At 37.5% G+C, this 144,179-nt stretch overlaps 5 protein-coding genes and 2 long non-coding RNA genes across 7 annotated transcripts; 6 read left to right on the top strand and 1 right to left on the bottom strand.

Annotated features, from left to right (window-relative positions):
- Positions 1–24,375: 24,375 nt before the first annotated feature.
- On the top strand, positions 24,376–25,310 carry LOC140162354 (uncharacterized). The gene is made up of 3 exons (XR_011860251.1): positions 24,376–24,472; positions 24,968–25,081; positions 25,244–25,310. It is a non-coding gene; the product is annotated as an uncharacterized lncRNA (long non-coding RNA).
- A 5,727-nt stretch (positions 25,311–31,037) lies between these two features.
- Positions 31,038–36,786, top strand: LOC140162036 (hyalin-like). Its single transcript, XM_072185326.1, has 5 exons — positions 31,038–31,209; positions 31,364–31,609; positions 31,899–32,144; positions 35,405–35,641; positions 36,740–36,786. The coding sequence occupies exons 1-5, from the start codon at positions 31,038–31,040 to the stop codon at positions 36,784–36,786; spliced, it is 948 nt and encodes a 315-aa protein (XP_072041427.1).
- Positions 36,787–42,941: 6,155 nt separating this feature from the next.
- Positions 42,942–44,030, top strand: LOC140162035 (craniofacial development protein 2-like). The gene has a single exon (XM_072185325.1). It carries the CDS (start codon positions 42,942–42,944, stop codon positions 44,028–44,030), a length of 1,089 nt encoding a protein of 362 aa, XP_072041426.1.
- A 23,226-nt stretch (positions 44,031–67,256) lies between these two features.
- On the top strand, positions 67,257–77,106 carry LOC140162034 (EGF-like repeat and discoidin I-like domain-containing protein 3). Its single transcript, XM_072185324.1, has 5 exons — positions 67,257–67,356; positions 69,407–69,494; positions 69,869–69,981; positions 71,467–71,564; positions 76,960–77,106. Exons 1-5 carry the CDS (start codon positions 67,257–67,259, stop codon positions 77,104–77,106), a joined length of 546 nt encoding a protein of 181 aa, XP_072041425.1.
- A 13,825-nt stretch (positions 77,107–90,931) lies between these two features.
- LOC140162033 (uncharacterized) lies at positions 90,932–122,675 on the bottom strand. The gene is made up of 11 exons (XM_072185323.1): positions 122,618–122,675; positions 120,425–120,549; positions 112,228–112,524; positions 110,097–110,189; positions 105,984–106,134; positions 103,506–103,826; positions 100,809–101,147; positions 98,934–99,257; positions 97,753–98,172; positions 95,825–95,973; positions 90,932–91,279 (listed from the first exon to the last, which is right to left on the bottom strand). Exons 1-11 carry the CDS (start codon positions 122,673–122,675, stop codon positions 91,004–91,006), a joined length of 2,553 nt encoding a protein of 850 aa, XP_072041424.1. The 3' UTR covers positions 90,932–91,003.
- LOC140163290 (zinc finger MYM-type protein 1-like) lies at positions 92,813–95,301 on the top strand. The gene has a single exon (XM_072186688.1). The coding sequence runs from the start codon at positions 92,813–92,815 to the stop codon at positions 94,979–94,981; it is 2,169 nt and encodes a 722-aa protein (XP_072042789.1). The 3' UTR covers positions 94,982–95,301.
- Positions 122,676–126,140: 3,465 nt separating the features above from the next.
- LOC140163149 (uncharacterized) lies at positions 126,141–138,312 on the top strand. The gene is made up of 3 exons (XR_011860412.1): positions 126,141–126,453; positions 135,681–135,835; positions 137,221–138,312. It is a non-coding gene; the product is annotated as an uncharacterized lncRNA (long non-coding RNA).
- Positions 138,313–144,179: the final 5,867 nt, after the last annotated feature.

Raw genomic sequence — 144,179 nt, 5'->3', positions numbered from 1 at the left:
TTGAACATGTCCAAAGTGGCCGGGAAAATGAGAAAAATGGCATGTCACGATCACCAAAATGGTTACATCTACAACTATGAGCAAACGCCGGTCTTAAGCTTTTCTGTAATGATAGATATTAACTAACTTGAGCTTGTATTAAATTTTCAGCGAAAATGATTGGTGGAACAATCGAGTCGTAGGTTGGAAAGTTACTCTCAAAACGGCCCGTGTCTCAATCGTGCGTGTCCCGTTAGTGACAAGTGTCACTAGCAAAATAGCAGCCGGCCTTGTCATTATATCGAATAAGTGATATTTCTTTATTCAAGTAAAATACTGCATTGACTTACAAAATATTGAAGTCAATATAAAAAGTAATATCACCTCATTTGACTGAACTTATAAGCAGTTTTAAAAATATTATTGTTGATCGAGTCCCTGAATGAGAAATACGATTGCAAAAGATACGAGTATGTTACAGCAGGTTGTGATGGTCTAGTGGTTGACGCCGTGGTTTGAAGTGCGAGAGGTTGAAGGTTCGAATCCTACAGCATTTCGATTTTTTACTCTCTTGTTCTGTTAGGCCTATGGTGTAGGCCCGTCATCAGTATTATATGATCAATTAAAAATATTTCTATGCAACACGTTTGCAATGTTTTTCTTTATGCGTAGGCCTACATATTAAAAAATAAGATAGCGTCAGCCATAATTTACGAATTTCAAACCTGATATTTTGGCATAATATTATTTGTAATTTTTACACCGTTCTTACACCATACCCAGACATACACATAATTGGAATCAGCGTTTCGTTGTCTAGAGTAACTTTAATTATCTTCAATAGAACACCACAAGCGGTCAAGATAAAAAAAATGCTTTCTTTCATTTTACCTCATTATTTCTGCTTCAAATGATCAGAAACCCTTCCTGAAAGTTGTTTACTAATATCATAAATATTTTCAACAAAAAAAAAACCCGCTATGGTAGGGTTCGAACTTCCAACCTCACGCACTTCAGGCACGGACTTAGCCACTAGACCATCACAACCCGCTTACTTATTCTCGTACCTTTTGCAATGTTATTTCTAATTCAGTGTCTCGTTCAACAATAATCTTTTATAAACTGTTTGTAAGTTCAGTCAAATGGCTTGAAATTACGTTTTATATTGACTTCGATATTTTGTATGACAGGGCAGTATTTTGTATGAATAAATAAATATCACTGTAGTCAACTGGACGATCCTGACAATTATTAATCGATTATATGGACAAGGCCGGCTGTTAATTTTCCTGCTGACACTGGTCACTTATGGTCACGCACGATTGCGAGGGGAAGCCGTTTTGAAAGTAACTTTCCAACCTACGACTCGATTGTTCCACCAATCATTTTCGCTGAAAATTTAATACAAGCTCAAGTTAGCTAATATCTATCATTGCAGAAAAGCATACGACCGGCGTTGGCGCATAGTTGCAGATATAACCATTTTGGTGATCGTGACATGCATTTTTTCTCATTTTTTAGGCTACTTCGCGCACAATAAACATTCATTTTCTCCACAATAATTGGACTTTTACACGTTACTGTTTGCCTTATACTCATGTTTCATATCTTATCTATGGGCTCAATATGGAAATGAAGGAGAAACCACTCGTGTATTCTATTTTTTTGATGTTTTCTGAAAAACTGTATTTGCCACCTGATTTACAACATTACGTTACGTAACAGCAAAGGTCACGCCGGTAAAAATTACCGGAAGTGAGCTAAGTTGCTGTCGTACTGGTATGTGATTATAAATATACATTTTTTTCTCCAAATCTTATTACATTTGGTTGTATGTTTGAGAAGAGATGTCGAGCAACAGATGCTAGTGTTTTATAAGTAGTCCTGTACCACGAAATTACACCTTTGTCAAATTATATAAAAAATAAAACAAATGCACGTCTATTCATTCAAGTAAAACGCTTCATAGTATCAGGCCCATGCGCTGACATAAAACCTAGAACCTAAACAGTTCTTATGTCCAATATGTAGAACCTCAAATGCTTGTACAAAAACAATAGCTAAAAATAACCATTTTGACCTAGAAAGGCTAGAAAAGTGTAAACGCATCTTATCATCAGGTCCGTGAGAGAGGTATATTCAAACAGTACTCTTTGTATTTAAAACATTAAATGGTAATAAAGAGCTAGTTCTGGGAAGCCATGAAGCCATCTTGGGGTCACAACATTCAAGAATTATTATCTATTTAGGTCCATAACAATGACTGAGATGTACACAGGCAGCAATATGTGGTTTGCACATGCAATGCATCAAACGGTATTTCTATAAAATACCATTATTATCAATTATTTAGTTGTCTGTAGTAGTATGAGTACAGATCCAGACTCAGATGCGTAGCTCTACATATCCATGTTAAATATTTAGACGATTTCAATAATATGGTTTGCATATCTTACTACTAGTGAGTCACTAGTGGAAATTTAAAATGAGAATTCTTTCAAAAGCGAAGAGATTTAAACAAAACTATGAGATAAGATTTTTTTTTTTCATTTCTATGAAACTTGAAACCCTGTGGGACAGATGTTATACTAATTATCGTATTAAATTTGCTCGTTTAAAATAATGTTACAGGTTGTTTACACGTTTAAATTAGTAGTTATCATTCATTTGGATGAGAAAGCATGCGCACAGTGTTGAAAGTAGAAATGAGAAAATCTTCAATTCTCATACTTTTGTTCTATTCTTATCGCATTGAAAGAATTCTACTTACAAATTAAATTAAATTACTGAGGGCACATCACAACATCCAGTTTATTGTCCTTATGTATCCAATTACACCTACTGTGTGTTATTTTTACCATTATTGAAAGCATAGCTCTGGTGATAATAAGTTTATACCTAACCCACCAGGCACATATTTTAATGTATTTATTATCCTTCTAAAATATTGTGGTGGTATTGGAATTATACTGATAGGCTTAGATGGTAGCTAATAATAAAAGTACCACTATACATGCATTATGGCACTTAACCCAATATTAATTTATTATGGCACTTAAACCAATTAACATATGGTATAGCCTATATTATATTATATCCTTCATTAATAGATTCTTGTTCATTGATTGGTTAAAAGTGTGTCATGTGATCAAAAATAGACACACTATTCTGTGAGGATGTGGCAAAGCCAAGCCGTAAATAGTACTTCTGGATATTTACTATTTACGGATAGCAGCATACACACATCGGAGTCCATAAAGCATAAGAATAACATTGAACGTCTACATTGACTATAGTTAGCTACGTCCCTTATCTGGGGTTACGGCGCATTATCTGGGGTTTAGATGCCTTATCTGGGTTTAGACTGCGATATGCTAAGGTTAAGGCATCTTGGCCACAGGTAAGGAACGTAAACCCAGGATAAGGCCGTCTAAACCACAGATAAGGCGCCTTATCCCTAGATAAGGGATGTAAACCCAAGATAAGGCAGTTTAAACCCCATATAAGAGACATGAACCCCAGATAAGGCGGAAATGACACACTTGTGCTTCTGCTCTCATTCAAAAATCACATTTACGCTCTACCAAATGGGGCCATCTTGGATTGATTTCTGGGCAAAAATTAAGTTATTACGTCAAATTAATGTCAGATTCGGATTTCTTGGGGTCGACTTACCGGAAAAAGTGTCTTTGTACACGATTTTAGGTAATCTGGTTCAAAACTTATTTTTTTCAAGATGGCGCCGGCGGCCACCATCTTGGATTTCTGGGTAAATATGAGTTCGTAATGTCAAAGTAATGTCAAATTTGAAATCCTTGTGGTCGACTTATCCAAAAAAGTGTCTTTGTACACGATTTTAGGTCCTCTTGTTCAAAACTAAATTTTTCAAGATGGTGCCGGCCACCATCTTGGATTTCTGGGTGAAAATTATGCCGTAATGTCAAACTAATGTCAGAATCGGAATCCTTGTACTCGACATATCCGAAAGAGTGTCTTTGTGCATAATTATAGGTGCTCTGGTTCAAAACTAAAATTTTCAAAATGGTGGCGGCGGCCATTTTGGATTTTGGCCTCTAGCGAAAAATGCCGGGATTTTCGCGAGGGACATGGTGGCTAATTTTTTTCTAAATGGTCCATAGAAGACGAATCAATCGTCAAACCTTACTAGCCAGAGAGTGGTCACCAAAGTGAACTTTTTCACCTAACTACTATGAGAATATTTTCTCACTGCCGAGAACAACAACAACAACACAAACATCGCGAAATATTAAATCAAGCTGCAGTGGGCTGCTACTGCTAAACAAGATTCACGATTTCAGCTGTTTAATTTTAATTTGTTACCAGTTCTAGCGCAGGAATATCGTACTGTTTTCAGACCAAAACAGAGTCAGATTCAGACCGATACTGACGTGGTAAGCTTAAAAACACTGACAGGGCGAGCCTAGTCTTGGACCGATGACCCGATGCATGATGGCCTTCGCGTTTACATGGAGGCCTAAATCTTTCTACGTTTTTCACTAACCTTTGTACAAAAAATCTATGAATGACGGCTTAGTGGAATGAAGATACAATGTGAACAAATAGGGCCTACACTGACAACGAGTAAGCTTTAAAAACCACTACCAGTGCATAGGCCCTACACATAGGCCTAATTCGTAGCATGGTGGTGGAGTTTTCTTGTAATCTTTTAACCAATCAATGAACAACAAATCTATGAATGAAGGATATAAAACAAATATATACTGCCTTCATTCGAGGTTCTGGTTAAAACTATGGTCCCTCGTTGAGATCAATAGTACTATTTTCCTTCGGGGCTGCGCCCCTCAGGAAAATAGTACTATTGATCTCACCTCGGGCCCATAGTCTTAACCAGAACCTCTCATGGCAGTATATTATATTTGTATACCAGTCACCATGGTGACAAATGCATCTACTCGAAGGTCCAATTAATAATTCGTGTTAATATGTTGGTAAAAGGAATGGATTTCAATTAGAAAGGAATTGTACTTTTAGATTGTGTTTAAATGTAGCGAAATGAAGGGGTTCTATAGATTCAATTGACTTCAATTTGTTTTATTTATGTTAATTCGTTATTCAGCGTCTATGTACTATTCTGCTCTATACAGGGTGAGTAAAAAAGTGCAATAGTGCAAAGAATCCATTTTTATTTTAGAACCAGGTTAAAATCGTTAGGTTTTGAAATATTATACAAATTATATATTCATTAGTAACCTTGTGAGAAAAAATCAAAATAATAATAAACATTATTATGGCACATTTTACAGTGATGCCCAATTTTAATGTTATCCACGAGACATCTAAATTTTGAATGTCAGCACACTCTGAGCGTGTTTATAGTGAGCCAGATTATCCGGTATTTAGAGTATAAGTATATCTTATACGTTATTGGTCGCCACTATAAACAGACCAATAGCGCTACTTGCCGCACATATTATACGGAATTGATATCCTTCGATATCGATGGATATTGCAGTATATTCATTCCGTATACGGCCACTATAAACAGACAGGGATTAACGATACCGTTATTCAAGGAAGTGGAGCAGGGTTGTATAACTCTCCCAGCTCAAATTTATCACTGTAATAACACATCACCTACAAATATGGTACAGTACTGTAGCAATAATGTTTAAAAATAGGCAGGTATCGTTGCGACGGCAAACTATTTGAAACTGTGAAAATATTTGTGCCTCCCACATTGCATTGCGGTGACCTCGAACACGCAGAGTTCAACCACCTCGTATTCAGAATAGCGCTATTGGTTGCCACTATAAACAGCCGAGATAACGGATAAGTCACATTCCATTCTAATCCCATATGCGTAAAAGGATACCGTATAAATACCGTACACCACTATAAACACGCTCTCTATGTAAGATAGATTCGGAACAAACCTCATCGGCAATGAAGTAGAATGAAGTGTAATTTCCACTGGTTCTGTTTAAATAAAGGAACATTATTTATTGTTATTTTCATATTTACCTTTACTTTAAGCAGGGACCATGTATGAAGGGACTAGAAACGGCTTCCACCCATTGTACCATGCGAGTTGCTGGTTAACAAATTATCCTCAGTTGAGCAAGCATGAATAATACGTTAATCAATAGACCCTGGTACGAATCCAAGCACAGTTACAATACAGCGCGTGGCTTGTCTTGTACATTGCGAAATAAGCCTACACGTTTGCCTATAACAGAGAAGATGTAAAGAAAGGAGGGAGAACGGAATTATATCCTTGAGATAATCCCGTAGGTAATCCTGTCGCACTATTCATAGTCCTTTATTCTCAAGTAGTTACACATCTACTTGAAAGTAGCCTTTGATGTGATGTGTGTTGCCGACTACGGTAGATTAATTTTCACTCCAGAATTGAAACCATAACCAATGTTTCTATAGAGAATTCCTTGAAAGTATGACACGTGTGTGTTAAGTACCTGATGTTGCTCTGAAGGGATACCACACGTGGATACTATAAGAAAGAAATGTAGTTTTGTAAAGATTCCAAAAAAATCCGCCCATATTGGAATATATATTAATTATTTAGGAGAGTGTTTTAGGATTTTGTTAGAAAAGGGATGATTTTTGATCATCTATATTTTATTGTTTTATGTATTTTTCCTGCCATTTCCTGCAAACCTAATAAAGATATTTTGATAATTGAAAATAGTCTGTATCATAAATCGTACAGGTTGAAAGTGTAACCAAGCGTGCAAAATTATTATTTGCCATGGAACTTCGGTCATATTTTATTTGAAATAAACTGGATGTTAGGATCTGCATGCATGGTATGCATAGTATTGATGGTATACAGCACTGACCTTTCCCTAAAACTAGTAAGCAGCAACTTGTGTATCACACCCGTCATGGGTTCGAACCCTTTTGTTGTATTTTATTGTTAAACCTAAATAGCGTGATTGCTTTTGAATGAGCGGCAACACACATTTGTTTGAGGATAGCTGGATCTATCTCCTTCCTTTACATCTTCTCTGGCCTATAATGATGTACTCTAGAAATGCAAACATAATAATCAAAGAACATTATTATTCAAATCAGTAGGAACAGACAGCGTACGGTGTACACATTCAAGAAAAAATCTCCACAAAATTATCACATGTTGTCTCCAAAATCCTACATGTATGTAAATGATTCTCAACGCTACACAGAAATTATTTTCGACAAAGGAGAGACATTTTACACAATTTGACTTTAGAAAATAGTGGAATATTTTGATGTGTTTTTGGTATTTTGTAGGGTAACATGAGTAAATAATAAGAAATCAAATATCGCGCCCTCGGCGCAACTCCCATGGTATCAAAGGTCGTAAAAGATAATCCGATAACAATAGCTTGACAATAACTATCAATAATCCGTTTCGAGTCCCTTCATACACGGTTCCTGCTTTAAAGCTGTTCATTCTCTACAAAAGAAACACTTTTTGTGGGCCGGTTTTTCAAATGTCGAAAGGAAATGCGTGCGAATTGAAGTGGAGCTTATTACGAAAATCCAGTAATTTAGGACATATTGGGAATAGAAAAACTGTAGTGGGAGCCGGTGAGATATGAAGAGCTTAAATGTTTGAACCGAAAAAACTCCAAAATCAACCTTGATTTAAGTTGAAGTCAGTTTCAGATCTGGTGTCTTTATTGCGCATTCTCATTGAATTCAAAATACATGTTGCCGCGTGGACAAAAAATTAAATTGGTTATCGCAGTAAAAAGAGTCCTAATAATTAAATGGTAGCTGCGATTTACTTAATTTCTTCACAAAAGGTAACTAATGAGTTATTTTGTTGTTTGCTCCCGTAAATATCAATTTATTGCCCTATTGCAGTTTTTTGACTTACTCTGTATAAACCTGGGATAGTTTTATTATCACCACACCCACAAAAAAAAGTGAGTCGCCCTGACTCAAATTAATGCGTCATTGGTTTGTCCGTATAACGAAACACTTGAAGGATCATGTGAGTCACCATGACTCATTACAAATGAGTCTGATTATTCTAAGACTCACTTACAGCGAGTCTTCATGACTTGCTAGAATTTTACAGATGAGTCATATGACTCAGTTTATGTCACTTGAATGAGTCATTAATTTTGTCCGTATAATGAAACACTTCATACATGAAGTGAGTCAAGCGACTCATTTCATACATGAAGTGAGTCAAGAGACTCAGAATGGATATATGAAATGAGTCCATTACATGATGATGTGATGAGTTATAAGAAATGCAGGCCTTGTCTTTTGAGGTATTTGAGTGCAATAACACACCATCACACACCTAAAATGGTCTTAAGGAGTGCAATTTTCAGCACACCTAATTCTGGTAAAATAGGGGAAAAGTGCCCAAATGCAAGTCACGATGAAACAGAAACTAGCAAGTATTCTTACTTTACATGCATATAGATCATTGGCAAAATTAAATGGATTTGCAAGTCTCTTAGATATGCCTATTATGGACCTATATAGGCCTACTTACAATTTTAACAGAACAATCTATAATAATTATAACACACACATCACAATCAGTTTAAGTAAAATAATTAGCATTGATAAATAGGCCTACGTGTCATCTTATTTATTTTCTCTCAAAAAGAAACATTCAGGATAACACTGATGTACTTATTAATAAAACATCAAAGTGGCTTTCATACAACAGTGACATCCATTAGAGACATCACTAATAAATGTTCAACTCAGGGTCACTCCATATCAAATCAAGGAGGCGCCCCACAGTGACCCCCTCAGATTTGCTTTATATTTTAGTCATATGTTGTACCTGTAAAAATATTAAAAACCTGCAAATTTGAGGTCTGTAGCTCTTACGGATTTTCTGTGGCAGGCATTTAAAGTTGGAGTAAGGAGGTCTAAATTTGGACCTAAAAGTTACCCTTAAATAAATTTCATCTTTGGGAGTCTGTGCCTTCTTTATAAAAAGAAAGAGAGGTCTGAAACTTTGCATACACACTAACTGCATTCCCAATTTGTCAAAAAATAAAAAATAAAAAAAATCTGTAATTGCGCGTTGTGTCACGGGCTCATTAAATATGCAAGAAAAAATGTAATGTTTTGTAAACTGGCAAGTTTAGCCCCTAAATTCACATTTTTGTCAGATTAATTATTTTTGTTGTCACCGATGCTATATATAGGATAAATACAATGCATACCCAAAAATTGGGGTCACAACTCATTTACATTTCGAACAGCGCCCTCACGAAGATGAAATTTATTGCAAATTCAACATTTTCAGGGGGCCCAAAGTCGATGTGGTCCACCTTCAAAATTTATAAAACAACACTTTTATATAACTACTAGTCTTAAATTACAACTTTGCTAAGTCCCAGTAATTGTATAGGTTGACTTCATATAAAATGACAAGCCCAAAGTTGACCATTTTCTTATGATTGCATGTAGTGCAAATGTGCCGAATTCGGAAGGCTTGAAAGTCAAATTGGCCACAATATTAAAAATAAATGATTAGATGAGTAGTTATTGGCCCCATTTACTTGTATTTCCATTTCGTTTTCAATATATACAGATTTTCTATGGTAGCCATTTAAAGTTGGAGTGCAGCGCCCTCACGAAGATGTTTTGTAAACTGGCAAGTTTAGCCCCCTAAATTCACATTTTTGTCAGATTAATTTTTTTTTGTCACCGATGCTATATATAGGATAAATACAATGCATACCCAAAAATTGGGGTCACAACTCATTTACATTTCGAACAGCGCCCTCACAAAGATGAAATTTATTGCAAATTCAACATTTTCAGGGGGCCCAAAGTCGATGTGGTCAACCTTCAAAATTTATAAAACATCACTTTTATATGACTACTAGTCTTAAATTGCAACTTTGCTCAATCCCATTAATTTTATAGATTGACTTCATATAAAACGACAAGCCTAAAGTTGACCGTTTTCTTATGATTGCATGTACTGCAAATGTGCCGAATTCGGAAGGTTTAAAAGTCAAAATGGCCACAATATTGAAAAATAAATGACTAGATGAATAGTTATTGGCCCTATTTACTTTTATTTCCATTTTATTTTCAATATTGGGGCCAATTTGACTTTCAAGCCTTCCGAATTCGGCACATTTGCACTACATGCAATCATAAGAAAATGGTTAACTTTGGGCTTGTCATTTTATATGAAGTCAACCTATACAATTACTGGGACTTAGCAAAGTTGTAATTTAAGACTTGTAGTTATATAAAAGTGATGTTTTATAAACTTTGAAGGTGGACCACATCGACTTTGGGCCCCTGAAAATGTTGAATGTGCAATAAATTCCATCTTCGTGAGGGCGCTGTTCGAAATGTAAATGAGTTGTGACCCCAATTTTTTGTGTATGCATTGTATTTATCCTATATATAGCATCGGTGACAACAAAAAATAATTAATCTGACAAAAATGTGAATTTAGGGGCTAAACTTGCCAGTTTACAAAACATTACATTTTTCTTGCATATTTAATGAGCCCGTGACACAACGCGCAATTACAGAATTTTTTTATTTTTTATTTTTTGACAAATTGGGCATGCAGTTAGTGTGTATGCAAAGTTTCAGACCTCTCTTTCTTTTTATAAAGAAGGCACAAACGCCCAAAGAAAAAAAAAAAAAAAAAGATTAAAGGGCAACTTTTGGGTCCAAATTTAGACTCCCCTACTCCAACTTTAAATGGCTGCCACAGAAAATCCGTAAGAGCTACAGACCTCAAATTTGCAGGTTTTAATATTTTTACAGGTACAACATATGACTAAAATATAAATCAAATCTGAGGGGGTCAGGTGGGGCGCCTCCTTGATTTGATATGGAGTGACCCCTCAATGAAAGCCACTGCTGTACACTATGGTAGCTACCATAAAACATGGTGGAGTTTCAATTGTGAATATTACGTTTTCTGCTGGTTATAACCTCACCAATACTGGTCAAGAATGAAAAAGTACCTACAATCTCCCTTCTCAGTGGTCTTCACACGTTGCCTTTTTATATGATAAGGTTCAACTGAGGTGGCCACCGGCCAATTTCCCAATAAAACCAGCTGTGGAAATTCTTCAGAGACAACCAAAAGATTAATAGATGACTGTGGAGTAAAGATTGCAGTACTTCCAAGTATTATTATGTATACATTAACTTCCAACTATTTACGATTAATTAATACAAACCACAGATATAGAAGGGAGATACCAAAATTCCAGTTTTAGTTCTTGTCTTCTAAAATTCAGTCTAAAGCATAACAGTTGTTTGACAAAAAATTATTTCAGTTCTTGTCTCTTAAGCTTCAGCACTATTAACCTCATCATTAGCCTCATCATTAATGACTGTATTCAAGTTGTGCACCTCACTTTCTTAGATGGGGCTGGCGAAACTATGTCAATGCACCTTCTGAATGAACGTAAGTGTGTTTCCCATTTTCTTGTTGTATGCCAAATTGAAATTGTAATGGACCAGCATAAGTAAAGAGACTGCTGATATCAAGTCGTTGGTGGTGCAAATTACTTCGTTCTCTGCCAAGATGGTGAACGATGCATTCAGAATTTCCTGAAATCTGTCAGTGCTTTCACCGTTGGCTTTACTCTCGTTGAGAATTCTTGCCATTGGTCCATCCGTTGCCTGGAAAGGAAAACATAAATGTGAAATAATTTTATTTCTGGTAATGTACACAAGACACAATTAGGTGAGATGGAATGGTCATGGTCACCAAACTCCCTAAAATTCCATTGCATATCAGGTTTGGACATCACCTCACATTGCATACTGGTAAATATTTTCACTTTTCAAGGCTGGTGTGCTAGCTGTCCTGTAACTTAGTGATTTTCACATGAATAAATTAAGTTTGACCGATTTAACTGGTGCGATGAGTGACCCATCATTCAAAGTAGAAAACTCCATTGTGAAAAATTGGACCATGCACCTTTAAAATTAATTTTTTGCCAAAATTGTACAAATAAAAAACACAACGTACCGCTTCAATTCACTCACTAACTCAAAAATTCTGCACAGAAGTTTACACCAGCTTGAACCTAATGTTCTGTTTTAAACTTACCTTGCTCTGCTGACAAAGTAGTGCCTTCTCTCCCATCAGTGTAGGAATTAAAAGAAGTGCCTCAGATGATTATGATCACTGCAAATTAAAAAGAAATCAAGACTGGATTCATTAAATATTATATTATTCATTAATAACCTATAGGTTAATAAATGCGTATCACTTGTTGGGAGTGAAATTGTACAAAATAATGCATGTGTACTGAGATGTTGAGGCGTCTAATTATGCATCTCAGTGTAAGTGCATTATTGTGTACAAGTGATACGCATTTATTAACCTATTTCATACATGAGAAAAAAATCCCGTGATTTTTGCTATTTTTTATAACAAAATTGGTTTCTTGCCCTGCGGGGCTCTTCTATATTGGAACGCACTCTGGGTGTTTAGTTGTAGTATGGGAGTCTCCGGCCCTGCTGAACATCAAGATCATGTTAACGGTTTTATTCTAAGAAATTGGAGGAAACCGTTTTTTACATATCCTATAATTTAGTCCAAATTCGTGAAATCTAAAATGGACTTTCCCTTTTATAGGGAATTTTTATTTTTCAAAAGGTTTTTTTTTCACCTTTCCAAAAGGTAGATACATACATGCAATTACCACAATTAACCTCTACGCCTATCCCCCTCTTTTTCTGAGAAATTGAAAAGACAACTTAGTAGGCCTTCCATTTATTTTGTCCATTTATTCGAAAAATCGAAAACGAACCTTCCTTTTATAGCAATTTTTATTTCTTCAAAAGGTTAATTTTATATTATACCTTCTCAAAAGGTGAATACAAAGATGTGTAAATACCATAATTAACCTCCACGCCTATCCTCCCTCTTTTTCTGAGAAATTGAAAAAGACAATTTAATAGGCATTTGTTGCCCAAATTCGAAATCGAAAAATGACCTTCCCTTTTACAGGGATTTTTTTAATCTTTTCAAAGGTTAATTTTATATTCTTACCTTTCCAAAAGGTGATTACAAAGATATATAAATATCATAATTGACCTCCACGCCTACCCCTTCTTTTTCTGAGAAACTGAAAAAGACATCTCTAGTATTGGCATGTGATTTATCTAGTGAACTTCGAGAAATTGAAAAAAGGCCCTTTCCCTTTTATAGGGATTTTTTTTTTCATTTTCCCAAAAAACTTTTTTTCCGTTTTTATTTTTCCAAAAGGTTCATATAAAGGTGTGAAAATACCATAATTAACCTCCACACCTATCCCACCTCTTTTTCTGAGAAATTGAAAAAGATAACTCATTAGGCCTTCCCTTCATTTTGTCCAAATTCGAGAAATCGAAAATGGGACTTTCCCTTTTATAGGAACTTTATTCGTCTTTTTTTTCAGAGTCTGTAAATATTCAATATATATAATTTAAGCTTACATAAGTTTTCAGTCCGATAGAGCTTTTATTAGGCCTCTGCCTATGCTAATACTAGATGAGGGGATGGTTCAATGTAATACAATAGACAAGATTCAGCCGGCGAATCCAGTCATAAAAATCGTCTAAAACAATATAAATAATTACCTTTGCGTACCAATTTTGCTCTCGTTCTCTTCAGTAAAACAACTTCCCCGCGGCTTTTGGGTGTCACTGATGAAATCATTCGTAAAACTGCACGATTGAAACGATTTTATTCACAGATCTCTCACTGGCTGCAGAGCAATATGGCGACATCGGCAAAAAGAATTTGCAATGTTGGATGGCGTCACGCAGCCTCGCTTTCAAGTCAAGTTGACTCACATTTTTTCTAAAAAGGCTCAAAATACGATCTTGACTCATTTTTACGACCAAGTGAGTCAGTTAAAACATTTGCAAATGCGTCAGCTCATTATTGACACACTGGTGAAATAAAAATGAGTCAAGAGAGACTCATTGGTTGTTGCTAATGAGTCAATTTTCACCTGACTCACGAAAATTGTACAAAAATGAGTCAAATGACTCACTTTTTTTGTGGGTGCATGATTCATTCAAATGTATAGTAAGCCAAGAACAGAGATAAACACAAGCCTCAGCATACTATACAGGACATCCCCTGATTATTGTAGCCCAATACACACCATATAAATCAGTAATAATCAGGGATTTGTAGTTAAGATGCGCACATCCTATACATACCACAATAAACATTCGCAGTCAGGATCACCTCTCCGAGTTCTCGTACTGACAAAAGCAGTTTGCTCCAGGCCCAGGGGAATGTCATGTTAGCTGAATAAATTCTCGAGAACAATCAAGAACTGCCGCAGCGCCAGGGCTCGAACTCGCATTGCCAACAGGGCTGCTAATCTTTCTTGGTGTGAGATATTGTAGAACGAACCGACGAACGGGGAAGTTACGAATATTATTTGTTGACTGATTTGGATAATTGTTGCCTTTTTTCGCCCGGGCGCTCGAGAATCTTAAAAGGTGGGGTTGAGAGTAGGGACAAGAAAATAGAACAATTGACGATACGTGATATGTTCTTACCTTGGCTGAGATTTTACTAATTGGCGTGAGTGCGTAAGAGCTGGCAACCCGGATCACCATACCTTACCGACTGAATTTGTCAACTGAATGATTGTTTTGTTGTTTTGTATACACGGGAACCTTTTCGTACACATTTAACTAGCTTCTAAATGCCGCCGCATTTGGTTGTAGGCCCTATGGATTGGGGGCCTAACTTACTATCCCGGCATTAAATTACGAGTATAATCTTGTTAAAGATTTAAAAAACATCTTCTTTAAAATGGTTCAAAAGCCATCAAAATCCGTTCACGCGTCACTGAGATAATTGGGATTGTACATAGATACTCATTTTTGGACATAACTAATAAGCCTATCATAATGATAAATAAAGCTAATAGTAATATCGCAGCAGCAGAACACAATGCCTTTTTGTAAAGCAAATTGAGTGATATACCTGTTTGGGCTAAATAATACCGGCATCCACTACTCAAAATATTGGCCAGCCCATCCATTTTGACACGATACACAAATTTAGCACATATCTCTATGCGACTACGATTTGGTAGTATGTTCAAGCGCATGCGCTTACTTTATTATAAGAGCATTGTTGCCAAAAACATCAATTTACTAAGCACGGTTTGTGACACCGATGATACGTCCAATTACTGTCATGTCATTGGTATTAATTTTTAGGGAACAAATTCCCAAGACTTGATAGAATTCCTTTTACAACCAGCCCAAATTTGTTCATCTAAACCGTTGCTGGCAATACAAACGCTAATTTATTTAAGCTCCAGCGAGCTGAAAATCCATTAGCTGTTATTACAGTTTATTCCGTATCTATTTCTACATTTCGTCTTACGATGTTGGCTTAACGTGCGACATAGCTAGGTGAGTAAAGTATTCTAAGTAAATAGGGAAGTGACTAAATACTTGCATGCATTTTTAGAGTGTGATGCCATAGGTAAAGGGTAAAGGGATGGCTGCCACCCATATACAAAAAAGCACTCTGCTGTGAATTATATTTGTTTGTTTGTTTAACCAATTATACAATACTGATAGTATATGCTTTATTACGGTAATATATTTCATATTTTATTGCAATAATTTGTGACGCCATACCCAGCAAACACAAAACGTTTTCGACATCATTCGCAAAAGGTTATAAAAGGTTGTCAGAAAACGTTTAAATGTCGGGTTATATAAAGGGTACATAAATGGTATAAAATAATTAATTAAGTTTAATTAACACATCATGGCCACTACTCCGAGTTTCATGCTACAAGCATGTAGCAATCATCAGGTGGAATGATATGACAATGATCACACAGTCTTATTTTTTCTTAGCACGGTTGGCTGGTTTGTATCCATGACGTAAAACGTATTCATAACATTAAATAACATTTGTTGGTAATTTACTGCACAGCAAACACAAAAATGTTTTACAGAAAACATTTAAATGTCGGGTTATATAAAGGGTATAAAAACGTTTTAATAACATTCCAAAAACATTTTTGAAAACTTGGTACAAATTATTTTAAACAGAATGTTATTTTGGGGTTGAAAAAATATTTTGCAAAAAATGTTTGCCCAAAATATTTACAATAACGTTTTTAAAATGTTTTCATGACCTTTATATAACCCGACATTTAAATTTTATTAAAACGTTTTGTAAAAAAAAACACTTCTGTGTTTGCTGGGTGCAAATAGTTGAACATAATGTTATTTAAGTGTTGACAAAATATTTGGCCAAAAATATTTGCAAAAATAGTTTACAATGACATTTCAAAAACATTTCATGAAAATATTGTTGTAGTGTGTTTTCATACAAAACGTTTTAAAACGATTTCATGACCTTTATATAACCCGACATTTTAATGTTATTAAAACGTTTTTACCTAAACCAAAACCTAAAATATAACTTATTTAAAACGTTTTAAAAACGTTTTTGTGTTTGCTGGGTAAATATCATAACTTCATGATTCCGTGACAAATAAAGCCCTCAAGAGCTCCCAAGGCTAACTTAAATTACTGGAGGGGGTGAAACATATGGCAAAGACTTTTTGGTAGGCCAAAAGAGGGCGGAGAGGGTGAAGCAGGTCGAAAGGGGGGGACAAGCGAAGTTTGGCAGGTTGAAAGAGGGGAAAAGCTATTTTTGACAGGTCGACGGTGGGGAGGGCGCTTTTTGGCACATGTGTTTTGGGTACCGTTTCTATATTACGCCCTCATGTATATATGTTCATATATGCAAAGTTTCCTGCTTCGCTGCAGCTCGCATTATATAATAAGACAATAATGTGGTTTAAATCTGAGTATGTGTGGGATGGAAATTTTTTGCCCCCCCCTCCTCCCCCGGCTGGCAAAATTGCCTATTTGGGCTCCGCCCCCTAGTGCACGGAAAAAAGAGGAAAAAGGAGGGAGAGAGAAGAAAAAAGAGGGAGAGAGAGGAAAAAAGAGGGAGACAGAGGAAAAAAGAGAGAAGAGAGAGGGAGAGGAGGAGAAGATAGATATGGGAATCCATACGATATGCAATACCATACGATTTTTATCAATAAGCATTGCAAAATTGTCTATTTGCCCCCCCCGCTATTTTGGGCCCCGCCCCATACAGGCTTTCCCCCTGGAAAAAATCCCAGATACGGCACTGGGTACACATGAACGGCCCCCATTGAACTCAATCTGACTCATGTTATCTCAGGGACTTTACATGAATTCCATTGTGAATTGAAGAAGAAGAATGGCTTACAACTTACAGGGACCAGTAGTTGATATAACATGCTCAAAAAACGTTAGTAAAATATCTGCTCAAAACACATAATATTATTCCAGTCCATATAGTACCTACAATTGTATAATTGTTGCTTACCTCACATTCTACATACAGTCACCAGTATAGTAGATATCATGATAGCTACATTTTTTAAATTGCAGACCTCAGCGCAAGAAGACCGTAAGTCCACTTGGCCCCTCAACATGTATACACTAAAGTTACGTATAGTTTCTCAGGGTTTTATAATGTTTAATACATGTTCCAGGGTGAAAACATCATGAAAGGTTATGAAAGATTTGTTTTGGCCCCTGAACATGTATAAAACATTACCAATCTATACGTAACTATAAGCAACTTTAGTGTATACATGTTGAGGGGCCAAGTGGACTTACGGTCTTCTTGCGCTCAGGTCTTCAATTTGTTGATGTTTACGCTAGATTACATTTCATTTCATTGTTATAAAAAAAAAAGTCATTTATTATTCAAAGAGTGAAAGCTATTACCATGAGACGAAATAAAACCGTCTGATATCGGCATAGCAACGATTTTATTTTTCAAATACACTGCAAAAAATATATGCTACAATTTTATGGAATTTTCCTGAAGCAAAAATTGGTGTACGTAATTTACGCAATTTTACAGATGATTGTTATTTTCAATTAACTAGTTCCGGTAACTTTGGGAAATTTTAGAAATAAAGTTAAAGTTCATTTTGTTTCTTGACCTTTGACCTGTTATGACATGTAACTCAATAACTAATGAATCTAGAAATATGCAACCATTGGCCTTTTTGTTCCTTGTGATTAGAGACAGAGTTTGTTGAGGTATTGTGACTATTGATCGGACCATGTTGAATTTGTAATTTGACACCTTTAGCCAATTTTGCAAAAATGGCATCGTAATTATTTGAACACTTGACACCATAAAGAAACCAAATCAAGTGGAAGTTTGCTTTTAACAAACATTCTGCATCTGTACGATAGTTTTATTCACAACATACCTGCTCTGACCAAGGTGTCATTAACAATGGGGGAGGCCCTCCAATGCCTAAACCACCAATAATTCAGGGGTTATTTTAACGTGTCTCCTGGCACGTTCATGCAGTGAGATTACAAATCCGTGCAGTGACAATTACAAATCCGTGCTTAAAATATGTAGAAGAGATGCTTGGCCTTTCATGCGGTTACTGTCAGGCAAAATGTTAATTTTTCGCGCACTTAACAGGTAAAGTGGATGGGCAAATGCACACCTAATAAATTATGTTGCCCACCCAGTAACTAAACCTTCCCACTGCCCCACAATGTGCACCCAGTAAAATATATATATATAGTACCGTATATCATTATGATCTTTTATCTTTTCATAACATTTGCCATATTTATTTCAACTACGGAGCAGGGATAAATATCACACAGTACCCAATGGTTAGGAGGCTAAAATGATTACAACTATTTTGAGACATTTCCACACAATACCTGTAAAAATTCTTGGAGCCTATAAATTTTGTTTTATATTATCTGAAATGAAGTCCTTTAATGAAAAGCAAGTACTAGAAACTTATATTTTGACGTATATTATCATAAATTAAGTCCGGTTCAGAGAACATCTTATAACGCAGGTAGCTACGTAGTTAAATATCAAATTTATAAATTTTGCCTTATATTATCTGAAATTAAGTCCAGTTCAGAGCACATCTTATACGGCTCATCTCATAAAGCTATAAAATTAATATAATTTTGCAATTGTTACCTTACAGATAAAGCTTTTAGAGCTAATTGGTCCCTTCTTTAGGCCAAAACAAATTGTTTGTTTGTCCTCCACAGCTTTGAAAGAGGACGTGCGGGAGGGTGGATTCTTCGGATTTGGCGTTTTCCTGGACCTAGCTAGAGCTATATGCTACAATCATTCATGGTGACTTAAAACACCCAACATTTTGTTTATTTAATATGCAGTTAAAGTTACAATTTGTGTTCATGTCATAGTCTTTTAATGATTTCAAATCCAATGTATCTTGAAGTCACTAAAAATAGACTATGACATGAACACAAGTTATAACTTTGCATATTGAAAACACAAAATGTTTTTGGGGGCTTTTTTTTACTTTCAACCATGAAAGATCTTAGCTCTTGCTAGGTCCAGAGATACTCCAAATCTGAAAAAAAAATGAATTTTACTTATTTTTATAAAAATAGCCGACGATCAATTGAAAATTTTGACCTTTCGTATTGAAGATATGGATTTTTTTCCCAAAACACCTAAAAAAGGTGTTTTTTGAGGGAAAAAATCCATATCTTCAATACGAAAGGTCAAAATTTTCAATTGATCGTCTGCTTCCTCCCAGCTACATACACTTTAAGAATATATCATTAGATTTATAAAGTTTACTTCGAGTACTGTTAAATATCAAAAATGTCAATTTTTAATCATTTGCCATAAAATGTGTATTACATTGCGAATTTAAAAAAATCAAAATTATTTGATATCAGAAAGACATTCTTCGTATTCAGAATGCAGTTCGATATGTCTGATGTACTTTCATGTCCCACAACAAATACTGTCGAAACGCTCAAAACGCTCAACTGTTTGTAATTGACCTTTTCGGTAAATCCCATAAGCCTTTGCGAGTACACCTGAGAATTTGTTACTTGACGTCACGCCGACTTGCAATGCGCAGTAACGATGTTCGATAAACGATGTGCGCATCGGCGCAGATCGGCGTGACGTCAAATGACGAGGTCTCATGTGTACTCGCAAAGGGTTATGGGATTTACCGAAAAGGTGAATTCAGACTCCGTGGAGCAAGCGCGAAGCCGTGGTCGATTCGTGGCCATATTTACACATTTGGTGTTCCTTATGTAATCAACCCCGGACTGGTCTAGATCCGCCCTGTACCCCCCCCCCCCACACACACACACGCCCACCCCCACCACCACCCACACAGCACTTTGCTAACGACAGCATTTACAAAGTCCGTTCGGAAGCTTTCCATTTGCCTGCGTGCAATGACTTTTCACTCCTAAAATAGCCCCTGACCAAGATAGTTTGGACTCGATTATACTAACACATTAAGGGGGTACTACACCCATTGCATTTTTTTTTGCAATTTTTTGCATTTTGTGAAGAAATGAGGAAAAGAAATTGGACAAAGTGGTAGCAAAATGAAGGGGCAAATCTTCTCGTTCAATTGGTGGCATCAGTATCAATGACGCGTACATACTTCTAATGGTATAAGCCAAAAGTGGTACATCACTGATGTTTTAAATTCACTTCATTTTGGAAAGCTTACTATCAACGGATTTCGTTAAAATTTTGGATATGTGTTGCTAACACATTAGGGAAATAATGTTGATATGTAAAATGGGAATAAGTGGTCCCTGATTTCTTTTATGACTTAATGAACTTCGTGCTCCACAACTTGCGACACTATTTCACTGAAACTTAATTAAGCCATAGGTAACAGGTTACCACAACCACACTACAGCAATGTTGAAAAAGATTGTATTTTTTGTCATCTATACCACCATATTAGGTAGTTTTCCGTAAGCTTCATTTTTGTGATTTTGGTAACTATTTTATATTTATTTGCCCAATCCATCTCAACTAGTCAATCTAAATTGTACTCACCATTTACATCCCAAGGTATTTTAGTATATCCACCTCACAAATTTCCATTATATATCCAGTAACAGACAAAATATCAAAATTGATGCCTCATTATGACATGTATGATGTCACAGACTATCACATGTATTCAAAATGGATGCCTGAATTTGACCTGAACCAATTGACCTATAACCTGACCTTTGATGACCTTATAGCCCTTTTTAATCTCTTTTCCTAACAACACATTATACAAGATACATACATTGGGTAGTATTAAATTGTCTATGTGGAAGAGATTAGGCGTATTTAATTTATTCAGTGTTATAATCAGTGATTACATTTCTATAGATAGTATAACAAAGGATTTAATGTATTCTATTCATGTATTCTACTTTGACATGTTCAATAGAATAAATTATGGTTTGTTATGAAACACACATCTCAGTTACTAGGTTACAGTAAACAAAAAATATATAGGGCTAAAATGGCTTACTAAAATGGTTTAAAAACAGTTTGTATGTAGATATATTTTATAAGTTCAAGACATGAGGTGATGAACATATATATGTACTTTATAAATTTGTAAGAAAAAAAAAGAAGAGGGGTACTGATGAAAATGAGGGTGTTATTCCCCCTTAAGTTCGGTATATTATGATCATACAGACTGTCTCGGAAAGAACTCTACCGTCCGTCCTTACAAGTAAATTCTAGTCAGTTTCCCTGTCAGAGCGGCCACCGACTAATTTAATTCTACACGTGTATTAAACATTTATTCATTACTTGTCATATCTATGGTGTCATTTGCAAAACATAATGGGGTTTGTGAGTGAATGTTCTTAGTCATCCAGTAGTTTCAAACAGAGTTTTGGAATTAAATCTAATACTGGAACTTACTTTTTTGCAACTATTGCGACGTTGCGTCTGGAACCACCGGACTTCATCAGGCAACTGACCCGTTGGACTGGTCACGTGATAGACGGCTAGTTATCGACCCGATGGCCCGGTCCCATGCATGAGATAAATTGGGACCGGGCCATCGGGTCGATACCCAACGTCGCAATAGTTGCAAAAAGTAAGTTCCAGTATTAGATTTAATTCCAAAACTCCATAATGGGGTTTATTTGATTAAATAGTTTGGGGTTCATTTGACAAAATAGTTTAGCGATGTAACATATGGTCAAGCTTTGGTAGGTCTGTTTATTTATTAAAAAATCGTTTTGGAACTCTAGATAATCTAGAAATGAAATAAACAGAATATTTCGAATTTGATATCGACAAAATTATGTAACACTAATCAAGCATAATAAAGATAATGATGGCATTTTATTCATTTCATTTCAGCTCACCATGATGTCGTTTTTGTGGTGGATGATTCGCGTGGCACTATTTCTTTTAAGCATAGAAGGTATCAATATACCCTTAAGATTCGTCTAATGGTGCATAGGCTCCCTTGTCATAACTTGCTTTTCAGGCATCAGCTAAACGTGTCTGCCGAAAAATCCTACAAGTAAATAAGGTCACGGACTCTTAATTCTTGTTGGTATTATCAGAGGACGGATCATTTGGAGCTCTCTATTTGTACGCAAAATTGTCCTCGAAGCAAAGTAGTAAATGTGCAGCATTATGCGAATCTTTAGTTCTTTACGGTAGTAGTTGAATGACATAAAAGATCATAGTCCACAAAAATGTGCTGGGTACTGCATTGGAAAAAAATCGCACTCTTTCGACAGCTGATGCTCACACTTAAACCTGGGGCAAAATATATCGATGGCACACTCTGGTGCTTTCCTGTGTTTTGATACAGGAAATAACGTAATATAGTTACACATATCGCATAACAGTATTATTAATACATTGAGTAACACAAGTAAACATCTTCCAAAAAGTAATTACCCCCCCCCCTTTATGATAAGATAATAACTCAAAATCCAAAAAATTGAAATAGCAAAAGGAAACCCAGTTTGGTTTTGCAGATTGCAGTCATGTAAAGAATGTATTGGTACTCTGACCTTTTAGTGCAACCTATGAAAATGCATCTATTTTTATTCAAGGAGTCACTATGACTATAAATGTTGAGCTATCAAGACAAATGAGGTATCAAAGTTTGAAGATTTAACCTGCGTTTGCTTTTCTATTTCAGGTTTTAAATTTGATGCTTAGATTTTAAGTTTTGTCTCGTAATAAAAAATAAAATGAAAACAAAAAGGAGGGGGGGGGGGCGTAATTACTTTTTGGTAAATGCTTATTATGTACTGGTATATATAATGTTTGCTTCCTTTTTAACAGCATTATTTCAAATCAACTGCATCAGCGGCAGAAAGATTTTAAATATCACCTTAAGGGGTCACTACACCCATTGCTTTTTTTTTGCATTTTTTTTTTTTTTTTGTTTATATATGAGAAAAAATAGACAAAGTAGTAGGCTATGCAAAATGAAGGGGCAAATCTTCTCGTTCTATTGGTGGCATCGGTATCAATGTAGCTTACATGCTTTTACAGGTAGAAGCCAAAAGGTGGTACATCACCGATGTTTTAAATTCACTTCATTTTTTTACTATCAACGGATTTCGTTAAAATTTTGGATACATGTTGCTAACGCATTAGAGAAATTTTCAGTGCTCCACACCTATCAACAAATCATTGATTTTTTTTTTGATTTTGGTACCAATTTGACCTTCGTTTTTCCAATCTATTTCAACTAGACAATCTAAATTGTACTCACCATTTACATCCATTCCCAAGAAATGTTATTCTGTCCATCATAGCATTATATATCTAGTAAAAAGACAAACTCGACCAAATATCAAAATTGATGCCTCATTATAGCTATGTGGATATATCACATGTTGTTCAAAATGGATGCCTAAATTTGACCTCAACCAGGTGACCTATAACCTGACCTATGATGACCTTATAGAAGTCTCTTTTCCAAACAACACATGATAGAAGCTATATAGTATTAAATTTGCTATACCATTTACGTGGAAGAGATATTTTAAGCTATTTTACCATGCCTGGTTGATCACAATCTGAAGAGGGTATAACATAAGATATAATTTATTCTATTCAAGTACTATTTGAATATAATATATTATGTTTTGTTATGAGGCACACATACTGAGTTACTTTAATCCCATAGTAACAGGTAAACAAAAAAGTATACAGGGCAAAGATGATATACTAAAATGGTTTAAAAGCACTTTGTAGATAGAGATATTTTATAAGTTCAGGACATGAGGTGATGAACATATTTATGTACTTCATAAATTTGCAAGAAAAAAAAGAAGAGGGGTACTGATGAAATCCAGGGTATTATACCCCCTTAATGATGTTTTTTTCACCAGCATTTATATCAAAAGTGTGTTGTCAATTGTGCGTGCTAGAGGAACGACCGGATCCATCACGAGGGGGGTGCATTGCGATGGTCCCTACCGTATAAAGAGAGATGTCATTGCCAAGCAGTGGTAGCCCCTCGGAAGCCTACCCAGGCATGTGGTACTTATCAAAACGATATGGACGATATAAAACTATGGGTTGTGGATGATCCTAGACCACTAACCAACCGTATGAATTGGAACAAAGATGCACTCGACATCCTACTGGAGCGAAAGGAGTACTGCGGTAAGTACATTTTGTTACAATGCTTATGATAAAATTAGCAAGGGTTCCTCGTTTTATGGTATTGAACTGATTGACTATACAAGCTTCCCGACAAGCTTTAAGCTGAACGAAAAGAGGTAGAATGGCGGATAGTTTGCCTTCGGACACTTTGTGTGATAGGGTTCTCTTGTATAATAAAATTACTTTCATGTTACTGGTATGGCGGCACTATTGGGGTGGGGTGGGGGTAAAGGGGCATTTGCCAAATATTTTTCTCCTCCCAGTTTGCCAACGACTTTTGAGACCAAACCACCCAAATTATGTAAATTTCCACTTTTTGTGACAATTTTGCGCAAAATTTGTCGATTTTGCCACCCCCCTGAAATTCACTTTGACTTCCAAGGCCCACCTCCCAAAAAAAAAATCCTGGTGCCGACACTGGTAGTATGTAGTCAACTTGTACCTAGTCCTTTCTTGTGAACGTAAATCTTAACTTCGTCGCATTATTGTTTAAAGGATTGAATGAATGTTTATCGAATCCTTGTGAATATGGAGGGATTTGTTATGATAGAATTGGGGAATACATCTGCGCATGCCAAGACGGATTCTCTGGATCTCGATGCGAGAAGGGTAAGTCTTAAAATCAGCTTATATTTAATTGTCCTTGTAAGGATATAAAGAACATGCAAGTCCTCCTTCAGAGAACAAAATATACGTTTGTTTAATATAAGCTTTAAAATAGATTTTGAAAATTCAGATTTATAATTATGTCAAAATGTTGTTTATTATCAGACAATGAAGACCCTGTTTTGGCGTCCTGTCCTGCAAACCAAACAACCAACACAGATTCAGGTCAACCGACCGCAATGGTGATATGGCAAGGGCCTATTGCTACCGATAACTCCGGCGTTGACCCTACAGTCATGTGCGATCCGGCATCTGGAACTGTCTTTGGTATTGGGATAACAAATGTAACATGCACAGCTGTGGATGGATTCGGAAATGTCGATAATTGCTTATTTTACGTTGATGTCAAGGGTAAGAGATATATGGTTTGATTTGATTTTGTTGTGTTGCTGTTTTTTATCGTTCGTTCCCAAATGCCTAATATATATTAAGCACACTATACAAAAAGGATAACGCTAACTGAACACAAGGGATTTTTGCTATCGGAAGGGAAAGAAGAAACGAAAAAGGAGAGAAGATGAAGAAAGAAGTCACTTTGCACCCCCGGGATTCGAACCTCGGACCCCTCGCATGCCACGCAGAAGATCCCCAGCATGTAGCTACACAGGTGACGTTGGCCCGGCCAACGATTCCCTGAGCATATATGGCTTAGGCTGATTGCGTCATCAAGTCACGTGCAATGCGTGCACGAGCAGCGATTTTCATAGTGAGATTCAGTGAGATTTAGTTCAGTAAGGGTTAAAGGCTTTGATCAATATTAAGTCACCATAGATATGAGTTGGAGTCCTGCCTTATAGATCAAATAACTAACACAGAATTTGGCCAACCAACCGACATGGTTATATGGGAAGACCTAGTGGCTACGGATAACTCCGGGAGCAGCCCTAAAGTAATCTGCGATCCACCATCGGGAACTAGCTTCCCTATTGGAAAAACCCCTGTAACGTGCGTGGCTTTCGATGGATATGGAAATAACGACAGTTGCTCATTTAATGTAATTATTCATGGTAAGATTGCACTTTCCTCTCGACTTTCTTGTGTCAGATTTAAGCGAGTAAAGATTTAATTTTTGCTCAATCACAGGAAAACGGACTACCGATAAGATAAAACCAGTAGGCTATAATTATACAAAATTAATCATCCAAGCTTATAGTATTATGGTATTTGAAGGCGCTGCCGCCAATGATGCTGCAATACTATTGTGATGCCCTATATCGCAATATTAACATCATAATTATACATTTATCCAGATATATTCTTTTCATGCTTTTCAAAAAAAACATTACAAAAAGTTGGAGGACACACACTCAAGGGTATAGGCCAACTACACGTATCCACTCCTTTCAAAAGCCGTATCTTCCGAAACAAAATGTATTTAGGCCAAACTATCACAATCAATATTGATTTGAATATGTTATCTTCATATTTCATGCAAAAAAAAAAAAATTAAAAAAAAACTAGCTGGGCATGTTGGTGTTGTGGAGGTATCTGATCCCTGCAAAATGTTCCAAAAATGTTCCCCTGGTTATGAGGTTTGTTGTCACCGAGTTTGAGTCCCGTACTCCTTACAGATGTCCAGATAATGAAATTCTAAGATTTGGCCCCAGGTGACCTTTTACCTGACCCCTGCAAAGTGTTCCAAAATGTTCCCCTTGGCATTAAGCCCCGTACCCCTTACAGATGTCCAGAAAATGCATTTCTAAAATTTGACCTCTGCATGACCTTTGACCTGACCCCTGCAAAATGTTCCCCTGGTCATGAGATTTGTTGTCACTGAGTTTGAGCCCCATACTTCTTACAGATGTCCAGAAAATAAAATTTAAAGGTTTGACCCCAGATAACCTTTGACCTGATGTTCCCTTGGTCATTAAGTTTGTTGTCGGCGAGTTTGAACCTCGTACCCCTTACAGATGTCCAGAAAATGCATTTCTAAAATTTGACCTCTGCATGACCTTTGACCTGATGCCTGCAAAATGTTCCCCTGGTCATGAGAATTGTCGTCACTGAATTTAAGCCCCATACCCCTTACAGATTTTACCCCCTTAATGACCTTTGACCCCAATTCTGTGTGCAAGTGATGGGCGCTGGGTAAAGCCGATGCACATGTGTAAGTGACGTCATTGTGCTATGTAATATGTGGCAGAAGAAGCATTTTGAAGGTATTTGATTATATACCAAAAATGCCCCTTTAATGACCTTTGATCCCAATTCTGTTTGCAACCTATGGCACTGGATATAGCCGATACATATGTGCAAGTTAGGTAATTGTAGGGTGTAACATGACGAAGGAGGAGAAGCATTTTGAAGTTTGTTGCCAGAAGAAGAAGAAAGAAAGAAAGAAAGAAGAATCGGATAGCAAAACAGGACCTAGCATGGGGGGTTGAAAACCCCCCAGCTAGGTAAAAAAACCGACACATGTACCTGGTGTAATTTTAACCAAGCACTTCCTGTTTCGTAGTGAATGTGGATGGTGGCGTCCTACCATTCATACTACAGTTCATGAAATATCAAACTCACTCGATAGTATCGACCATTAGGTATATTTGAGCCAAATTTGGACGCCATCCGGGTATTTTTTCATCAGGTACAATGCAATATTCATAAATATACCACTAAAATGCCCATATTTGACAGACCATTACAGAAGAATATTATACAAAAATGCGCCCGAAATTCGGTGTCATTTTTTGACACGGAAAATAGGTAGCGTAGCTTCTCTGTTGATGTTTACTGAGGTATACAGAGTGTTGCCTTCAACACGTAAAATTGGGAAGGCTGTTTAGCATAATAAAGGGTTAGGGATAAAGGAGCAAGGAAATGTGATTATTTGCATAGTAAATACATTATTAAATCACGGCGAGATGCAAATAGGGTGATGATATCATAGCTTATTAGAGTTTGTCACTCGCTCTATTGCAACGTATTGTAAAGACAAGAAAAGAAAAGAAATGACGGAATGATGGAATGAAAAATAATTCTGAATCACTTTAATAATCACGATGTTTTGTTGTTTATCATCAGACATTGAAGACCCTGCTTTGGCGTCCTGTCCTGCAGACCAAACAAGCAACACAGATTTAGGTATATCGACCGCAATGGTGGTATGGCAAGGACCTATTGCTACCGATAACTCTGGCGTTAACCCTACAGTTGTGTGCGATCCAGCATCGGGAACTGACTTTGTCATTGGGAAAATACATGTAACATGTACAGCAGTGGATGGAGCCGGGAATGTCAATAGTTGCTCATTTTACGTTGATGTCAAGGGTAATACGGTATATTTTGTGGTTGCTTTGATTTGATTTCGTTGTGTTTTTATATTTGCCCGTTCGTTCCAAAATTGCCTTGATATAATAAACATAAAACATAAAGGTTAAATGCTTTGATCAATAGTAAGTATTACTATACCCCATAAATATTTATTAGGTAATATATCAGCGTCAACGCCAGCGTCCGAGTACACCAAATTCATGTGTGCATGTTACATGTTTTCTGTCAAAATACTTGCGCCAAGGACATGGATTGCTGCATTCAGCATCCATCAACCGAAATGTTTTTACAGAGCTTTTTAGTATAAAACAGTGGATTATAATCTTGTCATCAATTTGTATATGATATTTGTCACAAATGCTATCGGAATACTCGCTGCATCTTTTTATATAGCTGTTACTTACGATTACTAAGTCTTTTCGAATAATATGATAAATCTTAAAAAATGCTACTCCTCCTTTAAATTACATGCTATAACCACCAAACTTGACCACCAAACTCGATACCTTTTAAAGCTTAAAACTCGAGTTACTGCCCCCATTACATTATGGGGAATAGAAGCCTAATGCACATTTCCAAGCTTTCCCATAATGTATTTGGAAAAGTATGGTAAATCATATTTCATCTTATGTGTCCGGCTAGGCGCTGTAGCGTTTCACCATGCTTTGACGTATCGAGTTTCAATCTCGCAGAGTAGCAATTTCGCACAATTGCGCAAGAGTTTATGGGTACGTACGCACATGCACCACCCCTCCTCATCATTGTATATTAGGGGAATGATAAGTGTCCGATTGGGCTTAAACCTAGTACAAATAACCCTTCATATGCGAGGATCTTGAAAAAAAAAATCAACTTGACGTCATCAGATGTCAAATGGGGCCAAATGTTAAACTTTGCCCGATTTGGTCTGCTATTGCCCGATTTGATGTACTAATATTGTACCGTGAATAGCCTTTTTTCCTCTGCTAGCTCATAGCAACGACAGAGAGCGCGGTACAAACAAATGAAACCCAGTGAAAGCTTTGGAAATCTTGCTTATTGGAAACAAATAGTGTTTTTGTACTCAGAATCTGAAAATCCATTAATGAAACATTGAAGGTGTTGATACACTTCAAAAAGGTGCATCAAACAAAAAATGACGTCACAAATCTCCACGATTTAAATCAGTTCCCTTAAGCTTAATTTTACCATGCCGGCCTGCACGCTGACTGGTACCGCTACGGTGTGTTTTGACTTTTGTTTACTATTTTACCGTGATAGTATATTTATGAGGTATAGTAAAACAAATACAACATGTTCCATTTCGAGGAAGTATTCAAAACTACTGGTCCCTCGGTGTTGGATGATTTGACGCGTCGGGAAGTAGCCAAATCATCCAACACCTCGGGACCAGTAGTTTTGACGACTTCCCCTCAAAACATGTTGTATTTGTATAAATACCAACCATGTCAAATACAATCATCTCCGGTTTTTAATCTTTCAACAGACAATGAAGATCCTAAATTAGAGTCCTGCCTTACAGATCAAATAGCTAACACCGATTATGGCCAACCAACCGCCATGGTTATATGGCAAGACCCAGTGGCTACTGATAACTCCGGCATCCCTACAGTAATCTGCGACCTGCCATCGGGAACTAGCTTCCCTATTGGACAAACGCTTGTAACGTGCGTGGCTTTCGATGGATATGGAAATAACAACAACTGCTCGTTTAATGTCGTTATCCATGGTAAGATTGAACTTTCATCTCGACTTGCATGTAAAAAGTTTGAGTAAGAATTATTTGCTCAATCACAGGAAACGGACTCCCGATAAAAAGAGTATAATTATTCGAGATTAATTACCCAAGATTATATTATGTTAGTATTCGAAGGTGTCTCGAGTGATGCTGCGTTACTGTCTCCATCCTCGTCATCGCAAACTTACAGATTTAACCTTCTACTGGCAAAAAAGAATCACTTTAATCACTTTAATAATCATGATTTTTGTTGTTGTTTACCATTAGACAATGAAGACCCTGTTTTGACGTCCTGTCCTCCAAACCAAACAACCAACACAGACTCAGCTCAATCGACCGCAATGATTGTATGGCAAGGACCTATTGCCACCGATAACTCCGGCCTCAGCCCTATAGTTATGTGCGATCCGGCATCTGGAACTGACTTCGTTATTGGGATAACAAATGTAACGTGCACAGCTGTGGATGGATTCGGGAATGTCAATAGTTGCTCATTTTACGTTTGCGTCAAGGGTAAGAGATTTTGTGGTTGCTTTGGTTTGATTGTGTTTTTATTTTTGCCCGTTCGTTCCAAAATTGCCTTGATATAATAAACACAAAACATGCCGTGAGCAATAGTAAGAGATAAAAATAGTATAATTATTCGAGATTAATTACCCAAGATTATATTATGTTAGTATTCGAAGGTGTCTCGAGTGATGCTGCGTTACTGTCTCCATCCTCGTCATCGCAAACTTACAGATTTAACCTTCTACTGGCAAAAAGAATCACTTTAATCACTTTAATAATCATGATTTTTGTTGTTGTTTACCATTAGACAATGAAGACCCTGTTTTGACTTCCTGTCCTCCAAACCAAACAACCAACACAGACTCATCTCAATCGACCGCAATGATTGTATGGCAAGGACCTATTGCCACCGATAACTCCGGCCTTAGCCCTATAGTTATGTGCGATCCGGCATCTGGAACTGACTTCGTTATTGGGATAACAAATGTAACGTGCACAGCTATGGATGGATTCGGGAATGTCAATAGTTGCTCATTTTACGTTTGCGTCAAGGGTAAGAGATTTTGTGGTTGCTTTGGTTTGATTGTGTTTTTATTTTTGCCCGTTCGTTCCAAAATTGCCTTGATATAATAAACACAAAACATGCCGTGATCAATAGTAAGTCATACCAGCAATGTCAAATACAATCGTGCTTAATCTTTCAACAGACAATGAAGATCCTGAGTTGGAGTCCTGCCTGACAGATCAAATAGCTAACACCGATTTTGGCCAACCGACCGCTATGGTTATATGGGAATATCCAGTGGCTACGGATAACTCCGGCAGTAGCCCTACCGTATTCTGCGATCCGGCATCGGGTACTAACTTCCCTATTGGACACACGCTTGTAACATGCAATGCCTTCGATGGATATGGGAATAACAACAGTTGCTCGTTTAATGTCGTTGTTCATGGTAAGATTTATCTTTCCATTTGACTTTCTTGTAACAGGTTGGGCGAGTAAAGATTATTTGATCAATCACAGGAAAACGGACTCCCGATAAAAAATAGTATTTCATCCAATATTATAGTATTTTGATATTAGAAGCCGTTGCCTCGAGTGATTCCGCGTTACTGTCCGATATCGCAATTTAATGGGCATGGCGAGCATTTACAGATAAAACTTGTTTTTTCTCTGACAAACCAAGAAAAACTTTTAAATAACGATATTCAGTTTCCATTTATGTTATTTTTTCTCACCAGACAACGAAGACCCTGTTTGGGTGTCCTGCCCTGCAAACCAAACAACCAACACAGATTCAGGTAAACCGACCACATTCATTATATGGCAAATACCTATTGCTACCGATAACTCCGGCGTTAGCCTCACAGTTATGTGCGATCCGGCATCAGGAACTGACTTTGTTATTGGGATAACAAATGTTACATGCACAGCTGTGGATGAATTCAGGAATGTCAATAATTGCTCATTTTACGTTGATGTGAAGGGTAAGAGATACGTGGTTTGATTCGATTTGGTAAGAATAAGAGTTTAAGGCTACATGCTCTTTTTGGTTGACGCCAAAACATTAAAGTAATCTTTTCCCACAACTAAATATCATAGTCAGGAAATTAATGATGCATCTGGTAGCTTAGATTATAACTTTCATTAGTTGCAATTATCCCAGATAATTCTTGATTTGTTTTTACAGAGTCTTGAATTGTCGATGTTTTTGATCAAAAAACATCACTCGGTGTATTTTGAAGCTCGAGGCATTAACTCTTCTCAGATTAGCCCTAAATCATAATTTATTATATGCACGTGTAGCAAACACCAATGGGAATAATTGGACGTTGTTTGCGGAGCCTAAATTTGGTTTGATTTTATTTCACAATAATTCTAAGGTGATAATTTTGACCTGGCATTTCCTTTTTGGATTTCCAATTTAAATTCATTGATGTGTGATATTTTGAATAAATAAAGAGTACGCTTACCTTTCTGCAACACTTCCCGGTATCATTAAGCATCTGCTGATAACCAACATTTTAGCTGAAAACAGTCCCTTCCTATCATTTTTGAACAAAATATGGTTCAAAAGTGCGTACACTACGCGTATTTACAGGCACAGCCTGGTAAAGAAGAGAGCTATTTACGGTGGGGTATCTATTGTAAGCTATTAGGGTAGGCCTATAGTATATCTTCCCGCAAGTGACAAGATGTGTCAAGCAGGTGCATACATAATGGCGGTATATTCAAACGGTATTGTCTGGATCATTGAGTATCGATTGCGCACGTATACACGGATGTGTGTGGTCCTCCCCAGGTTTTGACATGAATTACATATGACGTCGTGAATGACGTAGCGTTTTCATTTTAATATTACAAAATTAATCGTCGTTTATCACGAGTCCTAAGAGTCGTACCAGTTCAATTCATCAAAATTAATTTGTATTAAATGAAAAACAAACAGACAAGTACAGTCATATGTCTTTCTATGACTGTATTCCTACCAAAATCTGATTTTCGATACACTAGAAACGTGTTGATAAGTATATCTTTGAAAATCGCCGAATGTTAACCACAGTCACCGTGGCACAGTAGCCATCTTTAGCATTCATAGTGCAATTGGCAGTGGTTCGAACCCTGGTGAAAATTTTAGTATTTTTTATTCTTTTTACTAATGCGCTGTGCCGTTTTTCAAACACGCCCCTGAATGAAATTGATGAGCAAGTACCCTTAAGTAAGGATAAGAGTTATGCCCCCAGCATACTTTCCTGCCGCTTGCCGCTGCGGTAAGCGGCAGGGCGTTTCAACCAATGAAAAGCCGTGATTGTGTCCGTTTGTCTGCAATGCGCGTGCGCCACGCCGCTCAGCGGCAAGCGGCAGGGTAGTATGAAATCAGCTTAAGTAAGAGGTTTTGTTGTTGATTTGATTTGGTTGTGCTTCTGATTTTTCTCGTTCGTTCCAATTATTGCCTTCATATAATAAACACAAAACGTGTTGGTTAAATGTTCATAAAGAGTATAAACATCCCATATTATTCAAAAGTTAATAAAATTTATCACTTATTGAGAGTAAAATTGTACAAAATAATGTATTGAGATGTTGATCCGTCTAATGCACGAGCCCCGCAGAGGAGAGTGGATTAGGCGCACCAACATCTCAGTACAGGTGCATTATTTTGTACAATTTTTGGAGCAACAAGTTATACGCATTTACATTATTAGCCTATTTCATACACGAGAAAAAAAATCCTGTGAAAATCCTATTTTTATAACAAAATTGTCTCAAAAATGTTGGAAAATGCATGCACATATAAATGCATCAACTTTCAAGAAATATGAACGCGCCCAAAAGCACTGCGTGTACTACGCGGAGTGCGCGCCCGTGTAATTATACAACATTAATGCACACCATGTATTTCACCTACGTTGGCTCTGATTGATTCTCACTATCTAGGATGGTATGGAAGCAATTTTGTATGTGAAGGTTTTGCTTCGAGTGATGCTGCGTCACTGTTTCAATCCCCAATATCGCAATCTAAAAGAACATAAAAGAGTTTGTTTCCAAAAGCGATTAATTCCATGTCAACAAGTTCTGATAAAATCCAACCAAATTAAATTTAGACTTATTGTATGTTTATTTTCCCCCTTTTCTAATTTAAATGTTAGATCTTGTTTCTCTTACTATAAAAACACTTGTCTTTGAAATTTGAGTGTTTCTATAATTTTTATTGTATCTTTTATATTCATTAAAATGTGGATTTAATCCCTTTAAAAACAAATTCGTGATTTAATCCATTTTGGAAACAAACTCGTGGATTTAATCCCTTTTGGTAAAAAACTCATTTTGGACATATACTCAATAACACACATAGATACACGTTACCACTGTTTTGTATTCATATGTAATTTTTATATTCATTAAAATGTGGATTTAATCCTTTTTGGAAACAAACTCGTGAAACAAACTTTTGGAAACAAACTCATTTCGGACATACTCAATAACATACAAAGTTACACGTGATCACTGTTTGTAACCAATATCACATTATATTTGATCTAAAGTATATTCAACTGCCTTATCACCATATTTCTTTTCCATTCTGCGCTACATTTAAGTCCCACCCAGCCCAACCCACCCATAAAGTCCACCCACCAATTGATTTAGTCCCTTTTGGAGACAAACTTCGGTGGATTTAATACTTTTGGAAGCAAACGGCAATTACTAGTATCTTGTTGTGTTGTGAAAAAAAAAAAGAGTTTGGTTCTTTGAAACTAATATAATAAATACTATCTACCCATAAAAATAATTCAATTTTACCGAAAGTGGATTTTGGAAATAAGCTCTTCATAATACAGATATACATTCCTTCTGGAAAACCACGAAAGAAATAATTCAAAACACCTTTTGAATTACATTAATAATTGTGATTTTCTGCACTAGATTGTCACTTGTACTTCGAAGATGAATATTTTTTAAATTATCATGGGATACTATGACCAATTTGGCTTTGAACACATGGACAAAATATTGATACCCACTTCCGAATCACATTTCACAAATATTGTGCCGCCCCCCCCCCCCCACGTTCAACTTGGGGATTGACGCCCTTGGTTGCGGTTATATATGGCCATGAGTATATGACGTTAAATCATCAGTGTAGTATCATGGTGCGCTCCTTAAGATTAAGATTTTTATGGCTGCTTCTATAATCTTTATTTGGTACAATATGCAATTTTTTACTCTTCCGTCCTACTTCTTTTAGATGTTGAGAATCCGATACTATCTGGCATGCCTGATAACTTAACAAAGTTAAGTGGACACCCAAATGAACCGATAGCTTGGATAGAACCAAACGCTACAGACAATTCTGGAATCGTATCACTCACATCAAGTCATGGTACAGGTGACATGTTTTCTCTTGGGGTTACACTGGTGACATACACGGCGGTTGACCCATCTGGTAATATGGATACTGGGACGTTTGCGATAGAAATTATAGGTTTGTTGTTATTAATATTATTTATGTTATTATAACTTGATATTTTTTTTCATGTATCGTGTGCTTGTTTTGTTGCTTATTTATCAGGGACAGTCTGTGTAGCTCAGTGGTTAGAGCAAAGATAGCGTTCACAGCAAATGCGAAAGGTCTCGTACATGTACTCTAGTTTGTAATGTTTGAATGGGGTTTCTATGTTCTACTGTACGATGCGTAAGCCTCGATCTTCCCTTGTTTGTATATATCAGTGTTTACTGCATGCGTGTTATTCTAGTTCGTGTTTTGACCCATTGGGTGAAGTTAGTCGGGAGATCGATAGCATGTCCCCTCTAACGAACGCCACTAGCTTAATCCTAACTGAACCAGGTCTCGCTAAATCTCACGATTAACAAGAAATGTCTTTAAAAAGACAATGCCACGGATGAAGACCATGTTTCATAATTTGCATTGATAGTCCATGATATGCTGGTAATTTGTTTTATGTGTAAATTAATTTCCTGATGGGACATATTGGTATTTATTGGTAAATACCACCAAGGATATAGGAAATACAAATTTACTCTTAAAATGTGTGCTAAGCATATATCTAATTCAGAATTGTATAACAAAAATCTCCATGCATATCAATCTAAACACGTTTCCTGACAATCCGACAATCAATATTCAGTTACTCAGATAACCTGGAAAATGTTCCCCACTGAAAGATGATAACACCCACCAAGTTTCATTACCGTTCAACAATCCAACAGCAGACCTCAGATGACCTTGACATGACCTTGAATATGTTTGGCGCTTCATGGTGATCACATCCATCACATTTCATGAAATGCTCAATTAACCACATATGACCTTGACATGACTTTAGATTGTGGGCGCTCACAATTTCATCTACCATATTTCATGACAGTCCAAAAGGTCATCAATAATGGGACATGCACCCTTCAACAACAAACCATACATAAACTCCTATCCTAAACGTTTCTGTCAACTCTCTAATTTATAACTCCAAACTTTTCTGTCTTTTCATTTTTTGTCTTTTACTAATGTTTAATATAGTATTAATGTTAAATTGTATTTTTATCTTTTATCAATGTTTAATAGTATTAAACATGTTTAAGAAGTACACTGTGACTTTTTCTAGTTTATAAATAGCTATAACTGATCGCATTAGATCAATTTAGGGATCTTTTATAGCTGAAATTAAGGGTCTTTCAACGCGCTGGATTTTTTTTTAATTCAGGGGTCTGTGGGAACTGCGCTGTCCAAAAGCTGAGGTTTCTCTTATATATCCGTATGGCCATTTAGTTAGGTGCCCCTCGAGCATTATTTCAAAAGGAGAGAGAGCAATGTAGGAACATTGTTTTAAAACAAACATGACAAAAGATCGTTAGACCTAATATAAACCATAGACCATTCAATTGTCTATGTACAAGCTTGTCAGATTCATGCCTACATTATGATTATGCTAGTTGTATTTTTATAATATAAGTCATAGAAAAATAGGAAAAACTTTATCATGTTTATTTCAAACCCGTTTTTTTAATTGAAAAGACAAAATTAATGTTAAAAGTATCATTTGGTTCAATTACATTTTGATGCTACTTTTAACCAGCCGAATCACATGAATGTTCTATTATAAAATGTTTTGCTTATGTTGGACCAAGGTCATTTTTAATTAAAATATTAAATTAATAAAATAATGCAATAATTTATTTATTTACCTTCCTATCTATAAGTACAAGTCAAATGGGGGTACATTTCGTCGGCCGTATCACATACTGACGTATTCGACATTTTTAAAATTTTTGAGAAAATTGGTATATTAGTTTGTGATGTTCTACTCTATACGCTGGCGAAGTTACGTAATTAATCGGATTAATTACCATAGCAATAGGTGAAAACAATTTTGAACATATCGCGCTGCACTACAAGCAGGTTACACTCATCACCTGTGTAAGTCTGCAATCATAGATTGAATACAATACTGGTCTTTTCAAAGATACTAATCTTACAGGTGCAAGTGATGAGCATGATATGGTTCAATGCAGAGGTACCGCGTGAACGTATCAGTGCAGCGCAGTATATTCAAAAATTGTTTTCACCTATTGCTATGGTAGTTAATCCGATTATTACGTAACTTCGCCAGCGTATATATTCACCAAAAATCATGCCTCAAAGTGGCTTAATTAGTTTAAGATATTAATTAATTTAACTTTGTCGTATTTACAAAACCTTGAAATGTCTGTATCACATAACAACGTATTTGCCGATCACCTATACTGCGCAAGCCCAGTATGTCGTATCTGCAATTTGAAGAATTTGCCGTTTCACATACTGACGTATTTGCGCGACGTATTTGCGCGACTTTGTCATTACACGATAAAATCGCTGTTTTGTCCTTTTCACATACTGACGTATTTGCGCAACTGTTTCACATAGTAACGTATTTGTCATTTGAACAGCGAAATTGTCATTAGTCATTTTCACATAGTGACGTATTTTATTTAATATTGATTTTTTGCAGAATAGGTTATCCTCTGATAGTGATAAGTGAATTATATTGAAAACATAGTATATTTGCATTACTGTTTACCTGGTTTTAATCGACAATAATGTTTTAATCAATGCAGCAAATGAAAATCGCTAGATTTTCAAGTTCGATTTTCTCGAAATGCGTATTTTGCAAATACGTCAGTATGTGATACGGCTGACGATTTGTTCAATATTATAGCCTACGTGTATAAATTATGCCCATGTCATAACTATGCCCTATGATAGGAGATTTGCTGACTCCAACATGGTCCATACTAAAATTTTAATTCTATATACAATTATATTAGATCTATTATCAACATGATCACAACCAAACATACCACGCTATGCTCAGTGGTCTTGCAGGTCTGCAAGGATACTACGATCTGTGATGATACTACGATCTGTGATACTACCGACAACTAAAGTATTGTTGATAAGAGGAAAAGATGCCAAACATTACTTCAGAAAATATAATATTTTCATCAAAATGTTAACAATTTGAACGTGTTTGGTGTCAATCTGAACTGAAATTAAGTCATGCACCAGATTTTGTTGATTATAGCCAAATTTATCCACAAACAAAACACATATCCAGCACATTTAATAACTACCTAAATTATTCTAGTTAAACAAAGTTATCGCTACTACTCCTAATCTTCTATGTATACAAAACTTCTGGCGAAAATTGTTTATCTGGATCTCATGGACGGTCATGGCCATCATGCATTAGATAAGATTTAACCCAATAGTCGGTGAATCCCATGGAGTGCATGCATGTGGTTGGGTAGAACTCAGGATGAAGCATATAGGTACAGACATAGGAGCTAAGCTTGTCAACTAACATGAATTCAATTTCATGCATAAGCAAATTAAGCTAAGTCCTATGCTAATCTGGCAACATTATAATTCAATAGCAGTATGAGCCCAAATTAAAGACATGAATTCCACCAACATTGGGTGTAATAAATAAAGTGATTAAAAGATTTAAGAGACCCACATAGCACTCAATTGGGCTATTTTTTAAGTGGAAATTCCGTATTATAGCCACTACCGTGGCAAAAAACATTGCTCGTGCATGCATTGCAAGTGATGAGATGACGCAATCAGCCTAAGTCATATATACCCAGGGAATCGTTACCCGTGTGGCTACAGGTCGGTGATCTTCTGCGTGGCATGCGAGGGGTCCGAGGTTCGAATCTCGGGGGTGCCAAATAACCTATTTTTTCATCTTCACTCCTTTTCGTTTCTTATTTCCCTTCCGATAGCAAAAAACTTGTGTTCAGTTAGGGTTAATGGATTGTACCTGATCTCCATCCCCCAATGTCATAACGAAATCTATACTTCCCTGTGTGATGTTAAACCGCAGACCGGATAGAACCATAACTAGCCTTAATCTCTTGAACAACTTGACATCTGTCAGTTTTAATAGACAAGTGGTGTAGCCAATGGGCAAGGAGGAAGCTGACCCCGGCCCGTGGAATGCGGATATTTAAGATTTTGATACCTTTTGGTACTGCTTTTTTGACCATTTTCGTCAAAGTTTGCCCCTTTAAAAGTTACTTTTGCCCCTTCCCCCTTTGCCACCCTATCTAGCTAGCCACTGCAATGGACTAGTCATATTTGATCTTGTGATGGCGTGTAGCCCATTATAATGTGTTTGTCCCTACACGTAGACGATTATTACACATTTATAAATTCTGCTTTTGAACAGAGTGTAAGTCGCCTCTTGGTATGGAGAGTGGTGACATCGCTGACAACCAAATCACTGTGTCGTCAAGTGAGCAGCTTCTGCTTGCAAGGTATGCCTAATATCGCTTTAGATCGGAGTATCTAGGAAAGTAGATGAATAAATAGCCCCATATCACACTCATGTAAGAATTTACGGATTTGCTGACGCCAAAGTAAGTCGCTTGTTCTGCAAATTTCCATGAGGTGCCGCTATTAAATGGAGTGATTCAGTTAACCAGTCAGAACACCACTTTCGGTACGGGAAACTTTTTAACCGCCATGACATGTCCAGAAATTCATGCATTTGCGCTCTGGGGTATCGACACGGCTCACAGCAAAGGCGCACAGTGACATCGCCCCGATATCTTCATAGTAGAAATCGCCATGGTAGGTTGAATCCACAGCCACCCATGGCCATTTTATTCGGACCTTATGAGATGCATAATTAGCGAAGTGACCTGACTAAGGCTACTGACAATAGCCGGGGTAATTGATTTCTCGCTGTGTGAGTAAGCTTGTATACGACATTGCGGTCAATGGTTATACTGCCTCCACTTGAGTAGTGAGTGCAGCTATAGCCTGCTGCGCGCTGTAGTCCATACAGGACCAACGCAATATCAAATTAGAGTTTTGGTCAGATTTTGAGTTCAAAGCGCACGGCCAATTTTCAAAGCGCACGCTAACGACTATCATATCTGTTCAACACGTATTTTCAAGTGTATGAGACCACATCTGGTTTCTTGAGACGAAATCATTTGCGGAGATATTCATCATTTTCTAACCCAGTATCCGAAGATTTTCGTCTGATATCAAAATCGTGCATAGCAATTCACGTGTATCGATCCCGTGTATTCATTTTAGTGTCTCTGCTGCACCAAATAATTATTAGCCAGGCGATGTCGGTGTGAGGCGTGTCGACACGGCTTATGGATGGGGTCGGTTAATACCATGCTAACCTCTTGGATATCTACTTTCTATTTATTTTTACACAGATATGCAAGATTGAACTACAATGACAGATGGAGACCTCTTCTAAACGATATCAACCGATGGATAAAAATTGAATTGTTGCACAACTACACTTTAACTGGAATTATTGTGCAAGGTAGGTAAAATGTGTGCACGACCCTATGTATCCGACTCATGTGATTACAAGTTCTATGTCCCCAAAGACCTTTAGAAATACTAAAAAAAATGAATTTGAAAAAAAATTGTATATGGCAGCCTAGTTTGTTTTACACACCTTATCCAATTCACAATGTAATGTCACACATGTTGCGATAGAGAAAAGAGAATAGAGAAAATATACAGTTTTGAAAGATGCACTTTGATACATTAAAATAAACCTAGCACGCATAATATCTATCTACAACAGGTTTATATAGTAAGTTTGTAACATTTGGCCCCAGGGGCCAGTCAAACTTTCTGAGTACGTACCACCTTTAAGGGCCATATTTTTTAAAGCTTCTCCCACTTTCAAAACTGGTACATTACAAGTGCATGTTAGTTCTCACGAAATGCTCTATCATATATCAATGTAATGAGCAGAAGTCTCAACACGGGAAAGATTATGTACTATGCGATATTCGAAAGGCGGAATGCGGTGGAAGTACCAGGGAATGAATAAGATTGGGAAGTGTCAATCTATATAAAAAGTAATAAAACTATAGAAGCCGCCATTACCTTGCCATCGCGTAGGCCTGGAACACTACCGCGCTTTCTACCGGCTGCATCGCGTCCGTGCTCCGCGTTTAAGCAATGAAAATTACCCGTAATGAAGCTCGAGGTGATTGACCCCCGATGATTAACAGTTAGGAACGCGTAGTGTTAGCACCCGTTAGCACCCTATGGCGGCCTCCGTGCGTGTGTCAAATTTGGTGATTCGAGGCAACTTCTGTACAGCACCCCGTAGCGTGCAAATTTGTAGAATCCGCGTTTCACTGTCAACCCCCCAGGAATAGTGCATGAAAGGAAAGAAGTAGAAAAAGCATCTTAGTTAGGTCAAAAACTTCAATTTGGTGATCACTCTCTGGCTAGTAAGGTTTGACGATTGATTCGACTTCTATGGACCATTGAGAAAAAAAATAGCCCCCGTGTACCTCGCGAAAATCCCGGCATTTTTCGCTAGAGGCCAAAATCCAAAATGGCTGCCGCCACCATTTTGAAAATTTAAGTTTTGAACCAGAGCCGTCTGGGGTTTACCTCTCTTATCTTAGGTTTATGTTCCTTATTTAGGGTTAAGGCGCCTTATTTGGGGTTGAGACTGCTTTATATGAGGTGTTCGTCCCTTATCTGGGGTTACGGCGCCTAATCTGGGGTTTAGACTGCCATATCTGAGTTAACGTCTCTTATCTGGGGTTAAGACGCCTTATCTTGGGTTTAGATGCCTTATTTGAGGTTTACGACCCTTATCTGGGGTTAACAACCCTTATCTAGAGTTAAGGCACCTTATGTGGGGTTTAGATACCTTATCTTAGGTTTATGTTCCTCATTTAGGGTTACGGCGCCCTATTTGGGGTTGGACTGCTTTATCGGGGTCTACGTCCCTTATCCGGGGTTACGGCGCATTATCTGGGGTTTAGATGCCTTATCTGGGTTTAGACTGCGATATGCTAAGGTTAAGGCATCTTAGCCACAGGTAAGGAACGTAAACCCAGGATAAGGCCGACTAAACCACAGATAGGGCACATGAACCCCAGATAAGGCGGAAATGACACATTTATGCTTCTGCTCTCAATCAAAATTCACATTTACGCTCTATCAAATAGGGGCCATCTTGGTTTTCTGGGCAAAATTTTTTTATGTTATCACGTCAAATTAATGTCAGATTTGGATTTCTTTCTCGAGAAAAGTGTCTTTGTACACGATTTTAGGTACTTATTATTTCATATGAGTTTACATTTAAGCACCAGGGTTAAAGCCCCTGCTATGAAGTCTGGACCATCTAAGTCACCGTTAGACTATGCTAACATCAATGACGGTTTGATCTCAAAGCCAGTTGATACCATCCCTGGACGGACCAAACCTGATGCAGATAAGGATGGTCAAGACAAATTTGTACAAAGGAAAAACCATTTACCATCAGCACTTTCAACATCAGAACTCTCAACTCACTAGCCAAAAAGAAGAACTTGCTCATGAAGCCGCACATTATGGCATTGACATCATATGTCTGCAGGAACACCGGATTTGTCACAATGACTCCCTCTTGCAGGAAGATCTGAATGGATACAGATTAGTCACCTCTTCAGCATGGAAGAACCAAAGGAATGCTGCCACTGGTGGAGTAGGCTTCTTAATCTCACCAAGAGCCATCAATTCCTGCATGTCCATTATTAGTCATAATGAACGGATTATGGAAATTTCTCTGCTGGGCAATCCAACATCCACAGTTCTCTGCTGCTACAGTCCACATAACGAACAACCTGAAGAAGCTGTTATCTCCTTCTACCAAGAACTCTCTTCTACAGTTAATGCCATCCCAGCTCATAACTTACTTATAATTGGAGGAGACTTTAATGCTCAGCTTGGGCCATTGGATGCTCTCTTCACACCTGCTAAAGAAACCAATAGAAATGGCAACCACATGAAAGACTTCCTGCAGGAACATAACCTCATAGCCACAAACACAAGTTTTCAAAACCGCATCAACAGATTATGGACACATAGGCGTCCTAATGGCCAACTAGTTCAACTAGACTTTGTCCTGGTAAGAAAGAAGTGGATCAACTCAATCAAGAATTCACGTGCATACAGCTCCTTCGAGGGTGTGAACTCGGACCATAGGATTGTTTCATGCAAATGTCAAATCAGCTACCGGAAATGCAGAACTTCCATGAAAGACCCAATGAAACGTATTGACTGGAAGAAGGTTACCAGAGACACCATCCTGGGTGAGCAGTTTGTGGTAGCAGTCTATAACCGCTTCAGTTCTCTACACGATGAGCTACAAGAACCCAATATTAGCACCACTTATGATACCTTAGTTGCGGCTAATGAGGAAGTTGCACTGGAGATGCTCCCTAAAAAATCAAAGCAGTCCTACAACATTGCTGCATCAGACAAAGTCACTGAGGCAAGAGATGTCTTAAAGAGTGCATCTATGAATCACAATACTAGATCCACCTGAGCATCACAAAAGCTCCTCGAATCGGCCAAAGTTACTCTTGATAAAGCCTACACAGAAACTCTGGAGTCCTCTATTCAAAAGAAGACAGGGAACTTGACAACCTCCATCATGAATATAAACATGCAGCTTCTTGGGAACTCCTCCGGGAGATAACTGACACCAAATCTGCTCCTGTGGTTAGAGTGAAAGGCAATACATCTGAAGAGCGTCGTGACAACTGGTTTCTACACTTTTCCAACTTACTAGGGAAACCAGAGCAAGACGTAAACCTTGAAGATACGTTCTTTAACAGCAATGTCTCTGACGATCTCCCAATACACACTGGTCCATTTACTATGGAGGAACTGCAAAAGGTCTGAACAAGCTCAACAAGTCAAAAACACCTGGTCCTGACAACATACCAGCCATTGTTTGAAAAACCCACTCTTCCATCAGCAACTGCTTGATTTCTGTAATGAAACCATGAAGGAAATAAGCCAAAAGCCTTGTCAAGATCCACAATTATACCTCTCCCGAAGAAAGGGGATCTTTCACAACCATCAAATTATAGAGGTATCACACTGTCAGCACTTGCTGCCAAGCTGTATAACACTATGCTGCTCAACAGGATTTCTCCTCATCTAGATCCTATTCTCAGACGTAACCAAAATGGTTTTCGCAAGGGTAGATCAACCACACCACAGATTCTAGCCCTTAGAAGGATAATAGAAGAGCTTAAAATCTCAAAGAAGCAGGCATATATTGTGTTTGTTGACTTCTCAAAAGCTTTCGACAGTGTTAACCGGAAGGCCATGCTGCATATTCTTCGTAATTATGGGATCCCTCAGGAGATTGTGAATGCTATTGCAATAATGTATGATAATCCTTCAAGTTTTGTACAAACAGGTGATGGACCAACTGAAGAGTTTCTCTCTACTGCTGGAATCCTGCAGGGTGACACCTTGGCCCCTTACGTTCCTGTGATAGTGGTAGACTATCTCCTCAGACAGTCGATAGACACTGACAAGTCCAAAGGGATTGAAGAAAGATCTTCAGGACCGTCTTGATGGTACCTACACCCGGCTGTTGATGAGGGTTCGAAATATATCCTGGCGTGAACATAAAACCAAAGCAGAGATCTATGATGGTGTTCCACAGGTGTCCTCCATCGTTGCTCAACGGCGAGCCAGATTTGCAGGCCACTGCTACCGTGCAAAAGACCAAATAATTTCAGATGTCATCTGTATGAGGCTTCCACGAACATGTAGAGGAAGAAGACCATTCAACTACATCGATCAGTGTGGCAAGGGACGTCAATCAAGAAATTAATGACCTCCCAAATCTGATGGCTGATAGAGATTCCTGGAAAAGAATTGTAAACTCTTTCTCGGATGCGTCCGCAAGATAGATAGATTATTTCAAGATGGCGCCGGCGGCCACCATCTTGGATTTCATTTTTCAAGATGGTGCTGGCAAACATCTTGGATTTCTGGGAGAAAATGATGCCGTAATGTCAAACTAATGTCAGAATCGGAATCCTTGTACTCGACATATCCAAAAAACGTGTCTCTGGATTTTGGCCTCTAGTGAAAAATGCGGGGATTTTCGCGAGGGACATGGGGGCTATTTTTTTCTAAATGGTCCATAGAAGTCGAATCAATCTTCAAACCTTACTAGCCAGAGAGTGATCACCAAATTGAATTTTTAGACCTAACTATCTATATAGTAGACTGAAAATACCACTTTCCAGTGCGTACCACCTACAAGAAATACGCACAAAACTGGACTGGGTTTATGAGAAAGATTATAGATATAAACTTTATACAGATGCCAATTATACATTTTGACGATGACTATAAGGGATATGGGGTCCCAGCAAACACAAAAACGTTTTAAAAACGTTTTATATTTCGGCTTTTGATTTAGGTAAAACGTTCTAATAACATTAAAATGTCGGGTTATATAAAGGTTATGATAACGTTTTAAAACGTTTTGTATGAAAACACACTACAACAATATTTTGAAATGTTTTCAAAAAATGTTATTGTAAACTATTTTTGCAAACTTGTTAGTTGTGATTTCGGAACGTGTCAGTTTCCTTTATCGATGCTATTGATGTAATGACGATCTGTATACAGCTGATGTTGACTGCTGCTTAGCAACTGAGTTGCCAGTTGATTTCTTGTCAGTTATCAGATCGTCAAAAACGTGACTCAAGTTGTATTGCCCATCGTCTCTGTTCATGGTGTTGCCCCGCTTTCTGATGGTAATTGCCTCTTTGATCCACCTTTTATATCTGTTGCTCTCTTTGCCCACGATCTTAGCCTCATCCCAGTCGATTACATGATTGTTTTCAACCACATGGTCTGTGATAGCCGACTTGTGAATAACAGACTGTGATGCCTTTCTCGTGGCTCTTGTTTTGATGTTGTCTCCGATTATGAGGTTGTCTCCGGTTTTGAGGTTGTCTCCGAGTAATGATGAAAGAAAGGCCATTAATGTGCTTAAGAAAGAGGACTCCATAGTTATTTTACCTGCTGATAAGGGGAAAGCTACGGTTGTTTTGGACAAGCAGGAATACAATGAGAAGGTTGACAAAATGCTTAGTGATACCAAAACGTATGAGCAATTATCTGCTGATCCTACTCCTAAATATAAGAGGAAGTTAGTGTCTATTTTATCCAGACTTTCAGATGAGGAGAAAATTACTAAAGCTAAATACAAACAGCTGTATCCTACCGCTGAGAATGTTCCTCGTTTGTATTGCACGCCTAAGATCCACAAACCTAATGCGCCTCTTAGACCAATTGTTGACTACACTTCCACTATAGGTTACGAGACATCTAAATGTGGTTAACTCCAAGCAGTTAGCAGCTGGTTAGCAGAGGAGATGGTAGATGTGGTTATTGGGGAAGGGGATATCCTAAACTCACATGACGTGGTCTTGCTGTTCACGTGTACACCAGTCAACAAAGTACTTGACATTGTGAAAGAAAGACTGCAGAAGGGAAGTTGGCTTAAAGAATACAACAAGTCCTATGGTTACAATCTGGCAACAGAAGACGTGGTGGAGTTACTTGATTTTATTTTGTCTACAACATACTTTACCTTTCGTGGGAACATCTTCAGACAGCGTTTCGGAGCAGCCATGGGCAGTCCAGTGTCACCGTTGGAAGCTAACATCTTCATGGAACAATATGGTTGATATGTTATGTTGATATGGTGGTTGAAGTTAAATATTTTATGCTATGTTGTTTTAAATGTGTATATATGTATTATTGCAGGGCCCCGGGTAAGACCAGCGGTTAGCTGATTCGGGCCTACCCTGAATAAAGATTATAAGTAAAAAAAAAAAAAAAAAAAAGGTACTGCGATTGCTACGGCACCTATGGAATGCAAACCGAAGCTGTGGAAAAGGTATGTCGATGATATCTTGGAAATTGTGGCTAAAGATGAAGTTAACGCCCTCACCGACCACCTCAACCAAGTGGACGACACAGATTCAATCAAGTTTACCTATGAAGAGGAGAAGGATGGTAAGATCCCGTTTTTAGACGCCTTGATTGTTCGACGAGATGACGGATCGATTATTATTATTGGTGTATCGGAAGGCAACACACACCGACCAATACTTGAACTTTAGGTCGTATCACCCTCTACACCATAAATTAGGGGTCGCAAAGAGTCCGCACACTCATGGACAGAAAGAACAGAATTGTCACCGAAGATGAGGACAAGGAAAGAGAGGACGATCACATCAAAGGCGCGCTTCAGAAATGTGGCTACCCGGATTGGAGCATCAAGAAGGTGAAAGATCAGATGGTAAAACCAAAGTCAAAGAAAGAGAGAAAGAAGAAAGACGATTCGAACAAGTCTAAAGGATTGGTAGTTGTTCCTTATGTGGAAGGTGTGTCCGAGCGCAATCTCTTAGTTCATCCAAAAGACAAGCGAGAACCCCATAATTCTACTGATGTGATATATTCCATTCCTTGCAAAAACTGTAATTCGGCTTACATCGGGGAGACAGGCAGAAAATTTGGGAAAAGGCTTGACGAACATAAGACTGAGGCTGAGAAAATCGGAGACAACATCAAAACAAGAGCCACGAAAAAGGCATCAAATGTTAAGCACCAGTCAACATCAGCTGTATACAGATCGTCATTACATCAATAGCATCGATAAAGGAAACTGACAGTTTCCGAAACGTCTGCAAGTAAGTGGATATTTTATTGGACTAGTCGTAAGAAATCACAACTAACAAGTCTACTATGAACAGTCCTGATTTTGTTAAAGAATATTTTTGCAAACATTTTTGCCAATGTCAATACCTTTATGTCAATACCTAAATAACATTATGCCGAAATAGTTGAACCCAGCAAACACAGAAATGATCTAGAAATGTTTTTTCAGAACCTTTTAATAACATTTAAATGTCGGGTTATATAAAGGTCATGAAAACGTTTTTAAAACGTTATTGAAAATATTTTGGGTAAACATTTTTCGCAACATATTTTTTCAACCGCAAAATAACATTTTGTTTAGAAAGTTTTGTATCAAGTTTTCAAGAATGTTTTTGGAATGTTATTAAAACGTTTTATACCATTTAAATAACCCGACATTTAAACGTTTTTATACCCTTTATATAACCCGACATTTAAACGTTTTCTGTAAAACGTTTTTGTTTGCTGACCAGTAGATTATCAAAAAATGTTTTTTAAGGTTATGAAACCGTTTTATACTCTTAATATACCCTTTATATAACCCGACATTTAAACGTTTTTTATAACCTTTTGCGAATGATGTCGAAAACGTTTTGCTGGGGTGTTTTTGTCATGTGTGTGGAAGGGGCGTGTTTGTGACCATACTGTGGACAATAGATAAACCATAAGCTCATACTGTGGACAATAGATAAACTATAAGCTTGATTACATTTGTATCTTTAAGGTTGGGAGAGTTGGGTCAAAACTTTATCTATAAGTTATGAGATGCCGCCTGGATCTGGCACTATCGTGAATATCAATGACGAGCAGGGACAACCACAGGTAAAATGATCTACTTGTGTTTAATTCGGGATTTTCTGATCTCGAGATTCATGGAGTATGTCGACGTTCCTGGATAGCACTCTCAAGACTATACAAAATATCGAGTGCTAAAACATTTTGTTAGATATATACATTATAAAGTGTTTACGAGGTTTGTTTTTGATGTCGAAACATTGAGCCAATCTGTATTTTTGCGAATCGGATTCGATTCTATGTTCCGATACGCAATAGAGGTAAAGATTCTTCCAATAAAACAGTTTATACTAGGCTATTCAGAAGGCTTTAGGTTAGGTGGTAACATATTCAGGTTACGAGTGCTTAAAATACCGGAAATGTATTATCGTCTAACCCAGAGAGGGTTAAGGCGTTGCGCTGACAGCCAAAACGATTATCTTACAAACCATCATGCGCAGAGTTTCCACCTTCCAAGCAGAGAACAACAAGCAGCGAATGTCTCCACTACCGTCTTTGATTACACTACACGGTTGAGTGCATAGCAATGTAGGAGCTGTGAAGCTTCTAGCTAAAAAAATGGGTCTCTTTAATTGGTTTTTGTCGAAACGTCAAGTGTTCTCTTCATCTAATCAGAATGTTTTTCATATAAAACGAAAGCTAACACTTGCCCCTATAAACATATAGTCACTAGGTCAACAGATAACACAATTCAATGTTATGGCGAATGTGGAAAATCTGTTGAAAACTACCTATCCAAGCACATTTTTTGGCCAAAATGTAGGTTTTAAAAGTCAAAACCTCAAGTCTTCCTTACAATATTTTTCAAATTTTATGTCATTAAATGAAAAAGCACATTTATATTGTTCATATACTAGAGTCACTAGAACGAGCAATGGTCAATTCTCTTTAAATTGTAAATCTTGTGCAAAAAGTTACTATTTTGGCGTGTTTTGTCATACGGTTGTAAATTCAATGAACTATGACTTCTAAAAAAGAGCGCTTACAAATTGATGTGGTTCGAGCCCTGAGCTTGCCTTAGGTGAAAATTCTCTTCCCTCCCAAAAAGTTCCTATATAAACGGGAATCCTTCAATTGGGTCCAGTTACATCATAGAATTTAATTGAAGAATTTCTTCTCGCCCCCATATACTGCTTAGCACGTGCAGATATAGGTAGTGTATATGCGACGTCGCTGATTCGGAAGTTTTGAACTTAAAACACTTAAAAGTGTCATCAGAGCTATTCGAAATGAGATTGGGGACCATCCCCGCTTCTGATATCTGAATCAATCCTAGGTTCCATGATCGTGCATAGGCAAAAATACTGTGCACGTAAAACCCGTGCGTTGATACTGCACCTATATGGAAGGAAGGAGGAAGGAAGAGGGTTTTGGTCTTGGGAATATTGGAGCCAAATGGTGTATTTGGTTGGGGTAAGGTGTCCAGGAATGTTATACAGAAGTGAAAGAAACCGTCAGGGAAAAAGATGCCAAGAGTATTTCATAGATTAGGATACTAACAAAGATTGCAATGATAGGTCACGTGACTATGTCACAGAGGATTTTTATTCACGTAAACAAATCTTTGCGATTGTCACTATACCTTTTGTACAACTCTCACAAAGATTGTCATTTGATTGGCCCTTTTCGATTACACTCACACGCAGATACCATGGCAGTCCTGACCAACACAAGCTGGACTCGCCAAATATAGGTGTGGGTGTTTCATATAAGGCCAAATAAAAAAATAAACATGTTTCACGTCCCCTCCCGCTTCCTTTTTTGAGGTTTCTTCAATTTTATTTTATTTTTTGAAATTCAGTTATAACTTTTCAAAAAATATGTCTAGGAAGTAGAGATGCTTTCTATAGCCTTTCTAATATACAAGAAACACTTTTATAAGGTTTTGTGATAGTTAGAGGGGGCCTATCTCTCAGAACAACAAATAAAAAGAGGCCTCCTCCTTTTTCCAGGCATTATTGTATACGCTAAAACACTACTAAAACAGCTCTAATTATGGGTATTTACACTGATTTTGCGATAAAAAATAAAAAATAAAAAGTCCCCTCTTCCTCCTTTTTTTTCAAAACCCGGACGTGAAACATGTTTTTTATTTTACTCAACAGAAAGAATATTTCCATATTTGCAATATGATCTGTACCCTTCAATTTAGCAAAGCCTCGTTGAATGGAACATTCCATAATTACATAGCACATTTTGTAAACGCTCTTTAGCAAAATCATAGTTCATTGAATTTACAACCGTATGACAAAACAGGCGAAAATAGTAAGTTTTTGCACAATTTCGTTTAGTAATATTTGCAGTTTAAAGAGAATTGGCCATTGTTCGTTGAAATGAAGCTAGTATATGGACAATATAAGTGTGCTCTTCCATTTAATAACATAAAATCTGAAAAATATTGTAAGGAACACTTGAGGTTTTGACTTTAAAACCTATATATTGGTCTAAAAACTGTCCTTGAATATAAACATTGAATTGCGTCATCTGTTAACGAATGAAAAAATGTGTTTTCAGCGGGAATTATTAGCCTTTTCTGATTGGAACATTCGGGGTTTTGACAAAAAATAATCACAGATGCCGTATTGTCCACTAGCCGCAAGCTAGATCTCACACAGGTCTTATGATGCTATGCACTCAGCCATGTAGTATAAACACCGACTGCGTAGAGGCTAGACTCGCTGTGCTTTGAAAATCTGTGTACTCGGGTGTATCGAGGTGGAAACTGTGGTAGATGCATTTATAAGAGAGTCGTTTTGTAGCCAATCCTTTTATATCTTTCACCTCATGAAAATAGTCTTACCATTGTAATCATACACATTCAATATTTGTATATCCGCTTCGATGGTTCAAAATTGGGGCAGAGAACATATATGTTCTCTCCATCTTCTTCTTTCTTTCCTTTCTTCCTTCCTACCTTCCAAAAAATAGAGATAAGGTTAACGAATTTATCTTTTTTTAATGTGGTTCTGGTTTTTTAGTCGAGGGCGATAAATTTCACCAAATTTTATACGCAGCAAAATTATGTTTATACCTCTGTAAATAAATCTTTAATACATAATGTGAAAGCTTGATAATGTAAAAACATCCCGTCCATACCTGCCCAGCGCCCACTTGGTAATTATATAAAACACCTCTTGACATGCCGAAGCTGCTTCTGGCCATTTAGGCCTGTCACAAATTAACTGGACCGTCCAACTTGATCCTTCCTAGTTGCCCAGCAGAATTATTACACAATATTTTTTAAAGTAAAATAATATAGGTACAATGTGGGCTTTTTTTTTCAGATTTTCCAAGCCAGCACGGATGGACACACCCCTGTTTATATCATGTTTGACGATCCGATCTATAGCAGCATAATACAGGTGGAACCCAAGACATGTAAAGAAGGTGGTCAGTATTGTCCCTTGAGATTGGAGATTCTTGGCTGTTGATAGACTCATCTGAGACACAAATTGTTATAACGACTTTGATGGTAGATCTGGTAGAGGATTTTTTTTTGTACTGGAACATTTCTACGTATTGTGCACATATGTGTACAGTCCGGCTGCAGTTTATTATTTTTATCGGGTAAGATGGTTTTGCCAGTTTTTTCTTCGCGGATTATTATTCTATAGGTGGTACAAAATAATAAAATTATGGGGTGTAGAATTGTCACCTCTGTGTATTTTAAGATTTCCAACGACAAAGTTTATACAGAGGTCAAAACTCAAAACTGCGCGAAGTTTTTGTTTTTTACAAACCCATACCAGAATATTTCTTTGATCATAAGGAATCAGACAATCTATAGTTTGACCCATCTCCAACTTTTAGTTCGGAGTTAAGTCAAAAGGTCAAAGCTTAAAATTGAAGAGCCGCAGGGGCTAAAAGAGATAACGTCAACGGCTGGCAGAACTTTGTCATATTATATATGACATTGTTAGAAAGTAAGTCTCACCAACATGCATTTATGGTAAGCATGGTGAGTAAGCCTCAACATCCAAGTGATTATGACGGCACAACTAAGGACAGGGCCCCCAGTCCCCATCAGCTTTCAAGCCATCAACCACTACAAAGCTTCTCAAGAAGAGGAGAGAAATGAAACAGCAAACCAACATTCAGAAAATAGAGTATCCAGAACTATGTAAAAGCATCAGGAAACGAATGAAGGCAGAACTAAGAGAGCACAATGTCACAGATATACAGCAAACATTGGAAGCAGAGAGAAGCTACAAAAAGACAAAACAAGCATTAACACTTGGGAGATCACAGATGGTTACCCTGCAAGATGCGGATTGGGAAATAATAACGGACCGGGATGTAATTGTATCCAGAATTGAACATTTCTACCTGGACCTCTGCAGCAGCAAGACCTCCGTAGAAGGCCGACGTATTGTCACAACCAGTGATCCCAACATAGCACTCATCAATTAAAATGAAGTAGGATCTGCTCTTAAAGAATTGAAGAAAGGAAAGGCACCGGGAGAGGATGAGATACTGATTGATGTGTTGTAGGAGGGAGGTGAAGTTGTAATTACAATATGCTAGCACAATGGGTGCTTTTGGAAAAACTAATGAGATGATGCAGAACAACATGCCACTATGTCTTAAAAAGAATGTCTACAACTATTGTGTCATACAACCATGTCGTACGGCTAGAAAACTTGGGCCATGACTCAGAGAATGGTGCAGAAGTTGAGAGTTGCTCAACACAGTATGGAAAGAGGCATACTTGGGATCGCAAAAAGATACAGGAATAAGTGGATCAGAAGCATGACACATGTCATCGATGTCATCCAGACTGTGAAACAAAAGAAGCGGTGTTGGGCATGTCACCTAGCTAGAACATCCAATGGACGATGGATCACCACACTGGTTACAGAATGGATACCCAGAAATTATACTAGGCACCCAGGAAGACAGAATGTTAGATGGAGGGATGAAATTACAAAATTTCTTGATGTGACCTGGATAAAAAAGACATGTGATAAATCAGAGTATTTCATAATGTAGATGCTGGTGATACACAACCAATCATGCTACATCCTTACAAAGTCCGTCCATTGAAAATAAACATCACAAAAACGAGACCGATAATGCTAGACAATGATATCATAGAACCAAGTAGTAATAGTGAGTGGAGTTCACCGTGTATCCTTGTTCCCAAGCATGGTGGTTCATACAGATTAGTCGCATACATGAGGGCTGCAAATGGTCATTCAAAGACAGAATCATATCCTATTCCAAGAATTGATGATTACATAGACAAAATTGGGAATTTCGAAAAGGTACTGGCAGACCGTGCCAAAGATATTTCGACATTTTGTAGACCATTTTGGTCTTTACCAGTACAAAGTTCTGCTTACAAAAATGCGATAGCAAGTTTCCAAAGAATGGCAAATTAAATTGTGTCAGACATGGAGAGATGTGAAGGGTATGTGGATGATTTGATTGTTTACAGTCAAACTTGGGAACAATGCATGGAACAACTCTATCAATTGTTTAAGAACTTGTCTGATGTATAATTGACAGTCAATCTGGTAAAAAGTGAGTTTTGCCATGCCAGAGTAACATAGGTAGGTCAAGGTCAGGTGAAACAAATCCAAGGATAAAGCAATTGAGCAATACCCCATACCTACAAACAAGTAGGCACCCATGATATTTCTAGGAATGGTTGACTATAAGATCTGCCCAAACATTTCAGGGATAGCAGGTCCTCTGAGTCAAATCAATACTCATGGGATCAAAAGCAGGTCAAGTTGACTGTTGATGCCAGTGACATAGCTGTGGAGGTGTTGTTATGCAAGAGGGTGAAGTTCAAAATAGATCACCCTATAATGTTACTTTTCCATGGAGTTTAACAAGCAATAGAGATATTAATCCGCAATTGAAAAGGAGTGTACATTTCGATGTGTATTTGGGTACCACAGTATACCCTGTGCTTGTCTTCACAGGTCATTCAAGCAGACTGCCATCAGCATGTGATCGTAGGAACATACCATCAGAAAATGTGTGAGATTTTAGAAGATTTTGTATATACAGTGGTGTTGTTTCATGTCTACTTTTATAAGCGAATGTGAGTAGTTTGTAGGTAATACGCTCATTTACTGGAAGCCAGTGAAGCTCTTTCAGAAGAGGAGTGGTGTGGTCCATATGGTTTGCCTTGAAAACAAGTCTGGCAGCTCTGTTTTGTATCTTTTGTAGTTTTTGTGTGTTTTTTACAGTTGTTCCATATAATAAAGAGTTACAATAATCAATTCGAGAAATAACAAGTGAGCGGACAGCATGGTTGCAAGTATCTTTATCAATATAACAGCAAATGCGTCCTATATTACGAAGATGATAATTTAAAGAGCGAGAGACAGCAGATATTTTATAAGTTTATAGACCGTGTATACAGCCTAAGTTTATAGAGCATGCATACTAAGATTATAGATAATGCGTAGCTTAAGTTTATATATCATGCATAGCATAAGTTTATATATAATGCGTAGCTTAAGGTTACATACCACTAATAGGCCTGGGCGAAACATTGAAATGCGACGAGTAACTATTTGTTTGCATGGCATCTGAAAAGACTGCATTAAAATCGCTGAAATTGGTCAAGTTATATAGCCAAAAAAGTACTTTTTAGAGTGTGATGCTTCAAAATGGTATATTTTCTCTCATTATATGACATTTTAAAGTGTTTACGGTTCAGTGCGTTAAAACAAGAAAAGTCTCAGGTCAACCTATGTTGAGGTTTTGATCATTTGGCATCTAAATCATATAGTTTCACCTGATATTAATGGCATTTAACTGTGAGAGTTCTGAATATGAGAAAATTCCACCCGAAATTAGCCATTTTCCCATTGAAACCAGTGTAATACAGACTTGACATTTAATATGGAATAGTTTTCGCAACATTCCAAGACCAACGGAGTCTGCATAGACCGCACGGGCTAAATATTAATTGAGATGTGTCGGGTGATGGTGTAAAATAATTATTTGATCAAAAATGTGCTTTCCATATGTTTACATTTATTTTTGTGCTCATAATGTAGCAAATTGCCTAAAATGGCGGATTTAGGGAGGCTGGATTTGAGCTTTGTGAGGGACACAATTTCGGACTTTATGCAACATGGTTCTGTTATTATCAGTTTCAGTTTCAGTTTCAGCCTCCCCAAAAGGAGAGTTTTATTACATTGTAAATATAGGCCACCAGCCCCTTTCACATCTATAAAATCAATGATTACAATATTTACCAATTATAGAAACACATACAAACAAAGTCAGTCATTTTTTTCAATACTGTATCTGGTAAGCAGTGCATAATGGCAGTATGAAGCAAGTTCTTTTAAAGTGTGTTCATTTGATGAAGTCATAAAACGAATGAAATTTGCCATTGTTGGCCTCGAGTCCAAACAGGAGGGGAAATGTTTTGCTCTAAGATCATCGAAGAAGCTGCATTTTAGGAGAAAGTGCAATTCATCTTCAACTTCTTCTTCGTCGCATAAAAAACAAACACGTTCATCATAAGGCAAATTTTCTCTCCGTCCTGTCTCGACTCGAAGGCAATGACTAGAACATCGTAATCTTGCCACGGCAGTTATGAATCGATTATCATTAAATACATCAAGATAGTGTTCAGAAATGCGCATGTTCTTATTATCTTATTATCAAATTTATAGGGATTTGAGGTGATATTTCTTAAACTTCGTCAGCAACTGGCATTCATCACAGCTGAAATACACTTACAATGTACCGAGTTTTTGAACAACGGAGGAGCTTAAAAAGAGAGCTCTTAAAAGCTGTACGTACGCAGAAAGTTTGAATGGCCCCCTTGGGTCAAATGTCACAAACTTACGGTACAAAACCACCTGTGCGGATTCCTGGTTGTCCAATGAACTCGCACTGTTTCTTTGTGCACAGTAAGTTTATAACATTTGGCTCCAGGGGACCGTTCAAACTTTCTGAGTGCGTACCACTTTTAAGAGCCATATTTTTTTAAAGCTCCTCCCACTTTCAAAACTGGTAGATTACAAGTGTATTTCAGTTCTGACGAACACTTATTGGTACTTAGGTTCAGTAAAATCGCCTTAAACCTAAATAAATTTGATAATGTTAGAATAATGTGGCTCAAATTCAGAAATTTTACCACCACAAAAATCAAATCCAGTCTTCTTAAATCCGCCATTTTAGGCTAATTCACTACATTATGAGCGCCATAATTTAAACCAATGGAAAGCTCATTTTCTGTCAAACAATTATTTTACACCATCTCCTGAAATCGCTGAAATTGATCAAGTTATATAGCCAAAAAAGTGCTTTTTAGGGTTTGATGCTTCAAAATGGTATATTTTCTCTTATTATATGACATTTTTGTTGTAATAGTACCAAAATTCATACGCACGGCTTCGGTTTTTAGTACATATTCGCCCTACCATATTGTAACTTTCAGCTTCGAGGGCGCACTGCAATTTTAAGGTGTTTACGGTTCAGTGCGTTAAAACAAGAAAAGTCTCAGGTCAACCTATGTTGAGTTTTTGATCATTTGGCATCTAAATCATATATTTTCACCTGATATTAGTGGCATTTAACTGTGAGAGTTCTGAATATGATAAAATTCCACCCGAAATTAGCCCATTTCCCATTGAAACCCGTGTAAAACATAATTAGTGGTATTTAACCTTAAGTTTCTATACCATGCATATCAAACGTTTATAGATAACGCGTAGCGTAAGTTTATAGATCATGCAGAGCATAAGTTTCTGGATCATGAATATCATAGTTTATAGATCATGCATTGCACTATATATTTATGTATCCTGTATTGCATAAGTTTATAGATCATGCATATCATAAGTTTATAGGTCATGCATAATAGGATATGAATGTATATAAATGTATTAATGATATTGCTCCGTCATATTTATCTGAACTCCTTTCACATTATGTTCCCACCCGTACGCTTCAATCTGGAAACATGCAACTTCTTCAAGAAAGAAAATCCAACCGCACATGGGGTGACAGATCATTTGCAATCGCAGCTCCACGTCTATTGAATGAACTGCCTATTTATATTAGAACTGCTAAAAACTCATCTTATGTCAGAGACATTCTGTAATTCTTAAGTTATGTTTCTTATTTTACTTCCAGATTTCTTTGTCTATTGTTCAGTTGTTTTTTTAGTGCCTTGAGCGCTCTTAATTGAGTGGATATGTGCTTTGTCTCTATTATTATTATTAATAGTATTATTATTATTATGATTATATATCATGCACAGCCTAAGTTTATAGATCATGCATAGCCCAAGTTTATAGATCACGCATAGTATAAGTTTATAGATAATGTATAGCATATTGTGCAATGATCATGTTTATCATAAGTGTATTTATAGGTTATGTATATCATAAATTTATAGATCATGCATAGCATAAGTTTATAGATCATGCATATCATAAATTTATAGATCATGCATAGCATAAGTTTATAGATCATGTACAGCATAAGTTTATAAATCATGCATAGCATAAGTTTATAGACAATGTATATATAGCATAAGTTTATTGATTATGTATAGCATAAGTTTATGCATTGCACTGTAATTTTATGTATCATACATTGCATAAGTTTATAGATCATGCATCTCATAAGTTTATAGATCATGAATAGCACAAATTTATATATTATGCATTGCACTGTAATTGTATGTATCATGCATTGCATAAGTTTATAGATCATGCATAGCATAAGTTTATAGATCATGCATCTCATAAGTGTATAGATCATGCATAGCATAAGTTTATAGATCATGTATAGCATAAGTTTATAAATCATGCACAGCATAAGTTTATAGACAATGTATATATAGCATAAGTTTATTGATCATGTATAGCATAAGTTTATAAATCATGCATAGCATAAATTTATAGATCATGCATAGCATAAGTTTATAGGCAGTGCATATCATCAGTTTATAGATCATGCATAGCATAAGTTTATAAATCATGCATAGCATAAGTTTATAAATCATGTATAGCATAAGTTTATAAATCATGCATAGCATAAGTTTATAGATCATGCATAGCATAAGTTTATAGGCAGTGCATATCATCAGTTTATAGATCATGCATAGCATAAGTTTATAGGCCGTGCATATCATCAGTTTATAGATCATGCATAGCATAAACATAGCATAAGTTTATAGATCATGCAATGTATTATAAATCTAAATTGGGGAATTAGTCCAAGCAAAAAGCAGAGCAAGGTACCATATTTGGAATCCCAAGGGGTGAGGGAATGAACGGGAACGGGAAATGACTAACACAAAATGAACCAAATGACACAGAAATAAGTTTAAGAATTTATTATGAATTTACATCATCAGAGAAACTGATCAAAATACATAAGGTGTGTGTTCATAATAAGTCTTACCAGAGTTACATCGCATCATAATAAGTATAATTGAATATGATTCAAGTGCAAGACATAATGACAATATATACGTCATCGTGTAGACCAATTTAACTAAACATCATGAGCCATCCTGGGCACGTCTGTATCGGTTGCAGGGTTAACAAGGAGTGAAGTCTTTATTAACGCACAAACAAAACATCGCTTCAGTCAGTGCAATTGATGCACGGATATAAAAACGTTCACTTGATGAATGGTTATCATGGCTTACTGCACTATGATCAATATTCAATTATCGAATGAATTTGTGAAAGAAACAAGCGTGAAAAAATCGCGACTTAAAAACGTCGCAGTGTGAAGGTAAAAACGCGCGGGGGGGGGGACCTATTCAAAGGCCTTCGGGTTGAAGGAATGCAGCTTGTTGATCCAGAATTTCTTATGCGATAAATTCTGGATCAACAAGCTTTGATTCCTTCAACCCGAAGGCCTTAATCTTATCGAATAGGTTTTTTCGCCCCCCCTTTCACGCGCGCGTGTTTAAGGTACCTGAAGAAGGTACGCTTGGTACCGAAAATTTGATGCTAACGTAAAACTGTTTCCCGTTTCCGTTCGTTTTATTTTTATAAGTTTATAGATCATGCGTTTCAGATTTCACATCACCAATTAGTATTATATAGTTGTGGGTCCTTGAATTTTAATTCTCAGAAAAACTCATAATAACGCTTATAGTAAGCATCAAAATGAGCCAAATTTCTGGCTATGGATTGGTCAGGATTAATAATCCTTAAATACTGCAAGTGTACAACAGATTGGAGAGATCAGGTAACTTTTAATTATTTTAAGCACCATTTTCTTCATAACACTGGCATAATTCTGCATGCAAATTAGGTAATTCCCATACATCATAGACTTGCGAGGGCCAGTCGTAAAAATAATGACGATGAACCTATTTTTCCAGTCATAGGGATCAGGCAAAGGCTGGCGTTAACCATCATAGCTGTCGCTAAGAAATGAGTCGCTCCAGTGAAGCAAATTTAGCACATGCGACTCTGATTTGGTGGTGTCAGATTATGCGTATCATAAGTTTATAAATCACGCCTAGTACAAGAAGTTTATAGATCATGCTTATCATAATTGTATACATGTAAATCATACACAGCACAAGTGTATATATCATGCATAGCATACGTTCATAGATCATGCTCAGTATACGTTTCTAGATCATGCATTACAAACGTTGCTGTTATTATTATTATGCATGGCATAAATTTATAGATCATGTTAAAAAAGACACTTTGTCACCATATTCAACAGCAAATTTATCATAATTGTGTATATTGTTGTGTTAAAAACATTTTAGAGAAAAAATTAGAAGACATTCCTAGACGTTGTTGTGCCCTAGACGGTGGTGAAAAAAGCTTATTTTGCTTGCATGCTTTTAGAGTTATCTGGTCTTAAACCGCGCAATGTTGTCAAAAGTAAAGAAAGAAAATCAAAGTTTATTAATTATTTACAAATATAATACATGTAGAAAAGGGGTAGAAGTGATAAGGTATGTGGATTTGTATTTTCGCTTAAGGACTTGAAAAAAGGAATGAGGTATTTAAAGACAAAATATGGCTGTATTAATAAACAATTAGTAAACAATGCACCGTGCTATTGGAAACACATTTTTTTTATATAAAGAAGTGATGGATATTAAATGGTAATAATTCTTAAAAACCATGCACACTAATGGATGATTAATGTTAAACTCTGTTGATCCAAACACCATGAACACTAGAAAGTTATTTCTGCCTCCCGGAATTTTCAGATGGTTACTCTTTCTTACATCACTGAGGTCACGACCTGATGATCATCATCACAGTCTAAGTCTGGCTGTTGAAAGATGGAGTAACTAGCTGAAATTTCCGTGAGGTAGGAATAACTTTTTTTGCGTTTGGACCAGATTTGGATCAACAGTTTTTAAACTGTTGATCCAAATCAACAGATCCAAATCAACAGCTTAAAAGCTTAAAAACTTTAATCATTTAATATTATAGCATTCATGAGTATACCCATTAAGCAGTCATTGGTCATTTTAAAAGACATTTCTTGGTTTGGTTTAGATTGACAGATGTTGGTATCAATCGATTCCGAAGGCGATCGTTCATTTCTGAATCCCAATGGGGTTTTATTTTTAGTAGAATGCAACAGGTATTCAGAACTGATTTGCTCTAACTAATCATGCTAATTAAAACTATAATGTCTGATTTGCTTCACAGCTACGCCCTCAATTTTCTTGAATTTTTTACATATATACACATAAATCCATAATTGAACCCATAAAATTTACATTATCTTGAAGAAATCATGCAGGCATTTTAATAATAGCATGTCCAACAGGAGCTATTGGTAACAAGCGCATGCGCTAACTTTATTTTAAGGGCATCGTTGCTAAGACATCAATTTACTAAGTACGATTTGTGACACTGACAATACGCCAAAATACTGTCATGTACTTAGGGAAACAAATTCCCAAGACCTCACCACAGAATAATTTTACAAGCAGCCCAAATTGGTTCCGGAAAACAATTGCTGGCAATACCAACGCCAATGATTTGAAAGATCCAGGTAGCTGAGAATCTATTTCTACACCTCGTCTTACGATGTTGGCGTAGCGTACATCATAGGTAGGTGAGTAAATTATTCTAAATGTAAAATGAAGTGACTAAACCAGTGACGTAGCGTCATAGGGGCAAGGGGAGGGGCCCATTGTCATAGATGTGCTAACATAGCCTGTGAGTGGTTCAGCCGAAAACCGTGTATTTAAGACAAAATAAGACATTTTACACGAATCTGTAATTTAGATACTGACAGTATCTACATTAGCTACATGTATTTGAATAGGGCTTCAACTTTGTCAGTACTGCTGTTTTGTTGTTGTTGTTTTTTGCCAAATTCGTCATTTAAAAAGTACCAAATGACTTATCCTTCACTTTTAAGCAATTTATAAACACCTTTATTTTTTTTTACACTTGCGCTGGGATCACTGACTGGGTCTTTAAGAAAACCCCATAGGAAAATGTCCGAAAAATGGCATGTACCCCAATCAGACCCTGTGACCCCCCCACCCCACCCCCATATGATGACCCACGCGACGGCACTAAAAACACTTGTATGTACTGGTCGGATGTGCTATCAACGTTGAAAGGTAAGTGGGTGGCTGACACTCAAATAATATATAAAAAAGTGCCCCACTGAAAATGATATCGATATCGTGATCTATTGCAATGTTTGACGCAAATGCCAATCCACAGTAGCTGTCAAGGATAACCTTCAAACTGGAGGGGTGAACACATGTATGTTAGCATACTTGAACTTGTAATATTTGTATAAATCAATCAATTTATTGGACTTGAAGTGGACTCACCCAAGCCAACCCAGTGAGTGAGCACACCTGACGTTGAAATCAGGTTGAAATTTCGACGTCGACTGGTCGAAATCAGGTTGAAATCACGTTGTAAATTACGTTAGCAAATGGACTTCACCCGGATTTCAATCTACTTACCGTCGTTTTATCTTTTCAGTTTCTGTTTCCGTATCCGTAATAGTTTTTGTAAGTCATTGTTATTCTGAAGTGGTAGTCTCCCAGGTGTGACCAATCTTTTATTCTAGCCTTTTGTTAGTTACTGAAAATTTGAAGCTCGTGAATTTCAGTTTTCGTTTTGGTAAGTTATATTTATTTTTTACATAAAACCTTGAGATGTGCGGTTGGGTGCTAATCTAGACAAAAGAAGAGTCTAAATTTTATGGTCCTAAATTCGCGGTAAATTGTACGGCTTCAATTGACTTGTGTTTAGTGTATATGCACTTACGCCTAGACGTAAGTGGCTCGTAAAAATTGTCTTGCATTGAAATATATACTAACCATGTTGCCAAGTTATAAGCAAAAGTATTTCATATTGGCGATGAAACGAGCGTCTGAAATAGTCAAATATCTCCCAATGAGGCGCGTACAAGTGGTGATTTGGTAATCATGTTTTATATTGAAATGCGATACAAAAGAATTGCATTGGAGCAAAGATAATGTATTCTATTCATTCGTACCAATGGCAAGCTAATCTGATAATTTGTTGGGCCTATATGCAAGACTCTGGTTTATTTTAAATGTTTATTTTTGCAGAGCTTATTATCAGTCATGGATCATACTGATAAATTTCTGCAAGGGAGGGGGAGGGAGGAGGGAGGGAGATACTTGAGACTGAACAAGTGAGAGTGGGAGGGGGTGAGGAAGAAAGAGAGGAGAGGGATGGACGGAAAGACTAGAAAGAGAAAGCTCCAGAGGAGAGAGTAGGGACCGGGGAGGGAGTGGCGAGCCTGATCATGGGGGGGGGGGGGCAGGAGGAAGCAAAATAGGGAGATAAACATTGATACGAGGGAAGTGCGACACTGTGGCCCTGCACAAGTGTATTGGGGCGCGAGAGGCTCATAAGCGGACCTTTTGTGATTTAAGGGCTTATTTTCAACGTTTTTACAGAAAAAAAAGTGGACATTATCATTCGGATTGGCATACATTTTGTCAAATTAATATAGATCAGTTTAGCAATGCAAAGACGAGAGGGCGCTAGACCATTGAAAACATCGGTCTTGTCACTCCCGCTTTTATTGACATAGGTATCTGCTTCTATTGAAATAAGCTGATTGGGACTTCAAAGTTAACAATGAAGTCAGATTACAGTAAACTTACTGAATTACTTGCGTTTTCGTATCTGAACAATAGACTTACGGAAACTGAAAAGATAAAAAGACCCTTAATATTTGCATTGAAAGTTGTATCAACGTTGAAATTTCAACCTGATTTCAACTAACCTTTAGGTTCAAATCAGGTTGAATTCAGGTAAGGTTGAAACTTCGTTGTTGTTTCAATGTTGATACAACGTCGAAATCCTAACCTGTGCCAACTAGGCAAGCTACATGGTCATACGGAGTATGTGTCCACTTATACACTTGACTCGAGTCCTGTCACAAGTCACTTAGATTAAAGTTTTAGTCCACTGAGATTTCGTGTGTTTGGAAAAGCACACATTCGCCTGTATTCAAGAAAGACGAATTATATGACCGAAATATCATTAAAATAAAAACAATAATAAAGTAGACACATTTTTTTTTCAACTGTGCAAAAAGGAAATGGTAACAATACGAGTAATATTGTAATTTACGCGTCGACAGAATCGTGATGTTAGGGTACTCATAGAAATTATAGCCTATTGAAGAATTTTGTTGGTAGGCTGTCTTAATTAAAAAAAGTCTAGGGCAAAATTGTTTCCCCAGGTCAAGCTGGTGTACCTTGATCTTTTTCAATAACGTTGTACCTTTTGTTACAATTTACCAAGGCATCACGTAGAAATCGCTGTCTAATTAAATGAAGAGCACACAATTATTTCCACATGATCTCCCATATTTGTACCCAGCATATGTTGAAATTTTTTATTTCATATAAGAAATAATAAAATTGTAACTTGTGTTCAAATGTATCAAGGCATTACGTAGAGATCGCTATTTAATGAAGAGATGCACAAATATTATTTCCACATGATTCTCCTATTTGTACCCAAAACTGCACATGTTGAAAACCCATAGTTTGTATAATTACCGTATCTTCCTTTGTGACGTGATCTACCAGAATAGGTCATATGACATGTAATTCTTTTTCCATGGCAACAACATATTGTTAGTCAAAGCGTGGTTCGAACCCCTACATCACCCATCACTCTTCATCATCAAAAATGGAGATACTGGCATCTGTTCTTATACAGCCGTGACATTAGTCACGACTGTGTCTTTTATCGTACAGGATCTTCTTTATTTTTTCTTTTACTTTCTTCTGTCGACCTTTACATTTGCTGTAGCACTTACATGCTTACAGCGATCTTAACTAACTTGGTTACAACCATCACTGACCATGACCATAATATATCACAAACGTCAAAGGTAAGGAAGAGGTTATTGGGGTCAAAAACGTCATTTCAACTCAAAATGCTGGTTCTCCCACCAATTACATAGGATAGTGATGCAACTTGCACACATGTATTGCTATTACCCAGTGTCTATGAATTATACACAGATTTGAGGTCATCATCATCATCATCATCATCAGTCGGCTGCAGAGCAAGCGACTACAAGCTTTCTCCAACTATTGCGATCTTGGTCAAGCGAAACAATTCTGTTTGGCTGCAGCATCCCTTCAGTATCTGCGGTGTGCGCGGCCGTCCTGGTTTCCTCTTCCCATGTGGTGGAATATAAAGGACATGTTCTTTCACAGGCTCGTCGTCTTCAAGACGCAATATATGGCCAAGAAATTTGAGTTGTTGAATCTTGACTCTGGCAACCAGTGGAGTGGTGCTGGTCATATTATAGAAGGTTTCATTCATTGCAATCCGATCAACACACTTGATGTTTAACATGATTCTGTAGCATGATGTTGCAATGGCATTGATCTTGTTTTCCATGTCCTTGGTTCTAATAAGAAATTAAGTTCGGTATATGAAGACCTGAGCGCAAGAAGACCGTAAGTCCACTTGGCCCCTCAACATGTTTACACTAAAGTTACGTAATAGTTTCTTATGATTTTATAATGTTTAATACATGTTCCAGGGTGAAAACATCATGAAAGGTTGTGAAAGATTTGTTTTAGCCCCTGAACATGTATAAAACATTACCAAATTATACGAAACTATATGTAACTTTAGTGTATACATGTTGAGGGGCCAAGTGGACAAACGGTCTTCTTGCGCTCAAAAAGCAAACAGTAAGTTAATGTTGTTGACAGCCACAGCAGCTATTCGATTCAATTGAGTCCAACATAATCTATTGGGTGCCCCCCCAAAAAAAAAAAAACACGGTCACCGACTAATTTGATGTTATATATGCGTTTGAAAACATTTATTATTACCTTATGTTTAGGTATCATTTGCACACACAAAAATGGCGTTCATTTGATAAAATAGGTTTCAAGATATGAAATATGGTTAAGCTTTGATAGGTTCTGCTGAGTTATCTAAAAAAATCGTTTTGGAACTTTAGACGATCTTATTTTGAAGGTCGAAATTCCGATTATGTGAATTTGATATCGACAAAATAAGTAGCAATAATTATATAATGACGACCGTAATGACATTTTATTTCATTTCAGCTCGCCATGTGGTCGTTTTGGTGGTGGATAAATCGCCTTCAACGTGTGACATTATTTCTTTTAAGCATACAAGGTATTAATATATCGTAAATGTTCGTCTAATGGCGCACACAGCTGGACTTTCAGGCACATGCTAAAAAATGCCATACCGTAAAAATCCTGCCAGCAAATAAGGTCACGGATCCTTAGATGACGGTACGGAGCTCTCTATGTTGCACGTGAAATTTACCCAAGGCAAAGTATTCCATGTGCACCATTAGGCTAATCTTTACAGAAGTAGTTAAAGTAAGACTTCCAAATAATATAAAATGATATAGTCCATAAAAATTCACAAAATGTGTTGCGCACTGTACTGGTATAAAATTGCAGTATCTCGACAGTTAATTATGAACATCGCGTAACAGTATCAAAAGAAGTACCACAAGTAAATGTACTGATATGATACTTCCTTTTCAACATAATTATTATTTTAAATCAACTGCGTAAGCGCCACAATTATCACAATAATGATTCTTTTTCATCATAGTGTCTTGTCACGTTTGCGTGCTGGTGGAACGACCGGATCCATCACGAGGGGGTGCATTGAGATGGTCACTGCCGTATAAAGAGAGATGCAATTGCCAAGGAGTGGTAGCCCCTCGGAAGCCTACCCAGGGATGCGCTACCTATCAAGACGATATCGACGATATGAAACTATGGTTTGTGGATGATCTTAGACCACTAACCAATCGTATGAATTGGAATAAAAATGCACTCGATATTCTACTGGAGCGAAAGGAGTACTGCGGTAAGTACATTTTGTCACAATAGAGAGATTGCGATTTCCAAACGTAGGTATCGGACGGACGTCGATCTATACAAAACCACTCTCCTGTATCGAAGGGAGGTCGCGTATTAATACAATGTAGTATTTATAATGTAGCCAGTTTTGAAGATTTTGCACATGCAAAATAAACGTAATACTTCTTTGAAAATCCACAAGATTGTCAATTTCACAATATGTTAAAGACAGTCAAGGATAATGAACATACGAAGGAGCGTGTAATTATTAGGGCCTATTATGATCATTTTTGTTTGTAAAAAATCCTTTTTCTTTATAACAAATAAAGGTACAGCGATATGTTCGAAATTGACGAAATTTATACGCGATGTTCATACACAGAGATAGTCCATGTGTGTGACAGTTTGCGTATAAATAATCACATTGCGATTTCACATTTTGGACTCCAACGTCGTATAAAACGCACGGAACGTTGAAATATGCTAATTTTCACCTCATGTCATGCAAGGAAATAACTTATGAAACTTAGTTTAATAGATTGTATCCTTCATCCCCTTTTGTCATAAAGAATTCTACACCCCCTGTAAAGTTAAACCGTAGACCGGTTAGAACCAAATTTAGCCTTAGTCTCTTGCACAACGTGACATCTGCCAGTTTCAATTTACCAATGGCGTAGCCAGGGGACATGGGGGAGCTCCCTGTGAGAGCCCGTCCAATGGGATACAGCCTGATGTTTAAGATTTATAGGCCTTGTTTGTACTTTTTATACTTCTTTTTTTACCATTGCCGTCAATGTTTGGCCTTTTAAAAGTTTCTTTTACCCCTTGCCTCCTTTGCCACTCCTCTGGCTAGCCACTGCAATGCACAGTCATGTTTTATAATGGCGATGGCGTGTAGCCCATGTGTTTGGCCCTACCTAATTATGTAGATAATGATTAAATTGTATACTTAGTGCATTTAACCTTTTATTTTTCGCTTTGATAATAAGTTTGATTGCTTTTGTTATGATTCTATTATGATGTTATATAGTTCTTTATTTTTTTTTTATCATAAGGTGTAACACATTTTCATCGACTTCACTCCGCATATTGCATTTCGTCGTCTGTATTCCATAGTGGCGTATAGTGGGGCGCCGCGAATAAACAACTTTTCGAGAAAATCGGGTTTGAAGAAATGCCAATTTAAAATCGAGTTGTGTAAATCAGACATTCATTATATTTTGTAAATGATGTGAAATTTCTGTAGTAAACTAAATAGATTTTATTGTTATATATTTTTCAAAAGAAATAAATACATACTATTGCTGGCAAACTGAAAACAAAAAGCACAAAGCTATACGTCACTATGGAAAACAAGCAAAACGCAATACCCTAACCTAACGTTAACCTTACGCCACCTCGGTCGCCGTGTAATCCTTATGGCGTTACTTTTCGTCGTTTGTATTCCATAGTGACGTAGGTCTGATACGTCACTATGACGTGTACGCCACTATGACATACAAAGTTTTTCATTTTTGCCGATATTTCATAATTATAAAATGTGTATAAAAAGTGGCGTATGGTCGATACGCCACTATGGAAAACGAAAAATTTCACTTTGTAACTATACGCCACATTTAATTAATTTATTAGCTGGTTTTGACTGATGAGACTTAGAATAATGAACAATGAAAGAAAGCATCATTAAACACATATGTGCCAATTTTCAAAAAAATTACCAAAAATCACTATACGCCACTATAGAATACAGCCGACGATTTGTTTTACATGTTCCTGTTCCAAGTTGTTCGCATGCCTTGTGCAATATGCTCGGTATTGGTTTTATGGTTGATTTTGTTGTAGGTTTGATGCAAATTTGAAATAAGTTTACTTTTCTATTTGTTTTGTGTGCTATACGCATTTTTCACTGATTTTGACTTTCACTTTATATGTTGCATATGAAGACCTGAGCGCAAGAAGACCGTAAGTCCACTTGGCCCTCAACATGTTTGCACTAAAGTTGCGTATAGTTTCCTATAGTTTTTATACATGTTCTTTTATTTTCTGGTTTTGAACAGAGTGTACGTCGCCTCTTGGTATGGAGAGTGGTGACATCGCTAACAGCCAAATCACTGTATCGTCGAAAGGTCCTTATGCCCCTGGAAGGTATGTCTAATATCGATTTATATCCGAGTAGATAACTTTAAATAACCACATGTCTCACACTCATAGTCTTTGCTGACGCTCATACTCTTTAAAAAAAAACGAACTACGCGGCTTCATCAGGGGATTTCAATGAGGTGCCTATTTGTAATAAAGTGATTTAATTAACTAGTCAGGGCATCATTTACGGGTCTACGCAGTACGTAAAACTGTTGTTTTTAGCGTCGTAGAAAGATGCATTTATGTCCCGGGACTCATACATTCCACCCTGGCGTGTCGACACGGCTCACGCAAAGGCGTGTCGACACGGCTCACGGCTGGGGTTGGTTGATACCATGCCTACTACTTGACCTCTACTTTCTATTAATTTTCCACAGATATGCAAGATTGAGATATAATGGTAGATGGAGACCTGCTTTAAACGATGTCAACGGATGGATCAAAATTGAGCTGTTGCACAACTACACATTAACTGGAATCATTGTTCAAGGTAGGTGAAATGTGTGCGTGGCCCTATGTATCCCCAGAAATTGTCGAATTTTTCTTGCAAAAAAAAATGGTAGCCTAATTTGCTTTAAACACCAGTAATGTCACATATGTGGATTATCGTTGAGCGATGTAGTATATCTGTTTAAGGGATTAGTGTTTAGGGTTTTTTTTAACAAGTCTGAAACGGATGCCGCCAGCATATCACTGCATGTCTCGTCATTAGTTTTGAAAACCACAGATACAAAGTTAGGTTTAAGTAACAGGAAACATTTAACAATAAAGTGTATGCTATTAACTAACCGGAACATTATACGAATTGAAATTGCAGCCATATTGGAAGACAATTCGCTTAAGATGACAGATGGACAGGTCTCTAGATCGAATCCACAATCATTCATACATGTTTACTTGCCCCGAGGACAGAATTTTTTTTAAATGAGGATGACACTCATGAATGAATTGCATACCCTTTATTGCTCCTAGAAAGATTTTTTTTTGCCTCCGAAAGGTATTAGTCATCGCCGTCATTGTTCGTGATTCTTTTTTGCCGATGAAGGCACCAGCCGAAATGTCCGTACTCTATGCATGTAATGAACAGAACTCTAAACACCTGGAGAGATGATGTACTTTGCGACATCGAAAGGCGAAATGCGGCGGAAGTTGGATTCGGGATCTATATAGTAGAATGAGACTACCACTTTCCTGTTCGTACCACCTACAAGAAATATATATCACTCACAAAACTGTGTATACAGATGTCAAATATCAATTTTGACGATGACTATAAGAGCTGTGGGGCACACCGACATCGCCTGGCTAATAATTACTTGGTACAGCAGAGATACTAAAATAAATACCCGGGATCGATACACGTGAATGTGCTATGCACGATTTGAAATTCAGACGATAAATCTTTGGATACCGTGGTAGAAAATGATGAATATCTCCCGTAATTGATTTAGTCTAAAGAATCCAGATTTGGTTCCTTGCACTTGAATATATATGTTCAACGGATATGATAGTCGTTAGCTAGCGTCTTGAGAAAGAAGCGTGCGTCTTGAACTCAAAAACTTACAAAAATATTCTGATTTTATATGTGCTGAACTATAGCGCAGCGCGTATGCTAGCTGCACTCACTCCCGTGGAGGCAGTACAAAAGTCGATGATCATTGACCTCAATGGCGTATTATGCTCACTCACACACAGAGAGGTCAATTACCAGGCTATTGTCAGTAGCCTTAGTCATGTCCCTCGGCTCATTATGCGTCTCAAAGGTCGGAACAAAATGGCCATGCGTGGCTGTGGATTCAACCTACCATGGCGATTTCTGCCCTGAAGATATCGGGGCGATGAGGTGTGTGGGGTGTGTGTGGGTGGGTGTTTTGGTGAAGCTTTCAATCGGGTCACTCACCTTTAAAGAGTTGGTGACCATATTGACTGAGGACGATAGATAAATCTTAAGCTTGATTAAATTTATATCTTTAAGGTTGGGATGGCTGGACCAAAACTTTATCTATAAGTTATGAGATGCCACCTAGATCGGGCACTTTAGTGAATATCCATGATGAGCAGGGCCAACCACAGGTAAAACGATCTACTTGTATTCTACTTATGGTGTTCAATTCTTGAGTTTCTGTTCTCAAGATGCATGAGGTATGTTGACCTTCATGGATAGACTCATTACAAAATATCGTGTGGTAATACATTTCGTTTGAAATATTTATTAGAAAGTGTTTACGAGATTTGTTTTATTTGTCAAATCATTGTGATAATCCGAATTCCTGCGAATCCGCATCTATGCTACGTTCCGATATGTAATCTAGGTAAAGATTCTTCCCATAAAACAGTTTATACTAGCCTATTCAGAAGGCTTTAGGTCAGGTGGTACCGGAAATACCGGAAGTGTAAGATATCGTCTAACGCAGAGAGAGTTTTGATCTTGGGAATATTATATTGGAATCAAATGGTTTATTTGGTTGGGGTAAGGTGTCCAGGAATGTTATACAGAAGTGAAAGAAAAGGGAAAAAAGAGAGCAAACTAGTGTACTTCAAAGATTTTAATACTGACAAGATTGCAATGATAGGTCACGTGACTACGTTACAAAGGGTTTTTATTCACGTAAACAAATCTTTGCGATAGTTACTATACCTTATTATTTGTATAATTCATACAAATATTGTCATTTGATTGGTCATTCACTCACACGCAGATAAAATGGCAGTCCTGACCAACACAAGCTTAGAGCGCTCGTGGTGAACACCTGGACTCGCCAATTATAGGTGTGGAAAAAAGTTATGATTCCCACGTAACATCGCATGGTAAAAGTGACAAGTAATTGAAAAAATTGGTGTTGTTCTACGATGTTTTAATTGACATAAATTAAACACTGACGTTTCGTACAAAAGTACTGTTTTTTGATAAAGTACTTTTGTACGAAACGTCAGTGTTTAATTTATGTCAATTAAAACTTCGTAGAACAACACCAATTTGTTCAATTACTTGTCAATTATAGGTGTGGCTGTTTCATATAAAACAAAATCTTTTGTTTATTATTTGTTCAACAAAAAGAAATTTTTCCCTTCAATTTAGCAAAGCCTCGTTGAATGGAACATTCCATAATTACATAGCACATTTGTAAACGCTCTTTGGTAAAGTCATAGTTCATTGAATTTACAACCGTATGAGAAAAAAGGCGAAACTAGTAACCTTTTGGACAATTTTGTTGAAAAATATTTGCAATTTAAAGAGAATTGGTCATTGCTCATTGAAATGAAGCTACTACATGGAAAATATAAGTGTGCTCTTTCATTTAATTACATGCAATTTGAAAAATATTGTAAGCAACACTTGAGGTTAGAGTCACGCGGTAGCCGTGACCAGCAAGTTTAAAAAAAAAAAGACTGTTAAAGAAGACTAATAAGATGCTCCCGCGAGACTATATTTACACCTAACATTAAAACACTTGACTTCTATTGTTCTATGATATTTTTCGCTGGGTACAAAGTGTATCTAAAACCATGTTTAATGTTATTTAGAGTCCCAAATGTAATATCTTGACAACTCATTAATTCAAAAGTGACACCAATCCTACAGTCAACCATTGTTTAATAATAAACAAATACTTTTGCTTCATTTCACCCGGTATTTCATAGCGAAAATTAGTGGAAAATAATGCTGATCCAGAATTTTTGACAAGGCTACAGCACTAGCGGGCAATCACCTACACACTACTTTTTCAGATTTACTTCCAATTATACCCTAGCATTTCCTGAGATACCCTACATAAAAATTCTGAGCCCCATTCGCCAAAAAATCAAGTTTTTCACAATTCTTTTGTTCTTTCCGGACGATGCACCCATTCATATAAATAAATAATGTACTTCGACAAAGCAATTTATATCAGAGACCCGTTGCTCAATGGTTTCGGCGTTCGACTCCGGATCCGGGGATCCGAGTTCGAAACCCGATGACCAACTGGTTTTTTTTCAATATTGTATTAAACAATAATTTTATTGTCATTAATCAAGGATAACACAATTTTAATCATCCAGTGCTATTGTGATATTATTTTTTTTATCAAAGCAAGATGTTTGATTCTCAGGTTTATTATTTATTATATTAAGGGCCTATTTAAAAAAAAACCTATAGTGCAGCCACTAGCAGAACAAATAATAAAAGAAATCTCTTTGTTACTTTCTCTATTTATTTAAATCTGAACAACACAACAATCTGAATAACACAAGAAACTAGATCAGGTTACCCATGGAGCTATTAAAGATGGAGAGGCAATAGATTACGTAACGCATTGTACACTTATGCCGATTTGAAATCTGACAAGCTATTCTTCGAAAGGTACCTTTTGTTTGGGACAAAGGGCTTCCACCATTAAATCGGTAAGCTGACCCGACAGTATATTAACGCTTTACCTAGCAGACTACTGTCAATAAGTGATCAAACGAAAGTCGCGTGAAAGCGCCTACTATAACGAAAAGTACCTTTTGTTGTCATACCACCCAAGGGTGTGATTGAGTAGCCGTAAGCACAAAAGGCACACATTAGCCGCTGATGCAGTTCGTTGTCACCCCACTGACTGTAGGTGCTTCATTTAAATCAATTGAATGCGCTTGCTGAATCAGTGCTGCCATGTCTGCATGTCTAGAACTGTATAATGGTAATAGCTACGTATAGGGCCTACTTGTAACATATAATAAGTATACCGGTATAGGCCTATATAAAAGTTGTTTCGCAAATTGACATTTTATTTTATTTTAAGAAGGAGAATGTCATAAACAGTGGCGTACTGAAGGGGGCAGCTCTCTTGGGAGGGGATGAGGGAGGAAGAGGTGGAGGAGGGGACATGAAGAATGAGAGGGGGCTGGAGGAAGAGAGAAAGAGGGACAAAAAGTATGAAGGGATGAAGAAAGGGAAGGGAGATAAGAAGAGGGAGTAATACTTTAGCAAGGAAAGAATAAGTACAGAGAAAGGAAAAGAAAGGAATGACAAATAAATGTAGGCCTTATAATAATTATTATAGAAACTAAACACAGCCCCCCCCCATAGGCCTAACACTAACAGCACTATAGGCAGCCATTCGATGATGTCAATGCCTTTATGCGTTAGATGTCAGATGTATTTTACACCTGCCAAGCACAAGTCACCCAATTTCGAAAATCGAATATTGATTGGCAACATTTTCCAATATGTCAGCGCTCAAATCGGACACAATAGAACAATAGACCATTCAGTGCGCTGAGGTTACCAATATTTTCTCATTTAAATAAAGTTCTGTCTTACCACGGGGCGATTCGCATGATAACAGGACAATAAAACATAGAACTGTATTCCTACATGACTGTCATTTCAATTGTTATACCGTTCCGGTTGGTTTGTTGCATACACCCTATAGGTGTGAAAAATTGTTCCACTAATATGGAAGGCCAGCAGGGACAAAAACGTATCCAAAAAGAGACAACCAAATATGGAAGGCCATTAAAGTCATACGTAAAGACAAATTAGCAAAGCGGCAAAAATACACAAAGGCCTATTAAAAGGAGGGACTGTCCCCACCACAGACACACAGAACAACTTGGCACAGCCTATAGGAATGTGCAACAAGATTTTCCACAGGGCTGCAAAGAACCACAAGCCGCGAAATTTTGATAGCCAACAAGCTTAAGCTATTTAATTAACCCTCGATAGAGAGCAGGGCTTGAAGAATGAGGGAAATTAAAATCACAAACCGCGAAAGACCGCCAACAACCGCCGCTCAATAGGGATGTCAAACTAGATTGCCCCACATGGTTACAAAGAACCACAAACTGCGAATTTTGGATATCCACTTAAATTGCCCCGCGGGGCTACAAAGAAGTACGGTTATCCAACAAGATTAAGCTATAAATTACCCCCCCCCGAGACTGCAGGGCTTGAAGAATGAGGGAAATTAAAACCACAAATCGCGAAAGACCGCCAACAACCGCCGCTCAATAGGGATATCCAACCAGTTTAAAAGACAAATTAGCCACCGATAGAGGCCAGGGCCTGAACAAGTGGAGAAATTAAAACCACAAACCGCGAAAGAACGCCAAAAACCGCCGCTCACTAGGGATATCCAACTAGATTGGCCCGCAGGGCTACAAAGAACCACAAATCGCGAAATTTGGATATCCAACAAATTAAAACCACAAACTGCGAAAGACAACCAACAACCGCCGCTCAATAGAGACATCCAGCTATATTGCCCCGCAGGGCTTCAAAAACCACACACTTTGAAGTATAGTTATCCAACAAGCTTAAACTATAAATTAACGATAGAGGGTAGGGCATAAAGAATGAGGGAAATCAAAACCACAAACCGCGAAAGACCGCCAACAACCGCCGCTCAATAGGGAAATCCAACTAGATCTATAAATCTAAATAACCATCAACTGCGAAATTAGGATATCCAACTAGATTGCCCCGCAGGGCTACAAAGAACCACACACCGCGAAGTATAGTTATCCAAAAGACCGCCAACAACCGCCGCTTAATAGGGAAATCCAACTAGATCGTTCCAGAATGCTAACAACTTAATATCGCATCGGCACATTAAAGATACATAACACTTCTGGAAATGTTTTAAGTTGATAATTATGACAAAGATTAAATCAGTATCTTTTACAAATGGAACCAAGTTTCAAAAAGTGAACCGAGGTGGGGGCTTTTTAAACTTGCTGCTTTCTTTACGTTGTCAAAGTTTTTTTGGTGGATTTTGAACTTTAAAACCTACACCTTGGTCAAAATTGCGTCATCTGTTAACGAATGAAAAAAGTTTTTAGCGTGTAGTATAAACACAGACTGTGTAGAGGCTTGACTCGCTGTGTTTGGGTGTATCGAGGTGGAAACTGTGCGTAGATGCCTTTATAGACGAATCCAACGAGCCGAGTGATGGTCAGAATTCAGTCGGCTATTACTGGGTCCCGCCTGCACCAAGCTGGCGTTGTTACTGCCCAGTTGGGTGGATTAAATCCGCTTAAAAATCGATGTTGAATTGTATTGTGTTGAAAACTTTCATCATTCTTTTGTCTACGTGTAACACGGGTGATGGAATGTAGTTTAAAATCCCCGCCAAGGCCACATTATTTCACATTTTAGGTGGAATAGAATGTGGTTCTGTTTTTAGTGTTAATCGCCATTTTTTTCAGTCAAGGTCGATAAATTTTACCAAATTGTATACACATCAAAATTATGTAAAATAAACCTCTATAAATAAATCTTAAATTATGTGAAAATACATAATGTGAAAACTTGAAAATATAAAAACTCCCCGTCCACACCTGCCTATTTGGTAATTATCCCTTGACATGCCAAATCTGCTTCTGGACCGTTAGTCCTGTCACAAATTAAATGGGCCGTCCAACTTGATCCTTCCTAGTTGCCCGGCATACTTATTGCACAATATTTTGTAATGTAAAAATATTACTGATTTGGGCTTCTTTCCAGATTTTCCAAGCCAGCACGGATGGACACACTCCGGTTAATATCGTATTTGACCATCCAATCTATAGCAGCATAATACAGGTGGAACCCAAGACATGTAAAGACGATGGTCAGTATTGTGCCCTGAGATTGGAGATTCTTGGCTGTTGATCTGTTGACGCATCTGGGACAATTGTTATAACGACTTTGATGGCAGATATGGTAGAGGAGTTTTATTTTGTATTGGAACATGTATTGGACATCACAGACGTGTCGAGTCCGGCTGCAGTTTATTATTAATCGGGTTAGATGGTTTTGCCAGTTTTATCTTCGCTGATTATTATTCTATAGGTGGTACAAAATAATAAAATTATGGGGTGTAGAATTGTCACCTCTGGGTATTTTAAGATTTCCAAGGACAGAGTTTATACGGTTTATACAAAATTCAAAACTGCGCATTTCTTTGATCATAAGGATTCAGAAATTATATACTTTACCCCAACTTTTCGTACGGATTTATAAGCCAAAAGGTCAAAGCTTGAAAATTGAAGAGCCGCAGGGGCTAAAAAAATAACATGCCCCATGATCAGGTCAGTTAATTGCGGGTTAGGTTATCCCATTAACCCCTACCAGTTTTTACTGGACACCAGACTTGTAGTCGAGTCACTGAAAGTCGAGTCCGAGTCGAGTCGAGTCATCAAGCCCTCGAGTCTCGAGTCGAGTCGAGTCATGAAGCCTTCCAATCCGAGTCGAGTCGAGTCATTTGAAGTTGTCAGTCGAGTCGAGTCGAGTCGAGTCTGGCCATTCTGTCGAGTCGAGTCGAGTCGAGTCGGATATATTTTGTCGAGTCATTTCGAGTCACTTCACGTTTTATATGCTCATGATACCAGCTATCAACTTGATAGCCCAATTTGCATGAATTTGTACTTTTTTGAAATTAAAATCCCAGTGAGAGTACATAATATTAATTTATGAATCTATGTGCTCCATCCAGTGCATTGTGGAAATCAGTAATCAGTCAGAATTGTTGTATTGCCATTAGGACCCGCCATGAGTATGGGTACGGGTGCGTGTCCCGGTACGGATTTCAGGTCATGGGTAAGGGTACGGGTACGGATCCCTAGCCTTGTGTATTCAGTACGGGTCCATTCCAAAATAGGGTGCAAGTACGGGTACGGAGCCATGGGTACGGGTACGAGTATGGGTACGGAAATTGGGACTCGAGTACGGGTACTGGTCCAGTAGTGGTATGGAAATTGGGACTTCAAGTACTTGTATGGGTCCTATTATGGGTATGGGTATAAACAAATAAAATTAATCAAGTACAAAAAGAGATCAAATATTGGTGGTCATAGTGAATCTAGCCTAAAGGTGGCATATTGCAAGTGAAAAAACTATGTCCGAGTCCAGTCCAATGTCCAAATCTATGTAAAATGTGAAATGATTATCTAAAAATGTAAAAATAGATCTCAAATTTGTTGACTTTACTTATTTGGCCATTTTCCAAATGAATTGGGGCTGTCAAATCTGTGACCTGTTATTATTCCTACATATCCACCAAATTATTTAGATTTATCTGTCACTTTAATAGCAGAATCATATTTTTGTTATCATTTAAAATGAAATAATTGATAAAAATTTCTACAATGTAGACTTCTTTCATGGAACTTTCCAATCCATTAAGCTCTTGAAAGAGAAACATGCACGCCTGGACCATACATCTCAGCTCCCACTCAGTAGGATAATAGTTTACATGTAATACTGCACACAGCGTATAGGTATGCCAGGCAAACCTATCTGCTAATGTAGTCAGCCAAATTTGCCTAGAACACAATACATATTTACATAGAAATTTAAAAGAACAGGTAGGTCAAGGAAACCTACATAAATACTAGTATGTTGTCTATACTTCACTTGACCCAAATATATGATTTTTTTTATGGCGATGAGACACTCGCACATGGAATTTTAGGGGGATTTTGACCCACATTTTGATAGCAGTTCCACATAGAAAAGCTGCTATCATCATGAGACTAAGATCTAGAAACACCACCGAAATCCCAGACAAACTAGTACCTAGACCAGTGACTTTGACTCGCGTAGTGAAGCCGACACTGCTTAGCAACGACTTGAACAAGGACGCATACCCGGACGCAAGCAAGCAGATATAATACAGAACATGTTGCATTTGACGCGGCGCGGGAGATAACGGCGCAGTAACCACGCAACCGAGAGCGTCAGAATGTACGCGATTATCTCCGCGCCTAGTAACCCTGTCAATCCGTCAATATCACCTTGGATACAGGGCTTCACCTCCCGCTGTGGTAAGGGATGGGCAGTCATAGGTCTAGGTGGTATGTCTCGACCGAAATGCTGTTTTGTTATCTGAATCTTTTAGATGAAAGTCAATCTTTGACAAGATGTAACTTTGCTACAGAAAGGGCTTTGACAAAACGGTTTTCAGTTTTGACTTTCTTTACTCAAGGGCTTTAATTTGATATATAAAATGATGCAGTTTGATGGCAAATTTGAATTCACCTGGCATACCTACAGCCTTGTCCCTAGGCGCATTCTGTGAGTTTACATGTAGTGTGCTACACACACACACACACAAAATACCCCCCACATGCCTGCTGTCTGATACAGGTACTAGGTGGTCTGATACATGTAGTTTTTACCTTCAGGAGTAACCTGATGGACATGGCTTTTGAAGAAAGTGTATACGGTTGGTTGGTTGAGTCAACAGTGTTGGGTGGGGTTTGGTAGAGTGGTGTGTGGTGTGATGCAGTGAGTGACCTTCTCATCACATTTCTACAATTTTATCATCAAAATGCCATAAAATTATGCGGAAACTTTAAAATTGACCTTTTTCAGCAAATTTGTATTGTAAATTTTTCAAATAAGAAATAAAATATAAAATTTTGCTCCATTTTTGCAAATAATGACCCATTTTTTCAAAATGTTGTACCAAATGACCCCTTCTTTCAAAATTTTATACCCAATTACCCCTTTTTCATTTTGTTATACCCAAACTAAGCAATGCCAATAGGTAGATACCTGTCAGATTAAAGTTGAACGAGTCCGGACTCAGACACAAAAGGACTCGGACTTGGCTCGGACTCTGATACAAATGGACTCGGCTCGGCTCGGACTCGGACAAGCTGGACTCGGGTACAAGTCTGCTAATTTCAACATTATATTTAGCAATGATGCGGCTTTCGAGTCTTATTATGCACATCTGGATAATTATATCCATGTTTTATTGATATTTTAAAATTCATAAACATCCCAAATTTCATTATGGTAAGAACCTCTCTATTCATTTGACTCAGATGCACAAGCCCAAGCCTGGGAACAAGAAGTACATGTCATGATGTGGCTGGTGGAAATGCTCACACCAGTCAGTCACATTGCAATGTAGTTCTTCATGTGTGCAGCATGTAGAGGAGTGTATTTGGATGGGGAATAATCAAAATGATTAATAAAAGCTATAATAATGATATTTTAACATGATAACTTGAAATTCACCACAAAAAGAGAGTATCTCGAAATGTTTTCCCAGTTTGCTGGGTTTTTTTTCTGTATTGATCAGTCATTGTGTGAATGAGACATGTAGCATACATGTAGGGGTGTGTGCACAGGCTGTTACAATGACATGTGTGTAGCATTCATGTACATTTTGTGTAGCCAGGCTCAGCAATGATGGACAATGGACTTTTCCACCATGCCAAGTTTGAAGCATGTAAAAAAGGTGGATCCTTTAGCCAGATCGACAGGCAATCATACATGTACATTGTACACACATACATATAATTTATATTTTAAGTTATTATAAAGATGCTGAGAGATAGTAAGCCCACTTTGTAAAATATAAGAATCACAATACACTGAGATGTGTGGAAGAAAACGTGCAGGTATTATTAGAAATATTAAGGTATAATTTATTTTTTCGAGTCATTTTCAAAAAGTCGATTCAGCCACAGTGACTCGAGTCACAAGCCTCGAGTCATCGAGTCGAGTCATTAAATTTCGAGTCGAGTCGAGTCATCGATTCATCAACCCTCGAGTCGAGTCGAGTCGTCGAGTCACCTTGCCTCGAGTCGAGTCATCGAGTCACCAAAACTCGAGTCGAGTCGAGTCGAGTCGAGTCATTTCGAGTCGAGTCACTACAAGTCTGCTGGACACTCTGGTGAAATTAGAAATAAGATTCACCTACAAATGGTGTATGAGCTCACATTGGAGCCATCGGCCATCCAGTACATGCTTCGATTGGCCAGCAAGGTCGAATGGCGTATGAACTACAGAGGTTGTCACCGGCATTTTCGGCATTCTGACAGGCGGAGGATCGCATTTTTAGGGCAACGGCTTGCAGACCTTTGTCATAGAACAAATGACATTCTTAGAAAGTAAGCAATGTAAGTCTCACCAACATGCATTTATGGTAAGTATGGTGAGTATGCCACAACCTCCAAGTGATTATGACGGCACAGCTAAGGACAGGGCCTCCAGTCTACATCAGCGTTCAAGCCACCAACCACCTGAGCGGTAAGAACGGTGAGTGAGCAGAGGGTGCTAAGAATCTTGGGGTTAGGACAGGCTCCCTAAAGAAATTGGTCTTTGGAACGTATAATGCAAGGTCCCTTCTAAGTAATGATCGATAAAATGGGCCATTATTGGACTCGGAGAAGTAAGACGAAAAGGAGAAGCTTTATATAATCTTCAATGCGTGAATACACTATACTACAGAGTAGGGTTGTAAAGGGGTGGAAAGTTTCCGGGAATTTTGGAAAGTTTCCCGGAAAGTTTCCGGGAATTTTGAAGGGCCCGGGAATATTGGGAATTTTGGGAATTTTGAATTATTGGCTTTTATTATGTTTTTTACTTGCATTTTAATATCTAATCATTCAGAAAGCAAATTGGAAGCAAATTTAAGCTTTTCACAACATTATATGATGTTTACAATCAGATAAGTGCTACCAATGAAGAATAGGCCTTGTTTATATGTTCTTTTACCACAGATTTTCAGTATTAAAAAAATTAAAAAGATTTTTTCACGTAGGATTTTCTAAGTCCGGGTTCTAAGTCCAGCATCTTGCATATTTTCATCCTTAAATGTATATGTTGCATATTTTGGGAATTCCCAATTACCACTATAATAGCCTTATTGCTATTTCTTAACCAAAAATGTACGCAGTTGGGATTTTTTAATAGCTTTGAGTCACTGAGACAAACATTCCTCTTTATTTTGCCTTTAGAATATGGTAGTCATCTTGATTGATGATGTAACTTGCCATGTCATATAATTGACTTCCTCAATCGAACTTTAAATTGCTATGAAAATGGACAATATTCTTATCATTTTCAGAAATCATTTGTTAAATAATTTAACAGCAAAAGAGTTCAGTGGAATGATAGACATGTACAATCCTATCAGGTATTTACAAAAAATCAAAACATGTTTTAACATAACGTATGAAAATTTCAAAGAAAAAATTTGGTAAAATCATGGGAATAAACCTGTTGAATTCTGCACCTTGAAGATGATGAATTTGTAGCAAAATAATAGAGCTGACATCATAGACGTATTTAATTGCATCCAAAAGTTGAAGAAGCATTAGGAATGGAGAAAACAGTCAATTTATGAAAGAAATTAACTTACATCAAAAATGGTAAAATATGAAAGACTTTGATTTAAATTCATTTGGTGATTTAAAAAAAAAATCATTTGATTTAAATCGCACCAACCCTGTTGAATATGAATGCTGTAAAATTTGTGTTTTGGCATCGAAACATAATTGGTGATTATGAAAAATAATTGGTGATTATTTGTATTTTAATTTTCAAAAGTCCAACCAAACGCGCAAAAAAAATGCGTATGTAGGCCTTTATCATGGTACATGAGTATTTTGGTACTGAACAGACGATGTTAACTCCCGTGCATTATCTCATGCAAGATCTTTGTAGTTCACATCTTATGAGCTACGCACTGAATGAAAGTTTAAATTTAATATTCAAGATCAATTAACTGGTAGCTGGTAACAAAATGTTGATAGTGCTAAAGTATTCTATTACTAAAATAATAGTTCAAGTCTTTATGTAATATTATATTTAAGATAATGAGTATCCCTTCAGAGTTGTGGTTATTGTTCAAAAACTCATTGTACTACATGTAGCTAGTGTAAGATGTTTTACAGAACAAAATCATAACGCAGCAAGATCCGGTCATGCTTGTTGTTTTGTTTATTGTTTACCCAGGTTGGTCCGTGAGGAACACATGCTAATCCATGGAAAACCATGGACCGTTCCAAACTCATACAAATGCACAAGCCTGGATAGCCAGTGTAGGCTAATATATGCATGCTGGCCTAGATAGCTTTGATAAACAAAGCAAGAAATGGAAGAAAATAGCTAGGAAAAGGAGAAAAGAGAGAAGGCCACTCCCAAACACAATTGTACAATTTTACTCTTAGCCCTTACTTCGTGAGAAAGGAAACTGGAATTCCAATCTCAGGCCCCGATGCAAAGGCTTCTTTGATAAAAATGGTTATTGATCATTCTTGAAGTTCTTTATTATGATTGTATGCTCTTATAAATTACTCCAATACCCTAATCTACACAGTGACTCCCCTGTTAACACTTTGATTTTTAGATTTGAATGAAAATTCCCGAAAATTCCCAATATTCCCGAAAATTCCCGTTAATTCCCGTTAATTCCCAAAATTGCCGGTGGAAATTTTCCACTCCGAAAATTCCCGGGAATTTTACAACCCTACTACAGAGGCACAGAGAAGGGTGGTGCTAATGGAGCATGATTCATCGTAAGAAAATACCTCGCAGCTTAAATTGTCTTAAATTATAACATATAGATCTGATAGAGTGGCACAGATGACCATCAAGTTATTAAACCAACAGAAATTGAGAATCATACAGATCAACATGCCATCCACAAGCTGCACAGATGACGTGGTTGATGAAGTATATGAAAAGGTCAATGAACTTCTCAAGCAAGACAAAGCAAGTCATACTTAAGGGAGATTTCAATGCGAAGGTGGGAATTCAGAGAGCAGGAGCGCAGGTAGTTGGTAAATTTGGCATTGGCCAAAGGAATGACCGATGAGAAAAACTTCTACACATTTGCAGTCAGCAAAGGATTTAGAATCGTGAACACATTCTTTAAGAAGAAATCCTCTCAGAAGTGGACATGGCGAAGTCCAAATGGCACAACCAAAAATGAAACTGACTTCATCCTCTCAGACAAACAGCAAACCAACATTCAGAAAATAAAACATTCAGAACTATGTAAAAGCATCAGGAAACGAATGAAGGCAGAACTAAGAGAGCACAATGTCACAAAGATAATGCAAATCTTGGAAGCAAGCAGAAGCAAGCAGAAGCAAGCAGAAGCAAGCAAGCAAGCTACAAAACAGCAAAACAAGCACTAACACTTGGAAGATCGCAAGCAACAGAGATATTAATCCGCAATTGAAAAGGAATGTACATTTCAGTTTTTTGAGTTTGAGGTTGAGTTTGACCTTGTCACAGTATAATCTGGACATAATTATGGGAAAAGATAATGTCGTGGCTATGCCTTGTTCAGAACTGCATAAAACTGACAAACAAATATTACAAATTTATACCATGTTGAAGTTTATATGAAAGAAGAAAGCATTAAAAGTTTTCATTACGTTCAAACTTTCTTCTTTTAACGCGGCTGTGTACTCTAGATATTGTTTCTTTCGCAAAATTGAGTTTTTTTGATATGTTTGTACTTTGTTATGTTTTTTATAAATACAAGGAATGAAAATCCAGATTTCTAAACTCCAACTGCAATATTTTAAGGATTTTATTTTACTATTGAAAAGGAAAGAAAACCTTTGTTGTACCCATAGACATACCACCTAGACCTATGACTCCCCATCCCTTAACACAGCGGGAGGTGAAGCCCCGTATCCAAGGTGATATTGACGGATTGACGGGGTTACTAAGCGCGGAGATATATCGCGTACATTCTGACGCGCTCATTTGCGTGGTTACTGCGCTGTTATCGCCCGCGTCAAATGCAACATGTTTCGTAGACGCGAACATGTCTGCTTGTTTGCGTCCGGGTGTGCGTCCTTGTCAAATTCGTTGCTAAGCAGTGTCGGCTTCACTACGCGAGTCAAAGTCATTGGTCTAGGTTCTCGTTTGTCTGGGGTTGTACCAGCAGGGTACACGCTCGCAACAATGCATCGCGTTGCGTATCGCGCAATTTGTTAACGCACAAATACGCTACGCATACGCGACGCTTATCTGCATGCGCGGCGCATCTTATGGAAAAGCACTGATTTCACAAAAACCTAGTGGTCAAATGGCTCCGTTTTAGCTGATAAAATGTGGGTTTTTTCAAGTTCTTTCCCCCGATTTAAATATCAAGTTATGAATGGATTTCGTTCAAACTTCTCAAGGGGCCGTGGATTTACCCGATGTTCATGTAATGTAAGGTAGAAAAACGAAAACTGCCGCATTCTCCTGTGAGATTCTATGAAAGTGCAAAATGTGACCACTTTAAACTTCAACGGCCATTATTTCAATGTTCATTTTCTCGGTAAAATGACGATTTAGGTACACGATAACTCAATAAATACAGCATCTATAGGTAAGCAAATATGATCATCGTAAAAAGCATGATCGACTCAAGAAACGGTTTTCTCATTTTTTATATTTTGGTCTATTTCCGATTTTAGGCATCATTTTGTGCAAATAGGCGTTTGTGAATTTAAAAAGTTCAATTTGATGCCTTATATGGTCAATATCTCAAAAAATAAGGCCAATATCAAAAAAATAAAAACAGTTACCGTTTTTGGAATGGAGCCTCAAGATTGAGCTAAAAACAAAATAAAATATTTTGGAAAGAGTGTTTTTTTGTTATGATGTACCTAACAAATATTGCCAAAAACTCACTTTTTTGTGATTTTCTTCATAATTGTTGTTTTTACCCCAAATCTGTATTTATATTAAGATTTATTAATGTCTTGCCTTCATAAAAATGTATACTTTTATATGTCTTGCGCGAATAATTACAAAGTTATTGCACTTTTACTACATGCATGTCTGAGAGTGCACAGCTGCCTTAAGGGAGAGGGTGTGATGTGCCCTGAGTAATTTAATTTAATTATATATCTTTGTTTACAAACATTGTACACATTAAAGCTATTTCAAGTAATGATGCGCAAGAGTGTGTGCCAATGCAATTTTTTGGGGAATTTCGTTTTAATCAGAAAAATTCAATCATAGCTATTTTTGGATCTTGGAAATCCCCGTATGGCTTAATGTGAACATTATCTTGCTTGATGTGTGAAAAAGGTTTCTTGGTACCGTTGGAATTGACATAACATGTACTTGATGCCTATATAATGCCTCATATACCAAACGTTAGAGATTTTGAGTAAAAGGTCATTCAACTTTACGAGTCAAAAACACGGCCACCATGTGGCTCAAAGAAGCCATCCACAGAAAAGGACATGACACTCTAAACACGGACGATGGGGCCTGTGCACTCAACAACATTTGACCAACTCATAACGCCCTCGACGACGGCTAATGTTGCCCATAAAAGGAAGCTGCCTGTTGTGATGAGTTGCCAGTCTGATGAAACCACTAGTGTAGTGGTGAAACGTCACTAAAATGTGAGTACATCTTCATTTTATATAGGCATTGTGCAAAAAAAAAAAAACTAAATCCGCAGACAAAGATAACACAATTATTGTTTGTCAAGATTTCATGATTACGTGAATGCAACGGCGACGTCAAAAATGGCGTCAAAGTTACTACTTTTGAAATTGAAAATGGCAATAACTTTATAAAAAAATACTTTCTCCCCTCTGCCCATTTCTCCTATTATGTTTATTAACACTATAAAACATATAATACAACATTGTGACTACAGTTTTGTTTAGTTGTCCATCACATTTTATTCCAACTACTAGAAATAATTAGGAATGTTGTCATAATTATGTCATAACGTTTAAACTATTCTTTATAACATGCTTTATTCCGTAAAATGTATAGTGTTAAAAGTAATATCTTTCTATACTACGTATACATTGCTATTAAACTGAGCTGAAAAAGAAACTTATAATTTTTCACAACTTGTGAATCACAAGTTCATATCTTAAAATCCTGTCCATAAAAATGAACCAAAATTGCACACAGGAATACTTCAATACTCCACTCAAAACACATGTCAGTAACCAAGCAGATGTCCAACTGACACAACAGCCAAATGCACTGACACAGAACAGCTTCCTGGACCACTTTCACAGCCCAATATTTGGCACCCACCACAAGAAATCTGTAAGAATGCCTACAAGATCCTTGCATAGATGACAAAACGGTTCTGCGTTCTGATTTTGACGCACTTGTTATCTGCGGATCTTGAAATCATTCTCACAGATTTCTTGTGCTGGGTGCCAGTTATTGGGATGTGATAAAAAATAATAACTTGACAATTTTTGAATCACGTTTTTGTTGTGGACATGACTTTCCTTCAGATACACTAAATGTAACAAACATGCTGATTATACAAGAAATTATGTTTTTTTTTAATACTAACACGTCATGTGGCGTATAGATAAACATCGACATTCGGCAGCTGTATTGGACTTTTCGTAACTCAACTTACACATGTTTCAAGGGACAGCAGGGTCGTACGAAGGGCTCAGGTCCAGGTGCCCCGAGGGTTCAGGGGCCCCGAGGACTATGGGTATTAAGAATAGGACTGATAAAGGTTAAAGAGGCCACGCATTGTTTCCATGGGCCCCTTAGGCACTTACTACACCACTGCGGGCAGTGCAATATAACTATGAGCCCTTGACGGTAAAATGGGAGAGGGAAGAATTTGTTGGCAAGCCGGGGGGACATATTTTGGCAAGTTGTGGGGGTTTCGGGGCATACATTTACGGCGCATATTCAAAAAGGCGCAGGAAAACAGTACAGAAACGTTCAAATGTGCAAAACTAATGGGTGCTTTTACTGAAAAATAACCACGACATCGAGCCTCGACGCGGTTTTACCTGCTGGCCTTTCAGAAAGTTGTGTTAATTGTAACTTATCATTTCTATAAATATTAACATCTTGGCCATTACCAATACTTCTTTTTGTGCAAATTTACTATTTCTATCATATGTGCAACCAATATAACATTATCATTTTGTTTATAAATTGTTTCCATGTGAAGATGTGATATTATAAATCTGAATTGAACTGAACTGAACTGAACATGCAAACTTTAAAAACCCATATCCCAACATGCACTATTCCAAGGTCTTGTGAACTCTCATCTCCGGACACTAGTTCCAACTAGGCCCATGAAGTCCAACATGCGAAGTGAGCGCGGAGATGAGGATAATACCTGCCGAACCACTGGAATAACCCATGATGGAATTATGTAATATCCAAGCAAACACAAAAACGTTTAATACAAAGTTTTCAAAATAATGTTTGTTTGGATTTGGTCACAACAATGCCGGGTTACGTAAGATCAGGGTATTTTTGAAAACTTTTTTGCAAAATGTTTTGCAAACACTTTTGAATGTCATTAAAATGTTTTACTCCCTTTATATATTCCGACTTGTAAACTTTTTTGACAACCTATTCTAAATTGTGCGAATGATTTTGAAAATGATTTGTGTTTGCTAGGAAGGTTTATTGATGAAGCAGATTTTTAATTCTGGGCGTTCTTTAAAAAATCTCCGGTTATTTAACTTCAAGTATATAGTAAGCTTAATATAAGTTTACAAATATAAAATACAGTGTGTTATTTTTTAAACCACCACCATTAACTACCACCTTCGGAGGACTAAGAGGGGTAATAATCGTCGTCGTTATGTCATTATCCTGGGGTCGTTATCTACTGCAAAATACACGCATCAAACCTATCAAAAAACCATATCCCTATCTCCCACCATGCGTTATTCCAGGATACCGCGCCCTCCCATCTCCACGCACGAGTTCCAACCCAGCCCGTGAAATCCGATATGCGATGTGAGCGCTGAAATGAAATCAGACCCGTCGGACCCCTGGAATAATCAATGATGAAATTAGGGAATAATTATGGTATATTAATAGAGCCACTAGACACGAGGATCACCTTAAATTAGTCTTCTCGGATAGTTTGTCATTACATTTTGCTAAAAGGGCGTATCTCCACTTCTCTTCCAACAAGAATGAAATCCTTTTGCCTTGTGTGATCCGTATTCAATGAATTCTTTTAGGCACCAGAAACAAATTTGTTTAAGCTTTGTATCGACCGTCGATGCTGCTTCGATGGATGTCATTAATGTCTATCAACTAATATTATTAATCCGATTTAACACTATATTTATATTGGTCAATATCACTGCAGACGTAAATTACCATTTTATCACAATTAACAATAGTAAATTAATTAATTTCATAAATAATAAGGATCGACTAAGCATCGATGGTTGATCGAAATATCGAACTAATATCTTTCTATTGCCTTAAATCAAACAAAATGTGGAAGCAATACAATAATTGTGACATGCTCCTGCGAACATGAGCGTAAAGTCACAAGTTGGGAGTTTCGAGACGTTGTAACGTCTCGACTGACTATCAACTTGCGACTTTTAATACGTTCATTTCGTGGGAGCAGCTCATACCGTAAAACCTCGTCTACAAGCATATAGAGTGCTTTTGATGAAAGCTAAATTAATCCAGACGCCATCCATCGACAAGAGTATAATATTATGGAGTTTGGGCAAATTTAATTACCGATACAAACATATACAAACAAGTACTATTGTAATACTAATCTATTGTGGTGGCATACTTACCACTGTCTCGTTTTAAATTAGCTTTCATTAAAAGCACACTATATGCTTGTAGACGTGGTTTTACGGTATATTACACCCAGTTGCAAACTTAAACGAAACTCAGTATAGTAGTATCTTAACAAAATGTTATTATTTTAAGGAAAATGAAACGCGCGATGCTGTATATTCGTTAATGTAATGTAATGCATTCATAAATAGACTGCATAGGCGGTGGAAGCGCGGGTGGCACGTTCGATCCCCCTAACTCTTTGCAATGAGGATGACCCTCTAAAATCAGAGTAGACGGAAACATACAGTAATAATTACCCTATTTTGCACGACAAACACTGTTTTGGGTCCATTTAGTGAAAAAATTGCAAAATTGACACATCAAAGAACAAGTCACATTCATGTGGGGACTAAATCGTCTGAAACCAGAATGCTCGTCATTAAAAGGTTTGTTTCCAAATACTAATAGAATGTAATTATCATCGACATTGGAGATTTACAATGCAGCAAGTAAGAATCTCGATCTATCATATTAGGTTATTTTTGACAGAAATCATTTCAATGCGGTAAATTGTCACCCACAAGAAGCAGAATTTCAATTTGTAACCTAATTTGTTTTATCGTTGATTGTCAGTCATGATGAAGATTGCCCCCCTCCCCCATTAAAAAAAATCCCAATGGATGTAAAAATAAGACAATAATTACCCTGTGCGTCTTCCTTTTCAGTCCTCTAAACTCTGTGTGTTTTGGGCCAAATGAAGTTGCCAAAAATGCACCTTCATTTTAGGCTAATAGTCTGAAATTGAAACTTGTTCGCGCGCTTCTTGCACAAATTAATGGCCATCTGAAACAGGTGCAAACTAAGGTCGCCCTTTCACAATTTTAATGCTTCCACCGCCATATGGTATAGGCGTGGGTGTGCGCAAAGACAAAGAAAGTATAGACCACTTGGCATCTGACGTCATTGCCCGGCAGTATGCGCGCGCATTATGGCAATTTCCATTGTTCTTTGCCCTGCAGTGTGCGTACGCATCGTAGTCTGCTAAGGGCACGTGCATTTTAAATCGCCCGCCACATTTCATATAGTACAGGAAAGCCATCGAATAGTGTAGCGGCTCGTTCGGGCATATCGATAGACGAGTCCCTCGCCTTTGTTTATAAACAGTGATGTCAAGTGGTCTATACTTCAGAAGACTGAGTTTAGAGTTAGTGAGATCCTTCATGAAACTGGCACAATTATACTTGGTCTACATTGCAGAATCGAATTTAGGTGCTTTATCAGAGCCGAATACTTTGTTATATCCGTAGAATTTTACATCAGCGACAATACCTCTACCACGACCCTTTCCTCCACGACCACCGCGTAGCTTTTTGGACACATCCGCCACAAATCTCAAGTGCAGATGTTTAAGAGGACTAAGTACACGATTTTCATAGGTATTGTAGATAATCCAAGTGTATTTACTTCTGGTGCATGATCCACTATGTAAGCATGGTTGGGGGGCTATGTTGAAGTTACCACCCTGTAATTGCAATAAATAATAATGATAATGATGATGATGATGATGATGATGATGATGGTGGTAATTGATGCTGCTACTGATGATGATGACGATGACAATGATGATGATGATGATAATGTGACGACGATGAAAAATCACTATTAACAGCAGCAGCAACAACATCAACAACAACAACAACAACGACAACAACAACCTCAATTGTTATTTAAAATGGACAAAATCAAAATAACCAAGAGTAGATAGAGTACTAAATTCACGGTTTTTGTATTAGCAATCGAACCTGTTGAAGAGAGTAAAAATGCCCACTAATTTGATTAGGGAATGTATTTGCTATATAGTCAGGGCCGTCGCTAGAGGGGGGTGGGGGATGTATGGGGGTGTGACCACACCCCCCAATACACAATCTTGTCCGCAAAATTTGACTGTATGTGTGATTGTCGGCAAATTATGAGAGCCATATAAGATTAATGTGTTACGAAATTGTGTTGTTGTAACGTAATAGACCTACTGTTAATGGTATAGTAGTTACTAGTTAATAACATTTATTTGAAGAAAAAAAAGCATTTGGACAGTACTATTTGTTCCTTTATTGCTCCCACTATTAATAATTGTGATCAGTAGGCCTATATATGGAATGTCTCCGGAGCAGGGGCGGATCTTGATATGGTTGTGGTGGTGCAGAGCACCACCCTAGAATTCCAAAAAATAGTGTGATCAAATATATGTAATCATTATGTTACTTGGAAAACAATAAAACCCTACAAATTCCACTAAATAATGGCTATTCTAGCTTATTCTGTGAGTCTTAACCATGTATCATAGGGATTTTTAAGTTTTTGTCCAGTGCATAATAAGAAGTAAACTGGCAACCTCAAAATGGTTCGGAGCTCAGTTTCGCTCCAGCAGTTGCTATCTCTCCCACATAAACCCACTATGCAATGACTATAAAAGCTTTTCCATTAGCTTCTATGGGACCCCTAAACTACACCATGGTGCAGAAAATAGGTTCGCACCTTTTTTTCATAATCTTCAACACAGTTCAACATCTGTATGTGGCCCATAGAGTCAAGAAGAATTTCCTTACTTAAAAGTCAAAAAGTTGAGGTTTCTGTGGAGTCTAGGTATATCAGCTTGTTTATTCACAGATGGAATATCTGTGGTTTGTTATTAAGAAAGTTATTGTGGTTTCAAGGTTTTTAGATTAAGTTTTAATGGGAAAGGGATCAAAGTGTCATGGTGTGTGCATCATTCAGGGTGAGTCAGTGCCACAATGTATGTCAAAATATTGTTCAAACCTAAAGTGTATATTAAATAATGTAATCTTGTCATGTAATATAGCCCCACTGTACCGAGCAAGTTCTTTGTTTTTTGCACCCTATGTACACAATGTATATATTTTGTGTTAGCCTGTTGTATGCATCATACACCAAAAATGCTATTGAAACTAGTAACAGGCCTAGTAGCATTCACTATAGATGTATACCAGCTAGTGTATAGTTCAAGATATTCAAGCCAAATAAATTCAATTTTAAGATGAATTCTGTCGACTATTTGCTTGAAAATCGCTTTTCTGCGCACAGTCTTCAGGAAAAAATAGAAATAAAGCGGCTGGGTCCTCATCGACCGGATAATGTTGTTGTAGAAGGCAAAGCAAACCAGAATCGCAAGTTTTCAAACAGTTGGTATGACAAGGCACCTTGGTTGACAGCTAGTACAACGAAGAAGGCTCTGTTCTGCTTTCCATGTCTTCTACTTGGAAATGGTGATAACGCGTGGAGGAAAACTGGATACACAGACTTGATACATTTATCTAGGAGTATCAAAGCGCATGAGAAAAATGCTGCTCACTTAACCTGCTGCGTGCGATTAGAGCTGTTAGGTAATGTTAATATCTGCACTCAGCTTGATGATGCATATCGGTCATCCATCAGGAAGCACAACCAACTCGTTGACAAAAATAGGCATGTTTTATCCAAACTGATTGATTGTGTTAAGTTTTGTGGTGCCTTTGAACTTGCTTTAAGGGGACATAATGAGACACCAGACAGTGAGAATGCTGGTATTTTCCGTGGATTGGTGGATTTGGTCGCTGAGCTGGATGGCGTCTTGGCAGAACACTTGGATACTGCAACTACCTTTAAGGGGACATCCAAGACCATCCAGAATGAGCTGCTGCAATGTATGTACGAAGTGTACCTAGACCATGTGGAATCTGAAATAGAACAATGCAACTTTATTTCTGTTCAGGCAGATGAAACCACCGATGTTTCTTGCAAATGCCAAGTTGTTATTGTGATACGATATACCCTCAATGGAGAGATCAAGGAACGATTCATGGGTTTCCAAGAAGCGAAGGAAAAGCATGCGGATGCTCTAACTAAGATTATAACTGATGTGCTCTGTAAATATAATGTAAAGAACAAACTTATCGCACAGACTTATGATGGTGCGGCTACTATGAAGGGTAGAATAAATGGGGTTCAAGCCCAAATTCGTAAAGACTACCCACTGGCATATTTTGTTCACTGCTATGCCCATCAGCTGAACTTGGTCATGGAACAAGCCTGTTCCAAGAATATCCGCAAATGTAAGATATTCTTTGCAAATTTGGCAGGATTTTCTGTTTTCTTCACCTCCTCTCCCAAACGCTCATCACAATTGAAGGAATTTTGTGCAGCAAGAATTCCGAGAGCTGCACAAACGCGGTGGAATTTTACTAGTCGGGTTGTAAATACAGTGTATGAGAACAAGGACGGCTTGTTGAGTAGTCTCATAGCGATCCGTGATGGTCTGCCGGAAAGCGAGATCGAGACTGCACAACATACCCATTTTAACTGGGATGCCAAGACCATCAGCGAAGCAGCAGGACTGATCAAGTGGCTGCTTGATGATGAATTTATGTTCCTGCTGGAATTCTTTCATAGAGTAATGCCACATGTTGATATACTTTATGCCAAGCTACAGAAGCGGAACATTAGTGTCGATGAAGTGGACAAGGCAGTACAAGCTTTCATAAGAGATCTCAAGAAGTTAAGAAGCGAAATTGACAGCATCAGTGTCACGCAGGATGAAGATCAATCTGCGAGCAATACCCGCAAGCGACGTAGAGATGACATGCAATCGCTGAAGAGTTCGTGCAAAGAAGCATGTGACACCATGATCGTGCAGGCCACTGATCGCTTCACTGTAGTCGGAAATCTTATTCCACTGCAATTAGTTGATCCAACTTCATTTTCCGCGTACGCAGCTAACTTCCCCGATGAGAAGTTTGAACAAGTAGCAGTGTTCTACCCAATGATCGTGAAGGAGAAACTGAAGACTGAGCTGACTGTGTTATACAGTAGTAGCGAATTTCAATCATCAAAGTCTTCGTTGTCGCTCCTGCAGTTCCTAATAGAGAACAATCTGAAGCATCATTTCTCAGAAGTTTGCCAACTGTTGGAAATATCTCTCACAACCCCACTTGTGTCTGCTGAATCGGAACGATGTTTTTCCACATTGGGCAGAATCAAAACATTTCTTAGAAACACCATGACCAATGAAAGGCTCAATGCTCTTGCAGCTCTATCCATCCAGAAGAGCATGATTCGCGACATCGCCAATTTCAATCAACTTGTAATCAACAAGTTTGCTGCTGCAAAGAATCGCCGTGCAGAGTTCCTCTACAAAACATGTTCAAGACCAGAGCCAGATGATGAATAAGGTAAGTTTTACTTGAAGAATGTAGGTTCTCGTTTTAATACATTTATGTCCAGTGTTATACTTACAAATATAATTTCAGAATCATGTTACATCATAAATAATACATACATGTTCTTTTAATAAATTCTAACCACTTTTGCCTTATCCGATTTATAAGCGTCTGGTGCCCCGTGAGAATAAAAATAAACAGCACGCCACCACTAAAACGCCACCACTAAACAGGAAGAGCTATTAAAAAAAAAGTTTACGGAAATGGAACGACATACCGGCACGGTCGCAATGACCTGATCACCAGATTTCAACATTTAAAAATTTTGTCTTACATCGAATTTGTTTTAATTTACGATGATGTACAAAATTATAGTTTTCAATATTTGACCAGTAGAATAACTTACACACTCATTCAGTAGAAAAAAAACTTTCAATGGTGTAATTTGTCATATTCCAAATGAGGCTTTTCATTGAAAATTTGCCTTAAAAGTATGCACCAAATCGTGCCATTTTAACTTCAATTTTCAATTTTTTTCAAATTCGGAGGGGGGCACATCCCCCCTCAGACACCCCCCTGCGTCGCACAAGTGCTCCGGGCGGCGCTTCGCGCCGATTTGCACCACCTAAAAAAAGGACCACCAGCCGCGTAGTCGCTATCGGTCCGCTTAGGGTAACTGGATACCTGCTAAAGAGACTAGTTTTGTGTGCACGTAATCTATTGTGCAAGTCTTAAAATGCGTATGCGTAAAGTCTTACATAAGAATGCACAATATATGCACTGTAGTGAGAGAAATGATTGCACTTGATATTAACACTGGTCATTAAAGAAAAAAGAGCATATCATTATCTTACATATAGTCGGAAGACTTTCTTCGGGAACTGGAGGACTATCTTCCAGGAGTTGTAATATTTGGCAATAGGAATGTGGATCTCTCCAACGTATCCACCAATCCAAACGTCATCTCCTACGGTAGTTTTGAAGTGTTGTGGTTCTGGAGCAGCTGAAATAAAGAAAAAAATAAATGCATATTTATCATAATAGACATAAGGCCTGCGGATCTGGAAATTGACTACATTTAGAAAGTAACAAAAATTATTCAAAAGTAGTTTGTTACTTTCCTAATGTAAAAGAATAAAAATTAAATTTTCACTCCACGCTCAGAGTAACATACTTTTCGCTCTGAATCGAGTACAATTCACTTTCGTTTGATTGAAAGATTGTTGAGATTTTCTATGATTAAATTATTTCACTGCACTCGGATGCGATTTTGTAGTTAAAATTACGACAAGGAATGATTTTCCCCACTTGGATGCGAGTGAACATTACAACCAACAACATGACCAAGAAATGCATTGTCATACTTTTATCCAATCAGAAGCAAGCATCATTTGTTATTATTACTTTGTAGCCCTGCAGGGCAACCATCATAGCTGTTTTTTATTATGGCTATTGTTGACGTTTATTTTTCGGCCTGTAGGGTGTCTAAATTTATATGGCTGCCGTTGGCGCTTATTTTTAGTAATTTTATACACCATAGAATACTTGTTTTAGCCATAACCGCCAAAATATCCCCAGTTCTTCAAACCCTGCCCTCTATCGGGGGGCTAATTTATAGTTTAAGTTTATAGTATAACACTGTTGTTTCTTTGTGAATATCACTCTTAAAGAGAGAGCGAGGTTGTATTTGCTCTTTAAAAACATGAAAAAGAGTGGATATTTCCCCCCAAAAAGAGTGAAATCGCCCACTCTATCAACAAAAAACGTGATTATTAACACTCTCTGGTTACTGTGTTACTATATAGCAATCTATTCTTTGTTTAAAATGTTGTTCCAAGCGGAACAATTTGAGACCACTTTGATCAAAATCGGACCATTTCATATTTTGTATGTGGACAATGGTGGGGTCGAAGATTTAAAATTTGACCTTTATACCTATAACTCAAGAACTGTACATCGGAGATACGTCAAACTATACATTTTATGTAAGCCTAAGAGGAATACAATTAAATGGTTTATATCGATATGCGCTCAATTTTGAAATTTGAGACCTGAATTAGCAGCCATTTTGGATATATACAATTTACCATGTTCCCATATTTCCTTTTTCTCCCTTTTTGTTGTTCAGGAGGGTGTTTAGAGTCACTAGCAAACAAAAACATTGGTGTTCCAATAAGCCAAATCGGCATTGGAAGTTTGCAATGCATTGTAGGACAGTTTTTGCATCTTTGGGACACTTTGTCCTTTGACCTTTGAGAAAATTCAGAAATATTGGGTTTTTGTACGTACGAAATATAATGTAAAATGTTTTACAATAATTAAAACAAATACAAAAAATATTAGTAGGCCTATTTTATTTTTAATTATTTAATATTTTTAATGATCAATATAATGACAATAATAAGAAAAATAATAATAATTATGTCAATTTTCCCGATATGTCAGAGGTCAAAGTGTCCCAAAACTGCTTTCAAAAACCGGAAGTTAGAATGGCGATTGGGCTTATTTTGTCTAGCTCAAGCGTAAACTGACTTGTCTACTTCCCCGCACTGCAGTTCCCCTTTGGTACCCCTTCGGCCGACATACCATAAATTCATTAGGTCTGTAAATTATCCATGACATTAAGAATTCCATCTGATCAAGACCAGTCAAAACTTACGCTATTCTGGACGTTTCATCAAACACCAACCACCGGTTGACTTTATCAGCAGTGTTGCATGCTGTTTTGAAGTGCTGTGTGATATTGAACCGGCAACTCTTGAAGTTACTGTTTGATACTTACGTAAGACAAGTAGCTTTATCGTAGCCCTAGGGTCTGAGGATACAGCCACAGAGTCGAAGTCATCTTCGTCTATAAAATTGCAGTCTACCGTCTTCAAGTTGTCCTCCTTTCGAGCGGTGTAGACCATTGTTGAGAGGCGCTTGCCTTTTCTGCCATTAAATCCTAAACCGTTGGATTGATACATCTGGACATAGTCATTGACGTCAATGCCATCAGTGTTATCGCCTGTGACATCCTGGTTTCCTAGTTGCCATTGCATGTCCATGTGGTCGTCGTCTAGGGTATTCAGGCCTCCTGCGTGCACTGTTGAACATATGAATTTAACAATGGCTCCCTCTTGAATACGGAAATATCGTGCGCTGATGCTAGTAGCATCCATCACGCCGTCGTATGTTCGAATATAGTCTTCCTCAAAAGGCGCTGAAGGGAGAAGAGGGAGAGAAAGGACGAAAAAGATGATAAGGAGTACAAAGGTAGTTTGTTGTTTGTAAAATGCACTTTGCAGGAAAACTACTTAACAACTGTTCAGTGCCAGATGTGGTTAAGTGCAATAGCTGCCCTGTGAACATTCGGTGATTTACGCACATTGTATTGTACTCATCTATACAATGGAAGCTCTTCAACTACTTCTGGCACTGAGCAGTGGATAAAGATAATAAACATAATTTGGTTTGCATATAATCACGATGCAGTGTTTTTGTTGCCGTTTCGGTCCCTGCACTCCTTGTATTTACACGTATAGGCGGCGAACATTTCAGGGGGCCGGGAAAACACAATTGTTTCAACAATTCCCAATTTTGACCTTTCATCAACAGCCAAAAAAGGTTGACCCATTTTTTTTCGATGGTTTGAAAAAAAATAGCCTAATAGCCGCCTAAAAGAAAAATATTTTATGCATAGTTCCATTTTTTTAAAACCTTTTTCGGAGCGATTGCCAAATAGAGTGCAACTCCTATCCCAAACCCTAACCCTAACCTAAACTCCGTAAACGAGGACTGGACTCAAGTCTAGCAAGTTGCACCCTTTTCGTACTTATGTGTTCTTCTAGAACCAGTTGGTAGTAGAAACTTTCTTGGTTTCACTTTAACAAGTTCCTCCAACATTTTTGAAATGAGAATGTCTCCATGTCATACCCCTGTGCATGCTGGATATACATTCCATGTCTTACTAGCTTTACTTACCGTGATTTGTGCACATGACACCGACGTCCTGAGTGTGATCGCAGTCGTCGGGATACACACTGGGTTGACACTTGTCAATTCTCTCTTCGGTTCCGTTGCATTGTAAATCGGAATAGATAGTATATCCACTACCGCCAGGAAACACGTTATATGCATGTGCATGTTTATGTGGCAATCCCAATTGGCGGCAGATTACCTTGGCATCATCATCATCGAAGCTGTTGTCACAAATGGTTCCCCAAGCACCAAATACATTGATTTCAACACGACCTGAATAAGTACTGGTACCACCGACTAGCCGTAATTCTGACATTAATTTGTCCGCTGTAAGAAAGAAACAAAGCAAGAATTATAAACTAATTCACACAAGCAAAGTTTCTACTGACAAAAATAGCAGACCCGAATCACGTGACATGATGAGCGGCCATAGACGTCTGGCAGATGATGCCTTCCCTGATCCTTACCCAGCAAACACAAAACGTTTTCGACATCATTCGCAAAAGGTTATAAAAGGTTGTCAGAAAACGTTTAAATGTCGGGTTATATAAAGTGTATATTATGAGTATAAAACGTTTTCATAACCTTAAAAAACATGTTTTGATAATCTACTGCTCAGCAAACAAAAATGTTTTTCAGAAAACGTTTAAATGTCGGGTTATATAAAGGGTATAAAAACGTTTTAATAACATTCCAAAAACATTCCTGAAAACTTGATACAAAACATTCTAAACAGAATGTTATTTTGGGGTTGAAAAAATATTTTGCGAAAAATGTTTGCCCAAAATATTTTTAATAACGTTTCAAAAACGTTTTCATGACCTTTATATAACCCGACATTTAAATGTTATTAAAAGGTTTTGAAAAAAACATTTTAAGAACATTTCTGTGTTTGCTGGGTTCAAATATTTTAACATAATGTTATTTAAGTATTGACACAATATTTGGCAAAGATGTTTGCAAAAATAGTTTACAATAACATTTTTTGAAAACATTTAAAAATATTGTTGTAGTGTGTTTTCATTAAAACGTTATCATGACCTTTATATAACCCGACATTTTAATGTTATTAAAACGTTTTTACCTAAACCAAAAGCCAAAATATAACTTATTTAAAACGTTTTTAAAACGTTTTTGTGTTTGCTGGGTATTTAGGTTCGGTTCTGTAGCTTGGATGTATACGTCTCTATAAATTTCACATTCTATTCTGAGGTGAAACGATGCCTTTTATGTTCTGGCGTCTGGATCGTAGGGGAGAGAGCTTTCTTGGGGTTTTCCTTTGGTGCAACATGCTGCAAATGCATCAACATTTCTTAACACATGTTCTTTGTTAATGTTTCATAAGATAGATGTCATTCGAAAAAAATGGACAAATGGGGCATCACAATGCGCGTAAATAAATCACCCTTCTTTCTATGTTGAAATATTGTGAGCATAATTATTAGCTTTGACGCTATAGGCGTATTTATAACAGCTGCCCTGATTTGTCCGCGTCTTTAGCAATGTTTAGATAATTATGTTGGTCAATATACTTCTTATGGGAAGGGTAAGATTCAGGTTGCTGCTATACATGAGCAACAACATCATCAATCTTGACCTAACCCCTAACCGGGCCCCTAACACTTGCGACTTATTCCGTATTGAGCGTATTCGGTCACGTGGACTAAGCAAGATCCGTGCTATTGCTATGCATAGGGTTTTGTGACACATTAGTGACGGCTTCAAAACCCAACCGCCGCTTGCCCACCGGTTCCTCCCGATTCCTTCCGGTTGAAGCTGATTTTTATTGTTCAATGGAACACAGTTCAACCGCTATCAAACGCCGGTCGAGTTTTGAAGCAGTCCTTTGGAAGAACGAAATCAAGAAATACTACTCACCATCGTATGTAACATTTAATTGGGCTGATCTTTTCACTGAACCATCTTGAAATTGACAGGTAATTAGACTTCCGTTCATTGGCGGGATTACCAGCTGGCTCTGCATTAAACTGACAGTTCTTGGTATACCATCAAGTGTGTCGGAATCTTTGGTATCATTTAGAGGTGCACCAGCCATGTCCCAAGTCACCGTTTGATGCGGCCCACAGACCGTAGTATTGAATATACACTTGAATTGTAGGGTGTCCCCTGCTACGACTTCGACTTGTGGAATATCAATCCTGGTATTTGTTAAAGGAGCATAATCGGTGTCGACCATTTCGAATGCAGTAGAGATATCTGTCGGAAAGTTTCAATACGACGCATTGCTTATTATTTTAAAACTGGTACCACTAAGGGTTATAATCAGTGGCGCTACGTTTCAAGTTTCAAGTTTATTTCACCATCATCATATCATATAGGTAACAAAATATAGAGAAGAGGATGGTAGGACAATCACAAGAGCAAAGCTCGAAAGACGTGATTGCCCTCAGTGCAAAAACGAAAAGACGCCTACAAACAACAGACAAAGACGGGGGTGAAAAACGGCAGACTGACAGTACTAGTGCAGACAGACAAAGACGTTGGCAATGGCATTTAAGGAAAATTATGGAGAGGTGGGGGGGGAGGTGGTACCCTAGTTGTCAGTTACTGCCATTACTGGGTCCCGGTGTACTAAACTGGTGTTGTCATTGCCCAATTGTGCAGTGACTCATTTCGGAATGCGATCATGAATTTTGATGGAAAAACAAGTTTCCACAGGCTTCGATAGGACTCAAACCACTATTCCAAGCGTCGTTGATTATCAGTCCCGCTCTTTACCGCTCGTCCACATTTTTTTTCACATGGGACTGCCAAAGTGTCCAACCAGTCTTTCATTTCTAATATAACCAGCAGAAATAATCGATATTTCTATTGTGGCCTGCAATATCATCCATCCATCGGAACATTCGCGAGTTGATTTTGAAAAAAAAACCTGATAGTCGGGGCAAGTTGAAGCCTGTTAAAATCGAAAATCTTACACTAGAAGCCCATTAGTTTAACACCAGGTTTTGAAAAAGATATACAGTATCAAGCATTATACTAGAAGGAAGGGGGCTCTGAGTGACCCATGTACACGAACAATAATGTTAAAGACCAAACTGTAAAATGGACTAAACTGTTGATTTCAAGCAATGTCGGATGCAGCTGCTGCACACTCGGAAATGTGCTTATGATTTGATGAAAACCATCAAAGGATTTTAAATCTTTAGTGTAAAATTTCAAACGTATAGTTATGATGTACAATATTTCGTTGACATGATTTTAATTTCACAACATAGTGTGCAATGTTTGTCTGTCTTTTCACATGTCTTGAGTGACAAAGAGAACAGTATTTATGACGTTAAAATCATTGACATGTACATGTATTTAACTTAAAAGAATAATGTGAAATATTTATCTCTTCTGTTTTAAGGGGGAAAAGAAAATCGTTATACCTGTATCATGATAAAACAGTAAAAACAGTAAAAGCAATTTTGTTTTGTTGTGTAATCGATGCATTCTTTTGATTTCACGAAGGAACTCTTGATTACTTTGATCATTGATTCACATGTACAGCCCTCTTCCCTAGTAAAAGTGGCACAATTGTGATGTTACCCTTTCGTTGTTAACTAAACATATCTCGAGATCTCGAGAGCTAAGGCTCTGCCCTTGCAGTTGATGTAAGGATTATGTCACAAAACTATTTTGTAATTACGAAAGAAGGCGCTTTTTACTTGAGACAGGCTGTATATCTTAACTCTAGAACTACTGAGCCATATTTTGTAGCACGGACTAAGAAAGCGGGGTGCAACCCCCTCTAGTCGGGTATCTAGGTAACCAGGTTTTAATGTGCATCCCCCTGGACTCTACCAAACCAACTTTGTTAGCTTCCTTTTATAGTCCTATAACACATTCAAGATGTTAACAAAAAATATTTCCCGGCACTCCGGCCATATTCAAGGTTAAAGGTCAACACAGTGGTCAAATCAATCTTGATTACATAACAAGCAATTTAAGACCAATTGGAGCATTTTTAATTTTTGGCCCCTTTTTGCTTATAACTCAAGAAATAACTCCTTGCAATGAGAGGAATAATTTGGTGTGCTTGTTAACCAGATTTGAGCAACTTTGAAATTTGACCCCTGTGTTGACCTTTAACCTGGGGGGATGCACATTAAAACCTGGTAGATACCCGACTACTCTTATACCGTTATATTTTTAGCTATAAATTCTACAAACATGCGATTTTCACAGAATTGTATCCTGAAAATTAATGTATATAAAGGAAATGGCCATTTCAACCTAATTAACCTAAGTACAAAGCAGTAGCTCTTACTATAGAAACCAATGGTTGGTCTCACCCCCCCCCCCCTCTCTGGTCATTTTTATGGCTGGTCCTACCCCGGGTAAGGTGCTGAGGTAAAAATTTCATCACTTAAATGAGCGCAAAGGATGGCTATACAATTAGCTTAGGTCGTTTGGCCGTAAACACGCATGTTTTGTATGACGGATAAAACATCTTAGGGGGTGGGTTGGGGTGGTACAACACACCTTCCCCTTCGTATAGTTATAGGGTTAAGTCCAGCATGTAATCACTCATCCGACATTGCCCTTACGAACTCTTGATTAACTCACCTTTAATAGTCACAGATTTGGTCCTTTCACACATTGACGTCTCGTTGACGTAACAAGTCAATGTTTGACCATCATATGTGTTATTGAACACAAAATCAAGTGTACTTGTGGTGGTGAAAGTTGCGGAGTCTAACACTTCCGTTGCCATGGCAGGAGCATCCACGCCGTCCACCTTCCAAGTAATGCGAGAGTTTGAAGAGCATTCTTGAGCCTCGCAGATGACATGAACGTTCGTGGTATTCTCTATTGTGTTATCATCAAAACACAATACTTGATCTTTAGCAACCAGATTGCCGTACATGTCGCCTAGCTTGTGTCGCTCTGCAAACCAAATTGGTAGAAAGAGTGGTACATTAGAGGATCAAGGACTGATTGCGGTTTTGTAAGAATCGAATACAATGAACTGTTCTGTACAGGCTATGTAATTCGCTGCAAATGTACCATTTTTAACCCAATATAACTTTAGGATCTGTGCATCTGTGTGTTGGGTCATTTATTCATTGCGATAGAGCACTGACAGTCTGACCGCCACTTGGTAAAAGATGCAGCAATGCTCTTATGCTATGATTTTATTTTTTCTTTAGATTTCGATGTATTCTACTACAACGATATTCGTAATTTTAGTCAATTAAAAGATTTGCTTTGTCAGTTTGCGAAAGTAAAAGTAAAAGCCTGCCTATAATGAAAAACAGAGATAAAACGACTAGTTTGCGTCTGACGTCACCTGTCAATCAAACTCGAGCATTGTTTGTTTACAAGTACCGTGCGGCCCTAATTTGGTAAAACAACCTAACTCGAAGATAGAAGTTTTACCTAATTAAGGCTCTGCTGAAAAATATTTAGACCTGCTTTGGTGAAAACCCCAAATTTTAGGAACACAATAATTAGTTGGACACTTGAAAAAAAAAATGAAATGAAGGCTTTTAAACTTTTTTCAGTACAGTCCTAATTAGGCATAAAAGTCTATATCGAGTTAGGTCGTTTTACCAAATTAGGGCCGCACGGTGATGATATTAGTTGCTGAACACGGCGGTAAAACCGGGCGCGTTATTGTTTGTTTTGGACCTTCAAACATACAAACCATCTCCAAAGTTAGGTCTTAATAGTAGGACACTTTCTTTTGCGAAGGCACCATGTCGCCATTTACTGCTATTTCTTTTCTCCGATCGGCACCAGATAAATCGACCATCCTTGTACGCGCTTTTAACCAATCAAGGATTGTAGAGCATTTGATTGACAGTGACGTCAGACGCAAACTAGTATTTTTTTTATTATTTCTGTCTTCAATTCGTCGGCCGTATCACATACTGACGCATTTACAAAATACGCATTTCGAGAAAATTCGAACTTGAAAATCTAGCGATTTTCATTTGCTGCGTAATCTTGATTAAAATATTATTCTCGATTAAAACCAGGGTAACAGTAATGTAAATATACCATATTTTCAATATAATTCACTTATCACTATCAGAGCATAACTTATTCTGCAAAAAATCAATAATAAATACAATAATATGTGAAAAGGACTAATGTCAATTTCGCCATTCAAATGACAAATACGTCGCGCAAATACGTCAGTATGTGATACAGTTGCGCAAATACGTCAGTATGTGAAATGGACAAAACAGCCATTTTGCCGTGCAATGGTAGAGTCGCGCAAATACGTAGCGCAAATACGTAGCGCAAATACGTCAGTATGTGAACGGCAAATTCTTCATATTGCAGATACGATATACTGGGCTTGCGCAGTATAGGTGATCGGCAAATACGTCGTTATGTGATGCATACATTTCAAGGTTTTAAGCAACTTTGAGGCATGGTTTTTGGTGAATATATAGAGTAGAACATAACAAACTAATATACCAATTTTCTCAAAAATGTTAAAAATGTCGAATACGTCAGTATGTGATACGGCCGACGAATTATAGCATAATATGATATAAATATCAGCATCTAAACGACTTATTTCCTCATTAGGTTACAAAAGCCTAGAACGTGTAGAACAATTATGTAACATTTAACAGCCCCTTTTCAGTCAAAACGATGGCAATAATTAATTCCATCAAACATTGTATGTGGTATAGCTTATGTAGTGGGACTGTCACCATGGTGACACACCACGTCAAGCACAAGGTTACTTCCTACGATCGTATGTAACTCATTAAACTCTCGGGTTATGTACTGTCTCAGGATATATGACAACACAACCGCAGAGGAAATCTCTGAAGTGAAAATGAACACCGTGATTGTTTAAGGCAGTTGTATCGTATAATGTTAACCTGTGATAATGACGATGCGCGCGTCAAATGTTTCTGATTTGAATACAGGTCCTTCCAATAATTTGAATATTAACATAGTGACATAAATTTGACCATGGTTAAAGTAAAGTTGCACCGGGAAAACATTATTGTAAATATTGTTAAACTTATACATTGCGAATTTGACAAGGTCTTGAACATTTTTTAATTTAAAACCAACCTGTGTCCAAACCAACGTCTTGATCTATCCGATACGCAAATATCTTGGGTACTCCGATATTACTTAATGTATCCAATTTAACAACTTCTTCCGACACACGTGATCCCGGTAGGTAAAAATATCTCACGCCATCTCCTTGGTTGAAACCAATCTGTGGGGGTAAACAATTTGATTTGTTATGGTATGTTTGGGTTTGATAACTCGAAGAAAGCTCCCCCAACCCCCCCAACCCCCCCAACCCCCCCCCCATTGGTGTGCATTTGAACACCGGGTGGGTTGGGACAGTCAGGGTTAAACACCAGTGTTGGTCTCGATCTCGGATGTCAAGGTCTTGGTCTCGGTCTCAGACCTCAAAAGTTTTAGGTTCGAGACCTGATTTTCTGTTGTTGTTGTTCATTACCAATATATGAATACAAAACCCACCCAAGTCCATACTTTGGTTAAATTGAGTTAAACATTTCAAATTGTTGCTTATGCATAAGCCTGTCATAATGTATAAAATTTGAACCCAAATCCACCCACTACGTGCGTCTATTAAGCATGTGAAATCCAACATCATGTATGATACATATTTGTTTTTTAGTTTTCTCAAAATCACTTTCGATGGACTTGGGTGGGGTTTGTATTCATGTATCCAATTCTTACCTCAAAGTTCAATGAATGTTGAAACTCACAATCATTCATGTATATAAATAATCGAAATTTGTTGACTGCATAATAAATTAAAATGTCATGAATTATTATAGTGAGCAATCATGCGTAAAATTGACCAAAAGGTTTGCACTAAATAATATACAAAATGGCAAAATAATGCAGTATTATCACTCATTAATAATAATGATATTTAAAGACTATTACCCCTTGAAGTAAATATTTGTACGCAAGTTAAAAAAACGCCACAAGAGCATGTGATCCCGTGACAATCTGGATGCGTGTAGCTCCGAAAGGCCTTTGAACTTAACGAAAACTAACCTTTGATAATCCCCTGATTTTCATTAGGAAACGAATTTGGAGAAAACCTGTTAATAAAATACTATGATGAGCCACCAGCCTGAGTGGCTCACGCTCCAGTAATTTCAGATGATTGAGCTCAGTAATACATCAAAGAATGTCTTCCAATTCATGAAAACAAATAGATAATCAGCTTTATCGGATTAAAAGCTTAGAGGGAAGGTCTTGCTGCACAGCGAGTGTTTGTAATTATCAGAAGGTTTTCTCTAAAGTTATTCTCTAATGTGATAATTTCTGCTCTAAAAACCCACAAATTCCTCATTTCTCCCATTCCAGGCGAATTTCAACCAGTAAACCAAGGAGGCTTCATTTTAACAGTTCGCATGTCCTAATGACCCACCATCTCCTAAATGTGGGGAGCTTACCCACCAAACCAAACATTGCCAAATAACAATAGAAGTGCCCCCCCCCGATTAAACCAATGTCTCGGTCTCAGTTGGTCGCGGAACTGAGAGGTCTCGGTCTCGGAGGGGTGGTCTTGGTCTCGGTCTCGATCTCGGTTGGGCAGGTCTCGGACCTAGAGATCTTGACTACAACACTGGTAAATACTCTACTCTTCTCAATTGAAACTGCCAGCTACATGTAACAGGTTAAGTTTGATTTCTCTGTACACGGGACCCGGAGGGAGGGGGGGGGCACTCCCATTGTGGCCTGTACACCATCCGCGATAATCAACTTTTGAAAAGCACCCTAAACAAGGATTTAACCCTTGGCTAAAACAACACCCTAAACAGGTGATTTTATTCCTTGCATCAAATTTCATACCCTAAATTTCATTTCCGCGTATTAGCAATTGCAATTTTGCTACCCTTTTTCCAATATTTTATGTTTTTGACATCCTAAACGCGTTACGCGCGTATCTTGCTGACCCACGAAAAACTTCCCTTTTTACGCGTTTTCATTATCTCGGATGGTGTACAGGCCACAATGGGAGTGCCCCCGGGCACGGGACAGACGGCTTTACGGATTCTCTAGCTCACGATTCATTTACCCAAATAACACTAATAAGTGCTAATTTAACGAGGTCGACACATCCAAATATCCACAAAACTACCAGCAGCATTGGTCAGTTTCTTGGCGTTTCTATACAACCAACCAAAATGTAACACAAAACTACCAGCAGCATCGATCAGTTTCTTGACGTCTATACAACCAACCAAAATGTAACATAAAACTACCAGCAGCATTGGTCAGTTTCTTGACGTCTATACAACCAACCAAAATGTAACATAAAACCACCAGCAGCATTGGTCAGTTACTTGACGTCTATATACAAACAGCCAAAATGTAACATAAAACTACCAGCAGCATTGGTCAGTTTCTTGACGTCTATACAACCAACCAAAATGTAACATAAAACTACCAGCAGCATTGGTCAGTTTCTTGACGTCTATACAACCAACCAAAATGTAACATAAAACTACCAGCAGCATTGGTCACTTTCTTGACGTCTATATACAACCAACCAAAATGTAACATAAAACTACCAGCAGCATTGATCAGTTTCTTGACGTCTATACAACCAACCAAAATGTAACATAAAACTACCAGCAGCATTTTCATTATCGCGGATGGTGTACAGGCCACAATGGGAGTGACCCCCCCGGGCACGGGACAGACGGCTTCACGGATTCTCTAGCTCACGATTCATTTACCCAAAAAACACTAATACGTGCTAATTTAACGAGGTCGACACATCCAAATATCCACAAAACTACCAGCAGCATTGGTCAGTTTCTTGACGTCTATACAACCAACCAAAATGTAACATAAAACTACCAGCAGCATTGGTCAGTTTCTTGATGTCTATACAAGCAACCAAAATGTAACATAAAACCACCATCAGCATTGGTCAGTTTATTGACGTCTATATACAACCAACCAAAATGTAACATAAAACCACTATCAGCATTGGTCAGTTTCTTGACGTCTATTTAACCAACCACAATTAGAGAATAAAGGCATTGTTTTAAGCCACTGGAGTGCATCTATCGTCTCATATAACACAGGCGACAAACAGCGAAGCTAAGCCGAGTATCACGGGTGTAAGCCAGAAGGCAAAGATGTAATAAGCCAAATCGGCATTGAAAGTTTGCAATGCGTTGTGGGACAGTTTTTGCCGTTTTGGGACACATTGTCCTTTGACCTATTGGCAAAATTCAAAAAAATTGGTTTTTGTGCGTACACAATATAATCTAAAATGTTTTACAAGAATTAAAACAAATATAAAAAACATTGGTATTTTATAAATTAATTATTTTTAATATTTTAATGATAACATTTATGACAATAATAAATAAATTAATAATAATTACAGCAATTTTTCCGATATGTCAGAGGTCAATGTGTCCCAAAAGTGCTCTCAAAAACCGGAAGTTATAGTGGCGATGGGGCTTATGGCAAATCACAATCTTTTGCTTGTCAGCAGAGTATTTCTTCCTAACCCAGTGTTGCCAATGTTGCTTATAGTGTACCTTAGCTTGGTGATCCGTTAGTATCACCTTGGCAGTGGCGTAACCAGTGGGGTGGCCGGGGGGCAAGCTGCCCCCCCCCCCCCGGGCACAAAAAAACTGGGAAGAAGAGCAAAAAATTGGGAAAGAGGAAAAGGGGAGAAGGAGAGAAAAAGAGGGAAGAGAAAGGGGAAAGAAGAGAAAAAAGAGGGAAGAAGAAAAAGGGAAAGAAAGAGGGAAGAAGATCTATAGGGCCTACTACTTTCTTTGTGAAATTTGTACTCTGAAACACTGACTTTTTAGCTTCTAATATGCCAAAAACCAGGAGCTTCAGGGGCTCCGCCCCTTGACCCCACCGGCCTTTGCCCTGGACCCCACCAGGGCCCTAAGCCAGGCCCCTGGACCCCACCGTTAAACGCTTCGCGGCAAGCCGCTCGCACATAAATACTACAACTTCGGATCAGAAATTGGGAAATTTTTCAATCTTGCCCCCTCGGAAGGTCAGGTCTGGTTACGCCCCTGCACCTTGGTGACAGTTTCAAAAATCATTTTGTCATCGCCAAGACAAACGTTACCAATATCATCATAAATAGCTTGTAAAAGTTCTACAAAGGAAGAATGGATTGTGTGTTTTGAAAATATATAAGTGTACCTGAGCTCCGCGGGCCCAATTTATATCTTCGTAGTAAAAGATTCCAGCGGATTGTGTGCCATCTGTGGCAAGAATAACTTGAAATGAGTTTACCTAGAGTATAAAAGAAAGTAAAGAAATAACTAAAACATTATAACGAGTTATACATACTGTCAAGATAACAGGATTTACTCTATATACGTGTGTCTTCGTCAAGCTATTCATTCATTCATTCATTCATTCATTCATTCATTCATTCATTCATTCATTCATTCATTTATTTCCATATATAAAAATATACAACTACATCAAAAATAAAGAAACACAATATGGCGGAAAAGGCAGGCCTGATAATTGCCTTTCCCTGACGAAAACACAAAACAAAAATTATGAAATCAACAAAAATAAATAAAAATGACTAACAGACATGACAAATTACAGTGCTCGAGAATGGCCTAATTGTACTTAGAGATAAGTTTTTGTTTAAGGTGTTTGCGGAAATGTTTTATGGACTTTGAGCCTTTAATTTTTTTTTTCTAGAGAGTTCCAAAGTATGGGCCCGCTCGTTCGAATGGAATGGTCGGAAAAAACTCTTTTATTTTTTGTTAACTGGAGATCATTATTTCGTCTTGTCTGGTAGTCACGGATGTCAGAACGTTTTGTAAAATACTCATTAAATGAATTGGGTAACTCATGTATGGAATTCTTGTACATAAATACACCGAGTTCAAGAGAATACATAGCTTCTATATTTAAAATGTTGTATTTGGCAAATAAAGGTCTGGTATGACTTCTATAATGACTATTAGAAATTGTTCTTATTGCCCATTTTTGGAGTTTGGTCAGTTTATCTAAATAAAGTTTACATGTATTCCCCCAGATTAGAATTCCATAATTGAGGTACGGCAAAATAAAAGTACAATATAAGATATATAATATTCGATCAGGAATAAAGTGTTTTAATTTGTTCATGATACCAATATTTCTCGACAAAGTTTTGGAAACGCAGTCAATGAAAGACAGAGATAAAAAGAATTTATCGCGTCTGACGTAACGGTCAATTACGATCCTTGATTGGTTAATACAACTTAATAGCGCGTATTAAAAAGGAAGGCCCATTTATCTGGTGCCGATCGGTGAAAAGGAATAGCAGAAAATGGCGAACAATTAAGTACTTTTACAAGGCAAAAAGCAACTTTTCTAGGCATTGTTGACATGATACCTTCACGAAAGAAAGTTTCCTACTATAATTTATAAAGACCTAACTTTTGAGACGGGTTGTATGATTAAAGGTGCAAAATTAACAATTAAGCGCCAAAGTTCCACCGCCGTGTTCAACAAGTCATCATCACGACACTTGTAAACAAACCGTGCTCGAGTTTAATTGACAGGTGACGTCAGACGCGATAAAGTCTTGTTATCTCTGTCGTTCATCATATTACGGGAAGCTCTCTGGTCACTGCACTGGATTGTGCCAAATATATTGACGTCACCAACATTGGTGGCGCACACCATTTAGATGGTCTAGGCTATTTAGGGAACTGTGCAATGTGAGGACTCTGAGCAAAAAGCTATGATCATGATATTACCAATGATTATCAAATATATCTTGATGGATGTAAGTTGACACATGTATATAATGCAAAATTTCTTGGTATTACTCTAGATCATAACCTCACATGGAGGTCGCATATAAATAGTATATGTAAGACGTGCTGTAAGAATATCGGTGTACTAAACAAACTCAAACATTTCTTACCAAAACCCAACATGTACCACTTTTCCTGTACCCTTATCTTGCCATTCTTAACTTACGGTATAATATTGAGGGGCAATGCCAATAAAAATGTTTTTTTACTTATTTTTCTTTCTTGTGTAAATATCTAAACTTTAGCATATTATTCAATGTAAAGGTGATGCATTGTCTTTCAGGCCTTTGACTTTGAAATGCATCTACCTCATCACATCATTATTTTTCACATTGATTATCTCTGTTATGGTGATTACACGACGTACATGTATTGATGATTATGAAAATAAAATGGATGAAATGAATGATTGAATGATGATGTTGAATTTCTTGTTCCTGTATATAAAGACTTAGCAATACTTGGTTTTTAAAAAAATGAACAATTCAACAGGCAAAACTTACATCAGAGGCTGCTGTGGAACCGCCAGTATAGCTGGTATAGACCCACGTAACAACAAACAAATATTGAGCCTGGAATTGGCACATGACACGGTCGCAATCGTTCAGCACTTGGTCAACGACAGCGAATTGCGCTTCTGTACTGTCATTTCGGGTCGGCATTTCTCGAAAGTAAAGCACTCCGGAATACAGGTTAATGTCACTCCAGAAAGCACTGATTGACGCGAAATCCAGAGGAAATGGTTGCGAAGTGTAGCCAGCAACACCTGTTGTAAAAGTTATAACTCCATTTATTCCAATCTGTAAAGAAAGTATAAATAATAGTTATAGTTCATAGGGGCAATGTCGGGAACTACGTCACGCTATTGTTCGACCTAGGCTACATCATTTTTAACGCATGCGTGTTCGTCAATACAGTTTTAGTCTCCTCCACCTTCGCAACACGGTATGCAGAATGACTGGAATCACACTGACGGCGGAGGAGAATATTAGCTGGTCAAACGGTTTAATTCTATCAAGCATTATAATTATACTGGGCCAATAAAGTATCCTTACACTTGGAACAATAATCACAATTTCAAAACTGAACAATATTAGGGTAAATTTTTTTTTTAATAGATGAACTATCTAATCCTGCACATTATGACACCACATTGAATGCAATGTGACTTCAAGAAGCAAAGTTACAAGCATTTGATTAGACGAATGTCCAGTTTTAAAAGTGACGAACTGGCCTATTCAAAACTTTACAGACTAGACATCTGGTTTGAGAGTAGTGAATGGATAATTTATGCGTTTGGCTTTAATTTAAAACAAAAGGAACAAAAGAAAACTGAAACAAAAGAACTGACAAATAAAATGAATGTTATGAAAAGTACAGAGAAGTAAAAACTGAAATAAAAACTGCTTTAAATAACGCTTCATTGAAGAATCTGTGTTGTCTCTTTGTTTCGCTTGTTGGAATCTGTTTGTGCCTTGTATAGGCCAGTTTGTCACTTTTAAAACTGGACCTTTGTCTATTTAATTGCTTGTAACTTTACTTCTTGTGGTCACATTGGATTCAATGTGGTGTCATAATGTGCAGGATTAGATAGTGCATCTATTAAAAAAACAAATTTACCCCAATATGTGACCGTACAGCACGAATGAGCCGTAAATGTCCTCAATTGTATTCCGAGAGATACACGTAGCACCAAATTGAAATACATATTCATATGACCTTCATGCCCATTTTACACTGTAACTCGGAATACAATTGAGGACATTTACGGCTCATTCGTGCTGTACGGCCACATATTGTTCAGTTTTGAAATTGTGATTTTTTTCCAAGTGTAAGGATACTTTATTGGCGCAGTATATAATACCTGAACAATCACCGTCATTTGATCGAATATATTGTATGCTCAAAATATAATTTAAAAGTTGTAAACCTGTTAACTTATATATTTGTGTACTGAAGTATAATGACATGTGAATAACATCATGTAGGAAACAAAATGGCCTCTAATGGCCGCCTATTGTTTAGACCTAGGCTACATCTTCCGGTTTGGTTACGTCATTTCAGATGCCCATCCCATTGTCTATTATTCCTGTGTGAACCTGAGTTTCCCCAATTGCTCAGTGCAATTCACAGTACATTGCTTGTCCCAGGAGGATGTGAGTTCATAAGGGCAATTTCGGGGACTAAAGGTCACAGTCGATGCGAAGAGATGAGGTCCGACCAACAGCCATTATAACGAATGTTTCATGTTCTACTAATTCCAGCGGACGGTCTATGGCTAGTAAGGAATCGTCTTTGAACATGCGCAGATCTGGCTGGTCAAGAAGATATATAATATCCCGAATTTATAATACGCCTTCCAGTTCGATCAAGAAGATATTTAATATCCCGAATTTATGATATGCCTACCAGTTCGATCGGATAGACGAATCTATTTTCACGCATTCCTACACCTCAATGGCAGCCATAGCTGGGACCCCCCTTAGGTTTATCCCACCTAAAATGTGAAATGATGTGGCCTTGGTGGGGATATTAAACTGCATCCCATCACCCGTGTTACACATAGACAAAAGAAAGATGAAAGTGTACTACACAATACGATTCAACATCGATTTTTAAGCGGATTCAATCTATTTATGAGTTCGAGTTGGAGTTAGAGTTAGAGTTACATTTAGAGTTCGATTTAGAGTTACAGTTACAAGTTGGAGTTAGAGTTTCAATTTAGTGTTCGATTTAGAGTTACAGTTACAAGTTGGAGTTAGAGTTGCATTTTACAGTTAGAGTTGCATCAAAGAATAAAGGGCCTACTTTGATGTCAGACAGAACCAAAGATCATAAAGGTATATTCATGTGAAAATTGCCATAGCTTGTGTAAATTTCTGCCTAGTGACACTTCCCTGGTTAAACATGAGAGGTTTAGTATTTGTGTGCCCTAATGCAGGACTAGAATATTTCCAAAGGCATCATGCACATTACTTTCCCAGTGGGTGGGGGCATGGTGGTGGTAGATTCAAAATAGCCTTGATAAAATGGTTGAGTATTTTACCTATTTATGTTTATGTGCCCGGGCGTGGTGATTATCTTAAGTTCCCACACAACATTGTTTAACATAACTGTAAAATGTACTGCTGTAACTCTAAATTGCTCCTAACAACTCTAACTTGTACCGTATTCATTCCAATAGGCGCCCAGTGCACGTAACAAAGTCATATGGGTTGAGCGCTTATTTTTTACCTATTTGTTTCGTAAGGGGTGTTTATTAGAGACGAATTTATGTATGTTATAAAAGGGTCCTGAGATGTTGTAGTAGCTTTTCTGATGCAGAAAATGTAACTAAATATTGCAAGTTAACACGGAACTTCTAATCTCTCCCAGCTATTTCACTGTATCTACGTTTATCTGTCACTTCTACATTAATGTTACCCACTAGCTAATTGACAATACCCTAGGTGGGCGCTTGTTGGGCCATGGGCGCTTATTGGAATGAATATGGTAACTGTAAATCCAACTCTAAAATGTAACTCTAACTTGATCTCTTATGTGCAACTCTAACTCTAAATCGAACTCTAAAATGTAACTCTAACTCTAAAGTGCAACTCTGACTCTAAATCGAACTCTAAAATTGCGAATTATAATTATCAATCTGCTAAAAACGCGCATTGCAGACAAACGGACACAATCGAAGCTTGTCATTGGTTAATACGTCTTGTGGCATGGAAGTATGACGGGGCAATATGGCCAAAGTCACTATGTGCGATCATGCGTGACAGGCAATTCCCGGTATCATAGTAAGTTCCCTGCTTGTCCTCCAGCAAAATCACTCTATATGCCGTAGATGTGACGTCATAATCGATTAACTACCATAGCAATGGATGAATACAATCTTTGAATTCACCGCACTGCGCTGCAGGCAGGCTGCACTCATCACCTGTGTATGCCTGCAATCGTGGAGCTATTAAAGATGGAGAAGCAATAGATTATGTAACGCATCGTTCACTTGTGCCGATTTGATTTCCGACAAGCTATTCTTCAAAAGGTACCTTTTGTTCGAGACAAAGGGCTTCCGCCATTAAATCGGTAAGCTGACCTGACAGTGTATTAACGCTTTACCAAGCAGGCTACTGTCAGTAAGTTATCAAACGAAAGTCGTGTGAACGCGGCTACTGGAACGAAAAGTACCCTTTGTTACCATACAACCCAAGGGTGTGATTGAGTAGCCGTAAGCACAAAATGCACACATTAGCCGCCGATGCACAGTTGGTTGTCACCCAATGACTTTAGGTGTTTCATTTAAATAAATTGAATGCGCTTGCTAATCGATTAAACATCATAATATATTAAGGCTGCTATGTACGCCATGTCTATAGTACTGTATAATAGTAATAGCTACGTATACATGTAACATATGTTTTCAGTTTCCGTAAGTCTATTGTTCAGATACGAAAACGCAAGGGATTCAGTAAGTTTACTGTACATGATGCAGTCATGTCTACAGTAGAATTCATCTCGACCTTTGCAGGACTTAAACCCCATTAAAAGCTATTAAACCAAGATAACACTCATTGAAACAGCTCAACTGATTAAATCGGATCTTCTCTGGTTGTGCACAAGTGTCTGTTTTCATGTGCGATATCGCAATAAAGCTGGTATTATAGCTTCAGTTGGGTAACCGATTATAAAGGAAACGAAAGGAAACAATGGTATGTGTACCTTTGTGCACGAAATGAGACAATTGCCTGCTTTTTGTAAACCAGCATTCTTGAAAATGAGCAACATAATGATTGTTGACTTAACACGGTTTGGAAATAATTTCTTCATATTTTTGGTGTTATCTGTCGTTTACATATCCTTCCTAAAACACAAAAGTGCGACCCTCTCCAAACACCTAAATTAGCTAAAAATTTAGGACATGTTACAAAACTATATTGTCTAGAATTTTAGAAGAGTACTTTTAATATTGGCCGGTTATTTTTCACACAGCGACGTTAACTAGGCAATGTACTATTACCTATAACATTTTTTATTATTATTATTTATTATCTTTACCCAGGGTATGCCCGAATCAGCTTAAAGCTGTTCTAACCGGGGCCCTGCAATATACAATTAAGTTACAACAATATTAAAAGACACTCATATAAAATATAGAAATTATACATAAAAACACATTTAGATATACAAACAATTATGGCACGTAATTTCATATAATCATAGGTATATACAACTTTTAAAAACATCAAATCATGCGAATATGCAATCTACTTCAGATGGCTACTTTTATACATTGTCTTAAACGACTGAACATTAACAGCATTTCTAGTAGGCGGGTCAATATTATTCCACAACTTAACGCCACTATAGCTGAACGAAAATTTAAAAGACTCAATGTCAGTACCATGAACAATGGGTGGAAGAGCTAGCAAATCAGCTGCAGCTTGCCTCGTAACACGATCGTGATTGTCACGCACATTAACTAAAACACCAAAGTACGAATATTTCCAAACATCTAAATTAGCTAAAAATTTAGGATATGTTAAAAAACTATATTTTCTAGAACTTTATTGCTTTTAATATTGGCCGGTTATTTTTCACACAGCGACGTTAACTAGTCATATCCCCATACTTTTAACGTAGGGCTATTTGTAGAGGTCACGCGTCAATGGGAAAGAGCACTGTGTATTGTGTATAGGAAAACGGACAGTAACTGCAGTATGAATCTGACTTCATTGTTAACTCTGAAGTACCAATCAGCTTTAATAGAGGTGATTGCCTGGAGATAAAACATTATGGAACACCGGTGTCTGACCGCTGTTTTAATGGTCTAGCGCCCTCTCGTCTTTGACACTGTTAATTATTATGACAAAATGCCAATCCGAATGAAAAGGTCCACTTTTTTCTGTAAAAACGTTGAAAATCACAAAAGATCCGCTTATGAGCATGTCGCACCCCAATGCACCTGTGCAGGGCCGCAGTGTCGCCCTTCCCTCGTATCAATGTCTATCTCCCTATTTTGCTTCCTCCCCCCTCCGAATGATCAGTCCCCCACTCTCTCCCCGGTACCTTCTCTCTCCTCTAGAGTTCTTCTCTTTCTAGTCTTTACGTCTCTCCCTCTCCTCTCTTTCTTCCTCCCCCCATCCCACTCTCACTTGTTCAGTCTCAAGTATCCCGTCCCTCTCCCTCCCTTGCGAAATTTATCAGTATGATCCATGACTGAAAATAAGCTCTGCAAAATAAACATTTAAAATATACAAGAGTCTTGCATATATGCCTAACCAATTATCAGATTAGCTTGCGAATGAATAGAATAAATTATCTTTGCTCCAATGCAATTCTTTTGTATTGTATTTCAATATAAAACATGATTACCAAATCGCCACTTGTACGCGCCTCATTGGGAGATATTTGGCTAATATGAAAGACTTTTGCTTATAACTTGGCTTAGACGCCTTGGCGTAAGTGCATATACACCAAACACAAGTCAATTGAAGCCGTACAATTTACCGCGAATTTAGGACCGTAAAATTTAGACTCTTCTTTTGTGCTAGATTAGCACCCAACCTTTCATCTCAAGGTTTTATGTCAAACATTAAGGGCTGGGGTATGAACGTTTGGACAGTATTTATTTTGGGACATTAGAGCACATCAGACATATCGAATTGCATTCTGAATGCGAAGAATGTCATTCTGATATCAAATAATTTTGATTTTTGAAATTCGCAATTTAATACACATTTTATGGCAAATCATTAAAAATTGATATTTTTGATATTTAACAGTACTTGAAGTAAACTTTATAAATCTGATGATTTATACTTAAAGTGTATGTAGGTGGGATGAAAAGCCGACGGTCAATTGAAAATTTTGACCTTTCGTATTGAAGATATGGATTTTTTTTCCCAAAACACCAAAACAAATTAGGTCTTTTTGTGAAAAAAATCCATATCTTCAATATGAAAGGTCAAAATTTTCAATTGACCGTCGGCTTTTCCTCCCTGCTACATACACTTTAAGAATATATCATTCGATTTATATAATTTACTTCGAGGACTGTTATATATCAAAAATTTGAAAAATATCAAATTTTTATAATTTGTCATAAAATAGGTATTATATTGTGATTTAAAAAAAATGAAAATTATTTGATATCATAAAGACATGCTTCGTATTCAGAATGCAATTCGATAGGTCTGAGGTGCTCTCATGTCCCACAAAAAATACTGTCGAAACGCAATAAACGCTCATTTTGGATCCCTTAACATAACTTACCAAAACGAAAACTGAAAATCACGAGCTTCAAATTATTAGTTTTTAAACTTAACAAAATGCTAAATCACACCTGGGAGGCTACTACTTCAGAATAACAATGACTTAAAACGGACACGGAAACAGAAACTGAAAAGATAAAACGACGGTAAGTACCGGTATAGGCCTATATAAAAGTTGTTTCACAAATTGACATTTTATTTTATTTCAAGAAGGATATTGGCATAAAGGTCTTGGGAGGGGATGAGGGAGGAAGAGGGGGAGGAGGGGATATGAAGAATGAGAGTGGGACTGGAGGAAGAGAGAAAGAGGAAGAAATGAAGAGAAATAAATAAATAGAAGTACATAAGTAAATATAAGGAAAATGATAGGAATGAGAGGGGACAAAAAGTAAGAGGGGATGGAGAAAGGAAGGGAGAAAAGAAAAGGGAGTGATACTTTAGCAAGGAAAGAATAAGTACAGAGAAAGAAAAAGAAAAGAATGACAAATAAATGTAGGCCTTATAATAATTATTATAGAAACTAAACACAGCCCCCCCCCCCCACATAGACCTAACACTAACAGCACTATAGGCAGCCATTCGATGATGTCAATGCGTTACTTAATTTAAACTTCAGTCCAGAACGGTAAACTGCATATCCGTCTTTACACGCTTTTCAATGGGAAATTAACTTTGCTGCTTGGATGATGTCACGAGAGGTTAGCCTTTATTCCGTATTGAAAAGCGTGTAAAGACAGATATGCAGTCGATCGGCCTCTTCAGTCAGATGTATTTCACACTTGCCAAGCACAAGTCAATGATACTAATCTGACAGGTGCATTTCTTTGACATCTATGGTTCAGTGCATCGGTACCTCGTCAACGTTGTAGTGCGGGGCGATATAGTCAGAATTGTATTCATCCATTGCTATGATAGTTACTGCGGCGTATACATTGAATGGTTTCTTATATATAGACGAATCCAATTTCACGCATACATACACCTCAATTCCAAAATGTGAAATGATGTGGCCTTGGCGGGGATATTAAACTGCATTCCATCACCGTGTTACACGTAGACAAAAGAACGATGAAAGTTTACAACACAATACAATTCAACATCGATTTTTAAGCGGATTTAATACACCCAATTGGGCAGTAACGACACCAGTTTTGTGTAGACGGGACCCAGTAATGGCCGACTGAATTCTGACCATCACTTGGCTCGTTGGATTTGTCTATAGTTCAAGGTAGCCCAAAATAGGGGAATGTACGAGCTAATGTAATCGGATTATCGGACCAACTTTACAGCACCAAATCACATTGTGTTCCAATATATGTGACCGAATACATAGAAGGGTTTCTTATAGTTGGTAGTAAGATGTTTCAAAGTAAGGGGATGTACGAGCCAATGTAATCGGACCATTTACAGCACCTAATACATAGAAAGGGTGTCTTACATATATTTTATCGTAAGATGTTCCAAAGTAAGGGAATGTACTAGCCAATGTAGGAATGGTATGAAAGGCATCATCTCCTGATTTTATCTCTGTGTCCAAATCAGTATTGTATGGTAGCAGGAAATCTGCAAACAAACAAACAAAAATCAAACATCAATGTTAAATTATATAAATGTTACGAGGTATTGTTGGTCGAAGCAGTCTAAAAATTATTCATTATCTGAATCAATATAGTATTGAAAAATAACACTTTGGTGTTCATTCCACAAATCATATACTTTGAAAACTTGCTTAATTTATTGTTGTTAATGAGTTATGTACGTTTTACAAAAGTGTTGTTGTTTCAGCCCTCTTTACAACATAACCCAAGAACCACAGGACCTACAAAAGTATATCTGTGATATTTGAATTCTTCTACACGCTCGCTATGAATTAAGCAATGCAATTTTTGCTCAAGCTCACTACCATTCACAAGATGCTGCAAACTACTTTTTTTGGCTGCTTCGATCAACAATACATCGTACACCCTTAAGGGCTGGGGTATGAACGTTTGGACAGTATTTATTGTGGGACATTAGAGCACATCAGCCATATCGAATTGCAGTCCTTCTGATATCAAATAATTTTGATTTTTTGAAATTCGCAATGTAATACACATTTTATGGCAAATCATTAAAAATTGATATTTTTGATATTTAATAGTACTTGAAGTAAACTTTATAAATCTTATGATTTATACTTAAAGTGTATGTAGGTGGGATGAAAAGCCGACGATCAATTGAAAATTTTGACTTTTCGTATCGAAGATATGGATTTTTTTCCCAAAACACCAAACAAAAATTAGGTCTTTTTGGGAAAAAATCCATATCTTTAATATGAAAGGTCAAAATTTTCAATTGATCGTCGGCCTTCCTCCCAGCTACATACACTTTAAGAATATATCATTAGATTTATAAAATTTACTTCGAGGATTATATAAAAATTTGAAAAATATCAAATTTTTATAATTTGCCATAAAATTTGTATTATATCATGATTTTCAAAAAATTAAAATTATTTCATATCAGAAAGACATGCTTCGTATTCAGAGTGCAATTCGATACGTCTGAGGTGCTCTCATGGCCCATAAAAAATACTGTCGAAACGCCATAAACGCTCATTCCAGTTCCCTTAAGTACACGAGGAAACGTCTTCCAGCCTTTTTGTTCGATAGACCTTCTCACTTTGTGAGGTGGAATATTAGTGCTTTACATGATTATGCCAGGTAAGTACACGCTTTGTTAATAGCTGTTATCAAGGGGGTGACACTAAATTCACGGTTGTTCTATCAAGCACGCAAACGAATGACAAATCCCGTTGGTTTGCTAACTAGAAAATGAGACCAGTGATCGATCCGTTATGAACCATTATGAATAATTCATATTCGACCCCATGATCAAGTTGACGAATACTGACGCCGTTAGTTTTACGAACTTTGTCTGTTCAATGAGAGTATAGCGCGCCCCCAATACATCTGGGCACAAAACACTCGAAAACGATCCGATTTAATGAAATGGCGGACAGGCATTTCCCATCAGGCATCGTGATATGTTTTTCAAAGCAAGTCTACTAAATTAATTTGGAAATGACTGTTTGCAATAGTAGTGTCGAAATAAGGACTTGCTGTCAGTAATGCGAAGAAAATGCGTGACAGGTGTAAGGTATGAAATACATGTAGAATTTGAAGTATAGAAAATATTTGACATCACATCTGACCTTCCATTTTGGCGCCATTTTGAATGTGTGTTTCTATTCGTTTCCTTGCGTGATAATAATTATCAATCTGCAATTATCAGACATATTGGTACTTGGCTTCCGGAGTGAATAAGTATTTTTAAATGTATGTAAAGAATTTCACATCATAGTGCCATTTCAGCTATGCATACACAACACCAAAATGAACCAACTCCTGATTGGTCACAGTCTGCGTATTCCGGAAATCGAATAAATCAATGTCCTTGAACATTTTAAGATCCATTGTTGCTTTGACATAGCTGGATGACACTGTGTACACTCAATTATATATCATTGTGAATTAACATGTCTTTTAAATGCAGACGAACCGTGTTTGCTTCTAATGTATTCGATAAAATTCCATATTATTGGGATAGGATTCTATGATGCAGCCGGGTGCGGCCACGCCTTGTCACCAACTGGCTTTAGCTGTAGTTTCAGTCGCTGGAGCTCCGCACTTCAGACGATAAAAAGGCATGTAAATCTCAAAGTGTATACACTTGATACATTTAATATTTGGCCTTTCTTTTATAACGAAACGGTATACGAAATATACCAGCTTATAGTTAATAAAGAAAGGTGATTATACGTATTCACTTATCAATTTGACATGGATGCAGGCCCCGTCTGCATATCATGACTACCGCCCGCAATACGCCAGGGCACACATTTGAATAACAATACGCTATTTACATATCAATGCGCCTCATGCTAATGAGTTGAGCCCTCTCCGGGAATTGCTCTATGCTGTTATTACATGGGTTTGTGACACACCACTCTTCGTCATACATAAATTCTCCCAGGCACATTTTCCTAACATAATATGAATTTTTTAAGGGAAATTTAGTTTGGCAGTGGTGGGGCTCGAACTCACACCGCACCGCTATCGTTAATTCTGAATGAGCCTAGCGCCTTAGACCGCTTGGCCACATGACTTGTTGGTATTCATCTTGAAACTTTTTAGAACATATAATCGCAACTTCAACATAGGCTTACCACGTGACAAGCAAAGACAGAAAATGTACCATATTTTGGAATTTCATTTGCTTAAAAACATTAATGTGTATTAATAGCGCTCAATTGTTGATAACTGCGTGTTCTACATACAGAAATCCGACAATAAATGGGCCTCTCATACATGCACAATACATTATATAGATTTTGCCTCGCCGGGCTAGCTGCACGTGCTACTCCTATGTTATATATACATGTGAGTCAATATATGGAGCCTACCATTTTTCGTGTATACACGGTCTGGATTTTTGTTTTGCAATTTATAGTAGAAGTCCACGTAGGTCCCCAAAGTTTCTTTCAGATATTAAAAGATTAGATTCCCATAAAGACGAAACAGTATTCTTTAGTTGGGACCTACATAAAATTTACCGTCAATCCACTGTTCATTTCCACTCAATTCAGAAAATATGTTGGCGTGTATAAAATTGAAATAAAATTCTCTGCTTTCTAAACCACATAAACTGTAGCACCATTGGGTATCACGAATCGTCATATATGATGTACAGTTAATATTCAAATATGTTTTATACATATGATGCTTCAGTTTTTACACACAAAAAAATCCATTCAATACCCTCCCACTCGGCTATTTTAAAAAGGTAAGCAGGCTTCCTCAGCATGTGCAAGAAAATAGCATTAAAATTTTTCTTATTCTAGCAGCCTTTTAGAAATACCTGGTGAACTGGTGCTGTAGGTTTGTGAGCATATCCTATTCAAAGCAAACACGACTACAATAGAAAACTATCGATGCTTCTCTGCTGATACGCCAACGATAAAGTTTCAATAACTTAGAGGGTACAATCAATGCTGTGAATGGTAAACAAGAGCACCAATGGCGCTGTGGCTCTACGCTTTTTTTTGTGGGAAACAATTGTTCTTGGAGTTGAATGCGCAACAGGTTGGTAGCTTTATGGAAAGGTTGGGTAGGTCGGTCAATTTTTTTAAACCTTCAGTTTGAAAAAATTCCCCACAAATATTCAATACGGTCCTTGAAACTCGATGCCGAGTCAATCTTCCTCCGCCGCATTATTTTTTTTTGCCGCATTATATAGAGTTGCAAAATCTGAAAATAATTCATTATTGTGCAAATTACTACCGAACCAGCAAGTACAATTTGTTCAGCAAAATTTTTAAATCCCCTATTTTTAGTATTTAAAGCTTTCAACAACTATAGTTAGCCTTGACAACTATTAGAATTCATCTAAATTGACCTCAGACGACCCCAAAATCACTCCGCGAAATGACCTTCCAAATATTTGGCTCTAAATGGTGACCTCAGATGACCCCGAAATGACCTTCCAAAAATTTGACTTCAAATGTTGACTGTACCCACCAAGTTTCATGCCCCTATCGACAGTTTTTAGTAACTTGACCTCAGATGACCCCTGAGTGACACTGGATGACCCCAAAATGACCTACCCAAAATTTGGCTCCAAATGTTGACTGTAAACACCAAGTTTCATGCCGATACGACAGTTTGTATTTGACCTCAGATGACCCCCTGGGTGACCCTGGATAACTCCAGAATGCCTTTCCAACAAAAATTTGGCTCCAAATGTTGACTGTTCCGACCAAGTTTCATGCCAATACAACAGTTTGAATTAATTTGACCTCAGATGACCCCTGGGTGACCCCGGATGAGCCCAAAATGCCATTCCAAAAATTTGGCTCCAAATGTTGACTGTACCCACCAAGTTTAATGCCCATACGAGAGTTTTTAGTAATTTGACCTCAGATGACCCCTGGCTGACTCCGAATTGGGCTTCCAAAAATTTGACTCTAAATGTTGACTGTACGCACCAAGTTTCATGCACATACGACAGTTTTTAGTAAGTTGACCTCAGATGACCCCTGGATGACCCCAAAATGACCTTCCAAAAATTTGGTGCTAAATGTTGGCTGTACACACCAAGTTTCATGCCTATACGGCAGTTTTTGCAAATTTGACTTCAGATGACCCCTGGTGACCGTGACCCACTAACCAATACAAACTTGTTCTGTGCGACCCCACAAAATTAGGCTCCAAATGTTGGCCGTAGCCGCCAATGCCCATACGACAGTTTTTAGTATTTTGACCTCAGATGACCCATGGATGACCCCAAGATGACCTTCCAAAAAGTTGGTACTAAATGTTGGCTGTACCCACCAAGTTTCATACCCATATGACAGTTTTTGCTAATTTGAACTCAGATGACCCTGGATGACCTCAGGTGACCTTGTCCCACTAACCAATACAAACTTGTTCTGCCTGGGGTCAAGATGCACCCACCAAGTTCGAGGAACATGCGACCCACAAAATTTGGCTCCAAATGTTGATTGTATCCAGTTCAATGTCCAAACGACAGTTTTTTTAGTAATCTGACCTCAGATGACCCCTGGGTGACCCCAGAATGACCTTCTCAAAATTTGATTCCAAATGTTGACTGTACCCACCAAGTTTCATGTCCATACAACAGATTTGAGTAATTTGACCTCAGATGACCCTGATGACCCAAAAAAGACCTTCCCAAAATTTGACTCCAAATGTTGACTGTACTCACCAAGTTTCATGCCCATACGACAGTTTTTAGTCATTTGACCTCATATGACCCCTAGGTGACCCCAGATGACCTCAAAATGACCTTCCCAAAATTTGAATCCAAAGGTTGACTGTATCCACCAAATTTCATGCCCATACGACAATTTTAGTACCTTCCCAAAATTTGACTCTAAATGTTTACTGTACCCACCAAGTTTCATGCCCATACGACAGTTTTTAGTAATTTGACCTCAGATGACCCCTGGGTGACCCCGGATGACCTTCCCAAAATTTGACTCCAAATGTTGACTGTACACAGCGGTTTTCCACTTTTCAATCCCAGTACTGGGCCAGTGTTGGGCAAGATCTAGCGGCACGGATTGAGCTATAAAAAATGCCCCAATCCTAGGCCGGCAAAAGTAACACTTTTATTGGGCCAATTCTAGCGTACTCGCAATTGCCCAGTTCAAGCCACAAGTACTGGCCCAGTTCTAGTAGTACCACGGGCTGTCCCTAAAGTTGCCTGAAATTAAAATTATTTTCATGGGACGCCGTGGGTTTGGTTATCATGTTTATTGGATTTATTCTCGGAACCAGTACTATTTACCCAAAAAGCTAACATTTAGCAGTATGAAGAAGCAGTATTATAGACGTGTGAACTGGTTTGTGAGTTTGGCACAGCTTTAATAACTGAGTGAAGTTCAACACCGTGGTGTTTTATACGGTAAGTAAATCATGACATGAAATGAGTATGATAAGCCTCAGTATGCATGTCATTGTATGCATGTATCAATACTATCATTGTATCAATGTATGCATGGCATGCATAGTCACTGTAGTATAGCATGGTCAAGCCTATAGCGCTTTTGATTGTTTTATTTTTGTTTCAATTTCTCTGACCAGTTGGGTATCACCGTATAAATATCATCATGATCATATTAAGCTTAATCATTGTCAGGTAGGCCTATTATTCAGAATTCCTTTTACAAATTAAACGTACTGCTAGCTGTCCAGCGCATATTATTTTGCACATGGTCCAATGCACACGCTTGATGACACGCACATATATATGCGATGGTTAATTTATAAAAGGAATCTGAATAGGCCTATTACTTTAGTGATCATCAGTGACAGTGGCGTGCACAAAGAAGGGGGTTGGGGCCATGCCCCCCCCCACTTTTGTTGGTCATTCTGGGAAAAATGTTAAAAACATCAAAATTTGCTCCTAAGGGCCAAAAAAAAAAAAAGGTTCGTCTCAAAGCTTGCGCGCGCGTTTGTAAAATCCCACGATTTGACAAAAACAAATGCGGAAATATTTTTATTTCAAAAAATTCTAGTTTTTCTGGAAAAATTGGCGAAAATCAGACTTTTTTCTCAAAATACCATGAAAAAAAGTCGGGAATAAAAAAAAAATAAAAAAATCGCATTTCGCATTTGTTTTTAAATTTCTTGTGAGTGAGACAAACCTTCTTTTTTTTTTTTTGGCCTAATCAGACTCCATTCGGGGGAACTTAACAACAATCGGGCTTATTACCCTGATTGGGGTAGCCAACAATCGGGCTTATTACCCTGATTGGAACCGACTGTAACAAGGTCTTTTGTCAAGGGTCATCTGCCCTGCCATTACCAGATGAGCCACGGGAAGAGCGGAATTAATTTTTTTTTGTCTCCCCTGCGGGGAATTGAACCCGGGACATCTTGCACAAAGTGTGCTTTGCGTATTGCGTGACTGACACATGCTTTTATGAATTTATGCGAGTGTAAAAAAAATTGGGACTTTTGGGCAACAAAAAAAAAAAAAACAATATTAAATTTCCTAAAATTGTAAAATGTTGCTAATTAAAACAGTGTTTAAATCAAATCAAATATGAATGAGAATAAACAATATGATATATACCCAAGGTAGGGGGGTCACTGTCATCAAAAGCATGGACTCTGATTGGGACTCCCTTTATAGTCTATATGAAATTGATGTTTTGGTTCTTGCCCTCTCCCTCCTGGCCTCATCAGTTTCTGGAGTTTGTCAGATTTTTTTTTCTTTTCTCAAAACATTAATTTTATACGACCTTACAAGCCTTGGGCCATTTGATTAGAGCACTTCAGGCTACAAAAAGTTGGGGGTCAACAACAATAGCTGGGCAAAAAATATTTCCGTCAGTAGTCAGTACATTCACAGGTTTGGGGTGCCAATTTGTATCCTTTACCCTGCGCACCACAAACCCGGATTTGCACACAGGCACTTAACAATGAGTGAAGCTTATCACAGGTAGGCAGGCTCACATCACACACTATAGGTGGCGCTATTCGTCCATAGGGAAGTGGAATGTGCCTGTATGGTCCAAAAATGGTTTTACTGTGGGGCTCAATGGAAAAAATCACTACAAATTCATTTTGACAACCAAAACCTAAATGACTTTGACTTACTTTGGTACTGGCATAATACTGGATTCATAAATCACATAGTGCAATCTATGATCCACCAACTCGACACTCGTTAAAGCGCAAAAGCAATTTGTGTGTAAATCAAGACCATCCAAAACAGCTTTCTTACAGTAAAGAATAGGAGGTCATCTGGGGTCATATACAGTAGTGTACATTGTACATGTGCCTACTGTCACAATTTCACACACAAAATTTTGGGCAATTTGGTGACGCTATTTTTGTCTGTAACTTCAAAACAGGGCTGTCAACTCTCACGCATTGGCCGTGATGTGAGTCTCACGCATTGGGTCACTTTCTCACGGTCTCACGCCAAGGTAGTATAATCTCACACCTGAAAGTAAATCTCATGCAAAAAGCTGAAAATTGAGTAAAATCTCCCCGGGGGGGGCACTCACATGTTAAGGTGGTACGGGTATGTGCGGCGGTCAAGGGTCCCTTTTTCAGGCTCTCCGGCAGTTCCTTAAGCCCCACATTTGAATCTAATCCAGTTCTTTGAGCCTCAAACTCTGACAATTGTAGCTCTTTAAGCTCAAATTTGGAAAAAAAGTTGAAATTTTTAGCTCAACAGCCTATAATTTGGCCCAAATTTCAGTTCTTCAAGCCCCTATTTTACCTGAAAATCAGTTCTCAGTTCCCAAAGCTCGGCGCTCCGCGCCGCACACCCCTACCAAAATTTAAGTTGAGTGCCCCCCCCGGGAAAATCTCACGCATCGCCATGAAAAAATTGTTGTTGCTACCCACCGCTTTTCACATTTTCGAGCGCCGTGGCTTCAAAATGAACATTGAAGTCGGCAAATCCCGGTACGCCTCTGTCTCACGCCAAGCAATTCCAAAAAGTTGACAGCCCTGCTTCAAAAGTATATGCACTAGAAACATCATTGACCCCTTATTGTTTAGGTAATTTGATTCTCTTTCAAATGAAAGAACTTTCAGCTAAAATATTAAACTTCAAAATTTTATGAACATCCCTATCACAGGCATGAGACTGCACTTTCCTAAAAAAACTAAAAATGCGAGTGAAATTGGGCAAAAAGTACTCAAAAGCTACGCCACTGCACTATAATTAGTGGTGGGTTAAGGAATCTTGATGTTCAAATTTCTTAGGGAACATGCTTATTTGATGCAGTATGATCTCCTGAGCATTTTGACACCATTTTCATCCCAATCGGCCAAAAAATGAGTTGGTGCCGGCCAAAACAAGTATTTGGACAGGGGGGGTCTGTGGGGGGTCTGAAAATCAATATTTTTGACAATAATCATTATTATATGCCTAATTTTGTTAAAGTTGGTGCTGATTTGTATGTAATTGATGTCTAGAATTCCATTTATGAAAGTTGCATAAAAATTGGAGTTGTCCTTTTCTTAAAATGGCTGTTTTACGTCCAAATATGGATGTGAGGGCGCTTTGCATAAAACATGCAAACGATCTTTCAAACGGAAATTTCAATGATGTATGTATGAAGATAATCATAGTTAGTACCTGCTCAAGAAATTTGAGCGGTTTACATAGTACGGTTTGATTTTGGCAGCCATTTGAATATTTCATAGAATGCTCCCATTTAACTGTACAGGGGTCAATGCACTTTCAAACGTGTACGTTTCAATGGAAGGCTTCATGAGAATACGAAAAATGGTGCCACGGTCAAACGAAAAGCATTATAATGCCCAAATTTCTTGAGGATATGCCACATGTGATTATCTTCAAGATGGCATCATTAAAAAATTTTGTGAAAAGAATGTGTGCATGTTTTATGCAAAGCGCCCTCACATCCATATTTGGACGTAAAACAGCCATTTTAAGAAAACGACAACTCCAATTTGTATGCAACTTTCATAAATGGAATTCTAGACATCAATTACATACAAATCAGCACCAACTTTAACAGAATTAGGCATATAATAATGATTACTGTTGAAAATATTGATTTTCAGACCCCCCCCCCCCCCACAGACCCCCTGTCCAAATACTTGTTTTAGCCGGCACCAACTCATTTTTTGGCCAATTTGGATGAAAATGGTGTCAAAATGCTCAGGAGATCATACTGCATCAAATAAGCCTGTTCCCTAAGAAATATGAAACATCACCCTTTTTAAAAGGCTGTTTAACCTATCCCTACTATAATCATGTCAAAAAGTAAATTTTAACCTAGGGAGTGTTCAGAAATACTCTGGTGGGGGGCTGGAAAATATGTATACTATGATCAGCTCTTAATAGGTGGGAATTATTCGGTTTTTGTTACTGTGCGAGTCAATAAAGTTCCAACTTACGCACGCGTAAATTCACAAAAGCACGCATCTTTACGCAAAGCGCAGTTTGCGTAACTGCTGCGCCCAGCCGTGTGTACGCTGTTCTATATCAAATTATCAATCCACGATGTTATGAGTCCCCGCCTATTAAGAGCTGCAGAGTATAGGGGGGTCATAAAATTTTAGGAGTTCTGAATAGGGGGGTTAAAAAGTTCTGGGTGTATGAACAGGTGGGGTTCAAATTTTTTCGGTACGTAGGGGGGGGGGGTAAAAACTTCGCGCGCTGCGGGTGCGCATGCAAATGTTCCAGTACCGGTATTGAACCACAACAAAAGTGCATTTGATCCAGTGTTAAAAATTGACTGGCCTCCAGACTTGTACCTGAGTCCAGCTCATCCGAGTCCAAGCTGAGTCAAGTCCACTTGTATCCACCACATATTGCTCTCCTATACAAACCCACCCTACCAAACCCCACCCCACCCCATCAACCAACCATACACATTTCACTTCAAAGACACACACATGAACAGGTAACTCCTGAAGGTAAAAACTACATGTATCAGACCACCTGTATCAGAAAGCAGTCAGGTGGGGGTATTTGCATGTGTGCCAGGGTACGGGTGTGACACACAGCTACACACTGCATGTAAATTGTCAACTCGCAGTAACTCGCAGTTAACTTGCAGTGTCCCTATAGGTTGTGTGCAGCATACATGTAAATGAAGGGCAATGTATTCAAATATTATAGAAAAATATCATCATCATAATAATAATAACTGAAAGTTACCGTTTCAGAAATATTTGGCTGTGTGATATTAATTAATATAAATTATAAACATCTCAAAATTGGACAAATGTCCAGTGGCGGCGCCACAGGGGGGGCATGGGGGCAAATGCCCCCAGTCAGAACTCTTGCCCCCCTGTTGCCCCCCCAGAAAAAAACAAAAATTACGAAAATTCCCACTTCTTAACGGTAATTTTGCGCAAACTTTGTTGATTTTGCCCCCCCTGAAATTCACTTTTCCCCCCTAATGCCCCCCCCGAAAAAATTTCCTGGCAGTGTGCAGTGAGTGAGTAGTGAGCACACAGACACCCTAGCCCTCAGGGATGAGTACCAATTTACTGGGTGGGAGCTGAGATGTATATGGCCCAGTCTCTCTAAAAACAAAACCGGTATGTATTTGCAACTGCAATTTCTTTTTTCGTCTGTGCCACTACGCCCCTGTATTTTGGGCTAAAACCAGAACAAAATATACTCGTCCGCGACCCCACCTAAATTATAATGTTTCCGTCGCCACTGATTCCAATCATAAATGTATAGTTTATTAATACCGGGTTCAGTGGGTTGCATAAACATACTTATGCTACTTTGAAACATTTCCTCAATTCCACATCTTACTATAAGGTCATTTTCACAGTAAAGGGTGTAACTTTTGATTTTTAGGGTCAAAATTTCAAACCACTTAAATATGTTTCTGTTTACTGAAATCATGCATAGAAGCAACTTAAATTCCAGTAAAATAATGTTTCAAGGCTTAAACCTTTTGATTTCTAATAAAAAATTTGACATTTCCATAACATTTTGGTTAAAATCTAAGAAAAAATGTATTTTACATAACCTCAGAAAATTATGACATGAAAGCTGGAATACATGTATGTGAAATCCCATTCCAAAGTAAGTCAACAGATATAAGTTAAATTTTATACCATGTTTTGCTATGTTTGTAATTGCAGTTTTGAAAATTTTTAACATCAAGTGTCATTTACAATGGAAATTTCCAAACCTTAAACATATTTTTTAAGTTTTAATTGGGTTCCTAAAATAATTTGAATGTCTAACTTCATGTACAAATACTACTTGATGAAAGGAACCTCCCAGCCAAGTTTCACAGAAATTGGGGTTATTTTTTAGAATTGGCAATTCAAGCGATTTGTGTTTCGGAGACTTCAGTTAACAACACAGGTGATCATAAAAGTAAAATATTTGGCTAACTACTACAAGTTGACATAAAAAAAAGGTAAAAAATATAACAATGACCAATTTTCATGCTTTGCTTCTAAGTATTGAATTTCAGTTGTGACAAAAATTAAATTATCACAGCAAGTCATTTTTTTTGTTTCGGAGGCTTCATGTTAACAATTGTTAAACATTGCAGAAGCAGTTTTTTTTTAAACAACAGTGTTGGGATCATCTAAGCTGTTATTTTCTTGTGTGTATTGAATCAATGATTCTATGCGGCAGATATTGTAGATTTATCACATGTTAATTTTTTCATGTGTTTTTTGCATGTGAAGCCTCCGAAACAGACTTTTTGGGTATCAGTATATTTTTCAAACATTAACCATAATGTCAAAATTTTTTTAATTTATGACATTCTGCACATATCAAGTAATAATTACAATGCAGATATCAGTATGAAACACACCAATTTAGATATGCATAGATGATAATTAATCTTATTGTTGTTTCGGAGGCTTCATTTGTTTCGGAGGCTTCAATTGTTAACGGAAAGTTTGTATTGGGTCCCATTTTCAAACGGTGATATATATCTCCACGATTTAAAAACATGTGACTTGAGGATCTACTTTGCTACATTTTGATACATAGATTGGATGAGCTCTTTTATTTATATTTGCACAAGCTTGCTGAACAGTTTGTTTCGGAGGCTTCAAAAAAGTTAACGGAAAAACGGCTCTTTGAATTTTAAAAGCATGCAAATCGACTAATTTTTGTGACCCATTTCAAGTTAAGATAACAACTGTTATGAATCAAGAAGAAGTGAAGAAATAACCAAGAATTATGAACCAAAGCTACACCCACAAAGTTTGTTAACAATTGTTAACGGAAAATGAAGCCTCCGAAACGACAAATATCAAAGTCCGGTTCTCAAAAATACAGGGCTGTTCACAATTAAGTCTAATGTGGCAGTGTTTACTGAACATATTGACTGTACTTTCAGGATAGAAAAATTATCCATGAACTAACTGAAGAAAACACAGGGTTTTACAAAATGTTACTATTTTTTATAGTTTTCAAAATGGCAATATTAGGTACATTTAAGCCTGCTAAAACTGAACGCAGTAACTCCTGAAGATGATTATGCTACCCAAGGTAGCTGCTAACCCGGCTGCTAACTAGATGACTTATGTGGCCAAAAATCATTGAATTCTGTGGCTTTATTAGAACACTACGGATTAAAATGTTAAAAATCCAAAGTTACACCCTTTACCGTGAAAATCTTACTATAATTCACCAGAATCTGTACATCTGTTTGTCTTTTTTCTCGGAGATTGGGGGTCGCACGTTCCTCAAACTTGACGGGTGGGTGCGTCTTGACCCGGGACAGAACAACACGTTTGTATTGGTTAGTGGGTCAATTAGTGGGTCAAGGTCACCCAGGGGTCATCTGAGGTCAAATTAGTAAAAACCGTTTTCCGCCATTTTCTCGGAGACTAGGGGTCGCACGTTCCTCAAACTTGGTGGGTGGGTGCATCTGGACCTCAGACGGAACAAGTTTGTTTCAGTTAGTGGGCCAAGATCACCCGAGGTCATCCAGGGGTCATCTGAGGTCAAATTAGTAAAAACTATCGTATGGGCATGAAACATGGTGGGTACAGTCAACTTTTATAGTCAAATTTTTGGAAGGTCATCCAGGGGTCACCCAGGGGTCATCTGAGGTCAAATTAGTAAAAATGTCGTATGTGCATGAAACTTGGTGGGTACAGTCAACATTTTTGAGGCAAATTTTGGAAGGTCATTTTGAGGTGACAAGGGGTCATCTGAGGTCAAATTAGTAAAAACTGTCCTATGGGCATAAAACTTGCTGAGTTCAGTCACCATCAGTCAGGTAATCGCGACAGCCGAGAACCGCCAAATACGGGTAACCGCCTAGTGACCATAATTCACCAGAATCTGTTTGTTTGTTTGTCTGTTTGTCTGTCCGCCTCTTTTCTCGGAGACTAGGGGTCGCACATTCCCCAAACTTGGTGGGTGGGTGTATCTTGAGTCCAGGCAGAACGAGTTTATATTGGTTAATGGGTCAAGGTCATCCAGGGGTCAAATTAGTAAAAACTGTTTTTCTCGGAGACTGGGGGTCGCACGTTCCTCAAACTTGACGGGTGGGTGCGTCTTGACCCGGGACAAAACAAGTTTGTATTGGTTAGTGGTTCAAGGTCACCAGAGGTCATCTAGGGGTCAAATTAGTAAAACTGTCATTTGGGCATGAAACTTGGTGGGTAGGTGAATCTTGACCTACTACAGAACAAGTTTGTATTGATTAGTGGGTCAAGGTCACCCAGGGGTCATCTGAGGTCAAATTAGTAAAAACTGTTTTCCGGCCTATTTTCTCGGAGACTATGGTCGCACGTTCCTCAAACTTGGTGGGTGGGTGCATCTGGACCTCAGACAGAACAAGTTTGTTTCAGTTAGTGGGCCAAGATCACCCGAGGTCATCCAGGGGTCATCTGAGGTCAAATTTTTTTCCAGCCCCCCCACCAAAGTATTTCTGAACACTCCCATAAAGGATCCACAGGCTGTAAGATTCCACTGCCCCTATTAAATACATGATTAAAGGCTACCAAAAACTTTCATAATTTTGTAAAAAACTTAACAATTTTATGTTTAAAAGTATTTAGAGAGAACTTAGAATGTGTGAAAATTTAAAGACCCAATTTTGAAAAAACCTTATTTCCCAGGGAAAGATCTGAGAGCAGGCCACACCATGACCAGATGATTAAACTAAGCCATGCAGTATGTATTTCTCAAACACTATCCATAGTTTGTTCTTATTCGCCCATTGCACGGTCTGCCATTCATGCAAGGAGAGCCTCGATCTGGCAGCATGCATGAATGGGAATTGAACCAGTCATATAACATTGCGTAAAGTTACGTAATACTTCCTTTCATGTCTATTGCCAGTTTGAGGTTCTCCTCGCATATGGCGGAACCGTGCAATAGGCGAATTGAACATGTTGAATGGGTTCTATGGATGGAGGAGGCATGGACTCCAACATGTTTCTTTGCATCTGGGCCAGTGTTTTATGACAAAACTGTATCCTCAGGCAATACTGAATTTTGTGCTTGTTATTTTGTTGCAATTTTGCCTAAGTCACTTGTGTGGGTGTGCATGCATATTTTCCTCATCATGTTCATTTGCTATTTTAAATGATTAATTTCAGGCGGCTTAAATTTATGTACATCTCTTGTCTTTTATTTTCTGAGTTATTAACTAATAAGGGTCTGGTTTTTGTTTTATTATTCAGGTGCAGATCACTTCAGATCATAGTTCGACTTGTACATGTATCAATTGAGGACATGTTTTCTGCATATTGATCCATCATTAAATACATGTAAATTGATGTAATGCTGCAATACATAAAGGCACCCTGGTGGAAGGTGTTAGAAGAACAAAATTAATGTAAGTGTGAATCGCTAAATTACTGTAAGTCACACGGTATGGTTTTAAATGAATTTCTTTTTCAAACCTGATTGTTTACACATGTCCCATCTTAATGAAATCTAGCCAAGTTCATCAATTGTGCCTGAAGGACAACAGAGCAATTTAAAGATATTAAATCTCCTACAAAACACCACAGTTAAGCAGTAAGTGCATGGGTAAGATAGTAAACTTGTGGATTTGCTGACCAAATTCATTTGCCCGGTACCGTGATTTAATTGTTCTGGGACACCCTGTACATCTACATGTATGTATTTTCTCAAAATGCATTGCTAGAATTGGTATGGTACCCTTCTTTGGTAGCAAATTATCCACCCTCTTTTCTGTCATGGACTAGTAAAGGTGGGTGACTAGATTGCCAGCCTCATCCCGGGGCCTCATCCCCCCCCCCACTTAATTGGTATCCCATCAATATGCAGATTTTGTTATCAGGTGAAATCTCATATTTTCTCATAACCCCAGTGAAATTTTAGGACTGAAATAGATAGTTGAGGCAGTATGAACAAAAACATGGTAGTTGAGTGGTTATAACCCCAGAAACAGGGCGCAAATTTGCCTGCCCTTTTTAGATCGGCCGAAGGAAAAGACCTTATGGCATCATGAGCACAGCATTTTTATACAGTTAGTTTGGAATTGGGTGGAGTTAAAAATATGTCCAGAGCATAAAACCTCAAAACAGCGCCCTCTCCCAAGGGACGGATAACCTTGTGGTTTTCTATGGTCACGAAATTTACAGGGTAGAAATTCTACGTAGAATTATGTTGATCCACCCTTACTGTGTGCTATTAGGCAACTTCCTATTGAAACTCCTTCATAGTTAGGGAACCCCTCAAACATTGCCCAAGGCCTGCCAAGATGTACTGTTCTAATGAACAACTGGAATACAGATAATTCTAGAATCCAAATCACTGGAGCAAATTTGGAATAAGAATGTTTGGGTGGCATGCCTCAATGTGAGGTAGAAAACAAAAAGTGTTACACTTGGACCACAATCTGGTCACACACCCTCAAGATTTTTAATGATGTTGATTTCAAAATATCATTGAACAACATGGTTTAAAATAGTCGGGTTGTTGTCTACTGAAGATAGCAGTATTCTTGAAATATCATTAGTGAGTAGTGTAATGTAACAAATAAGATGGACTGTAAAAATAAAACATAGGGTTGAAAGTGCAGCCTGGGAAGTGCAGGGATTTTAAGAACATTTTACACTATAACTTGACAGGCTTCCGCAACTGTGGATAACAAAATAACTTCACCGGCTTCTGGTGTGGATAATAATAATGAAATTGTCCAACAGCTCTGTTTATAACTTTTGTATCAATATTGTTATTTTGTTGTTTCAGAAAGGACCGGCAGAAAGTACCATGACTTGATCAACAGCGTTGACAGTGCCATGGTGGCAGTGAAAATAGTCGATTGGGATCACTGAAAATCAATATCATGGAGACATCTTCCACTGTAACTCTTATTAAAATGCTCGGACTCTATATATTCTTAGCCTTCACTATGATAGGAATGCATGCCTTTCAGACCAATTGCAGCTACCAACCAGGCTGGAATGCCTTGAACACAAAGTGGAAATATACTACCTTTATTTCCAAGCAAGTAAATGTGAAGCTGGGAAATGTGGAAAATGGACTTTTAAACTCAAAAAATTTCAGAAAACTGTTGCCGTGTTCTACATACACAATCAGTATCATGACTTACAATTGGTGGAGAATCAGGAAAGCAATCACTTTATTGCACAAATATTCTCACAGGATAGATTAGCAGAATATAATAAGGTGGTTGAAAATCCTCAGTAATGCTATGAAACATTTTAAATTCTGGATTGTGAGGGTAACAGATTATCTGATTAAGAAATAAAAGGTAAATCCGTCACTGGGCAGGGAAAAAGCCTCATATGTACTTTTGGCCATTGAACATATGAATAAAGCCTTGTAGGTGTAGACTTTATATTGAAGAGTTTGCTTCATCCATGTTCAAGGGCCAAAGTACATGCAGGAAAAAAAAGTCATATTTACTTTTGGCCCTTGAACATGGATAAAGCCTTGTAGGTGTATACTTTATATTGAAGGGTTTGCTTCATCCATATTCAGGGGCCAAATGTACATATGACAAAATATTACTACCTAAAATCAGAAAGGTTCTACATGAAATAAACTTGAGACTGAAAAGAAAGACTGAAAAGAAGCATGATCATTTATTATGCAACAAACATGAAGGTACATTTTTTATACATTTATGTCACTCTAGGATTTATGACACCTAATGATGATATTAATGGTTCAATCCTAAATACTGAAGGTCAAATCTATTAAAAAGCAGATTTAAGGTTAGATGTGAAAATTGCAATTTTGTTCAAACCAATACAAGGTTGATTTTTAAAAAATTTCAATTATATTTGAAATAATTGCACTTCATTGAGCGAGTCTCAGTCTCCATTATTTTTTTAGGCCAAGTAAAATAACATGTATATTGTCCCCTCCCTCATCCATTTTGGGCAATTTGTTCAAGCTAGTGGTATAGTAGTAATACCGTCAAAAATATCAGGGCCTCCACATTTTTATGTGTTGACAAAGCCTTTGCAATTGAAATTTTATACAGAAATGAATAGTAAATTTGTAACAAATAATAACTGCTTCCAGACGATATACATGTTATTTATTTTACTTGGCCTTAATATGTAATCTTCCAGGACTTTAAGGCAAATAGTAGTAACCCTGGAATTACGGAAACTATTGGGCTTTATGATTGCAAATTGTTTTAAAAATTAATGCCTTTTTTAATAAAAATTTGGGCCAAAAAAACCCTGTTTATATTTGGGGGGATTTTCTCCAAAAATTAGTATTTTTGCTCAAATTTGACCTCACAGATGAATCCATCAAGTTATGAGGATGAGGCCCAAAATTGTTCATAATTCCTGGGTTAAAACCACCCATTAACTCTTTCAATAACATTGTAAAAAACAAAAAGGGGGTTCGAGGCTTATTTGGGGATTTTTGTACGGGAATGTACCACACTTTCAGATGCTGATTCTACCTACTTCTTGCTGTTTTTACCACCCCATCAGTATACTAGTAACACTTTTTCATAAGAAAAAAAACACCCAAAAAGTACCCACATTGCCTTGGGCGCTTTTAGGGGCACTTGTGGTGGGGTCTTTCCCGTCAGTCCGAAACACCGTAAATCCGAACCCCTGTCAGTCCGAAAGTCATTTCAGAAAGAAACAAATTTTACATAATTTCAGAAAAGGAACTTTTTTACAAAGATGTCATTTCAGAAAAAGACTACGTTTTATAAAGACATCATTTCAGAAAAAGGCGACTTTTTTTAAAAGGATGTCATTTCAGCAAAGGTGATTTTTTTTAAAGATGTCATTTGAGAAAAGGCAACTTTTATTCAGAAAAAAAATATATATTTAAAGACATTTCAAAAATAGGTGACTTTTTATATAAAAAGAAGTCATTTCAGAAAAAAGCGACTCTTTTTGAAGACGTCATTCCAGAAAAAAAGGTGGTTTTAAAAGACATTATTTTAGAAAAGGTGACTTAAAAAAAAAGACATCATTTCAGAAAAAGGCGACCATTTTAAAAAGAGACGTCGTTTCAGAAAAAAGGTTGACTTTTTAAAAAGATGTCATTTGAGAAAAAAGGCTACATTTTATAAAAGATGTCATTTCATAAAAAGGCGAATTTTAGATTAATACGCCATTTTAGAAAAGGCAACTTTTTGGAAAGATGTCATTTTAAAAAGATGTCATTTCAGAAAAAGGTGACCTTTTAAAAAGACGTGATTTCAGAAAAAGCGACCTTTTTTAAAAAGACATTTCAGAAAAAAGATGACTTTTTTAAAAAGATGTCATTTCAGAAAAAGGCTACTTTTTATTTTAAAAGATGTCATTTCAGAAAAAGGCGACTTTTTTAAAGACATTTTAGAAAAAGGCGGCTATTTTGAAAAGACATTTCAGAAAAAGGGACCTTTTTTAAAAAGACATTTCAGAAAAAGGTAAATTTTTAAAAAGATGTCATTTGAGGAAAAAGGCTAGTTTTTATTTTAAAAGATCTCATTTCAGAAAAAGGCACCTGTTTTAAAAAGACATTTCGTAAAAAAGCGACTTTTAAAAAGACATTTCAGAAAAAAATGTGACTTTTTATAAAGACCCCATTTCAGAAAAATGTGACTTTTTAAAGACGTCATTTTAGGGAAATGGCAACTTTTTTAAAAAGATGTCATTTCAGAAAAAGCGACCTTTTTAAAGACATTTCAGAAAAAAGGTGACTTTTTAAAAAGATGTCATTTGAAAAAAAAGGCTACTTTTTATTTTAAAAGATGTCATTTGACTACTTTTATTTTAAAAGATGTCATTTCAGAAAAAGGCAACTTTTTTAAAGACATTTTAGAAAAAGGCGGCTATTTTAAAAAGACATTTCAGACCTTTTTTAAAAAGACATTTCAGAAAAAGGTAACTTTTTAAAAGACATTTCAGAAATAGGCGGCTGTTTTAAAAAAGACATTTCGAAAAAACACGACTTTTTAAAAGACATTTCAGAAAAAAATGACTTTGTAAAGACGTCATTTCAGGAAAAAAAAAACTTTTTAAAGACGTCATTTGAGAAAAAGGTGACTTTTTAAAAAGACCTCATTTCAGAAATGAGGCTTTTTTAAAGACGTCATTAAAAAAAAAACCGACGTCATGTCAGGAAAAAAAAAGCAGATAGGCCTATTTCAGAAAGGCGACTTTTTATAAAGATGCCATTTCAGAAAAATGTGACTTTTTAAAGACATCATTTTAGGGAAAAGGCAACTTTTTAAAAAATATGTCATTTCAGAAAAAAAAGAAACTTTTTAAAAATGACGTCATTTCAGAAAAAGGCGACTTTTTTTAAAAAGACGTCATTTCAGAAAAAGGCGACTTTAGTAAAGATGTCATTTCAGAAAACAAAAAAGCAAGACTTCCTTTTCAGCAGAACCGCAAAACTCCGAAACCATGTCAGTCCGAAACCCCGCTAAACACAGGGGCTAAACAAAAACGAATTAGATAAAAAAAAGATGGCATTTTAGAAAAAAAGGTTAGGCCTACTCTTTTTTTTTATAAATACGTATTTTTAGAAAAAGGCTATACTTTTCATAAAAAGCAACCTTTGGTAAAAATTATTTTTTGTCGGAACCCCATCAGTCTAAAACCCCACATCGTTTTTTTAAAAAATATAAAAAATTATAAAGACTTTAGTTTTAGAAAAAGGCTTAACATTGACAAAAAAGAGATAGTGAAATTTCCGATTCACACCTTTAAAATATGGCCTAGCCTAAAATGGATTTTTTATTTACAAATAGGCCTATGGCTAGCTCTAAAATTGCCTTGCACTTGCTTTTTCACTGAGAATGAACACTGATCGAAACCGGGGATCGAAACCGTTAAACTAATAGGCCTAGGCCTAAGCTGATCCAAATAAATTGCATTTCGGCTACACACAAGGCATGTAGGCCTACCGTATCATTTTTTGAAGGCCGGTACAATTTACAACTCTCATTGTACTGATTCCTTATTTAGGCATACTCAAACTTTCAAAAATAGGGTGTTACATAATTTATACAGTACAAGTTGGAATAGACATGTAGACGTAGGCCTGGTATTCGTGCATTTGCTATGCTATGCCTGTATGCATGAGGCTTGGCCCCGGGGGCTTGGCAAGGCCAGCCTTGTTTTTAATATAAATTGCTTTTAAAAAAAGTTGCCATTTATATTATACGAAGGCTCAACATCGGGGCCTATAATTCATATCCACAACGAGGACGTTCTAATATTATTTAAAAGCCTAAAAACTGGCCTCAAAACCAGACGCGTGAACATGGTGAAACGGGTGAAAAAACTCAAAACATAATTGATTGGGAACTGTTTCGCTAGTATAAGCGCGTCACCCACAAGTACTTGGCCAGATCTGGTGAAATAATTACTGGGCCAGTTAAAGTCGGCTAGCACTTGGCACTGATCCGGCACAATTGCGAGCCATATACGTAGCGCGCTAGTAGTTGCCCAGTACGAGCCGACTTTGTCTTGCCCAGTGCTAGCGCTGACTTTTTCTAGCCCAGTACTGGTGCTAGTACTGGGCGAGTGATAAAGCGGCTTATTACTGGCCCAGTACTGGTAGAAGTTAGCTGTGTACCCACCAAGTTTCATGCCCCTACGACAGTTTTTGCAAATTTGACCTCAGATGACCCCTGGATGACCTCAGGTGACATTGACCCACTAACCAATACAAACTTATGCTGCCTGGGGTCAAGATGCACCTAGTACAGGGATCTATACGATGATTTTGTTTTTTTGGGTGGATCACCGTATAGGCATTTTACACATAAAATACACGTAACCCACACACAACGCAATGGGCCATTCCAGATAAAACATGCACCCTCCCTATAGAGGGCGCTTAGCTATGCATGACTGAACACATCCCACAATGCTCCCTGTCCAAATAAGATTACATAATAGAGTAAATGAAACTTTGACCTCATGAATATAACAGTCCACTATGACAAGGGAATATTGACCAGTTCTTGGTTTACTTCTATGAAAATGATTCATGCGGCTTGATGGTGTAAAATGTAGACTGGTATGAAGACCTAGATATTGTGTAAATCACCCCCCTTCAAAAATGGAACAAAAACTTAATCAAATGTAATAATTGTCTAAACCTTAGGTCAATCAATGTAATTGTGTTAGCTAATCCTAATCCTAACCCTAATTTCGTGTAAAATTACATGAAGCAATATTGAACCAAACCTGGTCAGAAGAAGAATTTCTATGCACCCCCCCCCCCCGTGCCAAGATGCATCCAGTTAGTGCTGATGTGTTTTACACAAAGTGCCCGGCCCAACTTACTAATAATTAGCAGACGACGTGAGGGCCAGACCAGAGCACCACCACAAGCTTCCGAGTCAAATTGTGTAACCCGCAAAATAGGCCTCTTAAAAATTGAGCTTATTTGTTACATTTTTCAAGAAATATGTGACTCAGATACATTGTTTTGATGCCATATTAAAACTGGGATGGTGTCGGTGAAAGCACATGCTGAGAAAATGATTTTAAATCTGTTCAGCGGGACTACTTTAAATGCAATAGGGCAAATAGATATCCTTGAATATGATGGTGGTGACTTGTTTGTATACAGTACAGAGATGGTTTGAGTTCGATATGCAATATCTGGATTGATTATTCCAAAGTGCTCTTGTTTTTATTATTGTAGTCTGCAAAAAGTTGACTTGTAATCATAAATCTAAGCAGGAAAAAAAAATATGTACACAAAATATCAGAAAAGACTGGATTAGGCCGATGTATTTAGAAAGACATGTAAAATATCTGTCAGCGATATGAAAACAAGACTAGTTTCCATCCTGCGCGAAATTCAATGAATTAGATTTCTCAGTGTTCGATAGTTTTTTGATGTATGATTCTTGCACAGCTATCATGAGTAAAGCACATTTGTCACGTGTGAGTATAGAGTAAATGGGGAAAAGACCGAAATATGTGTAAGCTTATCAAAAAAATTTTTATATCTAGAGCCTACCTGGTTGGCTACCACCATACATATACTGTACGTTCTGCATGCATGGTTGCAAAATTCAGCACTCCATGCCTGGCTGAGCCAGACAGGGTCTAATTCTGCATAAAACCGGGCAACGTTATTTCTATAGATCTGCTGCGCATTCAAATTGCATTGTATTGCATCGTAATTTCATTTGTGTCTATGCTAATTATGTTTACACAACATAAACTCACGTGTTTTAAAGCAAATTCGCCGATAATAGGTGATCAAAAGCGATCGGAATGTTACAAAAGTACAGATCGCATTCAGCTTACTTCATATGCGATGATCTTTGGAAAAATACGGCATAATTTGTCTTGGTGTTTGCGGAATGCCATGCAGTAAAATATTAATACGTTGCGGCAATTCATGATTGACAACTAACAATCGGCGTGTCCTTCGTATCCTCCACTGTCAATTTCTTATCCACTCACTAATCCTCACAAAAGCTTTGTGTTGATTACGTAATGTGTGGAGGCAAATTGCAATAAGTACAATGAAATAATGAGTAGGGCGGGCTCCGAGGCGTGTTTCTTCTTCATCTTACGTAACAGTATTGTTCTCCAAAAAAACCCGGAAGCTTGTCGTTTGGAGCTCTAGCTGAAATACCGCAAGATAATGTAAGATAGTAAATGTAAACCTGTATTTTAGCTAGAGTATCTCGAGCTAGGCTGAGCTATTATCAGTCTTGCATGGTACTAGTCGGGATTATGCAC

Source organism: Amphiura filiformis, chromosome 10, assembly GCF_039555335.1.
Source record: "Amphiura filiformis chromosome 10, Afil_fr2py, whole genome shotgun sequence".
NCBI classification, from domain to species: domain Eukaryota; kingdom Metazoa; phylum Echinodermata; class Ophiuroidea; order Amphilepidida; family Amphiuridae; genus Amphiura; species Amphiura filiformis.
Note: the sequence above shows the minus strand (reverse complement) of the source record. Positions and strands in the feature narration are given on the sequence as shown.

Bases quoted from the DNA above. Each gene is read 5' to 3' on its own strand.
- LOC140162033 (XM_072185323.1), bottom strand. From the start codon at position 122,675: ATGCCTTTTTATCGTCTGAAGTGCGGAGCTCCAGCGACTGAAACTACA. The intron at 112,525-120,424 runs GTAAGACACCCT...CTTTCTTTACAG, and splicing joins CATCTTACGATAAAATATAT to ATTGGAATAAATGGAGTTAT. The intron at 98,173-98,933 runs GTAAGTAAAGCT...TTCTCCCTTCAG, and splicing joins TGTCATGTGCACAAATCACG to CGCCTTTTGAGGAAGACTAT.
- LOC140163290 (XM_072186688.1), top strand. From the start codon at position 92,813: ATGAATTCTGTCGACTATTTGCTTGAAAATCGCTTTTCTGCGCACAGT.
- LOC140162036 (XM_072185326.1), top strand. From the start codon at position 31,038: ATGATTGTATGGCAAGGACCTATTGCCACCGATAACTCCGGCCTTAGC. The intron at 32,145-35,404 runs GTAAGAGATACG...TACTTCTTTTAG, and splicing joins ATTTTACGTTGATGTGAAGG to ATGTTGAGAATCCGATACTA. The intron at 35,642-36,739 runs GTTTGTTGTTAT...AATGTTTAATAG, and splicing joins GTTTGCGATAGAAATTATAG to TATTAAACATGTTTAAGAAG.
- LOC140162034 (XM_072185324.1), top strand. From the start codon at position 67,257: ATGAAACTATGGTTTGTGGATGATCTTAGACCACTAACCAATCGTATG. The intron at 69,495-69,868 runs GTATGTCTAATA...AATTTTCCACAG, and splicing joins GGTCCTTATGCCCCTGGAAG to ATATGCAAGATTGAGATATA. The intron at 71,565-76,959 runs GTAAAACGATCT...GCTTCTTTCCAG, and splicing joins ATGAGCAGGGCCAACCACAG to ATTTTCCAAGCCAGCACGGA.
- LOC140162035 (XM_072185325.1), top strand. From the start codon at position 42,942: ATGGTCAAGACAAATTTGTACAAAGGAAAAACCATTTACCATCAGCAC.